Source organism: Cetorhinus maximus, chromosome 34, assembly GCF_964194155.1.
Source record: "Cetorhinus maximus chromosome 34, sCetMax3.hap1.1, whole genome shotgun sequence".
NCBI classification, from domain to species: Eukaryota; Metazoa; Chordata; class Chondrichthyes; order Lamniformes; family Cetorhinidae; genus Cetorhinus; species Cetorhinus maximus.
The window spans coordinates 8315314-8430061 of NC_135912.1; the positions used below are offsets into that span (position 1 = coordinate 8315314).

At 47.0% G+C, this 114748-nt stretch overlaps 2 protein-coding genes across 6 annotated transcripts; both read right to left on the bottom strand.

The window, feature by feature from the left end:
- Positions 1 to 18877: 18877 nt before the first annotated feature.
- Positions 18878 to 68644, bottom strand: LOC144671688 (lysophosphatidic acid receptor 6-like). 4 transcript variants are annotated; one of them, XM_078533705.1, is made up of 3 exons: positions 44742 to 44806; positions 42157 to 42215; positions 18878 to 20079 (listed from the first exon to the last, which is right to left on the bottom strand). In XM_078533705.1, the coding sequence occupies exon 3, from the start codon at positions 20070 to 20072 to the stop codon at positions 19068 to 19070; it is 1005 nt and encodes a 334-aa protein (XP_078389831.1). In that variant the 5' UTR covers positions 20073 to 20079; positions 42157 to 42215; positions 44742 to 44806; the 3' UTR covers positions 18878 to 19067. The 4 variants fall into 4 exon arrangements, with proteins under 4 accessions (XP_078389831.1, XP_078389832.1, XP_078389833.1 ...); XM_078533706.1 differs by lacking the exons at positions 42157 to 42215; positions 44742 to 44806 and adding an exon at positions 68577 to 68644; XM_078533707.1 differs by lacking the exon at positions 42157 to 42215 and having other exon boundaries at positions 44742 to 44779.
- Positions 68645 to 72969: 4325 nt separating this feature from the next.
- Positions 72970 to 96541, bottom strand: LOC144671733 (lysophosphatidic acid receptor 6-like). 2 transcript variants are annotated; one of them, XM_078533741.1, is made up of 2 exons: positions 96334 to 96541; positions 72970 to 74852 (listed from the first exon to the last, which is right to left on the bottom strand). In XM_078533741.1, exon 2 carries the CDS (start codon positions 74840 to 74842, stop codon positions 73697 to 73699), a length of 1146 nt encoding a protein of 381 aa, XP_078389867.1. In that variant the 5' UTR covers positions 74843 to 74852; positions 96334 to 96541; the 3' UTR covers positions 72970 to 73696. The 2 variants fall into 2 exon arrangements, with proteins under 2 accessions (XP_078389867.1, XP_078389866.1); XM_078533740.1 differs by lacking the exon at positions 96334 to 96541 and adding an exon at positions 95633 to 95722.
- Between the last annotated feature and the right edge of the window lie 18207 nt (positions 96542 to 114748).

Sequence of the window (114748 nt, forward strand, 5' to 3'; positions counted from 1 at the left end):
AGCCATGTCATCCTGGACCAGGTGCTGCCCAGGAACGGCCGCAATTCGTAAATAAATACTACGCCCAAGTTGCCAACAGTTAACGGCTTTCAACACTGGACCAGCTCCTCAGGATATCCACAATCGAACGGTGAGGCAGAAGGGGGTGTCCGCATCGTTAAAGCCCTTCTTAGGAAGAATGACGGCTTCCCTCGGCGCTTTTAGCTTATGGATCCATCCTCCTGCGATGTGCTTTAGTCCCATCAGAGCTTCTGATGGGCAAAAAATTCTGTACCCAACTCCCAAAGCTTCCAAAGAAACTAACCACAGGGTTGGCAGTCAGGGGCGACCAAGACATTCAGGACAGGAGAACAGTCCTACAGGCAGTGGCAGGTGTCTGCCTACATTTGGCACAGCATAACATTCGAGGCTATGGGCCAAGTGCTGGTAAATGGGATTAGGTAGGTAGGTCAGGTGTTTCTCATGTGTCGGTGCAGATTCGATGGGCCGAAGGGCCTCTTCTCACTGTGATTCAGTGATTCTGACAAGAGAAGGCACTGCACTAGAAACCTGCCACAGTTACACTGCGGATCTCGAAAGAGAGGGCACCATTGTCTGGAAAGACAAGGGCCAGCCAAGGTCACACCTTATCTGATATGATCAGGGGGAAGAGGAGGAGCCTCCTCCTCAGTCCCCGAAGCGAATCTCCTACTTTACACTTGAACATATTAGAAGAAGATAACCAAGTGCCAGAAACACAGGCTACAACTACAACTCAAACTCCGAAGCAGCAGATGGTGCACAAATCACCAGAGCCTACCACTCCCCGAATGTGACCATAATGAGGCCTGGAAGAGTTTTCAAGCCTCCATACAATCTCAGTTCATAAAGCCAGAGAGATGAGAGAGGGAGAAGGGGATAGCACGACTGTAATTAAAATACGTTGGATAAAGACTTGGGGGATGTGCAGTATAAGATTATCTGGCATAGCAAGGGTTAATGTGGGACTGGGAAAGTTTACAGTGTGGTGTAAAGGGACATGTGACTTAAGACTCCAGTCAGTTGTGGACTGGACAGAGACCTGTGTAGAAGCAAGCATGGAGTTAGCTCATAGGTTGGGCAATACCTTATATATATGTGCATAGTTATGTGTTATCAATAAACTGTTAATGTTCAACCAAACCATACTCAGAGCCTCTTTGTGAGACCTACCGTACATACAATGTACGACACCCACCCCCACCCTTCACTGCATTGCCCCACCCCCACCCAGCTCTTCTTTGAAATAGTAGCCATGAGATCTCATGCCTCTTCCTGTGAGACCAAGCGCGGAGTCGGTTTAACATCTCATCCGAAGGACAACAGCTCCGGAAGTTAAATACGATGAAGGTACCTCTCACCGCCTTCACATGCCATTCACTGGGACGGAGCAGTGGGGGAGGGCTGCCTCATTGACACTGGCCATTTAGAAAACTGCCTGCGCCTGCTGATTGGCCCCCTGATCACACAGATCATGTCCGGCAATGTAAGTAGCATCCCAATGGCCATATTGTGTGGGATCTTGCACTCTCTTCACTCCCACTAGTTTCATGGGTGATGGGGGAGAAGATGCCAGGAAAAGGTCAGAAAGGTAGAATTATTTTAGCAGACCTGGAGGGGCAGGGTGACCCCCGGACCCCCTCCCCAGCCACTGCAAATCCTCCCTCACCCACTCCACCGCACACCTCCCCCAACACCGTGACACTACCACCCCCCACTCCAACCCTCTGTGTCCCCTCTCCCAACCATCCTGGCCCTTCAGATGGGATTTGACTCGCTGGCAGCAGCTGCGGCCTAGTTTTAAGGCTTTTGTCAGGCGAGCTGTATTGGACAGGCTGGATTATCTCCAAGTAACTCACCTGCTCACTGTAAAACATCTGGTGCCAATGGTCACAATGGACCCCAAACATCTAATTTCAGAGACTGTGTAGGTTAGACTCAGGTCAACGTTAAACTGTCAACTTGTGCACAGTTGCTGGGTTAACAGCTTCCTTCAGGTTCTTATTAAACTCACTCTGCACAGGCCCTTGAGGTATGACCACGGCAACCAGACAAAAGCCACAAACAGAAATACATCCCATGTTATAGTACCTTGTCACCAACTTCAACACAAAATTCACACTGAGATTCATGAGTATAGCAACTGCCATTAAAATAACCACCCAACACGTGCAACACAGGGAAAAGAATTTAAAATTTGTATAGCACTTATCATCACCACAGACATCTCCGAGTGCTTTGCAGCCAATGAAGTATTTCTGTCGTGTAGCCATTGTTGTCAGTTCAGAAACAGGACAGCCAATATGCTTGCAACATGATCTCACAAACAGTAATTATAATGACCAGATAGTCTGTCTCCTTTTTGTTATAGGTTGAGGGATAAATATTTATCAGGACACTGGGATAACTCCCCTGCTCATCTTCAAAGCCATGTCACATAATCCATCTCATGTAAAAGACAGCACCTCCAACAGTACAGCACTCCCTCAGCATTACACTGGATGGTCACCTTGACTTTGCAAGCTTGTGTGGGGTTTGAACCTAGAACTTGTGTCTGCATGAGAGGCAAGAGGCAACCACTGACCCATGGCTGATGCAGTGATCAGCACCACACCCCCCACCTTAAACATTCCCTCCCTCCACCACCGACGCATGGTGGCAGCCGTGTGTACCATCCACACAGCAGCAACTCCCATCCTAACAGCACTGTGGGTGTACCTACACCACACGGACTGCAGCGGCTCAAGAAGGCAGCTCATCACCACCTTCTCAAGGGCAATTAGGGATGGACAATAAATGCTGGCCCGGCCAGCGAAGCCCACATCCCATGAATGAATAAATAAAGCCAAGGCTCCTTCGACAGCACCTTCCAAACCCATGGCGTCATCTACCTAGAAGGAGAGGGGGCAGCAGACTCATGGGAATACCAGCCCCTGAAAGCTCCCCTCCAAGTAACTCACCATCCTGACTTGGGAATATATCGCCATTCCTTCAGTGTCGCTGGGTCAAAATACTGGAACTCCCTCCATAACAGCACTGTGGATGTACCTACACCACATGGGCTGCAGCGGTTCAAGAAGGCAGCTCACCACCACCTTCTCAAGGGCAATTCGGGATGGGCAACATAGGCTGACTTTACCAGCAATGCCCACATCCCGTGAAAGATGCTTTAAAAAAGCATGTTATGCGTAGTGATATGTGGCGATGGATTGGCACCATCACACAGACAAACACTTGTGGAACTGATGGAGGGATGCATTGCCTGACCCAGGCTGTAATGGGAACGATGTTGTGCTTTGATAATTCTGCTCAGACATTCGCATGTGCCAAGTCTTACTTATACTGAAAACTGTCACCAAGACGCCTATCACTTCAAATAATTTCAGTACTTAAAGGGTTAATTGATCCTGGCATCCTCATTAATCGAACACAAGGCCTCAGTTTCCTTACATTGTGATCTGGAGGAGAGATCACAAGCCGGAAATTCCTGCCTCTTCGTCATTGCCTATATTCTATCCCGCACCATATCCTGTTTTCCTATCAGACTTGTGCTCACTAACCTACATTGGCTCCCCATTCAACCGACACCTTGATTTTCAAATCCCCATCTTTTAATCTCTCCATTACCTTGTCCTCCCTAACTCTGTAACCTCCAGTCCCACAGCCCTCTGCGCTTCTCCAATTCTAACCTCTTGGCACTTTTCCTACTTTCGACCCTCCACCATCGGTGGCTGTGCCTTCAGCTATGTGGCTGCAGAATTCCCTCCCTACACCTCTCTGCCTCTCCACTTCGCTCTTCTCCCCCTTTAAGATGCTCCTGAAAACCTGTCCATTTGGCCACTTCCATAGTGTCGATATGCCTTTTGGTGTGAAATTAATAATCTTATTGCAAAGCTCCTTCAGATGTTTCTCTGTGTTAAGGGTGCTACGTGAATGGAATTTTTTTGTTGGCAGTGATGGCATTGCCAGGCTGGCGATTGAGGGTTTGTGCTTGCGTGCCCATTGCCGTGTGCCAGTGCAGCTGGTTCTGGAGGGTCCTGACGCTCAGGGGGGGATTCTTGCCCATTCATATCCGCACTGATCGAAGGCGTTCACAGTATCTGCCACTGGAACCCCGGGCGAGCTGCTGGGAAGCACAGGCACTGTGAACCCACCCTCGCTGGGACCTTGGGCAGTGAACTGGCACTGCCCGACAGGCGAGACTGGCAGATTGCTCGAGAAGAGCGGTAACCGTGAGTGATATCCACTTCAGGGTCAAAGGGCGGAACACCTCGTAGACTTGCCCCCAGGCCTCGTTCTTTGGCCCTCAGTATCCATTGGCACAGAAATCTCTGACCCTCAGTACCCACTGGCACAGAAAACTCTGACCCTCAGTACCCACTGGCACTGGAAGTTCTGACCCTCAGTACCCACTGGCACAGGGAGCTCAGACCCTCAGTACCCATTGGCACAGAAAGCTCTGACCCTCAGTACCCACTGGTACAGAAAGCTCTGACCCTCAGTACCCACTGGCACAGAAAGCTCTGACCCTCAGTACCCACTGGCACAGAAAGCTCTGACCCTCAGTATCCACTGGCACTGGAAGCTCTGACCCTCAGTACCCACTGGCACAGGGAGCTCAGACCCTCAGTACCCGCTGGCACAGAAAGCCCTGACCCTCAGTACCCGCTGGCACAGGAAGCTTTGGCCCTCAGCACCCACTGGCACAGGAAGCTTTGGCACCCAGCACCCACTGGCAGGAATCTCTGACCTTCACTAGCCACTGGCAGAAAGCTCTGACCCTCAGCACCCGCTGGCACAGGAAGCTCTGACCCTCAACACCCACTGGTACAGGAATCTCTGACCCTTAGTACCCACTGGCACAGGAAGCTTTGGCCCCCAGCACCCACTGGCAGGAATCTCTGACCCTCACTAGCCACTGGCAGGAAGCTCTGACCCTCAGTACCCACTGGCACAGGATTCTCTGACCCTCAGTGCCCACCACTGGCACACATAGCTCTGACCCTCAGCACCCATGGCACAGGAAGCTCTGACCCTCAATACCCACTGGCACAGGAATCTCTGGCCCTCAGTACCCACTGGCAGGAAGCGCTGACCCTCAGTGCCCACTGGCACAGAGAGCTCTGGTCCTCAGCACCCACTGGCACTGGATACTCTGACCCTCAGTACTCACTGGCACAGGGGTACTCTGATCAGGGGACGTTTCTCACAGGGCAGCTCTGAACATCCCTCCCAATCCAGCCCCACCCGTGAACATGGGGGAGGGGGCGCAGGTGCCCTGGAATAGGAGGAGACCATTCAGTCCCTTGAGTCTGTGGCATCAGTCAACTCGATCATTCTTGATCTGTATCTTAGCTCCACCCGACCCATCCTACTTTAATAGCTCCAATAATTTGATATCACAAAAATTGATCAAACTCAATTTTGAAATTTTCAACTGAACTTCCGATGTCAAAAGATTCTTGGTGGGGAGAGAGTTCCATGTCCCACTCCCCTTTGTGTTTCCTGATATCATCCCTGAATGGCCTGGCTCGAATTTTAAGGTTCCGCCCTTTGCTCTGAGCACCACCCCCTCACGTTCCCCCCACCCCCTCATGTTCCCCCCCCCCTCCAGATGAAACAGTTTCTCTCTATTTACCTTAATTTACCAATTCCCTTTAACCATCTTAAACACTTTGATTCGACTTCCTCTATTCAAGGGATTACAAGCTGAGTCTATGTGCAACCTTCCATCTTAAGTTAACTCTTTCAGTTGTGATATCGGCCGTTCCTTCACTGTCGCTGGGTCAAAACCCTGGAACTCCCTCCCTAACAGCACTGTGGGTGTACCTACACCACATGGACTGCAGTGGTTCAAGAAGGCAGCTCACCACCATCTGCTCAAGGGCAACTAAGGATGGACAATAAATGCTGACCCAGCCAGCGACACCCACAATCTGTGAAAGAAATTTAAAACTTGATTCCCACTGTATTTTTACTGCACCCCTTCCATGGCCAATATATCCTTCCTGAGGTGCGGAGCCCAGAACTGAACCCAGGTACTCTAGGTGGGGTTGAACCAGAGCTCTGTACATATCTCCCTCCATTTAGTATTCCAGTCCTCAAGATTTCATTTGCCTGTTCACTATCTACAAGGCACAAGTCAGGAGTGTGATGGAACACTCTGCACTTGCCTGGATGAGTGCAGCTCCCACAACAATCAAGAAGCTTGACACCATCCAGGACAAAGCAGCCCCACTTGACTGGCACCCCATCCACAAACATTCACTCCCTCCACCACTGTCGCACAGTGGCAGCAGTGTGTACCATCTACAAGATGAACTGCAATGACTCACCAAGGCTCCTTCGACAGCACCTTCCAAACCCTCGACCTCTACCACCTAGAAGGCACCTAGAAAGCAGCAGATGCTTGGGAACACCACAATCTGCAAGTTCCCCTCTGAGCCACACACCATCCTGACTTTGAACTACATTGCTGTCCCTTCACTGTCTCTGGGTCCAAATCCTGAAGCTCCCTTCCTATCAGCACTGCTGGTGTAACTACACCACAGGGGCTGCAGCGGTTAAGAAGGCACCACCTTTGTAAGGGCAATTAGGGATGGGCAACAAATGTTGGACTAGCCAGACATGCCCCAAGCACCCACAATCTAATACAGTCGGCATTAATGGCTTAGACGAAGAGGCTGAGAGTAATGCATCTAAGTTTACTGCCGATGCAAAGCTAGGTGGGAATGTAAACTGTGAGGAGGACACAAAGGGATTGCAAATAGGCAGACTAAGGTGGAAGAGAAACAGAAAATGCTGGAAAAATGCAAAACACTGCAGATGCTGGAAATCTGAAAGAAAAACAGAAAATGCTTGAAAAACTCCGCAGGTCTGACAGCATCTATGGAGAGAAAAATAGAGTTGATGTTTCGAGTCCACATGACTCTTCTTCAAAGACTCTGAAACGTCAACTCTTTTTTCTCTCCACAGTTGCTGTCAGACGTGCTGAGTTTTTACAGCATTTTCTGTTTTTGCTTTTGCTTTATTTTGCTGCATTTTGCCTTTAAGTTAGGTTAAGGTGGAAGGCATATGAGGAAGTGTGAGGTTAAACTTTCGTCATAAGGAAGCAGAATACTTTTTCAAAAGGCATGAAACTTGTAAATGTTGATCTCCAGACAGATTTGGGCATCCTCGAATAAGGAACACAGACAGTTATCATGCTGACAAGAAATTAGGAAGTGAAATGGCATTTTGGCCTTCACTGCAAGGGAATTGGAGTGCAAGGATAACGCAGTCGTGCTACAGTTGTACAGGGGTTTTGGTGAGACCACATCTGGAAAACAGTGTGCAGTTTTTGTCTTCCTTGTCTCCATATCTGAGGAATGATACACTTGTCTTGGAGGCTGTACAGTCTAGGTTGACTAGGTAGGTTCCTGGGATAAGTGGGATGTCCTATGATGAGAGGCTGAGTAAATTGGGCCAATATATTTTGGGGTTTAGGAGAATGGTAGGTGATCTCATTGAAATGTACAAGTCTGTGAAGGGGTTCGATAAGGTGGACACTGAGAGGTTGTTTCCCCCCACTGGACTGGGGAATCTAGAACACGGGGGCACAGTCTCAGGATAAGGGGCCGATCATTTAGGACTGAGATGAGGAGAAACTTCTTCACTCAAAGGGTTATGAATCTTTGGAATTCTCTACCCCCAAGGGTTGTGGATGCTCCATTGCTGAGTATATTTTACAGAAAACCAAGGGATATGGGGAGCGGGCAGGAAAATGGGGTTGAGGCAGAAGATCAGCCATGATCGTACTAAATGGTGGAGTTAGCTCGAGGGGCCCAATGGACTCTCCTCGTGCTCTTATTTCTTATGTTCGTAGCTGTTTGATAGATCTGTGCCACACATGCCCCCTGGCCCTTGTTTATTCCCTTTGTGTGACAGGCCAGAGTGGCGTGGGGGACAGGGGAGAGAGATTCTGCAGCATCCTATTTTGAGCGTTGGACCTTTGACCTTTGCGGTTTTTAAAAATCTGACGTTAGGACAGGGCTAGCCCAGGCACCTTGTGGGGTGAGGGGAGCAGGGACTTATCTCTACCACATCACCATTCCGCAGCGCAGGAGGCTGAGCGTCCATGAAAGGGTTAATGTCTGGGGTCAGTCAACTTGTAATCGAGGAAAAATTTCGAACCAGGACATTTTAACAAAGAAAATTTATCACAAATAAAACTGGGAATGCCTGAGGGCAATTTTCAATGGTGCTTTCTGGTCTGAAAGAGTCTCTGATGTGGTCAAGATGTGGTCTTGATCTAAAACTCCAGTGCCATCTTGGTAAGGAAGCTGAATTCAGCACTAGAACCAGCTCTTCGGAGGATTGTCAAATGGATCAGCACTTATTAAGGAGGCTGCGCTGAATTTTGTTGGATAGCGCTTGATCTGATGCCCTGTACACCTAGATCTGGGGCATTAATATATAGCAGAAAAGCAAGGATCCCAACGCTGACCCCTGGGGAACTCCACTACAAACCTTCCTCCAGCCTGAAAAAGACTCATTAACCACTACTCTCTGTTTCCTGCCACTCAGCCAATTCTGTATCTTTGTTGTTATTGTCCCTCTTATTCCATGAGCTATAACTTTTCTCACAAGTCTGTTGTGTGGCACTGTAACGAACGCCTTTTGGAAGTCCATGTACACCACATCAACAGCATTGCCCTCATCGACCTTTTCTGTTACCTCTTCAAAAAAACTCCAGCGAGTAAGTTAAACATGATTTTCCCTACAGAAATCCATGCTGGCTTTTATTAATTAACCCACATTTGTCCATGTGATGATGAACTTTGTTCCAAATTATTGTTTCTAGAAGCTTCTCCACCACTGAAGTTAAACTGACTGGCCTGTAGTTGCTGGGCTTATTCTTGCACCCTTTTTTGAACAAGGGTATAATATTTGCAATTCTCCAGTCCTCTGGCACTGCCCCTGAGTCTAAGACTGAAAAGTTATGGCCAGTATCACCACAATTTCCACTCTCACTTCCCTCAGTATTGTTTGGTGCATCTCATCAGACCCCAGTGCCTTATCAACTTTAATTACAGGAATCTATCCAATATCTGCTCCCTTTCAATTTTAAATCCTCTAGTGTCTGAATTACCTCTTCATTCACTCATGGTCTGGGTAACATCTTCCTTGGTAAAAATGGATACAAAGTATTAATTTAGTATCTCAACCAAACCCTGTCTCCATGTGCAAACACCCTTTTTGGTCCCTCATCATCCGTACTCCTCCTTTTACCACCCTTTTACTATTTGTATGCCTCTAGAAGACTTTGGGATTCCCTTTCATGTTAGCTGCTAGTCTCTCTTCGTACTCCCTCTTTGCTTCTCTTACTTGCTTCTTCACCTCCCCTCTGAGCTCTCTATATTCAGCCTGGTTCTCAATTGTATTTTCCACCTGACAGCTACCAGAAGCACACTTTTTCTTCCTTATCTTAATTACCATCTCCATCGTCATTCAGGATTTGTTTACCAACCTTTCCCTTTCGAGGGAGTATACCTTGACTGTGCCTGAATTCTCTCTTCTTTGAAGGTAGCCCATTGATCAGCTACTGCTTTTCCTGCCAACCTTTGACTCCAATTTATTCGGCCCAGATCTGTTCTTATCCCATTGAAGCTGGCTTTCACCCAGTTATTTTTTTCTTACTCTAGTCCGTCCTTTGTCCTTTTCCGTAGTCATCCATGGAGCTCTGTTTTTGTTTGCCCTAGCTCTCCATTTTGAGGGAATGTGCCTTGTGCCGAACCCACTTTTCTTGGAAACGGTTCAGCTACTCCATTTCTCCTGTCAGGCTTTAGCTCCGATTCTTACCCCATTGAAGTTGACTTTCCCCCAGTAAATTATTCTTCCTCTAGGTTGTTCATTGCCCCTCTCCATAATCATCCTAATCCTTACGATACGATGATCTCTGTCCCCTAAACGTTCTCCTACCGACACTTGATCTACTTGGCCCACCTCATTCCCAAGAGCCAGGTCTAGCAGTGCCTCCTCCCTCATGGGACTGGAAGCATGCTACTTAAGAAAATTCTCCTGAACACACTCTAGGAGCTCTTGACCCCCTCTGCCCTTTACACTGCTATCATCCCAGTTTATATTTTGATGATTAAAGTTCCCCATTATAAGCACTCTATATTTTTTCCACCTCTGTAATTTCCTTGCAAATTTGTTCCCCTACATCCTATCCGCTAATTGGTGGCCTACAGACGACACCGAGCAATGTAATTGCATCTTTTTTCTTCCTTAGCTCCAGAGGACTGGATTTTGTCCCTGACCCTCCTGGTCACCCTCCTTCTCCAGCACAGTAATGGTCTCCTGAATCGATATTGCCACCCCTCCTCCTTTTCTTCCTAATTCCTACCCTTCCTGAACACCTTGTGTTTAGGGATATTTAAAATTCAGCCCTGCCCTTCTTTGAGCCCATCTCTGTTATCAGTACAACATCATATTTCCACAAAGCAATATGTGCATCTATCTACCCAATCTTATTTACCACACTCTGTGCTTTCACATACATGCACAATAACCCTGATTTAGATCTATTATTTCCTCTCTTACTCTGACCTCACCTATTAATTTACTAATCCCTAATCTAGTGTTGCCTATCTTTCCCAGTATTCTGTTCATGTTGGTATTCCTCTCTGGTATTATCTCCTGGTTCCCTGCCGAAAGAGATATGAAATCAGACTTTCTTACAGGTGTGTCTTATTGTCACAGCAACCATTCAGCATCTGTTTCCAATTTTTCACCAAAATAAGACTCCCCAAAATATATGAATTGACAGATAGGAGGGAAACAGGACAGAGGCAGAGAGGGAGAAAGAGTTAAGAGGCGGAGAGTTAACAGGAGGAGGGAGGGAAAGGTGGGGGGTGGAGACAGAGAGAGTAGCAAGAGAGATAATAACAAGAGGAGAGAGTTAAAGGGTTATAGAGTGACAGGTAGAGACAGCCAAGGAGAAAGAGCACAGGGGAGTGAGAATAACTGAGGGCAGCAAAGGGAACTGTTAGAGTCTTTGTATCTCTTATCAGTGTGTCTCTCACTCAGTCACTCTCTCTCTCTGTATCTCTTTCTCTCATTGGCTGTCTCCCTCTGTCTCCTTTTCTTTATTTTTCTCTGTCGCGCTCTTGCTCTCGTCTCTTTGTCTCTCTGTCCCTGTCTGTCCCTGTATCCCTGTCTTTATATTCCTGTATCTCTCAGCATATCTCTCTTTTTCTGTATCCCTCTCTCTCTGTATCTCTCTCTTCCTCGGCCCCTCTCCTTTCCTTTATTTTTGTCTTTGTTTCTCTCTCATCTTTCTCCCTCTGTTCCTGCCTCAGTCTCTCTCTCTCGCTGTCTCTCTGTATGTATGCATATACACTCCCTTTTCTAGCTTGGCATAATTACTGTTCACACAGCAGTGACCACTGTAAAAGGGTAAATGGTTATGTTAATTAGACAATATTAATGATAATGCAATCATGACATCAGGGTCAGATGGCCAAGAGGCTCAAAGGGAGCAAGACATGGACCAGTCTGTGCCCAGAGAATAATGTACTTACTGTGAGGTCTTGGTTGTAAATAGTGGAAAGAAATTTTGAAGAAAAGCTAAATGCTAACTATATCCAAATCAATCAGAGCGTAAAAGAAACCTCATTGAGCTGCATGTGAAGGGCAACAAGCCAAACCAATAACACCTTCCCAGAGCTGGTGCTAATGACTCATTTTGCGATCAGCGAGGAGAGCAGAAGTGGAAACTGTCTCATTTCAGGCCTCCACCAGTCCGCACCTGTTACACGTTTGTGCTTGTCACACTCAGCCTTTGATACTTAATATAGCATCAAGTGGCATCCTCTGGTATTCCCGTGAAACTGAAAGCAAGCTCAGCTAAGAACTTTCTGTTGCTTTCTCAGTGCCTCTCTCTGCCAATATTTTTTTTTTATTCATTCACAGCATGTGGGCTTCTCTGGCTGGGCCAGCATTTATTTCCCAGCCCTAGTTGCCCTTGACAAAGTGGTGCTGAGCTGCCTTCTTGAACTGCTGCAGTCAGTGTGGTGTAGGTACACCCACAGTGCTGTTAGGAAGGGAGTTTCAGGGTTTTGACCCAGCGACAGTGAAGGAACGGCCGATATATTTCCAAGTCAGGATGGTGAGTGACTTGGAGGGGAACTTGCAGATGGTGGTGTTCCCATCCACCTGCTGCCCTCGTCCTTCTAGATGGTGGTTGTCATGGTTTGAAGGTGCTGTCGAAGGAGCCTTGGTGAATTCCTGCAGTGCATCTTGTAGATGGTATATGCTGCTGTTACTGTGCGTCGGTGGTAGAGGGAGTGAATGTTTGTGGATGGGGTGCCAAACAAGCAGGGCTGCTTTGTCCTGGATGGTGTTGAGCTTCTTAGGTGTTGTGGGAGCTGCACTCATCCAGGCAAGTGGGGAGTATTCCATCATACTCCTGACTTGTGCCTTGTAGATGGTGGACAGGCTTTGAGGAGTCAGGAGGTGAGTTACTCGTCACACGATTCCTAGCCTCATTACCTGACACTTGTGTGGTGCGAATGTTACTTGCCACTTGTCAGCCCAAGCCTGGGTATTGTCCAGGTCTTGCTGCATTTGGACATAGACTTCTTCAGTATCTGAGGAGTCGCGAATGGTGCTGAACATTGTGCAATCATCAGCGAACATCCCCACTTCTAACCTTAATGGTGGAAGGAAGGTCATTAATGCAGCAGCTGTTGGGCCGAGGACACTACCCTGAGGAACTCCTGCAGTGATGTCCTGGAGCTGAGATGACTGACCTCCAACAACCACAAGCATCTTCCTTTGTGCTCGGTATGACTCCAACCAACAGAGAGTTTTCCCCCTGATTCCCATTGATGCCAGTTTTGTTTGGGCTCCTTGATGCCACACTCGGTCAAATGCTGCCTTGGTGTCAAGGGCAGTTATTCTCACTTCACCTCGGGTGTTCAGCTCTTTTGTCCATGTTTGAACCAAGGCTGTAATGAGGTCAGGAGCTGAGTAGCCCTGGCGGAACCCAAACTGGGCATCAGTGAGCAGGTTATTGCTAAGCAAGTGCCGTTTGATAGCACTGTTGATGGCCCCGTCCATTACTTTACTGATGATGGAGAGTAGACTGATGGCGCGGTAATTGGCTGGGTTGGATTTGTCCTGCTTTTTGTGTACAGGACATACCTGGGCAATTTTCCACATAGCCGGGGAGATGCCAATGTTGTAACTGCACTGGAACAGCTTGGCTCGGGGCACGGCAAGGTCTGGAGCACAAGTCTCCAGTGCTATTGCCGGAATATTGACAGGGCCCATAGCCTTTGCAGTATCCAGTGCCTTCAGCCGTTTCTTGATATCACGTGGAGCGAATCGAATTGTCTGAAGACTGGCATCTGTGATGCTGGGGACCTCCGTGGGAGACTGAGATGGATCATCCACTCGCCACTTCTGGCTGAAGATTGTAGCAAATGCTTCAGCCTTATCTTTTGCACTGACGTGCTGGGCTCCTACATCATTGAGGATGGGGATACTTGTGGAACCTCCTCCTCCTCCAGTGAGTTATTTAATAGTCCGCCACCATTCAGGACTGAATGTGGCAGGATTGCAGAGATTAGATCTGATCTATTGGTTGTGGGATCGCTTAGCCCTGTCTATCACTTGCTGCTTATGCTGCTTGGCACGCAAGTAATCCTGTGTTATAGCTTCACCAGGTAGACACCTCATTTTTAGGTGTGCCTGGTGCTGCTCCTGGCATTCCCTCCTGCACTCTTCATTGAACCAGGGTTGATCCCCTGGCTTGATGGTAATGGTAGAGTGGGGGATATGCCGGGCCATGAGGTTACAGATTGTGTTCGAGTACAATTCTGCTGCTGCTGATGGCCCACAGCACCTCATGGATGCCCAGTCTTGAGTTGTTAGATCTGCTCAAAATCCATCCCATTTAGCACAGTGGTAGTGCCACACAATACGATGGAGGGTATCCTCAATGTGAAGACGAGACTTCGTCTCCACAGTGACTGTGCGGTGGTCAGTCCTACCGATATTGTCATGGACAGATGTGTCTCTGGCAGGCAGGTTGATGAGGATGTTTTACCCTCTTGTTGGTTCCCTCACTACCTGCTGCATACCCAGTCCAGCAGCTATTCCCTTTACCCCCTCTCACCATGTTTAATTGAGATAGTAGAGGGAGCTTTAGTTACTCTGTATCTAACTTGTGTTGTACCAGCCCTGGGAGTGTTTGATGGGGACAGTGCAGAGGGAGCTTTACTCTGTATCTAACTCAGTGCTGTTTCTCTCCTGGGAGCATTTGATAGGGACAATGTAGAGGGAGCTTTACCCTGTACCTAACCCATGCTGCACCTGCCTTGGGAATGTTTGATGGGGACAGGCTAGAGGGAGCTTTACTCTGTATCTAACCCCGTGCTGTACCTGTCCTGAGAGTTTTTGATGGAGACAGTGTACAGGGAGTTTTACCTCGTATCTTACCCCGTGCTGTACCTGTCCTGGGAGTGTTTGATGGGGACAGTGCAGAGGGAGCTTTACTCTGAATTTAACTCAGTGCTGTATCTGTCCTGGGAGCATTTGATAGGGGCAATGTACAGGCGATTTTACTCTGTACTTAACCCGTGCTGTATCTGCCTTGGGAGTGTTTGATGGGGACAGTGTAGAGGGAGTTTAACCCCGTATCTAACCCCGTGCAGCACCTGCCCTGAGAGTATTTGATGGGGACAGTATAGAGGGAGGGTCGGAGAACAATCCAATTGGGCCTACTCTTTCCCCATACCCTTTAATGTTTTTCTCCTTCCTAATCCTTATCCAATTCGCTTTTCAAAGCTGCTATTGAGTTTGTTTCCAGTATAGGCAGAGCCTTTCAACAATTCATTACAAAAAAGACATTTTCCCTCACGTTGCTTCTGACTTTCAATCAATCACCTTCAATCTGTGCCCTCTTCTACTTTCTCTTCAGTCATGGGAAGCAGTTTCTCATCATCTTCCCTGGCTAAACCCTTCATGATTTTAACTACACAAATCAAATCTCCTCTTGTCCTTTCCTGCTCCAAGGAGAACAACCCCAGCTTCTGTAGCAGTAATCCCTCATCCCTGGAACCATTCCAGTCAATCCTTACTGTAGCTTGTCCAAAATCTTCACATCCTTCCTCAAGTGTGGTGCCCAGGATTGAACGCAATGCTCCAGGTGGGGTGAGCTGGTGTTTTATATAGATTTCGAACGACTTCCTGACTTTTGCACGCTATTCGCCCCACTCCCACTAAACTGCTGACCACCCCACTTCCTTTCCTGGTCCCCGTGCCAGTCAGAGTGTAGGTTCGCTGTCCTCGGGTACTGTTCTTTCCACATTTGAAACTCCCTCCAGAAAGGCAACGACTCTCAATCCCTCTGTCCTTGCAAATTCCCACTCTCATCTCCAACGCCCCTTTCCACAGAACATGTAGCCCCCAGCCCCCCATCCTTCCGGCAAGTCCATTTTGGAATCTCTCCAATCGCCCACTGCCACAGCACTGAAGCAGCTCTGAGCCCAGCCCACAATGTCAGCCTCTGCGACTGTGATCAAAGTGCATGAGTGGCCTTTATCTACCTGCAGCTTTTGACCTGGCCCCACCAATATATTCTTTCTGTAATCTGTTTTCCCTGCCCGGGATGAAGAACTGTAGCTATGAGGATAGATTGGAGGGGTTGGGACTGTTCTCCTTGGAGAAAAGAAGGCTGAGAGGAGACTTGATAGAGGGGTTCTAGACCCTGAGGGGTATGGACAGGGTAAACAGTGAGGAACTGTTCCCACTGAAGAGAACGTCAAGAACTAGAGGGAGCAGATTCAAAAGAAATTGGCAAAAGGAGTTAATGTGACCTGAGGAAACATTTTCACGCAGAGGGTGGTTGGAGTCTGGAACAAACTTCCTGAGAGGGTGGTGGAGGCAGGTTCGATCGAGGTATTCAAAAGGCAATTGGATTGCTAGTTGAAAAGAGAGAATGTGCAAGGTTAGGGGGATAAGGCAGGGGAGTGGGACTAGGTGGGATGCTCTTTCAGAGAGTCAGTGCAGAGTCAATGGGCCGAATGGCCTCCTTCTGTGCTATGAAGATACTGCGATCCACATTGGATACATTATACATATTTTTTGACTTACTGTAACGCAGTGTCAAAGGGGACTTTCATTCATTAAACAATGACCTGGCTTCCACTGTTTGGGTTGTATAGAGCACTCAATTGGCACAAACCATCCGCACGTATGAAAGAAAAGTAGCAATGACCCGAGGATCAGTTAAACGTGTCCTTTAAAACGTAGAGCTGTTTTTATTTCGACTTGGGAACTGTTCCGGTGAGGGATTTCAAAGCTACAGGCCTCCAATTAAAGTCCATACGGTCACAATCAACAGGAGCTGGGTGATCACGATCACTTAAAATACACTTACAATGCTGCCCATTTAGTATTGTAAAAAAAAAACCATCGCCCCAAAATATAATTGAATTACTTGGAATTTGCTGGGCACTATACGAAGGTAAGAAGTTACATTTTACACGCTTAAATGGGTCAGGGATTTGAGAAGGAAATAGCCAATCAGATATGATGCCTTTTTAAATTGCAGAGTCTGCACCCTTGCATTCTTGGCAATGCACACAGCCAGGTTCCTGCACTGGTTGTTGCATTTTGCCTCATGTTGTATCCAGCGCTCCAGCGGATCCGCCTATCCGCACCAGGCCAACCAATCACCTGCCAGTGCTCGATTGATGCGTGGAGCCACGGGCCAATGGAAAGCCGGAGCATCGTGTCAATCAAGCACAGGCTCCCCGCCCCCCCTCCCCCCACCCCCAACCCTGCAACTTGCCTGTGGCTAAAAGCAAAAAAACTGCGGATGCTGGAAATCCAAAATAAAAACAAAAATACCTGGAAAAACTCAGCAGGTCTGACAGCATCTGCGGAGAGGAACAGAGCTAACGTTTCGAGTCCGTGTGACTCTTCAGCAGAACTCTCGGCTGCTGACACTCACTGACCCAGGAAAGAGGTGGGGAGCTGGTGGGATGTGAGAGGCTTCACCTCGGAACCATGATGCCTGGCATCGAGTTTTCATATAAAAAAGGGGCCCCGACCCCACCCCTGGGGTGAGGCACTGTATACAATGCCTTCTCCCGGACTCTGGTGTAACTCTTTCGAGTTATCAACAGTCACAGATTGTAACTCTTTCGAGTACATTCACAGTTCTTGGTTTCCGGGAGTGGGACATGAACCCACAACCCTCTGATTCAAAGGCGAGGGTGCTATGAACTAAGCCACAGCTGACACCTCTGGACTCTGGTGTAGAGGGACCTTTACTCTGTATCTAACCCCGTGCTGTACCTGCCCTGGGAGTGTTTGATGGGGACAGTGTAGAGGGAGCTTTATCTGTATCTAACCCCGTGCTGTACCTGCCCTGGGAGTGTTTGATGGGGACAGTGGAGAGGGAGATTTACTCTGTATCTAACCCCATGCTGTTCGTGTCCTGGGAATGTTTGATGGGGACAGTGTAGAGGGTGTTTTATACTGTATCTAACCCCGTGCTGTACCTGTCCTGGGAGTGTTTGATGGGGACAGTGTAGAGGGAGCTTTACTCTGTATCTAACCCTGTGCTGTACCTGTCCTGGGAGTGTTTGATGGGGACAGTGTAGAGCGAGATTTACTCTGTATCTAATCCCATGCTGTACCTGCCCCTTGAGTATTTGATGGGGACAGTGTAGGGGGAGTTTTACTCTCTATCTAACCCCATGCAGTACCTGTCCTGGGAGTTCTGGTCACCACGTTATAGGAAGGATGTGATTGTACTGGAGGGGGTGCAGAGTAAATTCACCAAGATGTTGCCTGGGATGAAACATTTAAGTTACAAAGGGAGGTTGGATAGACTTGGGTTGTTTTCGTTGGAGCAGAGAAGACTGAGGGATGACCTGATCGAGGTGTACAAGATTATGAGGGGCATGGACAGGGTGGACAGGGAGCAGCTGTCCCCCTTAGTTGAAAGGTCAGTCACGACGGGACACAAGTTCAAGGTGAGGGGCGGGAGGTTTAGGGGGAATGTGAGGAAAATCCTTTTTACCCAGAGGGTGGTGAGGGTCTGGAATGCGTTGCCTGGGAGGGTGGTGGAGGCGGGTTGCCTCACATCCTTTAAAAAGTATGTGGATGAGCACTTGGCACGTCATAACATCCAAGGCTATGGGCCAAGTGCTGGTAAATGGGATTAGGTAGGTAGGTCAGGTGTTTCTCACGTGTCAGTGCAGACTCGATGGGCCTCTTCTGCACTGTGTGATTCTGTGATTCTGTGACAGTGTAGAGTGAGCTTTACTCTGTACCTAATCTCCTTCTGTACCTGCCCTGGGAGTGTTTGATGGGGACAGTGTAGAGGGAGTGTCACTCTGTATCTAACCCCGTGCTGTACCTGCCCTGGGAGTGTTTGATGGGGACGTTGTGGAGGGAGTGTCACTCTGTATCTAACCCCGTGCTGTACCTGTCCTGGGAGTGTTTGATGGGGACAGTGTAGAGGGAGCTTTACTCTGTATCTAACCCCGTACTGTACCTGTCCTGGTAATGTTTGATGGGGACAGTTTAGAGGGGGCTTTACTCTGTATCTAACCCCATGCAGTACCTGTCCTGGGAGTGTTTGATGGGGACAGTGTAGAGGGAGTGTCACTCTGTATCCAACCCCGTGCTGTACCTGTCCTGGGAGTGTTTGATGGGGACAGTGTAGAGGGAGCTTTACTCTGTATCTAACCCCGTACTGTACCTGCCCTGGGAGTGTTTGATTGGGACAGTGTAGAGGGAGTGTCACTCTGTATCTAACCCTGTGCTGTACTGCCCTGGGAGTGTTTGATGGGGACAGTGTAGAGGGGGCTTTACTCTATCTAATCCCCCGCTGTACCTGACTGGGAGTAGATAAAGATTGAAATGAAATGGATTCCATTCGCATACTTCAGCAAGCGAAAAACAAAATTACCAAAGACTGTCTTGGAAAAAAGAGTCAACTTGTGTTTTAAAAATAATGCACAATGAGGGATTATTACATGCTGTTATTTAAAGAGGCCTGATTGAGATGTTTGCTTGTAAATCCCCCTGTTGTCCCCACAGCTCTCCCTTGGCACTTGTTCCTCACTGTTGCATTTGCACCGCACCATGTTGTACACTGTCCTCATCACTTGGGTTTTCTGAAAGACTTCCGTTACAAAGTAATAAACCATGGGGTCCAAGACGGCATTGGTGCTGGCAAGGAGCTGCATCGCCTGAAAGAGCTTTTGGCCCGATGGGTGTGAGTGGAGTTCCAGGGCTTTGTAGAGGCTCAGCAGCAGGTGGTAGGGCAGAAAGCAGAAGGTGAACACAAGCAAATTGGACAGGATCATCTTCTGGGTTTTGCGGGCATTCTGAGCTTGGGAGCTGCAGGCTTTTCTCACTTTCACCAGGGCCAGGACTGAGCAGGTCAGCACCAAGCAGAAGGGGAGCCCGAAGCCTACGGTGAGGGTGAAGATGAGGGGCAGCTTCTCCGTGAGCAGAATGGGCTGCAGGCAATTGCTGTTGTTGGATCTTGGACATTGTATTTTCCACTTGAGGTATAGAGGAAAGCTAGAACCCACTGTCAACAGCCAAACCACCCCGCTCACCCAGGGAGCTGCCTTGTGCAGGTGCCAAATGCGCACCTTCAAGGGTAGTACAGTAGCCACACAGCGATCCAGGCTAATGCAAGTGAGGAAGAAGATGCTGGCGTACATGTTGACCAGGAAGATGATCACAGAGATCTCGCACAGCAACCTGCTGTGGTTGTTGTTGACGTAGTAATAGTCGGTGATGCGGAAGGGCAGGAAACAAACAAGCAACAGGTCGGCAATCGCCAGGTTCCTCATGTAGACTGTGGTCCCGGATCTCTGACGGATATGATGCTGGAAAATCCACAGGGCCACCGCATTGAAGGGGAGCCCAAGCGTGATGATCACACAGTACAGCAGGGTGAAGACTATCTTGCCGCCCTCCGTCAGTGTTTCTGTGCTATTCGACAAATCCTTACATTTCAATTGCTCGGACATCTCATTCCTGGAACAAGAGAAGGAGAGTTAGAGCATTCCACATTGTACCAACACAGTCTGGGGAGACACCCCGGACTCTACCAACACAGAATGGAGGCAATTACCCTCGACTGTACCAAAACGGTCTGGGAGGCAGTACCCCAGACTCTACCAACACAGTCCAGGGAGGTACTCCAGGCTGTACCAACACAGTCCAGGGAGGTACTCCAGGCTGTACCAACACAGTCCAGGGAGGTACTCCAGGCTGTGCCAACACAGTCCAGGGGAAATACCTCAGACTGTACAAATACAGCAGGGGAGGTACTCCATATTCGACCAATACAGTCTGGAGATGTACCCCATACTTTATCGACCTGAGGGAGCTACCCCCGGTTGTCCCAACTTAGCCTGAGGAAGGTGTCCTGGGAACAAACACTGGCTGAGGTAGGAAACACAGACTCTACCACTTTAACCAGATCACCATAAACACACAGCCCGGACCCCAACGAATACACATTGGAATCAAACCACAATTTCTAAATTTGGTGATGATGTCAAATTGGGGGGACTGTCAACGCTGAGGAAACATTAATAAATTACAGGAGGTCATTCACCTGGACAATATCCAGGCTTGAGCTGATAAGTAGCAAGTAACATTCACACCACACAAGTGCCAGGCAATGACCATCTCCAACAGGAGAGAATCCAATCATCTCCCCTTGACATTCAATGGCATTACTATCACTGAATTCCCTGCCATCAGTATCATAGGGGTTAGCATTGACCAGAAACTGAACTGGACTAGCCATATAAATACTGTGGCTACAAGACCAAGTCAGACACTGGGAATCCTGTGGAAAGTAACTCATCTCCTGACTCCCCAAACCCTGTCCACCATCTACAAGGCACAAGTCAGGAGTGTGATGGAATACTTTCCACTTGCCTGGATGAGTGCAGCTCCAACAACACTCAAGAAGCTCAACATCATCCAGGACAGGCAGCCTGATTGATTGTCACCACATCCACTGCCCTCAACATCCACTCCCTCCACCACTGACGCACAGCAGCAGCAGTGTGTACCATCTATAAGACGCACTGCAGCAATTCAACAAGGTTCCTTTGACAGCACCTCCCAAACCCATGACCTCTACCATCTAGAAGGACATGGGCAGCAGATAGATGGGAACACCACCCCCTGCAAGTTCCCTCCAAGCCACTCACCGTCCTGACTTGGAAATATATCGGCCGTTCCTTCGCTGTCTCTGGGTCAAAATCCTGGAACTCCCTCCCTAACAGCGCTGTGGGTGTACCTACACCTCAGGGACTGCAGCGGTTCAAGAAGGCAGCTCACCACCACCTCCCCAAGGTAGAGGGGAGATGGTGGCATCGCGCTATTGTCACTGGACTAGTAATCCAGAGACCCAGAGTAATTCTCTGGGGACCTGGGCTCAAATCCCACCCTGGCAGATGGTGAAATTTGAATCCTTAAAAGTCTGATGATGACCATGGAACCATTGCTGATGGTTGTAAAAGCCCATCTGGTTCACTATTGCCCCTTTAGGGAAGGAAATCTGCCATCCTTACCTGGTGACTCCCAACTCCACAGCTTTGAACAAGGGCAATTAGGGATGAGATGCTGGCCTAGCCAGTGATGCCCACATCCCACAAATGAATAATTTTTAAAAATTAGGAATGGGCAACAAATGCTGGCTTAGCCAGCAACGCCCAGAATTAAAAAAAAACTTGTAGAATGGGCAAATGAAATGCAATGCGGATAAATGCGAGGGGGTGTATTATGGTCGGAAGAATAGGGAGGTCATTTAATCCTTGGAAGGTGCAAGCCAAGGTGGGGTGAGGAACAGAGGGATCTCGGAGTGCATATACAGCAATCACAAAAAGTTACACTATATGCAAGACCAAACACTAAACTTTATTTCTAGAGGAATAGAGTTGAAATATAGGGAGGTTATGCTAAATCTGTATCAAACCTTGGTTAGACCACTGTTCTAGTCACTATAATATAAAAAAGGATATCGAGACACCAGAGAGGGTGCAGAGAAGATTTACAAGGACAAGACCAGGAATGCGTGGGGTGTGCTGGTCAGGAAAAGATTGACAGGCTGGGTCTCCCTTCTCTTCAAAAAAAGCTGAGGGGTGACGTAATAGAGGCCTTTAAAATGAGGAAAGGTTCTGATCGAGTAGACGCAGAGAGACTGTTTCCTCTTGTGGGGAAGGGCAGAACTAGAGACCACCAAAAGAAGATAGTCCCCAAGAAATCCAATCGGGAATTCTGGAGAAACTCCTTTGCGGTGAGAGTGTGGAACTCACCGCCACTGGGAGTGGTTGAAGTGAATAATATTGATACATTTATGGGGAAGCTAGACAAGTATTTGAGGGATAAGAGCATAGAGGATTACGATGATAGATTTAGATGAGGAAACAATGGAGGAGGCTTGAATGGAGCATAAACCCCAGCAAGGACTGCCTGGGATGAATGGCCTGTTTCTGTGCCTTATATGCTATCCCTTGCAATCATACAAGCAGAAATCCCAGACCCCGATAAACACGCAGTCCAGACACATATAAAGTTCCGTGCTTCTACCCCCATACCTCTCTCCCCCATCGATTTACTATCCCTCCCCAAACTCCCTCCACCCCTCGTATAAAAGCCACAGCCTATTTTCAAGTACGTACATGTGGGATCATTAGGTGATAGCTATCCTCCTCCGGACTCTTTGCCAGCGAGAGTAGTGCTCTGCCTCCAAGTGACTCCTTCTCAGGCCTTATTAGCCTTGGCTACAGAACTGCTTGCTAACTGTGTGAAACAGCAAAGTTGTCACAACAAATTTTGTTAATCTGCCAAGAAAGACGGGAAATAGAGAAAGGACGGCACTGTTGCAGCAACTTTCATAACTTTACTTAAATCTGAAGCAATTCATAGCCACTAATTAGGAAACACGATCACTGTTGGACCCAGTCCAGCAAATTACTGCAGAGCAATGGCACACACATAGCACTGTCGATATAGACATTCTACACATACCAAGGACATATACCCAGAACAAGTGGCAGTCCACAGATTCTATACACTGACAGAGTGACAGTCCACTCATTGCAAATACAGGCAGAGTGACAGTTCGCAGATTTTAAACAGAGGCAGAGTGACAGTTCATAGATTGTAAACACAGACAGAGTGACGGTGCAGATTCCATATACAGACAGAGTGACAGTCGATAGATTCTATACACAGACAGGGTGACAGTTCACAGATTCTGCACACATACAGAGTGACAGTCCACAGATTCTGAACATTGACAGAGTGACAGTTCACTGATTCAACACACATGGAAAGAATAACAGTCCACAGATTCTCTACACAGACAGAGTGACAGTGCACAGTTTCCATTTACAGACAGTGACAGTCCATAGATTCTATCCATTGACAGAGTGACAGGCAACTGATTGTAAAAAAATCAGAATGACAGTGCACATATTCCTTACACACAGAGTGACAGTTCACAGATTCTATACACAGACAGAGTAACAGGCCACTGATTGTAAACACAGAAGAGTGACAGGCCACTTATTCACACAGGCAGAGTGATAGTCCACAGATTCTATACACAGACAGAATGACAGGCCACTGGTTGTAAACACAGGCAGAGTGACAGTCCAGAAATTCTATACACAGAGACAGGGTAACAATCCACAGGTTCTACACACAGTCAGAGTGACAGTCCATATAATGTATACACAGAGTGACAGTCCACAGATTGTAAACACAGGCAGAGTGACAGTGCACAAATTCCATATACAGAGTGACAGTTCACGGATTCTATACATACTGACAGAGGGACAGTGCACAGATCCTATACACAGAGACAGAGTGACAGTCCACAGGTTTTACACACAGACAGAGTGACAGTCCAGAGAATGTATACACAGACAGAGTGAACGTTCACAGTCCTATACACAGTCATAAAGATAGGCCCTAGATTCTATACAGAGTGGCAGTCCACAGATTCTATACACTCTGACAGAGTGACAATTGACACATTCTGGACACAGACATAGTGACAGGTCACAAAGGCATTACACAGAGGGAGTGACAGTCCACAGATTCTGCACGCAGACAGAGTGACAGGCCACAGATTCCATACACAGACAGTGATAGTCCACAGATTCTACACACAGAGTGACAGTCCACAGATTGTACACACAGGCAGTGATAGTCCACAGATTCTACACACAGAGTGACAGTCCACAGATTGTACACACAGGCAGGGTGACAGTTCACAGATTCAGTACACAGACAGAGTGACAGTCCACAAATTCTATACACTGACAGAGTGACAGCCCACTTATTGTAAACCCAGACAGAGTGACAGTTCATAGATTGTAAACACATACGGAGTGACAGTCCATAGATTCTATACACAGACAGAGCGAAAGTCTCTAGATTCTATAGGGTGACAGTTCACAGATTCTAAACATTGACAGAGTGACAGTCCACAGATTCTCTACACAGACAGAGTGACAGTGCACAGTTTCCATATACTGACGGAGTGACAGTACACAGATTTTATACACAGACAGAGTGACAATACACAGATCTATTTGCACTGACAGAGTGAGAGTGCACAGCTTCTATACACACAGACAGAGTGACGGTCCACAGATTCTGTACACAGACAGAATGACAGGCCACTGGTCATAAACACAGATAGAGAGGCAGTACAAAGATTCTATACACATTGACAGAGTGACAGTGAAAAAATTCCATATAAACATAGTGAGACTCCACAGATTCTACATGCACAGAGTGACAGTTCACAGATCTAAGCAAACTGACAGAGTGAGACTGCATAGCTTCTATACACACAGACAGAGTGACAGGGCACAGATTGTATACACAGACAGTGTGACAGTACACAGATCTATGCGCATTGGCAGAGTGGGAATGCACATCTTCTATACACACAGACATAATGACAGTCTGCAGATTCCATACAGTGATAGTCCACGGATTCTACACACAGAGTGACAGTCCACAGATTCTATCCACACAGACACTGACAGTCCATAGTTTCTATACACAGAATGACAGGCCACAGATTGTAAACACAGACAAGATGACAGTGCACATATTCCATATACAGAGTGACAGTGCACAGATTCTATCCGCACAGAGTGACAGTGCACAGATCTATGCAAACTGACAGAGTGAGACTGCACAGCTTCTATACACACAGACACAGTGACAGTGCACAGATAGTATACACAGACAGAGTGACAGGCTACTGATTTGAAACGCAGACAGAGTGACAGTCCACAGACTGTAAGCACAGACAGAGTGACAGTCCCAGGTTCTACACATAGACAGAGTTGCAGTCCATAGAATGTATACGCAGAGTGACAGTCCACAGGTTGTAAACACAGGCAGAGTGACAGTGCACAGATTCCCTGTACAGATGACAGTTCGCAGATTCTATACACACTGACAGAGGGACAATGCACAGATTCTATACACAGAGACAGAGTGACAATCCACAGGTTCTACACGCAGACAGAGTGACAGTCCAAAGAACGTAAACACAGGCAGAGTGATAGTCCACAGGTTCCATATACAGACAGAGCAATAGTCCGCAGGTTTTACACACAGAGTGATAGTTCAAAGAATCTATACACAGACAGAGTGAACGTTCACAGTCCTATATACAGTCATAATGATAGACCCTAGATTCTATACAGAGGGAGTGACAGTACACAGATTCTATACACAGACAGAGTGACAGTCTATAGATTCTATGCACAGAGGAACACTCCACAGATTCTAAACATTGATAGAGTGACAATTCACTGATTCTATACATACTGACAGAGTGACTGTCCACAGATTCTCTACACAGACAGAGTGACAGTGCACAGTTTCCATATACAGACAGAGTGACATGCCAGTTATTCTACTTACAGGCAAAGTGATAGTTCACAGATTCTCTACACAGACAGAGTGACAGGCCGCTGGTTGTAAATACAGGCAGAGTGACAGTGCACAGATTCTATGCACAGACGGAGTGACGGTTCACAGGTTCCACACTCACAGACAGAGTGGTAGTGCACAGATTCTATACACAGTGACAGAGTGACTGTGCAAAGATTCCATATAAAGACAGTGACAGTGCACAGATTCTACACACAGACAGAGGGACAGGCCACAGATTGTAAACACAGACAAGGTGACAGTGCACATATTCCATATACAGAGTGACAGTGCACAGATTCTATTTGCACAGAGTGACAGTGCACAGATCTATGCAAATTGACCGAGTGACAGTGCACAGATTTTATACACAGACAGAGTGACAGTATGCAGATCTATGCACACTGACAGAGTGAGAGTGCACAGCTTCTATACGCACAGACAGTGTGATAGTCCACATATTCTACACAGATAGAGTGACAGTGCACGGATCTATGCAAACTGAAAGAGTGAGACTGCACAGTTTCTATACACACAGACAGAGTGACAGTGCACAGATTGTATACACAGACAGAGTGACAGTGCACAGGTTCTACACACAGACATTCTGTCCATAGATTCCATATACAGACAGAGTGTTAGTCCACACGTTCTACTTACAGACAGAGTGACAGTCCATAGAATGTATACACAGACAGAATTACAGTCCATAGATTCTTTACACAGTGATAATCCATAGAATGTATTCACAGATTCTGTACACAGGCAGAGTAACAGTCCACAGATTCTAAACATTGACAGAGTGACAGTTCATTGATTCTATACATGCTGACTGAGTAACAGTGCACAGATTCACTACACAGGCAGAGTGACAGTGCACTGATTCCATACACTGACAGAGTGACAGTCCACAGGTTCTACACACAGAGTGACAGTCCATAGAATGCATACACAGAGTGACAGTCCTCAGATTCCATATACAGACAGAGTGATAGTCCACAGGTTCTACACACAGACAGAGTGACAGTCCGTAGAATGCATACACAGAGTGACAGTCCTCAGATTCCATATACAGACAGAGTGATAGTCCACAGGTTCTACACACATACAGAGTGACAATCCATAGAATGCACACACAGCGTGACAGTCCACAGAATGGACACACAGAGTCAGTCCACAGATTCCATATATAGTCAGAGTGATAGTCCACAGGTTCTACACACAGACAGAGTGATAGTCCATAGAATGTATAAACAGAGTGAACATTCACAATTTTATACATAGTCATAATGATAGACCCTAGATTCTATACAGTGTGACTGTACACAGATTCCATACACTGACAGAGTGATAGTCCACAGGTTCTACACACAGAGTGACAGCCCATAGAATGCACACACAGAGTGACAGTCCACAAATTCCATATATAGACAGAGTGATAGTCCACAGGTTCTACACACAGGCAGAGTGATAGCCAATAGAATGTATACACAGACAGATTGAAGGTTCACAATTCTATACACAGTCATAATGGTAGACCCTAGATTCTATATGGAGTGACAGTACACAGATTCCATACACTGACAGAGTGAGAGTCCACAGATTCTATACACTCTGACAGAGTGACAATCGACAGATTCTGTACACAGACATAGTGACCGTTCACAGAGGTGCTACACAGATGAAGTGACAGTCCACAAATTGTATACACCGAGTAACAGCACACAGATTCTTTACACACTGAAAAAGTGACAGTTCACAGATTGTAAATACACTGATAATGCGACAGTCCACAGATTGTATCTCCACACTGACAGAGTAACAGTCCATATATTCGATACACAGACAGATTCCAGATATAGACAGAGTGACAGCACACAGATTCTATACATTGACAGAGTGACCATCCACAAATTGTATACACACTGACATAGTGAGAATCCATAGAATTTATACATTGAAAAGTGTCTGTCCACAGATTCTAAACACAAAGTGACAGTCCACACATTCTGTACACGCTGAAATTGTGACAGTCCACACATTCTATACACTGACAGAGTGACAGTCCATTAATTCTGTACACACTGACAGGGTGACTTCCATACAATCTATACATTGATGGAGTGACAGTGTCTCCAATTTATTCACTGACAGCGTGAAGGTCCACATATTGTACATACAGACAGATTGACAGTCCACAGACTCTATACACACTGACAAAACGACAGACCACATACAGAGTGACACTCCACAGATTCTATACACAGAGTGACAATCCACAGATTCTATACACAGTGACAGAGTGACAGTCCATAGATCCTATACACAGACAGAATGACACTCCACAGATTCTATACACACTGTCCATGTATGGAATATGTGAACTGTCACTCTGTATATAGAATCTGTGGACTGTCACTCTGTCAGTGTGTATAGAATCTGTGGACTTTCATACTGTGTATAGAACCTGTGAACTGTCGCTCTGTCAGTGTGTATAGAATCTGTGGACTGTCACTGTCAGTGTGTAGAGAATCAGTGGTGTTTCACTCTGTCAGTGTGTATAGAAGCTGTGGTGTTTCACTCTGTCAGTGTTTGGAGAATCTGTGGTGTTTCACTCTGTCAGTGTGTAGAGAATCTGTGGTGTTTCACTCTGTCAGTGTGTATAGAAGCTGTGGTGTTTCACTCTGTCAGTGTGTAGAGAATCTGTGGTGTTTCACTCTGTCAGTGTGTATAGAAGCTGTGGTGTTTCAGTCTTGTCAGTGTGTATAGAAGCTGTGGTGTTTCAGTCTTGTCAGTGTGTATAGAAGCTGTGGTGTTTCACTCTGTCAGTGTGTATAGAAGCTGTGGACTGTCACTCTGTCAGAGTGGCAGTTTGCAGATTGTATACACAGTGTGACACTCCACAGATTCTGGACACTGACAGAGTGACATTCTACAGGGCGTAAACACACTGATGAAGTGACAGTCCACAGATTGTAAACACACTGACAAAGTGACAGTCTACAGATTCTGTACCCACTGACAGAGTAACAGTCCATAGATTTTATACACAGACAGATTCCAGATACATACAGGAGTGACAGTCCACAGATTTTATACGTTAACAGAGTGACTGTCCTCAGATTGTAGACATACTGGCAGAGTGACAGTTCATAGGTTCTATGCATTGAAAAGTGACTGTCCAAAGATTCTAAACACAGACAGAATGACAGTCCACAGATTCTCGATACAGACAGGGTGGCAGTTCGCAGATTGTATACACAGTGTGACACTCCACAGATTCTATATACACTGACAAAGTGACACTCGACATATTCTATATACACAGAGTGACAGTTCACAGGTTCTGTACATAGTGACAAAGTGACAGTCCACAGATTCTATACACACTGACAAAGAAACAGTCCACAGGTTCTGTACACAGTGATAAAGCGACACTCGACATATTCTATACACACTGACAGAGCAACGGTCCATAGATTCTATACACAGACACATTCCATGTACAGAGTGACAGTCCACAGCTTCTAAACATTGACAGAGTAACTGTCCACAGATTCCATCCACACAGACAGAGTGACAGTCAACAGATTCTATACACAGATCTAGTGACTGGTCACAGATGTTCTACACAGACGGCGTGACAGTCTACAAATTGTATACCCCGAGTACAGTCCATAGATTCTCCACACAGACACAGCCACAGTCCACAGATTCGAAACACAGAGTGACAGTTCACCAGTTCTTTGAACAGACCGAGTGACAGTCCACAGATTCTATACAGACAGAGTGACAATTGACGGATTCTGTACACGGACATAGTGACCATTCACAGATGCCGAAACACAGAGAGAGTGACAGTCCACGAATTCTATAAACAGAGTGACAGTCAGCAGATTCTATATGCGCTGAAACAATGACAGTGCACAGATTATGTACACAGAGTGACAGTCAAAAGTTTCTGTACACACTGATGGAGTGAAAGTCCACAGATTCAATATACTGACAGAGTGACAGTCCAAGGATTCTATACAGACTGACAGAATAAGAGTCCACAAATTATAGACAGGCTGACAGAGTGACAGTTCACAGATTCAAAACACACTGACAGAGTAACAATCCATATATTCGATACACAAACAGATTGGCAGCCCACAGATTCTATACAAAGACTGAGTGACAGTGCACAGATTCCATACACAGTGTGACAGTCCAAAGATTCTATACACACTGACAGCGTGACAGTCCACAGGTTATATACAGAGAGTGACAGTCCAAAGGTTCTATACACACTGACAGAGTTACAGTTCACAGATTCTGTGCACTGACAGTGACAAGCCACAGTTTCCATACATAGACAGGGTGACAATTCACAGATTCTGGGAACAGACTGAGTGACAGTCCATAGATTCTATACAGAGACAGAGCGACACTCCACAGATTCTATATAGGGAGTGACAGTTCACAGACTCCATACATACCGATAGAGCAACAGTGCATCGATTCTACACACTCTGGCTGAGTAACAATCGACAGATTCTGTACACAGGCAAAGTGACCATTCACAGATGCTCTACACAGATGGAGTGACAGTCCACAAATTGTATATACCAAGTGACAGTCAATAGATTCCATACAGATGACAGACAACAGTCCACAGATTCTATACACAGACAGAGTGACAATCCATAGAATCTATACGCTGATGGAGTGACAGCCTTCCAACTTATTCACCGACAGAGTGAAAGTCCACAGATTCTATACACACTGACAGAGTGCGAGTCCATAGATTCTATGCACAGACAGACTCAAGATATAGAGAGAGTCACAGTTCACAAATTGTATACAATGACCATGACTGTCCACAGATTGTATACGCATGGACAGAGTGCGAGTCCATAGATTCTATACACTGAAAAGTGACTGTCCACAGATTCTATACAATGACAGTGTGACTATCCACAGATTCTAAACACAAACAAAGCGACAGCTCATAGATTCTGTACACAACGACAGAGCGACAGTCCACAGGTTAGATACATTGACAGAATGACAGTCCACTGATTCTGTACTCACTGACAGAGTGACAGTTCATAGATTCGATACATTGACAGAGTGACAGTCCGCAGTTTGTAAACACACTGACAAAGTGACAATCCACAGATTCTCTACACAGGCGGAGTGACAGTCCACAGATTCTGCGCACAGACAGAGTGACAAATGACACACTCTGGTGAATTCTGACTGCTTGGAGACTCATGGGACAATATGGATAACATATACTTATGTTGGGTTCCTTGCGTGGGTTTTAAATGCACTCCCCCACTGCTTAGGCTGAATGGCCTGACACTGTATGTAACTTGCAAGGTTTTTAATGTAAAAGGACCAGTTTTATTTCAGGTAGAAGTTGAAGTTGGCCCAGGATTCTGGCTGAACACCCCTGCTCTTCTTCTTAGAATGTAATTTCATCCTTCACCTCCTCCTTTACTTGCTGAAAGGATCTCGGTGTAAGATTTGATCTGAAAGACTGAAATTCCGACAATGGAGCGCTCTCCCTGTACTGCCCCTCCGACAGTGCAGCACTCCCTCAGTACTCACCCACAGACAGCGCAGCGATCCCTTACTACTGGCCCACCGACAATGCAGTGCTCCCTCAGTACTGACCCTCCAAATGTCCAGCGTTTCTTCAGTACTGGCCCTTAGACAGTGCAGCAGTCCCTCAGTACTGACCTTCTGACAGTGGTTGCTCCATACTGACTCTCTGACAGTGCAGTACCCCCTCAGTACTGACCCTCTGACAGGGGAATGCTCCCTCGGTATTGACCTTCCAACAGTGCAATACTCCCTCAGTACTGACACTCCAACAGTGCACCACTCCCTCAGTATTGACCTTCTGACAGTGCAGTACTCCCTCAGTACTGACCTTCCGACAGTGCAACAAATCCTCAGCACTGACCCTCCGACATTGCAACGCTCCCTCTGTACTGGCACTCCGACAGTGCAACACACCCTCAGCACTGACACTCCAACATTGCAACACTCCCTCAGTACATCAGAAAGATCCTTTTGCCTTTGTGACCTCTGTTGAACTCTAAAGCAATGTTAGAAATCCGACATCCAGAATGGGGTAGATTCTCTTTTAATATTTTATTTTGTGTCCAGTTGATAAACTCTGACTGGACCTTTCGATGTTTTGCTTTCTCCAGCTTCAAATGCTGCTAAACAAATATTCCTGCTTGCTGCAGGGTCTAACAGGATGTTGTGGAGAGGAAACCTCAGCTAGCTGCCATATTGGCCTGAAGATGATGTGAACTCCATTTTGGCCCTGGTTTAAGATTGATGACACCATGCCGAATTACTTCACAATGTATTTGGAACAAAGAGGAAGTGTTACTGGAACCATGGCTATCTCCATATTAATAAAATTAGTCAGAATATGTAAAACTTGACTGAATGTAGCTTATTAAACCTAAGAATGAGATGTAATGACACAGGGCAAAATTGTGTGGACAAACAAAAACCACTCTGGTTTCTTCATAAGCAATTTTACTCATCTAAATAAAATAGTACTGTATCCAAGTCATAAGTAATTTCCTGCTACTTTGGTAGAGTTTGTACTTATATCTGTTCCTGCCCTGCGGTTACAGAATCAGGCTGCAGAGTTATACATTGCTTAATGTCTTGGGCTGCAGCTATCGGCAGGCCCATTGTAGATCAACTGTACGCCCATCGTAGGCCCATTGTAGGCCCATTGCAGGCCCATCATAGGCACATCATTGACCAGACGTAGATCTATCATAGGCCCACTGCAGGCTGATCGCAAATCTATCTAGATCCATGGCAAATTTGAACAGAGCAGGGATGAATTTCCTTGTGGGACAGTTTGCCAGTGCCACGGGGAAAGGTTTAAACAGTGGTGTGTGGACCATGAGGTAATATTCGAGAGGAATACCAAAGTGCACAGGGAATTGGAAGAGACAGATAGTACTAGAGTAGGAAATAGTAAGGCATTAAGTGGGGTCAGAGTAAGGGAGAATGTAAAAACATCTAAATTAGGGTTACAGTGCATGTATGTGAATGTGCAGAGTGTGGTAACTAAGGGCGGTGAGCTGCATGCGCAGATAACCAAGTGGAAATATGGTGTGGCGAGAATGGAGATCTGACTCAAAGGAAGGCAGGACTGTGCATTAAATATTCCTGGATCCAAGGTGTTCAGGAAAGATCGGGATGGAAGGAAAGGAGGAGCAGTGTTAATTAAGGGGGACGTTGCAGTGCTGGTGTGAGAGAATGTCCCAGAGGGGTCAAGGGCAGAATCAATTTCACTAGAGCGAAGAAACAATAGGGGCTGAATCTTCGGGTCGGTGTGCGGGCGTGTGTCCCGACATCGTTGCGCGTCATCGCGATATTTCGATCGGCGGAGGCAGCTGTGTGCCCACTGAACTGTCAACGGCCCATTTAGGCCATTAAAAAAGTAATTAAACTGTTAAGGACGCTGCCCATCCAACCTTAAGCAAGCCAAGAGCCCAAGTGGCCTTTGCATTTTTCAGGAAACCTCATCCATGAGCGGGATGAGGTGTCCTGATGTTTTTGTAAAACAAATGAATAAATTTTCCTAACTTCACAAACACGTCTCAGCTCATGTCACATGAGGGGACATGTTTAAGTAAATTTTTACTTTATTTATTGACAAGTTTTCTAAACCATTCAACCTCCCTGAGGCAGCTCTGTGCCTCAGGGAGATTGAAGCACCCTGTTGCGTGCATGTGAAAGCACAGACCTCTACTCTCCCTCCTTCCCCCGCCCGCACAGGTAGCACTGAGCGTAAGTAGGTTAACGCCTTAATTGGCCCGCCCAATTAAAATGGCGGTGCGCAGCCAATCACGGCTGGTGATCGGCTCTGTGCCCGCCCAGCCTGCCTGCTATAGGAAAAATTCTCCCCTAGAGGTATCATTACATTGCTCAGTGTGGTCTATAGGCCACCGACTCATGGGAAAGATATAGAGGAACAAATGTACTGGGAGTTACAAGAAGTGCAAGAATTGTAGACTGGTCATAATAGAGAACTTTAATTATCTGAATATTGGCTGGGATTGCAATAGTGTGAGCGGCAGATAGGGGTCCCGACAGTGTGTGAATTTTCTACATCAGTATGTTTCCGGTCCAATAAGAAAGGAAGCATTGCTGGACCTGGTTCTTGGAAAGGAAGTGGGCCACATGGGTCAAGTGTCAGTCGGGGAACATTTAGGGAATAGTGATCATTGTGTCATGGGGTTTAGGTTGGCTATGGGAAATGACAAGAGGCAATCCAGAGTACGAATAATTAAATGGGGGAGGACCCAATTGTTTTGTGAAAGGGAAATTGTGTTTGAAATTTTGATTAGCGTTCTTTGAGGATATAACCCGCAGGGTGGGTAAAGGGGAGCCAATAGATGCTGTGTATTTGGATTTCCAAAAGGCATTCGGTAAAGTGCCATATAAAAGGTTACTGCAGAATATAAGAGGTCATGGTGTTGGGGGGTTGGATTGAGGATTAGCTAACTAACAGGAAGCAGAGAGTCAGAGCTAGAGAGAAGTAAAAATGTGATGAAATTTATACTGTTTAAGGGGGTTGGAGCAGGTGAAACTGGATAGAAGGCCAACGATAGGTGGAGACAAAGGAGAGATTGAGAAAGATGTCATGAACAAAAGGGCAAAGGGGTGTTAATGGTAGTGGTACTGGCTAAAGGAGGTGCTGATGGTGGTACGAAGGTCAGAAAGCAGAATGTGATAATACCTAAGACAAGGGTAAGTACTCTGGAAAGAACAATGTGAACAAGTGACAGATGGCCCTTGTTGGAGTGGGGGGAGGGAACGTTGGTGGGGAAAATGATCGAAAGTAGGATAAAAGGTGGGGATAAAACAATGATTAAAAGTCAAAGTAAATAAAAATAAAAATAAGCGGATAAAAAATAAAAATTAAAAAAATTAAAATGAATATTGAGAAAAGGGGATAAAAGGGGTGAGGGTGGAGAAGAGAGCTCATGGTCTGAAGTTGTTGAACTCAATGTTAAGTCTGGAAGGCTGTAAAGTGCCTAGTCGGAAGATGAGGTGCTGTTCCCCCAGTTTGTGTTGAGCTTCACTGGACCATTGCAGCAGGCCAAGGACGGACATGTGGGTATGAGAGCAGGGTGGAGTGTTGAAATGGCAAGCGACAGGGAGGTCTGGGTCATGCTTGCGGACAGGCTGAAGGTGTTCCGCAAAGTGTTTACCCAGTCTGCACTTGTCTCTCCAATGTAGAGGGGACTGCATTGGGAGCAGCAAATGCAGTAGACCAAACTGAAGGAGGTGCAAGTAAAGTGCTGCTTCACCTGAAAGGAGTGTTTGGGCCCTTGGACGGTGAGGAGGGAGGAGGTAAAAGGGCAGGTGTTGCACCTTCTGTGGTTGCGTGGGAAGGTGCCATGGGAGGGAATGACGTGTCAGGGGTGATGGAGGAGTGGACCAGGGTGTCCCAGAGGGAATGGTCCCTACAGAATGCTGACAATGGGGGTGAAGGGAAGATGTGTTTGGTGGTGGCATCATGCTGGAGTTGGCGGGAATGGCGGTGGATGATCACTTGAATGCGGAGGCTGGTGGGGTGAAAAGCGAAGACGAGGGGGACCCTATCATGGTTCTGGGAGGGGGAGGAAGGTGTGAGGGCAGATGCGTGGGAGATGGGCCGGACATGGTTGAGGGCCCTGTCAACTACCGTGGGTGGAAAACCTCGGTTACGGAAGAAGGAAGACATGTCAGAGGAACTGTTTTTGAAAGTGGCATCATCAGAACAGATGCAACGGAGGCGAAGGAACTGAGAGAATGGGATGGAGTCCTTACAGGAAGCGGGGTGTGAGGAGCTGTAGTCGAGGTAGCTGTGGGAGTCGGTAGGCTTGTAATGAATATTGGTGGACAGTCTATCATCACAAATGGAGACAGAGAGGTCAAGGAAGGGAAGGGAAGTGTCGGAGATGGACCATGTGAAGGTGATGGAGGGGTCGAAATTGGATAGGGTCCCCCTTGTCCTCACTTTTCACCCCACCAGCCTCTGCATTCAAAGGACCATCCTCTGCCATTTCCGCCAGCTCCAGCATGATGCCACCACCGAACACATCTTCCCTTCACCCTGTCGGCATTCTGTAGGGACCGTTCCCTCCAGGACAGCCTGGTCCACTCCTCCATCAACCCCAACACCTCATCCCCCTCTCATGGCACCTTCCCCCATGTAATCACAGAAGGTACAACACCTGCCCTGTACCTCCTCATTCCTCACCGTCCAAGGCCCAAACACTCCTTTCAGGTGAAGCAGCACTTCACTTGCACCTCCTTCAGTTCGGTTTACAGCACCCACTGCTCCCAATGCAGTCTCCTTTACATTGGAGAGACCAAACGCAGACTGGGTGACCGCTTTGAGGAACACCTTCGGCCTGTCCGCAAACATGACCCAGACCTCCCTGTCGCTTGCCATTTCAACTCCCCACCCTGCTCTCATGCCCACATGTCCGTCCTTGGCCTGCTGCAATGTTCCAATGAAGCTCAACGCAAACTGGAGGAACAGCACCTCATCTTCCGACTAGGCACTTTACAGCCTTCCGGACGTAACACTGAGTTCAACAACTTCACACCATGAACTCTCTCCTCCATCCTCACCCCATTTTTATCCCCTTTTCTCAATATACATTTTCATTTTTTTACTTCTAATTTTTATTTTTTATCCACTAATTTTTATTTTTCATTTATTTTCATTGTTTTATCCCCACTTTTTATCTTATTTTTGATCTTTTTTCCCACCACCATCCCCTCCCCCACCTCGCCCCCACTAGGGCCAACTGTCACTTGTTCATGTTGTTCTATCCAGAGCGCTTACCCTTATCCGGCTATTATCACAGTCTGCTTTCTGATCTTAATGCCACCATTAACACCTCCTTTAGCCAGTACCACTACCATTAACACCCCCTTTGTCCTTTTGTTCATGACATCTTTGTCAATCTCTCCTTTGCCCCCACCTATCTCTGGCCTTCTATCCAGCTTCACCTGGTCCACTCCCCTTAACCAGTATAAATTTCATCACATTCTTACTTCTCTTCAGCTCTGAAGAAGAGTCATACGGACTCGAAACGTTAACTCTGTCTTTCTCTCCACAGACGCTGTTAGACCTGCTGAGTTTTTCCAGAATTTTCTGTTTTTGCTTATTAATAGGGGCATGGGGGTATTAAAAACAAGGAAGTTATGATAAACCTGTATAAAACACTGGTTTGGCCTCAGCTGGAGTATTGCATCCAGTTCTTGGCAACACACTTAAGGAAGGGGCTGAAGGCATTAGAGAGAACGCAGAAAAGATTCACAATAAATGGCTCCAGGGATGAGAAATCTCAGTTGCGTCGATAGTTTGGAAAATCTGGGGCTGTTTTTCTTGGACAAGCAAAGATTAAGAGGAGGCTTGATAGAGGTATTCAAAATCATGAGGGGGCTGGACAGAGTAGATAGGGAGTACTGTTTAACTGCAAGTGCTGTTTAAATTCTAAGTCTCATCCAGGGGCTCAAGCAGGGAGATAGAAGCTACCCATTGGCAGCAGCTGAAATAGTTAATTAAGGAAACTAACTTGTACTGGTCTTGCTGTACCTGGGCCCAGCTAGTCCCTTTGTTTAGAACATATAAATTCAGACTTTCTCAGTGTGACCAGCACAGAGTGTACAACCTCAACAGAGTGAGAGAGTTTGGTGAGCTGAGGGAGTTCTGTGAGGAGGACAGGGAGGTGCTCCTTTGCATTTTCTAACTTTTTTACTCTATAGGAAATGGTTTTTGCACTACTACAGGAGAAGAAGCTAGCTGTTTGGTGAGTATCTGTGAAGTGGTCAAGGTCTGTACTATTCCTAAGGTTTAAAATAGTACAGGAATTTGTGATAAGATTAATTAATACATATAAGAAAATAAATAGTTGAATAAAATAATTAAGTAATTAATTATAGCACATATATATGGTGATGTGTCATGGCTGCAGCATGTGGGAGCTCCTGGATAACATTGTGATCCAGGGCAAACACGTCTGCAGTAAGTGTCTGCAGCTTGAGGAGCTTCGGCTCAGAGTCATTGAGCTGGAGGCTGAGCTGCAGACACTGCGACACATCAGGGAGGGGGAAAATTACCTGGACACTTTGTACCAGGAGGCAGTCACACCCTTTAGGGCAGGATCTTCTGATTTGGAAGGTGGTCAGGGACAGGAGGGTGTGACTGTAGCTGGGGCAGGTAAGGGGACCCAAAGGGCAGGAGTGCAGGAGTGTCAGCTTCTGCAATTGTCCAACAGATTTGAGTTTCTTGCAGCTTGTTTGAATGAGTGGGGATTGCAGGATGGATGAGCTGACTGACCATGGCACCGTGGTACAGGAAGACTTTGAAGTGGGGGAGAACAAAGGAATGTAGTGATAGTAGGGTACAGTATAGTGAGGGGGATTGACACTGTTCTCTGTAGCAAGGAGGGAGAGTCCAGGTGGCTATGTTACCTAACTGGTGCCAGGGTTCAGGACATTTGCTCAAGGCTGGAGAGGAACTTGCAATGGGTGAGGGAGGATCCAGTGGTTATGGTCCATGCAGGTACCAATGACATAGGCAGGATGAGGAGGGAGGCTTGCATAGTCAGTATGAGGAACTAGGCCCCAAATTAAGAAACAGAACCTCAAAGGTAATAATTTCTAGATTATTACCTGAGCCACGTACAAACTAGCATAGAACAAATAAGGTTAGAGAAATGAATGCGTGGCTCAAAGACTGTGTGGGAAAAGTGGGTTCCGGTTTGTGAGGCACTGGCACCAGTACTGGGGAAAATGGGATTTGTACCATTGGGATGGTCTACACCTGAACTGTGATGGGGCTGGTATCCTCGCGAGCTGCATAACTAGGGAAGCAGAGAGGGTTTTAAACTGAATAATGGGGGCAAGGGATCGAATTGGGAAGATATGGTAAACCAAAGAGTTGAGACAAGGCAAGGAATAAAGATAATAATATGTGAAATGATAAATAGACTGTGACAGGAAGAGACAGAGAGTTCAAATCTGTGAGTAAATCAGCAGATAAGGCTAGACGCTATAAAAATAAGAAAGGAACAAACAAAAGTTTCTGTACCTAAAAGCACATAGCATTCGAAACAAAACAGATAAACTGATAATGCAAATAGAAATAAATACGATCTGAAAGCCATTACAGAGACAAGGCTACAGGATGACATTGATTGGGACCTGAATATTGAAGGGTACCTGACATTTAGGAAGGACAGGAAGTTAGGAAAAGGTGGAGTGGTGGCTCTGTTAATCAATGATGGCATTAGCACATTAGAGCGGGATGACCTAAATTCAAGAAACCAGGATGTAGAAGCAGTTTGGTTTGAGATGAGAAATGATAAAGGCACGAAGTCACTTATGGGAGTGGTGTACAGGCCCTTTAACAGTAACTACATGGTAGGACAGAGTATAAAAGGAGAGATAATGGGAGATTAGAAAGGTACAGCAATTATCACGGGGAATTTTAATCTTCGTATGGACTGGAAAAATCAGATGGGCAAAGATAGCGTAGATGAGGAGTTCATAGAATGTTTTCGGGATAGTTTCTTAGAACAGCACATTCTGGAGCCAACCAGAGAGCAGGCTCTACTAGACCTGGTATTGAGCAACAAGATAAGATTGATTGATAATCTCTTAGTGAAGGTGCCCAAGACTAGAACTTTAAAGTTAAATAAGGGCAGTTATGAGGGCATGAAAGCAGAGCTAGCTAAAGTAAACCAGCAAATGAGGTCAAGGGATAGGTTAGTAGAGGCTCAGTGACAGACATTTAAAAGGATATTTCAGAATACACAGAATATATACATTCCGATGAGAAAGTAAAATTCCAAAGGGAAGGCCCACCCTCTGTGGTTAACTAAAAAAGTTAAAGACAGTATCAAACTTAAAGAAAAAGCACATAATTGTGCAAAGACAGGTAGCAAATTCTGATGAAGAGTCACACGGACTCGAAACGTTAACTGTGTTCCTCTCTGCAGATGCTGTCAGACCTGCTGAGTTTCTCCAGCTATTGTTATTTTTGTAGCAAGTCAGAAGGTTGAAAAGAATAGCAAAGAATGACAAAAAGATTAATAAGGAAGGGAAAATTAGAGTTCGAGAGAAAGCTAGCGAGTAAATATAAAGATGGATAGTAAGAGTTTCTATAGATATTTAAATAAGAAAAGAGTTAACAAAGTGAGCATTGGTCTGATAGAAGGTGTGTCTGGGGAATTGATCATGGAAAGTCGGTAAATAGCGGATAAATTAAATAAGTATTTTTCTTTGGTCTTCACTATAGAGGACACAAGTAACATCCTGGAAATAGCTGTAAATCAGGAAATGGAAGGGATGGAGGAACTCAGGAAAATTACAATCACCAGGGAAGTGGTATTGAGCAAATTGTTGGGGCTGCGGGCTGACAAATCCCCAGGTCCTGATGGATTTCACCCTAAGGTCTTGAAAGAAGTGGCTAGTGAGATAGTTGATGCATTGGTTTTCATTTTCCAAAATTTCCTGGATTCAGAGGAGGTTCGATTAGATTGGAAAATAGCAACTTTAACTCCTTTATTCAAAATGGGAGGGAGACAGAAAGCAGGAAACTACAGGCCACTTAGCCTAACATCTGTCATAGGGAAAATGTTAGAAGCTCTTATTAAAATGTTATAGCTGGGCGCTTAGAAAAATTAAAGGCAATCAGGCAGAGTCAACATGGTTTTGTGAAAGGGAAATCATTTTTACCCAATTTATTGGAGGTCTTTGAAGGAGACACATGTGCTGTGGATAAAGGGGAACCGGTGGATGTACTGTACTTAGGTTCCCAGAAGGTATTTGATAAGGTGCCACATCAAAGGTCATTGTGGAAAATAAAAGCTCATGGTGTAGGGGGTAACATATTGGCATTAATAGAAGATTGTCTAGCTAACAGAAAGCATGGAGTTTCCATAAATAGGTCTTTTTCTGACTAGCAGGATGTGACAAGTGGTGTGCCACAGAGATCAGCGCTGGGACCTCAACGATTTACAATTTATATAAATAATTTGGATGAAGGGACCAAATGAAGGGTTGCTAAATTTGCTGATGACACAAAAATAGACAGGAAAGTAAATTGTGAAGAGGACATAAGGAGGCTATAAAGAGACATAGGTAGGTAAATGAGTGGGCAAAGATCTGGCAAATGGAGGATAATGTGGGCAAATGTGAAATTGTCCATTTTGGCAGGAAGAAGTAAAAAAAAAAAGCATGTTATCTAAATGGTGTGAGATTGCAGAGCTCTGAGTTTCAGGGGGATTTTGGTGCCCTAGTGCATGACTCATAAAGGGTCAGTATGCAGGTACAGCAAGTAATTAGGAAAGCTAATAGAATGTTATAATTTATTGTGAGGGGAATTGATTACAAAAGTAGGGAGGTTGTGCTTCATTTGTGCAGGGCACTGGTGAGGCCACATCTGGAGTACTGTGTACAGCAATTCAGAGGTTTACTAGATTAATACCAGGAGTGGACGGGTTGTCTTATGAGGAAAGGTTGGGCAGGTTAGTCTTGTATCCGCTGGAGTTTAAAAGAGTAATAGGCGACTTGATTGAAACCTTTAAGATCCTGAGGGTTCTTGACATGGTGGATGTGAGAGGATGTTTCCTCTTGTGGGAGAATCTATAACTAGGGGTCACTGTTTAAAAATAAGGGGTTGCTTACTTAAGATAGCGATGAGGAGAAATTTTTTCTATTAGAGTCTTTGGAACTCTCTTCCTCAAAAGGCGGTGGAAGCAGAATCTTTGAATATTTTTAAGGTAGAACTAGATAGGTTCTTGATTAACAAAGGGGTAAAAGGTTATTGGAGTAGGCAGGAATGTGAGGTTGAGGTTACAAGGAGATCAGCCACGATCTTATTGAAAGGCGGAGCAGGCTCGAGGGGCCGAGTGGCCTACCCCTCTTAATTTGTGTGTTCGTATGTACATATGTAAACTGTTCCCATTGGTGGGAGGATCGAGAACCAGAGGACACCAATTGAAGTAATTGGCAGAAGAAGCAATGGTGACATGAAGAAAGAGGTTTTTACATAGTGCATGTTTAAGATCTGGAATGCATTACCTGAGAATGTGCTGGAGACAGATTCAATTGTGGCTTTCCAAAGAGAATTGGATCCTTACCTGAAGACAAAAAAATTACAAGGCTATCGGGGAACAATAGGTGAGTGGTGCTGGGTAATTTTCTTTTGCAGGGAGCTAGTGCAGAGACGAGAGCCTGAATGGTCTCCTCCTGTGTTTTAAATTCTATGATTCTATGATTTATCGTTGGCACAATGATGAGAAGCAGAGAGAGAGAAAGAGAGAAAGGAGGAGAGCAAGAAAGTGACAGAGTCAGACGCAGAGAGAGCCAAAGACAGAGAGAGGGGTAGAGAGAGGCTGAGACACAAAGAGAGAAAGAGAGAGAGAGACAGAGTGAGGGACAGAGAGACAGGGTGTGTGTGTGAGAGAGAGGGAGAGAGACAGAGTGAGACAGAAGGATAAATAGATAGACAGAGGTAGAGAGAGAGAGACTGAGACACAAAGAGAGAGACGGAGAGACAGAAGGATAAAGAGATAGAGAGAGGTAGAGAGAGACTGAGACACAAAGAGAGAGACGGAGAGACAGAGTGAGAGAGAGAGACAGAGAAAAGGGAGACAGACAGCAAGAGGGAGAGAAACTTGGAGAAATGGGAGAGGCATGGTAAGAGACAGTCTGAGCAGGGGACAGAGGGTTGTGCCCAGTGTAGTATTCGGAGAGATGGTGAGATAGTATGAGGTTTAGGTTTGAGGGTTCATTGTTTGGGAGGAAGAGATGGCAAAGAGATAAGAGATGCACAGCTAGGGTATGGGACCTGGGTTTGTTTAGGATTCAGTGTTTTTGACAAAATGAGTGGAGAACTGAGGGCTGGTTGGCAGAGGAAGTGTTGGAGGGGTAGACAGATGGCAGGATGTGGTGGGGAGAGAAGGGTGTGTGACAACCTGACAGTAACAGCTGATCAGAGCCTGAACGTCTGGCCCAAACACCACCATGATTCCCTGGGTCCAGGCAGCTCGGATCTGGGCTTGGGGGAGGGGAAATGCGGGTACCAGGTGAGGGCAGACACTCATCCACCCGAGTGACCACCGGCCCTGTGAGGCCTATAAACAAGTCCCGTACTCAGCCAGCTCATTTCCTCAGGGCGTCCAGCTCAGCAAACACCTGAAATCGACTTTCACTGCTGTGCACTGGAGACTGGAAATCAGCTGCAGTTTACACCTGGGCCTGGGGTCTGGGCCCTGGGGTGCTAGAGGAGTGGGGCCTGGAGCCTGGGGCCTGGGGGACTTGGGGAGTGGTGTTTGGTGGCTCGGGGAGTGGATATTGGGGTCTGGGGGAACTGGAGACCAGGGGGCATGGGGAGCCATTGTGTGGTGGGGCTACACTTCCAGCACGAGCGGTCTGTCAGTGAGTGGAGCGTCAATTTGTTGCTCGAGAACGTGGAAAGATGCAATGGAATTTCTAGCCCACTCAGTGGACCAAACTCTGTTCAAGCAGAACTGAAACAAAATGGGCAATCTGGGAATGATCTGGGAGAAGAGCAGGACACAAAGAGGGCTAAATGAAGATAAACTACCCCCTCTCTCTCCGCCGCTCTCTCTTAGTCTCTCTTTCTCTCTCTCTCTTTCCTCTACCTCTCTCTTGCTGCCTCTCTCACTCTCTGCCACTTTCTCTTTGTCTCTCTCTGCCTCTCTCTTGCTGTTGCTCTCTCGCTGCCTCTCCTTCTTTCACTTTCTCTCTCTCTGCCTCTCTGCCACTTTCTTTCTCTTTCTCTGTCTTCCACTCTCTCCCTCTCTCTGTTACTGCCTTTCTTTCTGTTTCTCTCTCTCTGCCTCAATCTCTCTCTGCCTCTAATCTTTGTCTGCCACTCTCTCTCCACTGCTTTGACTCTCTCTCTGCTGCTTTCTCTCTCTCCCTCTGCCTCTTTCTCTCTCTGTGCCTCTCTCTCTCTGCCCCCTCTACCCTCTCTCTCTCTCTACCCTCTCTCTCTCTCTGCCCTCTCCCTCTCTCTGCCCTCTCTCTCTCTCTGCCCTCTCTCTTTCTGCCTCGCTCTCTCTGCCTCAGTCTCTCTCTGCCTCATTCTCTGTCTCTCTTTCTCTGTCTCTCTCTCTCTCTCTCTGTCTTCCACTCTCTCCCTCTTTCTCTGTTACTGCCTCTCTCTGTTTCCCTCTCTCTGCCTCAATCACTCTCTGCCTCTACTCTCTCTGCCTCTACTCTCTCTGCCTCAGTCTCTCTCTGCCTCATTCTCTGTCTCTCTTTCTCTGTCTCTCTCTCTGTCTTCCACTCTCTCCCTCTTTCTCTGTTACTGCCTCTCTCTCTCTGTTTCCCTCTCTCTGCCTCAATCATTCTCTGCCTCTACTCTCTCTGCCACTCCCTCTCCGTCGCTTTCTCGCTCTCTCTCTCTGCCTCTCTCACTCTGCTGCTTTCTCTCTGCCTCTCTCTCTCTGTCGGTCTCTCTGCCACTCTCTCTCTCTGCCTCTTTCTCTCTCTGCCTTTCTCTCTCTCTGCCTCTCGCCGTCTCTCTGCCTCTCTCTCTCCCTGCCTCTCTCTCTCTCTCTCTCTGCCCCTCGCTCTCGCTTTCTGACTCTTTCACACTGCGGCTTAATATTTTTGCTCTGATATTTAACACTTACCTTGCTACACGTCGGGCATTGAGCTGAAGTCAGAGCTTGTCTCTGCGGCAGTTTGTTGAGGGATGTGACTGGCAGACCCAAAGCAGGAAATACCTTCAAAGTGTTGTGATGGCAGCAGCCACTGGCTGTGACAGGGCAGGTCAAAAGCTTATCACAATGTGCTGCAAACTGAAGAGGAAGGGGTATAAAAACCCAATAGATAAAGGTTGGGAGAATGAGAGCGTCAGCTGAATAAAACTGTCAGTGGCAGTTAAAGTGAGAATATTGAACATCAGGCATCACATATTGGCCAGAATATAGGCTTTCAAAAATGAACAGGATCAGGGTCAACAACAGTAGAGCAATGAGAATCTGAGTGAAAAGAAGGGTGAAAAATGGCAATTGCTCAACTGGTTAGAGGTTTGGCAATGAGCAGAGAACAAAGAGCCTGCGGGTGGGCACCAAGCAGAGAGCCATGGATGGGCACCAACGCCAACCTTGAAGTAGAGGAGCAGAGAGCAGCAGTCCTGATCTATCTGCACCCCCCCCCCGCATGCCAACACCCTCCAACAACCGCCCCCCGCCCCCACCTTCCCCACCTCGCTGAGATTAGAGCTGTCAGGCACAGAATGAAAAATTGGGCCTCAGCACCCTCAGCTGGAGTGAGAGAGAGGGGAGGAGGAGAGGAGAGGGGAGGGGAGGGGAGGAAATGAGAGGAGTGTAGAATCATGGTTTAATAGTTATGATAATGAGATAATGATCCGTATCATGACATAGCAGTGACATCAGCAGTCATGTGCAAGAGACTGAGACGGTAAGATGGAATAAGTCTGTACAAGAGAGAGATGTACTTACCGAGAAGACTAGAATGTGCTATAGTGTAAATAAAGGAGTGTTTGAAGAAACCCATTGGAGGTAGACCTAAGTCATTCATAGGCAGAGGGAAACCTTCCCAACCCAGAACAGGCCACAGAGAGATCCAAATAGTATTCAAATTGGAAACCAAACCATGAACTATGGTAGCAGAACAAAAACAGAATTACCTGGAAAAACTCAGCAGGTCTGGCAGCATCGGTGGAGAAGAAAAGAGTTGACGTTTTGAGTCCTCACGACCCTTCAACAGAACAATGGTAGCAGTAGTGGTGATACCAATGTGGCAACAATTTGATGCCATTGACAGAAACACCGACAGGGAGAAATTGGAAGGAGACTTCTTCAGAGGAAGAATCAGATGACTTACCTTGGTAAGAGTCACACGGGGAATCAGTAGCATGTCGGCAAAAGCTGAGCCATCACTGCTCCTTCCACAGCTGTTTGAAAACCTCAATGGTCCATAGAGGTGCCAGCATTGGGAGTTGTGGAAAAAGCAATTCCAGAGCTATCGGGCAGCATGAGTTTGCATGCCAAAGAGCAGAAGCAGCAGGTTGGTACGCTCCTGTATGCAATGGGGCCCATTGCTGACGATGTCCTTCTGAGATGGAAGTCGCTGAGGTGGAAGAGACCTCTGCAGGTTTTGAAACCGTCTTGAAAGCATTCAATGCATACCTCAGTTCAAAATGGAACCTCATAATTGAGCGAGCGCGACTCAATCAGGGATTCCAAAGGCCAAGGGAATCCATTGAAATGTTCCTTACAGGCCTGTATAGGCTAGCCAGGCTTCGTGGTATGGTGCATTGAAAGACAAACTTATTCGCGACTACATCGTTGTCGGAGTCTGTGACGAAAAGCTGTAGATTTTTTGCAGACGACAGACAGCTTAACACTCAAACAGACAACTCAATGCCCTAGGCAGGCTGAACTTAGAGAGCAAACTCAGGCCATAATCTGTAGAAATACGGAATCTTCGGATGAGATTGTTAGATGGGTAGGCTCAAGATGACAGCCCTGTCCACTCAAAAGCCCGCCAAAGCGGGTGGGGGGGGGGGGAGAGGGGGGAAGAGTAGGAAACCCCGCAGAAGCCACTAAATAGTCCTCTGCTGTGGAGCTAAAAAGCAGCATTGACGGCAAGATTGCACAGCCATGGTACCGAGTGTTTCCAATGCGGAAAGACAGGACATTCCAAGCAGTTCTGTAAATCTAAAAATGCAATTAAAGGAAGAAAGCAAGAGAATGTCTCTGAAAAGCGGCCATTGGTAATAGATTTCTGAGGAGAGGTGAAGGATCAAGAACAAACATTTTGGTCAGTTGCTTTCCAAGTTAAAGGCTTTACAACGGAGTTCAAACTTGATACAGGAGTGGGTGTTACACTCGGTGACCGTTTGGAATGGTTCAAAGCAGTAGACATCCAGCCATCCAGAATTAATTTGCAAGGCCCAGCGGTATGGACCTTGAAGTGAAAGGTCAGATAACCTGGAAGGCAGCGGTTAAAGATGGCAGCTCACCATCACCTTCTCAAGGGCAATTGGGTATGGGCAATAAATGCTGGCCCAGCCAGCGATGCCCACATCCCATAAATGAATAAAAGGACATGGCACCCTGAGACAAAAGTACTGAAGACTTGTGCTCCAGGACTTGCTGCGCCCCTAGCCAAGCTGTTCCAGTACAGCTACAACACTGGCATCTACCCGGCTATGTGGAAAATTGCCCAGGTATGTCCTGTCCAAAGGAAACAGGACAAATCCAACCCGCTCAATTACCACCCCATCAGTCTGCTCTTGATCATCAGTAAAGTAATGGAAGGGGTCATCAACAGTGATATCAAATGCCACTTGCTTAGCAATAACCTGCTCAGTGATGCTCAGTTTGGGTTCCGCCAGGGCCACTCAGCTCCTGACCACATTACAGCCTTGGTTTAAACATGGACAGAAGAGCTGAACTCCCGAGGTGAGGTGAGAGTGACTGCCCTTGACATCAAGGCAGCATTTGACCGAGTGTGGCATCAAGGAGCCCTAGCAAAACTGGAGTCAATGGGAATCAGGAGGAAAACTCTCTGCTGGTTGGAGTCATACCTAGCACAAAGGAAGTTGTGGTTGTTGGAGGTCAGTCACCTCAGCTCCAGGACATCACTGCAGGTGTTCCTCAGGGTAGTGTCCTCAGCCCAACCATCTTCAGCTGCTTCATCAATGACCTTCCTTCCATCATAACGTCAGAAGTGGAGATGTTCGCAAATGATTGCAAAATGTTCAGCAACTCCTCACATACTGAAGCAGCCCATGTCCAAATGCAGCAAGACCTGGACAAAATCCAGGGTTGGGCTGACAAGTAGCAAGTAACATTTGCGCCACACATGTGCCAGACAATGACCATCTCCTACAAGAGAGAATCCAACCATCGCCCCTTGATGTTTCATGGGATTACCATCACTGAATCCCTCACGATCAACATCCTGGGGGTTACCATTGACCAGAAACTGAACTTGACCTGGCTACAAGAGCAGGTCAGAGGCTGGGAAACCTGCAGAGAGTAACTCACCTCCTGACTCCCCAAAGCCTATCCACAATCTACAAGGCACAAGTCAGGAGTGTGATGGAATACTCCGCACTTGCTTGGATGAGTGCAGCTCCCACTACACTCAAGAAGCTTGACACCGTCCAGGACAAAGCAGCCCGCTTGATTGGCACCACATCCACAAAGATTCATTCCCTCCATAGTAGCAGCAGTGTGTACCATCTACAAGATGCACTGCAGGAATTTGTTAAGCCTCCTTGGACAGCACCTTCCAAACCCACGACCGCTACCATCTAGAAGGACAAGGGCAGCAGATAGATGGGAACACCACCACCTGCAAGTTCCCCTCCAAGTCACTCACCATCCTGACTTGGAAATATATCGCCGTTCCTTCACTGTCGGTGGGTCAAATTCCTGGAACTCCCTCCCTAACAGCACTGTGGGTGTACCTACACCACATGGACTGCAGCGGTTCAACAAGGCAGCTCACCACCACCTTCTGAAGGGCAACTCAGGATGGGCAATAAATGCTGGCCCAGCCAGCGAAGCCCACATCCCGTGAATGAATAAACAAAAGGAGTGAGCGATCTCCAAGACCCTCTATATCTTACACAATCAAAGTATGTCCTTACTTAGCAGAAAGGCATGGATACAACTGTGCATTCTGAAAAAAGCAGACAGTCTCATGACATGACAACTGGAGAGAGTTCCGCCACGAATTCCCACAGCTCTTTCAGGGGATTAGTAAGCTCAAACAAAGATATCGTATTGCTTCAAGATGCAAAGCCAATGGCTGGAATCTTCCAACACCCCACACCCCCACCACCAACCCGGGGTAGGTTACCCCACAGCTGGGCTGGTGAGCTATTGAAATCTCCGTTCACATCAGCGGGACTGCAAGATCCTGCCAGTGTGGCGGGCTGGAAAATTCTGGCCTATATACCCATACGCTCCCAGGAGGGTACCCCAACCCGTTGCTGACGAAAGTCAAAGAGGAGCTAGACAGAATGTTACAGAGAGGTGTTAATCGCCCGTCACAGAGCCAACTATGTGGCGTTCGGGCTCGTGTCAGTTACCAAGCTGAATGGTGGGCACAGGCATTGCGTAGACCTCACATAATTAAACCAAGCAGTCCAGAGGGAAACACATCTGATTTACTCAGTGGATGGCAGCTTGGCAAAAGTTGCTAACTGCGTGCTCTTCACTAAACTTGATGCTAATAGCAGGATTTGGCAAATACCCCTCAACCAGGACTCCAGGAAGTTAGCAACATTTGTTAAGCCGGTCGGGCAGTTCTACTTTAACTGCCTTCCTTTCGCTCTATCATCAGTTCCAGAGAGATCGCAGTGAACCATGTCAAAGATTCGGGAAGACAAGCAGGGAGTAATTTGCCACATGGATGATGTGCTTATCCATGGAGCCACAAGACAGGAGCATGAGCACAGGGTTCGTGAGGTTCTGAAAGTGTTACAAGAGGCAGGTCTCACCTTAAACGAAAAATGTGATTTTGGGAAAACTCCCATTAAATTCTTGGGTCACATAATGCAACAAGAAGGCAAAAAACAAAAGCCATCAGCGACTTTCCACAACCAAGGTGTGTTACAGTTGTCCAGGGGTTCCTCGGAATGGTCAGTCAGGTTGGCAACTTCATTCTGAACTTAGCTACAATAACTGAACCTTTGAGAGATCTTTTGTGAAAAGGTCAACAGTGGGTTTGGCGCATTGAGCAAACCAACGTATTTCGGAAAGTAAAGGAAAGGCTCATCTCGGCAGATGTGCTGGTGCATTGTAATCCCAGGTTGCCCACGGTGATGGCCTCATCAGGCCTTGGAACTGTACTCATTCAGGTCCAGGAGGATGGTAAAAGGAAGCCAGTATACTTCGCTGCCAGGGCTTTCACTGAAACGCAATAACATTGTCTAACCAGAGAGAAAGAAGTGTCGGCAGTAGCCTGGGCATCTGGAAGGTTTTCTGATTATTCGATGGGATTGCAATTTAAACTCAAAACAGACCATAAACCGTTGGTCACCCTTCTGAATCCCGCAGAGAAGTCAAAACGCTTATGGGTGTCGCTCTGTAAATTAGCAACGCTAAACATCGATCGCTATTCTTAATCATTAGCGCTTTAATGGTTTCCATCGCTTTCTCAGCCTGTGGGTGAAGTGGAGAACTAGTAATGTGATTGATTCCATAGGGCCGAATTTTCCCAGAATTGCACTAAGTGCGGCAGTGGGCAGGTAAAATGGAGTCCGACCTGCTGATGAAAATGGCGGGTTTTCACGCCATATCTTCCTGAGCCTCATTATTTATTCACTCCCGCGAAACACGCCATTTCCATGGCGAGCGGGCTCTCATTCGCCCGCTCGCCATCACTCCGCTGTTGCATCACGCCGGCCGCCATCTTTAAAAGGCAGCCGCCAGCAAGGGGCTCATCGCCACCAGCTCACCACCGCTGCCCGGGAGACATGGCCAGCAAAGGCAAAAAGACTGTAGCCCCCCCACGTCAACGACGGGTCCCTCTAGCGACTGCCGGATGCAGTGGAGGCCGCCGGGATGTGCTCTACCCCCTGCTCTGGCTGCAGGATGGGCAGCAAAGTCACCAACCTGGCTCGGGATGTGGTGGCAGCGGTGGACAGCGCAAACAGAGGAGGACAGCCACCCAGTGCCGCAAGAGGATGAATAACCTCCTCCGTTCCACCAGGGTAAGTCAATCTTTTCATCATTCCCAACTCACACACTGACAAACACATCTCACATCCACAGGGCCCTCACTCACTGCCAGTGCAAGGATATCACCATTCACTCTTTCACACACACCTTCATTTTCCTCATCCCGTCCATAGGACCACTCACCACCCACACAGGCCGGGCATATTTATCATCTGGCCCGGCAGGCTTCCTGATACACTCTCCCCATCTCTATCCATGCAGGACAAACTGGCACACAACAGGAGGGAAAAGCCGCAGACAGGTGGAGGAATGCTGGAGATCAAAGTTCTGACAGAATTCGAAAACAGAGCCATCCAGCTGGCCGGCGATGACCGGGACCGGTCCTGTGCTGACGGTGAGGTCGGCGCTGCTCTACCAAGTGAGGATCCAGCAGTGCAACGTCCATCAGACAACCATGCTGTGAGTGATGTGTCCTCTTTCACAGGCCACTGTCATGGACTAATTATCTCCCCTTGTTCTCACAGGTACATCTGCCAAACAGCCGACAGAGTCCATGACCCAGGGCCTCCAATCAAGCCCTGAAGAAACCTCTGAAGAGGAATCTGGAGTCACCCTCCCTGAAGTCCCATCACAGCGCACACCCACACCCTCCACCAGCGCAGAGACACACACCTCGGTGGGACCGAGCTTTAGAGTAGCCTCGGGATCACAATCTGGTGAGCACATCGCACTGTCTGATCCACAGCAGGTGGAGGCAGAGACTTCCCAGGTCTCTGGCACTTCGAGGGCTGCTGGAGGCCAGAACGTTGTTGAGTCTGAGTCAGATGAGGAGCCTCTGGACTCAGTCATGTCACAGTTGCTGGAGCTGCCAAGACAAGCTTGGGAACATCAGGAAGGGATGTCCGCTCTCTCCTCAGATTGCAAGGCACGATGTAGGAGTCCATCCGTCTTCAGTCTGAAGTGATAGCGCCGGCTTGCAACTCACCGAGGTCAACACTGGCAGGATGGTGGCTGCCATGGAGACCTTGGCCCAGGACGTCACTCCTGCTCTGCTGTGTGGACTTAACTCCATCAATGACGTCATAGTTGGCCTCCAACAGTGTGTACGTGAGAGGGGTAGTGGGCAGCTCGATCTCACTACAGCTGCCCCTTCCGCTCACTGAGTCAGCTAGGGGCCCTCGGGCACCCATAGGGAGGAGGAGCGGCAGGTGCACACCCCAGGGTCATCCGCCCAGGTGACTCTGGGAATGACCGGCCCATCCGAATCCCCTCTTCCTGTGACCTCCACAGCTCCAGCTCCACAGGCCTAGGAGGGTACCACTGCCACACAGCAGGACCCTGAAAGCAGGCCGGGGACCTCCAAGTCTCGGCCCACCAGAGGACACCCGCCAAAGTCATCACTGACAGGGTGTCACAGTCAGCCGGCTGCCTCTACCTCTGCTGTGGATGTCCAGGGAGCACCAAGACATAGCGGCAGGGTTAGGAAAGTTAAGGAGAGTTAGTTGCATAGACTGGGCAAGGGTGTTAATCACTTGTACATAATGTTTACTAATGTCAATAAACTCTCAAGAATGTCTCCCTGCCTATGGCTCCTTGTTCTGATGGGCAATGTTCTTGTCACTCAGATATGAAACCTTTCTGCACAAGATAAAAGGCAGGTGTCTCAGTCCAGGGCCTCTTCCCTGTGCTCTGTGCAGCCTTCAGACCACAGTGATGGTCCAGCCTCACACTCCCTGGAAACATTACTGGTGCCTGCACCTCGACGGTGCTGGTCATTGCTGCCAGAATGTAGTGGGCAGGCACCACAGAGTTCCCTCATTCTCTCTGTGTGCTCTCAGCACCTTTAAGGTGGGGCTGGCCCCCATCACACCAGCATCTGTGACCAGTGATGCTGTGCACCAGCTCCTGAAGGGCTGAGGTGCTGAAGGTGGACACAGCATCAGATGCATCTAAAGTTTCATGGCTGTGTCTCTGAGATGGCCCTGATCATGGAGCGCAAGCGAGCTGCCCTCGGCCAGACAGGAGTCAGACATTCACAACTGTGATGTAAGGATTTACGGAGATACCTCACTGCATGTCTTCATCATCCTCCACAAATCTGGCAGCTGTGAGGGCCTCCCGAGCACGTCTGCCTCATCCAGCCAGTGCGAGGGCCTCATCCCCATTGTCGTCACCACCGAGGACCCCCTCACCCTCATTCCCATCAGCGTCCTCCTCATCGGAGGAGACCTCCAGCTCCTCCATCTTCTCCTCAGCCGCTCCTCTCCCTGTTGGAGTGCCAGGTTGTAAAGGGCGCAGCAGATGACGATGATGTGTGACACCCTCTGTGGACTGTATTGCAGGGCTCCACCAGACCGGTCCAGGCACCGGAACTGTATCTTCAGCATCCCGATGGTCTGCTTCACCAAGTTGTGAGTTGCTGCATGAGCCTCATTATAGCGTCGCTCTGCTGCAGTCTGAGGCTGCCGCATGGGTGTCATCAGCCACGGCCTCTGCAGGTAGCCCTTATCCCTGAGGAGCCAACCCTGCAGGCTCTGTGGACCCTGGGAATCTGCAGAGACCTGTGAACGACTCAGGATGTAGGCGTCGTGCACACTCCCTGGAAACCGTGCGCATACCTGCAGGATGCGTTTCTGGTGGTCACACACCAGCTGCACGTTCAGTGAGTGGAAGCCCTTGCAGTTGATGAAATCCATTGAGTATAGCGACAGAGGCCTGAGTGCCACATGAGTGTAGCCAATCGAACCCGGCACCTGTGGGAACCCCGAGATCAGGGTCAATCCAATGGCCCTTGCATCCTGGCTGTCCCACTCCTGGGTGAAATGTACTAAGTTGTGTGCATTGGAGAAGATGGCATCCCTGACCCCATGGATGCATTTGTGGCTGGTGGATTGTGGAATCCCACAGAGGTCACCTGTGGAGCCCTGAAAGGAGCCACTGGCATAGAAATTGAGCGGCATGGTCACTTTCACAGCCACTGGCAGTAGATGCCCTTCATGTCCCCTTGGTGCCAAGTCCTGGAGTAAGTGGCAGGTGTGAGCCACCAGGACCCTAGACATGCGCAGTCATCGGCGACACTGGCTCTCAGTCATCTGAAGGAATGGCAGGCGGTGTCTATAGACCCTGGGTGTCACTAGGCGCTGACCAGCCACGGCTTGCTGTCACTCCTGGGCAGTGTGTGTGGGAGCTCCTGCTGCCCCTTCTTCATGAGGTTGCTGCTCCTGCCTTTGCACAGTCAGGTGCCTCAGTCGCTCTCTCCTCCGTCTTCTATGGTCTCTGTGGCCATCAGGCATACAGCTAGGTCACCAGGATCCATGGTCCTGACAAGGTCCTCCTGCAGCATGAAATAGAGAGAGAGCGAGAGAGACGCGGTTATCGTGGCTGTACTTAGCACCTTTCCTGGCCCTGTGTGAGTGCCCCTTAGTGCTTCCCGGAGAGTGCTGGTCACTCCTCGGATGGCCAGAGATAAGCGCGCTGCATGGCTGCCCTGTTAGTCTGTGACATGGAGGACATTGGTCCAAACCAGGATGCTGAGATTGCGAGAGGCTGTGAGCATCTCCAGCAGTGACTGCTACATGGCCGGCATTGGCGAGGAGATTGTACAACGTGTGCAGTCCAACTGCTCCGCGGTCCAACAAAGTGGTGGTGGACTCAAAGTCTGTGCCAGGGGTGGTGGGAGTGGGGGAGGGGGGGTAATATATGGAGCACTTGGTGGCCCTTTGGTGCCTCCACGTTGGTCCATGGGTGAGCAGGCTAGAAGCCTGACCCCAATCATATCACTGTGACTGAGCCTGATCTGCCTTAGTTGCAGAGGCAGGGTCAGTTTATACAGGGTGTCCCTAATGCGTGGCCTCGCTTACCCTGCCCCCCTTCCTCGATTGCCTGTGCGCGGGATGCAGCGCCAGGGCAGCACTTGTCCCCTTCCCCTCAGCTGTCGCCTCCGAGGTTGGCTAGCACTTGCCCCCAGACATCCCCGGCCCCCACGGGGCCAGGCATCAGTTGCCCCCCCCCCCCACCCCCCCGGTGCCCCTGAGGCCTGTAAACAACGGGCGAGCCATGGAGAACGCTGCTGCTCACGCACCTCAGCTCCCCCAAAGTGCAGGCCGCCAAGCGCACATTGCCCGCGTGCTGGTGTGAAACAGGTCGGCGCGCTTTTTTGTTAGTGGGCTAAGCAGAAGATTGCGACCTGCCTTCACGCCACCGTGAAGTGGGTCCCGCCATATTTTCCGCGCGTGCCGCCTATCACGCCCGCCGCCAACGGGCTTGGAAAATTCCGCCCATCGTCTTCCTCAAATCCCTCGAAGTTTCAGACTCAGGCTGATGCGCTATGATGTGCATGTGCCAGGCAAAATGCAGATCACGCCAGACAAATTATCTAGAGCTATGGTTAATCAAGTATTAGCCCAAGACTGAGTGCTTATTTCAGAGGTGGAAGCATTTTCGTCCGACTTAACACACTCTCTACCAGCCTCTGAGACAAAATAACTGCACGAAAGCCCACAAGGAAGATGTGGAGTGTGCCCAGGTTAGGAACCTTTGCTAAGATTGGTCAAAATATAGTCCATACAATCAGCTCTTAGGGAAGTACCATGTAAAGAGGACACACCTAATGATAGTGGACAATCTTCTAGTATTTAATCATAGACGATTAATACCCAAGGCTGTGAGGGAGGAGATTCTTCATCGGATCCATGGTTATCACTTGGAAATAGCAAAGTGTAGAGCCCATGCACATCTATTTGTCTGGTGACCAGGAATTTCAAAGCAATTAAAGACTTCATATTGTCATACCATACTTGTGCAATAAATGACCAAACGATGACAGAACCTTTCTCACCGTCTAGTTTTCCAGACAGGCCTTGGACAATATTGGGGCTAGATCTTTTTGACTTTAGAGGAAAGCGTACCTCATCACAGTGGATTATTATACAAAGTTAGAAGCCACCTGACTCCACACTACGATGGCTGAGACTGTGATAAGAGCATTAAAGAATATCTTTTCAACACATGGGCTTCCAGGTGAAACTGTTTCGGACAAGGGCCTCAGTACATGAATGGATACTTTGCGTAAGGCTACAGAATCTGTCACGTTACTCACTTTCCTCTTCACCCACAGGCCAATGGAGAGGCTGAGAGAGGGGTGAAAGCCATTAAAAGGCCAGTGACTAAGAATAGCGATTGACACTTAGCTTTGCCGAATTATAGATGGACACTCTTAAGTAATGACTTTTTCACCGGCAGAGTTGCTTGTGGGTCAAAGGTTGAGAACACAAATTTCATCTTTGAAGCAGAACTTAAAACTGAACGTTACATTAGACCATAAGCGAGTAAGAAATATAGAGACCAAAGAGAAGAACTGGGATAACTCCAGGCAGATGTTAATACCTGGTCAGAAAGTATGGGTTAGAGATCGAAAGTCTGAAGGCGCAGTCCTTAAACTTAAACAGACCGACAATGTTCCTATCTCATTCAAACTCCATTTGGTACATTAAGGAGAAACAGAGAAGTCCTAATCTTATTACAGGCTGAAAGGACAAATGAGTTTGAATACCACAAGCTCTGGGATGATGAAATAAAGACTACATCACTCACGTCCCAGAACGGTGATCCAGTCGGCAAACCGATTACCACTACCCTCGATCAATGGTGACAAGAGCAAGATCAGGGAGAGCTGTGAAGGCGCCACAAAGGCTTAAACTCTGAAGTTCGGACTTTGGGGGAGATGGTGGTAATGTAAATAGTTTAAGGTTATTCTTAAAAATGTTGAGATTATACATGGGTGGAGAAGTAGAATAGTGGCTTATTAGTTATGGTAATGAGATAATGACATGTATCATAATGTAACATTGACATCAGCAGTCATGTGTAAGAGACTGAGAAGGTAAGATGGAATAGTCTGTACAAGAGGGAGATGTACTTACCGACAAGTTAGGATGTAGTATAGTGTAAATAGAAGAGTTTTTGAAGAAACCTACTAGGCTTAAGTCACTCATAAGTATGGGAAACCTTCCCAATCCAGAACAGGCCACAAGTTACCCGAAGAGAGACCCAACTTGCATTCAAAGTGGAACCCAAACCACAAAGCAAAGAGAGGGGCAGAGGAGAGGGGAAAGGGAGAGAGGGCAGGAGCGAGAAGGGAGGGGAGGGGAGGAGAGGAGAGGATGGGGGGAGAGGGGAGGAGAAGGGAGTGTAATAGTGTAGGACCGGGGAAGGGAGAGGAGCGGGGAGGAAGAGATTGGGAGGGCAGTCAAGGGGATTAGGTTTCACATACTTTTGTTGAAGAAGTTTCTTCTGAATTCCCTATTGGATATCTTATATCGACGGCCTTTAGTCATGCACTTTCCTACAAGAGGAAACATTCTCTCTCTATTAAATTTTGTTATTTTATTAAAACCTTTCATAATTTTAAATACCTCTGCTCACAGATTCAGGGAACGAGGCCATTCGGCCGGTCATGCCTGTGCTGGCTCACCTTAAGAACAATTTACCTAATGCCACGCCCCCGCGTTCTCCTCATAACCCTGCACATTCCTCCTTTTCGTTGACAGCCTAATTCCCTTCTGAACACCTCGATTGACCCTGTCTCCACCACACTCTCAGACAGTGCATTCCAGATCCTAACCACTCGATTGACACTGTCTCCACCACACTTTCAGAGAGTGCATTCCAGACCCTAACCACTCGATTGACCCTGTCTCCACCACACTCTCAGACAGTGCATTCCAGATCCTAACCACTCGATTGACACTGTCTCCCCCACACTCTCAGACAGTGCATTCCAGATCCTAACCACTCGATTGACACTGTCTCCCCCACACTCTCAGACAGTGCATTCCAGATCCTAACCACTCGATTGACACTGTCTCCCCCACACTCTCAGACAGTGCATTCCAGATCCTAACCACTCGATTGACCCTGTCTCCACCACACTCTCAGACAGTGCATTCCAGACCCTAACCATTTACTGTGTGAAAAGGTTTCTCCTCATGTCTTTATTGCTTCATTGCCAATTATCTTAAATCTGTATCCCCTGGTTCTCCATCCTTCCACCAATGGGAACAGTTTCTCCCTATCTACTCTGTCCAGACCCCTAAAGGTCCTGAGCACCTCTATCAAATCGCCTCTCACCCTTCTCTTCTCCAAGAAAAGCAGTCTCAGTTTCTCCAATCTATCTATGTAACTGAAATTCCTCATCCCTGGAACCATTCTCGTGAATCTTTTCTGCACCTTCTCTAAAGTCTTCACATCTTTCCTAGGATGTGGTGCTCAGAACTGGATGGAATACTCCAGTTGAGTCCGAATCAGTGTTCTGTACAAGTTTGACATAACTTCCTTGCTCTTGTCCTCTATGCCCCTCGATTGACCCTGTCTCCCCCACACTCTCAGGTAGTGCATTCCAGACCCTAACCACTCGATTGACCCTGTCTCCCCCACACTCTCAGGCAGTGCATTCCAGATCCTAACCACTCGATTGACCCTGTCTCCCCCACACTCTCAGGCAGTGCATTCCAGATCCTAACCACTCGATTGACCCTGTCTCCCCCACACTCTCAGACAGTGCATTCCAGACCCTAAACACTCGATTGACCCTGTCTCCCCCACACTCTCAGGCAGTGCATTCCAGATCCTAACCACTCGATTGACCCTGTCTCCACCACACTCTCAGACAGTGCATTCCAGATCCTAACCACTCGATTGACCCTGTCTCCCCCATACTCTCAGGCAGTGTATTCCAGACCCTAATCACTCGATTGACCCTGTCTCCCCCATGCTCTCAGGCAGTGCATTCCAGACCCTAACCACTCGATTGACCCTGTCTCCACCACACTCTCAGGCAGTGCATCCCAGATCCTAACCACTCGATTGACCCTGTCTCCACCACACTCTCAGGCAGTGCATTCCAGATCCTAACCATTTACTGTGTGAAAAGGTTTCTCCTCATAACTTCATTGCTTCATTGCCAATTATCTTAAATCTGTGTCCCCTGGTTCTCCATCCTTCCACCAATGGGAACAGTTTCTCCCTATCTACTCTGTCCAGACCCCTAAAGGTCCTGAGCACCTCTATTAAATTGCCTCTCACCCTTCTCTTCTCCAAGAAAAACAGTCTCAGTTTCTCAAATCTATGTAACTGAAATTTCTCATCCCTGGAACCATTCTCGTGAATCTTTTCTGCACCTTCTCTAAAGTCTTCACATCTTTCCTAGGATGTGGTGCTCAGAACTGGATGGAATACTCCAGTTGAGTCCGAATCAGTGTTCTGTACAAGTTTGACATAACTTCCTTGCTCTTGTCCTCTATGCCCCTATTAAAAAAGCCGAAGATTGTTGCTGAAAAAAAATATATGTTGAAGCTTTCAATCTTGCACTCTTCAGGATACTTTGCAAGGATACCAAATAAGGGGAAAACAATAATTTATATGTTGTGTATCAGTGATATGTAGGTGTATGGGAAGAGAGTGCTGATTGGTTCACAAGTGGACTCTGATTGGTAAAGGTATTTCCATAGAGAAAGCACCAGTGATGGTCACTGACAGTTAACTGCCAAGCATTGTTTGAAATTTAAACCTGGCAGCTTGACCCTGATTGGTCGAGGCATTGCCCTGAGGAATGAGTCAGGGAATGGCTGTCACTTATTTTGTTTAGCTGAAACAGGCACAATGTGTGTACATGTTCTTTCTGTCAGTAAAGAACAGGGCCCCATGTATTAATATGTGTAGTCCACGCAAATGCACCACACTGTGAGCCTGACTGACAATCTTAAATTGGTGTCAGCGTAATTCTCAGCACACTGAGGATTATTTAGCAAATGTTGTGCAATCGTGGAATCACATCTAATGTTGGACACTATGTTTTGAGTTATGCAAGGACGGGCTGGTTGTTTATGGCCTATACCTTGCCCGTTGTGAACAGGGGAAGGGACATGCTGTTTGATATGATCTGTCAGTCTTTGAGACATATGACCTACATACCTAGCATCACACCAGCGCTGAAATTCATACACCATATTACTCATTTGTGTAATAGGCAGTACATATTTTTGGCTTGACGGCAGCATCCTGTTAGTGGCGAACACCCCACTTGTGTTGCTACTGCATAGTAGCAGTGTGAAACAGCTAGCTTCACCCATTGCTCAAATTTTTGAGATACCTTGCCCCTCGAGGGTAACCTGAGGTCGACAGGGCACATTTCAGCGACAGAAGTGACAGCCTTAGGCCGTTCATGAGTTTTGTTTTATTCATTCTTGGGATGTGGGTTTCGCTGGCTGGGCCTGCATTTATTGCCCATCCCTTGTTGCCCTTTGAGAAGGTGGTGCTGAGCTGCCTTCTTGGACTGCTGCAGTCCATGTGGTGTAGGTACACCCACAGTGCTGTTAGGGGGGCAGTTCCAGGATTTTGACCCAACAACAGTGAAGTAACGGCCGATATATTTCCAAGTCAGGATGGTGAGTGGCTTGGAGGGGAACTTCCAGGTGGCGGTGTTCCCATCTATCTGCTGCCCTTGTCCTCCTAGGTGGTAGAGATCGCGGGTTTGGAAGGTGCTGTCTAAGGAGCCTTGGTGAGATCCTGCAGTGCATCTTGAAGGGGAACTTCCCCAACAGGATGTTGATAGTGGGGGATTCAAAGATGGTAATGCCAGATCCTAATCATTCGATTGACCCTGTCACCACCACACTCTCAGACAGTGCATTCCGGATCCTAATCATTCGATTGACCCTGTTACCACCACACTCTCAGACAGCGCATTCCAGATCCTAACCACTCGATTGACCCTGTCTCCACCACACTCTCAGACAGTGCATTCTCATTTTTAGGTATGCCTAGTGCTGCTCCTGGCATGCCCTCCTGCACTCTTCATTGAACCAGGGTTGATCTCCTGGCATGGTGGTAATGATAGAGTGGAGGATATGTTGGGCCATGAGGTTACAGATTGTGTTCGAGTACAATTCTGCTGTTGCTGATGGCTCACAGTGCCTCATGGATGCCCAGTCTTGATTTGCTAGCTCTGTTCGAAATCCTGCCCATTTAGCATGGTGGTAGTGCCATATAACACGATGGAGGGTATCCTCAATGTGAAATCGGGACTGCGTCTCCAAAACGACTGTGCGGTGGTCACTCCTACCGACACTGTCATGGACAGATGCATCTGCAGCAGGCAGGTTGGTGAGGATAAGGTCCAGTATGTTTTTCCCTCTTGTTGATTCCCTCACCACCTGCTGCAGACCCAGTCTAGCAGTTATATCCTTTAGGACTCGGCCAGCTTGGTCAGTAGTGGTGCTACCGAGCCACTCTTGGTGATGGACATTGAAATCTCCCACCTAGAGTTCATCCTGCGCCGTTGCCACCCTCAGTGCGTCCCCCAAGTGGTGTCCAACACGGAGGAGCACTGATTCATCAGCTGAGGGAGGGAAATATGTGGTAACAGTAGGAGGTTTCCTTGCCCATGTTTGACCTGATGCCATGAGACTTCATAGGGTCCGGAGTCGATGTTGTGGACTCCCAGGGCAACTCCCTCCCGACTGTATACCACTGTGTCACCACCTCTGCTGGGTCTGTACTGCCGGTGGGACAGGACATACCCAGGGCTGGTGATGGGGGTGTCTGGGACATTATCTGTAAGGTATGGTTCAGTGAGGATGACTATGTCAGGCTATTGCTTGTCTGTGAGACAGCTCTCCCAATTTTGGCACAAGCCCCCAGATGTTAGTCAGGAGGACTTTGCAGGGTCAACAGGGCTGAGATTGGCATTGTCATTTCCAATGCCCAGGTTGATGCCGGGTGGTCCGTCCAGTTTCATTCCCACTTTTGAGGCTTTGTAGCAGTTTGTTACAACTGAGTGTCTTGCTCGGCCATTTCAGAGGGGCATTTAAGAGTCCACCTCATGGCTGTGGGTCTGGAGTCACATGTAGGGCAGACCAGGTAAGGACAGCAGATGTCCGTCACTAAAGGACATTAGTGAATCAGATGGGTTTTTACAACAATGGTTTCATGGTCATCATCAGACTTTTAATTCCAGGTTTTTATTGAATTCAAATTCTACTGTCTTCTGTGGTGGGATTCAAACCCTGGTCCTCAGAGCATTACCCTGGGTCTCAGGACCACTAGTCCAGCGACAATACCTCTAGGCCCACAGTGGGGCGTGAACTGCTCACTGGTGGAACAGTAACCAGGGAGACAGTCACTGAGGGCAACACTGAGTAGTACACTGACAGCTGGGGGGTGGGGGGAGGGACCAGGGGCAGCTTGCGTGATATACAGGGCAAAATGATCTGATCAGTGTAGCCATTATCTCGCAGGATGCCTTTGATGCCCCTATAACTGCATCAAGCTTGCATGGTGAGCAAATGGCTTGGGCCCTGTTTACGAGGTTGTTGATAAGACCGGTCTTATAGGGTGTGGAACTGTAAGAACCCCAATGTGTATGCTGACCAGTGAAAATTGGCCCCTTACATTAGTACTCTTGCAAAATGTCCTGATGAGTGCAATACGAGAAGCTTTGACATGTCTCTTTTCTCAGCAATACTCAAGCTCTGCACTACCAAATGACTAAAAGCCTAAGATGCTGTACACGTTATTAACCGCTCCCTCAACCTGTCCTGCCACATTGATTTATGCACACATACGCCCAGTTCCCTCCGCACCTACACCCCCTTTTAGAATTGTACCATTTATATCGTCTCTCTATGTTCTTCCTACCAAAATGAATCGCTTCCCATTTCTCTGCATTAAATTTTATCTGCCACTTGCCTGCCCATTCCACCAACTCATCTATGTCCCTTTGAATGTCTACGCCATCCTCCTCAGTTTGCAATGCTTCTAAATTTTGCATCACCCGCAAACTTTGAAATTGTGCCCTGTACACCAAGGAATAGATCATTAAAATACTTCAGGAAGAGCAAGGGTCCTAATGCCTGGAGAAGTTCATGACAAACCTTCTTCCAGTCTGAAAAACATCCATTAACCACTGAGCTTGAGTTCTGATGAAGAGTCATACGGACTCGAAACATTAACTGCGTTCCTCTCCGCAGATGCTGTCAGATCTGCTGAGTTTTCCCAGCTATTTTTGTTTTTGGTCCATCAACCACTATTGCCTGTTTCCTGCCACTCAGCCAATTTTTTATCCATGCTGCTGATATCCCTTTTATCCCAAGTTATTTTATTCCCTGGTCACCCCTCAGCCTTATTTTTTCAAGAGAAAAAGACCTTTCCTGACATTTATACCAATGCATTTCTGGTGTCACCCTTGTGAATCTCCTTTGTACTCTCTCCAGTGGCTCTATGCTTTTTATAATATGAACATTTAAATGAGGAGCAGAAGGAGGCCATTCAGCCCCTCGAGACTGCTGTATCATTTAATAAGATCGTGGCTGATCTGATAGCAACCTTAAATCTGCATCCCACCTACCCCCAATAATCTATCGCCCCCTTGCTTACCAAGAATCTATCCACCTCTGCCTTAAAAATATTCGAAGGCTCTGCTTCCACCACCTTTTCAGGAAGAGAGTTTCAAAGACTCACAACCCTCAGTGATATAAAAAATTCGCCTCACCTGTTTTAAATGCGCGACCCCTTATTTTTAAACAGTGACCATGGTGACTGGTGGACAGGGCTGCATGCAGTACTCCAAGCCTGGCCCAATTGTTTAAAATGACCCTGAGGTGCAGGGAGATCATGGCTGACATTCACTACTCAGACTTCCGTGCCCACCTCTGTTTGTCCTACGAAGACGGTATAACCGGAACAACAGTTTGGTTCTGCTGAGAGACTTGATAGGTCGATTCGGTTAAGACAAAACAACTTTGATGCGGGATTGATGTGACACCCAGATAAACACAGCAGATTTCTTTCCCTAAATGGATATTCACAAAGCAGTTGCATTTGCGCATTCACTGCTGTAGCTGCAGCCCCGAAAATGGGGATCAGTAACCAGGGAGACAGTCACCAGGGGCAACCCGGAGTAGCACGCTGACTGCTGTTGGGAGGGGTGGGGTGCAGGGTAGGGGTGGGGGGTGCAGGGGCAGTGTCTGAGCAAAGGGGTATCTCTGTGTAGGGTTGGGGCCTGGACAGGGCACCTCCAGGCAGGGTGTCTCCATGGCTGGGACCCAGTTCTCCAGCCTCACTGGCTGGGATATCTGGCTTCAGCTGCTGAGTGAGCAAACCTTTGCTTGCTGTTGAGTGGAAGCCAGCCTGCTGCAGCTAATACTGATCTGGATCAAGGTGATAATGAGGTGATGCTCCAACACTCACTGCTGAAGAATCAGAATGAATCAGCAAACACACAGAATGTCAACTTCTAAATATAGAGCGGCTGTGAGAAACTGTGGTGCACAGAGCTCGATTCTCCACCCTGACTCACACTTATCGGTGCCTGCAGCTCTGGCCCTGCTGAGGTGGAATGAGGCCCACATCCCCCAGGCACAGTGAATGGACCCTGGGACACCAGGCCCACATCCCCCAGGCACAGTGATTGGACCCTGGGACACCAGGCCCACATCCACCAGGCACAGTGATTGGACCCTGGGACACCAGGCCCACATCCCCCAGGAACAGTGATTGGACCCAGGGATACTGGGTCCACATCCCCCAGTCACGGTGATTGGACCCTGGGACACCAGGCCCACATCCCCCAGGCACAGTGAATGGACCCAGGGACACTGGGTCCACATCCCCCAGGCACAGTGATTGGACCCAGGGACACCAGGCCCACATCCCCCAGGCACAGTGATTGGACCCTGGGATACTGGGTCCACATCCCCCAGTCACGGTGATTGGACGCTGGGCCCACATCACCCAGGCACAGTGAATGGACCCTGGGACACCAGGCCCACATCCACCAGGCACAGTGATTGGACCCTGGGATACTGGGTCCACATCCCCCAGTCACGGTGATTGGACGCTGGGCCCACATCACCCATGCACAGTGAATGGACCCTGGGACACCAGGCCCACATCCCCCAGGCACAGTGAATGGATCCTGGGACACCAGGCCCACATCCCCCAGGCACAGTGATTGGACCCAGGGACACCAGGCCCACATCCCCCAGGCACAGTGATTGGACCCTGGGACACCAGGCCCACATCCCCCAGGCACAGTGATTGGACCCTGGGACACCAGGCCCACATCCCCCAGGCACAGTGATTGGACCCTGGGACACCAGGCCCACATCCCCCAGGCACAGTGAATGGACCCTGGGACACTGGGTCCACATCCACCAGGCACAGTGATTAGACCATGGGACACCGGGTGCACATCCTGCAGGCAAAGTGTTTGTCCATCTTACCCTGCCATAGAAAAAGTCAGTGATTTGTGGTTTAATTTGGCTCAGGCAATATCAGCCCTGCTTCCAAAAGGGAAACTTGTGGTTTAGACCCCTTTCCGGGCTGCAGCACATCCTCTGGCTGTCTGAGGGAAGGCAATGCTGACAATGTGCCTTGTTCTGGGTGAGAGGTTAACCATCAGGCCCTGTTCTGTCACCGGTGAACGTTGAAGATCCTGTGCAGCTACATTGGCAGGAGTGCTGATCTGAGTTGGTGCAAGTTGAGGGGAATGCTGCGGCTAAGGGCGGTGGGTCCCACAAGGTGTTGAAACAGTCGCTGACTAAAGTCAACAAGAAGCCCCCCAAGAAGTGGAGGAAACCTCGCATACAGAGTGATTCCACTTAACGTGTACAGGGGGCTGACCCAGGTCCACCCTTCCACCAGAATATCATCCAAGGCCAAAAGTGTTAGGAATCCCTTCGTCGCCGACATTTTGGGGCGCAATCACACCTCATTCACCACAACAAGCGCCGCACCATCTCGGCCAGAGAGATCCAGAGCGCCGGGCTGCCTTGTGCTGCCAGGGGAAGTGACCAAACATGCCATCTCCGGAGGCACGAGAGCGGTCGCCAAACACGCCAACTCCATTTCGGTCGGTCATTCTAAAGATTACGTTGGCAGGAGAGTGGGTTGTTAATCTTCCATGGCCTACGTGAAACAACATACAATTCTATTACAGCTTTAATGCAGGACACATGTCTCAAGGCATTGCATAGAGGCATAATCGATCAATCTGATGACAAGCTACAGCAGTGGATATTAAATGGGTTGATAAAAGCTCGGTCAAACTGGTAAGTTTCAAGGAGGAGAGAGAGGAGCAGAGAGGATTCGGGAGGAAATCTCCCAGCAATTAATGAGGGCACAGCTGTTTAAGGTGAGGCAAAGGAAATCGAGAATGTACAGGAAACCAGAGGGATAGGGAGTTCAGATTGGCCTAGAGGAATCACAGAATCACACAGTGCAGAAGAGGCCTTTCGGCCCATCGAGTCTGCACCGACATGTGAGAAACACCTGACCTACCTCCCTAATCCTATTTACCAGCACTTGACCCATAGCCTTGAATGTTATGACGTGCCAAGTGCTCATCCAGGTACTTTTTAAAGGATGTGAGGCAACCCACCCCCACCACACTCCCAGACAGCGAATTCCAGACCGTCACCACCCTCTGGGTAAAAAAGTGTTTCCTCACATCCCACCTAAATCTCCTGCCCCTCACCTTGAACTTATGTCCCCTTGTGACTGACCCTTCAACTAAGGGGAACAGCTGCTCCCTATCCACCCTGTCCATGCCCCTCATAATATTGTACACCTCGATCAGGTTGCCCCTCAGTCTTCTCTGCTCCAATGAAAACAACCCAAGTCTATCCAACCTCTCTTCATAACTTAAACGTTTCATCCCAGGCAACATCCTGGTGAATCTCCTCTGCATCCCCTCCAGTGCAATCACATCCTTCCTATAATGTGGCGACCAGAACTACACACAGTTCTCCAGCTGTGGCCTCACCAAGGTTCTGTACAACTCCAACATGACCTCCCTACTTTTGTAGTCTATGCCTCGATTGATAAAGGCAAGTGTCCCATATGCCTTTTTCACCACCCCACTAACATGCCCCTCTGCCTTCAGAGATCTATGGACACTCACGCCAAAGTCCCTTTGTTCTTCAGAACTTCCTCGTGTCATGCCATTTATTGAATACTTCCTTGTCAAATTACCCCTTCCAAAACATATCACCTCACACTTTTCAGGGTTAAATTCCATTTGCCACTTATCTGCCCATTTGACCATCCCGTCTATATCTTCCTGTAGCCCAAATCACTCAAACTCACTGTTAACCACCCGGCCTATCTTTGTGTCATCCGCAAACTTACTAATCCTACCCCCCACATAGTCATCTATGTCGTTTATATAAATGACGAATAATAGGGGACCCAGCACAGATCCCTGTGGTACGCCATTGGACACTGGCTTCCAGTCACTAAAGCATCCTTCTGCCATCACCCTCTGTCTCATACGACTAAGCCAATTTTGAACCCACCTTATCAAATTACCCTGTATCCCATGTGCATTTGCCTTCTTTATAAGTCTCCCATGTGGGACCTTGTCAAAGGCTTTGCTGAAATCCATATAAACTACATCAACTGCACTACCCTCATCTAAACACCTGGTCACCTCCTCAAAAAATTCAATCAAATTTGTTAGGCATAACTTCCCTCTGACAAAGCCATGCTGACTATCCCTGATCAAACCTTGCCTCTCCAAGTGGAGATAGGTTCTCTCCTTCAGAATTTTCTCCAATAGTTTCCCTACCACTGACGTGAGACTCACTGGCCTGTAGTTCCCTGGCTTATCTCTACAACCCTTTTTAAATAGCGGAACCACATTAGCTGTTCTCTAGTCCTCTGGCACCTCCCCTGTGGCCAGAGAAGGAATTAAAAATTTGGGTCAGAGCCCCTGTGATCTCCTCCCTTGCCTCCCTTAGCAGTCTGGGACACCAATAATCCGGACCTGGAGATTTGTCCACTTTTAAGCCTGCCAATACCTCCAATACCTTGTCACTCCCTATATCAATTTATTGAAGAACTTCGCAGTCTCCCTGAGTGTGATACCTTCATCCTCATTCTCTTGGGTGAAGATGGATGTGAAGTATTCATTCAACACTCTACCGATGTCCTCTGGTCCACCCATAGATTGCCCCCTTGGTCCCTTATGGGCCCTACTCTTTCCCTGGTTATCCTCTTCCCATTGATAGAATTTCTTGGGATTTTCCCTACTTTTAACAGCCAGAGCTTTCTCATATCCCCTCTTTGCTCTCGTAATTGCTTTCTTAAGCTCCACCCTGCACTTTCTGTTCTCCACTAATGCCTCCGCTGATTTGCTTCCCTCGTACCTGCTAAAAGCTTCTCTTTTCCTTCTCATCGTAAGAAGTTACAGAGATATGGCTGTTTGTGGAGCGCCTGCTGTGCTCCACTTTAGCAACAGTGACTTACACTTGAAAATTACTCAGTAGGTGAAGAGCTTTGGGTGGGGGGGTGGGGGAGTCCTGGAAAGTGCTGGAGATAAGTAGCCTCCTTCTGCATCACCTGCTCCTGGAAGTGGGCTGGAGAGAGCAGGTGAGGAGTTAGCCCTGAGAACAGCACCAAGCTGCGGGGAGTTGGCTGTGACATGTGAATGGGTGAACTCAATTCAGTGTGACCGGTTTATTGAAAATTCAAAAAGTAAAGTTCAGGATTAAGATCATCAGGTTTTAAGTTACAGCCCAAAAGGAACATGAGAGAAGCAGATTTGTTGCTGACATACAGCAGGTTGTCGATGATACAATGATAATCCCGCTTATTTACACATTGCTTGCACTGGCACTGGCACTGGTGGGGTCAAAGTCCAGTTGGCTTTTGACACCATCCCCTCTCTCCCCCGCCCTTCCCCTTCCACTCTCCCAAGGACAGCCTGCTCTGGGCCCAGCCATACATTGACTGCCGGCTTACCTCAACGTGACGGGGCTCCATTGCTGCTGCGGCACCTGCTTGTCGGTGGGATCCCAGCGTGCCCGAGTTCGTTCTCCAGTCACCTTTCGTTAACTCCTGAGCCAGGCAATGCCAAGTGGGCTGACCAACGCTGTAAGATCTCCCTCCACTTCCTGCGGCCGATGTTTCCAGCCTTTGCTGGCCCAGCCAGCGAAGCCCACGTCCCGCCGGCGAATAATTAAGGATAGAAAGCTTTGAGGGGGACACAGCGGCCTTGGAGCAACTGCAGAATCATCAGAACGATGGTGGAGCAAAAAGGGCCAATGCTGAGGACAAGTTGGCATTGCATTGGCTGTAGGAGATAGGGGGCTGGTTTGATTGAGGTGCCAAATGCATTTTTACAGGGTAGATTTTAGGGAAACCGTTTCCTCGGGTAGAGACACAATCTTCAAATTACCGCGAGGCCTTTCAGTGTGATGCCAGGAAGCAGATCTCCATAACAAGAGGAGAGGAAGTCCATTTTCACCCAAAAGGGCTGTGGATGCTGGGTGTCCATCGGAATCAAATCCGAGATTGATACGTTTTGGTGGGGAAATAGTATCAGAGAATGGAACTGAGGTCAGCCATGATCGAATTGTATGACGCAACAGGATCGAGGGGCTGAATGGCCTCTTCCTGTTCTTGTGTGACAGGCTCAAGGGACTGAATGGCCTCCTCCTGTTCCTGTGTGACAGGCTCAAGGGACTGAATGGCCTCCTCCTGTCCCTGTGTGACAGGCTCAAGGGACTGAATGGCCTCCTCCTGTTCCTGTGTGACAGGCTCAAGGGACTGAATGGCCTCCTCCTGTCCCTGTGTGACAGGCTCAAGGGACTGAATGGCCTCCTCCTGTTCCTGTATTCATTTACTAAGTGAAATGGTGCAAGGTTTTAGTGCATAATGTGAGATGCCGATTATCTCACATCCCCATCTCAGGATTTGGGGTTTGTTTTGTTTTTCGATTCTCATTAGACGCCTAAATCCAGCCTTTGATATTCTTACTGATGAGGTTTGTGGTGGAGAAGCATCAAACTGCCAAACCACGGCCTTAAAAATCCATCACAAAACCCAGCAGCTCAGGGTCCCTGACCTTAGGATTGTCGAACACTGCCCTCTGCTGACTGGCACTAAACTCCTTTCACCATAAATGTTTCCTTACTTATAACAATTGGCCTTTGGCCTCCGAAGAATGGCTTCGAAGAATCCCCTGAAGCTTATGAACAGTAATGGACGGAGGAGAAACTTTCCATTTCTTGCATCCTTCCAGCCCGCAGGAGATCACAATCTGCTTTGCGGCCAATGAAGCACTTTTCAAATGTAGTCACCATTGTGATTTGAGTGCACAGACCCTACAGACCCAGAGAACTCCTCGACAGACTCAGACAGCTCCCAGACAGACCCAGAGAACTCCTTGACAGACTCAGACAGCTCCCAGACAGACCCAGAGAACACCCATGCAGCTCCCAGACAGACCCACAGAACTCCTCGACTGATTCAGACAGCTTCTAGACAGACCCAGAGAACTCCTCAACAGACTTAGACAGCTCTTAGACAGACCCAGAGAACTGCTAGACAGACTCAGAGAACTCCCCGACAGACTGAGAGAACTCCTCGACAGATTCAGACAGCTCCCACACAGACCCAAAGAACTCTTTGGGAGACTCAAACACCCCCTCAGACAGACTCAGAGAACTCCTTGACAGATTCAAACAGCTCCTAGGCAGATCCAGAGAACACCCAGACAGCTCCCAGACAGACCCAGAGAACTCAACAGACTCGTACAGCTCCCAGACAGACCAAGAGAACTCCTCAACCCATTCAGACAGCTCCTAGACAGTCCCAGAGAACTCCTTGACAGACTCAGACAGCTCCTAGACAGACCCAGAGAACACCCAGACAGCTCCTTGACAGATCCAGACAGCTCCCAAAAAGACCCAGAGAACTCCTCGACAGACACAGATATCTCCTAGTCAGGCCCAGATGACACCTAGACAGACCCAGAGAACTCGACAGACTCATACAGTTCCCAGACAGACCCAGAGAACTCGACAGACTCAGACAGCTCCCAGACAGACCCAGAGAACACACAGGCAGCTCCTAGTCAGACCCAGAGAACTCCTCAACAGATCCATACAGCTCCCAGACAGACCCAGAGAACACCCAGACAGCTCCCAGACAACTCAGAGAGTTCCTCGATGGAGAAGGCGGTGGCATAGTGGTTTCGCCACCCGAGTGGTAATCTGGGGATACAGGTTCAAATCCCGCAGCAGCTTGAGGAATTTAAATTCAGTTAATAAATCTGCAGTCAAAAGCTAGTCTTGGTCACAGTGACCATGAAACCGTTGTCAATTGTCATAAAACCCCAGCTGGCTCACAAAGGAAACCTGCCATCCTTACCCAGTCTGGCCTACGTGTGGCTCCAGATCCACAGCAATGTGGTTGACGCTTAAGTGCCCTCTGAAATGGCCTAGCAAACCTCTCGGTTGTATTAAAGCCTATGAAAATGAATGAAATCTGATGGACCACCCAGCATTGACCTAGGCACCGGAAACGACAATGGCAAACTCAGCCCTATCGACTCTGTAAAGTCCTCCTTACTAACATCTGGGGGCCTAGTGCCGAAATTGGGAGAGCTGTCTCACAGACTAGTCAAGCAACAGCTTGACATAGTCATCATCACGGAATCATACCTTACAGATAATGTCCCAGACACCACCATCACCATCCCTGGGTATGTCCTGTCCCACCGGCAGGACAGACAGTGGAATTACAGTGGTATATAGTTGAGAGTGAGTTGCCCTGGGAGTCCTCAACATCGACTTCGGACCCCATGACGTCTCATGGCATCAGGTCAAACATGGGCAAGGAAACCTCCTGCTGATTACCACGTACCGCCCTCCCTCAGCTGATGAATCAGTGCTTCCTCCATGTTGAACACCACTTGGAGGAAGCACTGAGGGTGGCAAGGGTGCAGAATGTACTCTGGGTGGGGGACTTCTCTGGATCGGTCTAGGAGCTGACTGGCTTTTTTGTTATTCTTTCGTGGGTGTCGCTGGCTAGGTCAGATTGACCTCCAATAACCACAACCGCCTTCCTTTGTGCTGGGTATGGCTCCAACCACAGTGGATTGTTTTCCCCTTGACTTCGGCTTTTCTGGGTCTCCCTGGTACACCTGGGTAAAACGAACCCGATAATATACACCGGAACAGTAGCTTTCTCACCTGAATCCCATAATATTCACCTGAACTTTACAACATTCACCTGAACTCTCCAATGTCCAGCTGAACCCAGGTTTCACCTAAAAACCATGAGATTCACCTGAAGCTTACAAGATGCAGGTGAACTCCTATGTGATTTGTCAGACACAAATGATTTACCTAAACCCGATAGGTTTCACTAAAAGCCCACAAAATTTATCTAATCTCAAGGTTCACCTATACTCTGATAGACATAAAACGTACTAGTAGTTCCTAAACTCTAATGGACCAGTCTGTGAATATGTATGTATGTCTATATAGGTGTATGTATGATATACATATGTGTGTCTATATATTTAGAAGGGTGCATCTGTGTATTTCTGTGTGCATGTTTTGCTTGTATGAGTCAGATGTTCTATGTCTCTGTGTGTGGACATGCATTTTTATGTGTTTTTTTTGTGCGTTTGTGTGTGTGTGAGTTAGAGTGTGCACGTGTTTGAATGTATTGAAGTGTTATACATGTTGGCATAGGTATGAGAGAAAAAGTGATTGTGTGTGAGGGACAGAGATTCTTTGCGATTGTGTAAGAGAGTTTGTATGTGTTTTAATGTGCGTGTTCTGCCTATATAATATATTTTTGTGTGTGTGAATGTGTGTCTGTGTGCGTGCAAATATTTGTGAGTGCGTGTCGATATTTTTATATATATATATGGATGTGCATTTGAGTGCCTTTGTGTCTGTGTACATATACACAAATAGTTCAGGTGAGTTCAGATGAATGAGTGTGTGTCTGCACCTGTTTGTCAGTTTGTCCACACATATGAGGTGAGTCCAGGAATATGTATCTGTCTGTCTGACTGCACACATACATCAGGTGAATTCAGGTAAGTGTGTGTGTATGAATGTGAGTGAGCAGGGGTGCCTGTATCTGCACACGTGCACACACATGCACACATGCAGGCACACACAAACACAGGCAGACACGTAACAGACACACACAGACATGCAAATGCGCACACACACACTAGCTGAGTTCTTCAGTGAACTGACTGACAATGCCCCACACCCACACACCCACACACCCAGACACACACACACACACACACACACACACACACACCCTCTCCTGGACACTGTGGTCTACTTGGACTCCCTGTTCAATTGTTTGACACAGGCACCAGTTTGGTAATAATTATGACTTTATTTGGTACAAGCAAGAATTAATAAAGTACATAAACGGCCATTTAATTGAGAATTATATTACCCAATTGCCTTTGGTTAGAAGCTGTGATTTTGTTCCATGGACCCTCCATAATTTCATCCTTGCTCACCCACCTGCCCTCTGTTCAAATCTCTTCCCTATGTTGATTTTGAGTTGCCTTCCTATTCCCTGAAAGTTTCTAATTGGGCAACAAGTGGGCAGAGACAATCAGATATTCCCCTTACCCCATTTCATCGAGGCAGTGAGATTGAAGATCAGCTCATGTTAGAAAGCTCCAAACCTGATTGTGACAGATGACTGTGAGGCTAAGGCATGTGTCATGGAAACATTGCGATTGACAGTCCTATGTGCCAAGCTTTTGTTCTTTCTGGCCTGCAGCACTTAATAAAACAGGTGACGTAATACTGAAAGAAGGTTCTACTTTAATTCTTTGATGTACTCAGAGTCATTCAGACTTATCTGTTTGGCAGGTTCACTGTGCTTTTGACATCATCCCACTCGGGGGTGGTGGTATTGTCACTGGACTAGTAATCCAGGGACCCAGGTTAATGTTCTGAGGACCTGGGTTCAAATCCCACCGTGGTCGATGGTGAAATTTGAACTCAATTAAAAAGTCTGAAATGAAAAGTCTAGCAATGAAGCCATTGTTAATTGTCATTAAAAACCCATCTAGTTCACTGATGCCTTTAGGGAATGGTCTGGCCTACAACTGGCTCCAGATGACTACTTGCTCCAACTGTTGATGGCCTAGTTCGAAAGGCAATGTTAAGTAGAGGCTTCTCCCCAAAGCACAACCTTCTCCACTTGAAGGTGTCACTGGCGAATGAATAGATCAAGGGGTCCAGGCAGCTGTTGAGGCTGGCCAGGGCCATGGTGACTCGCCGGGCCGAGTAGGTGAACTGGATGAGTCGGCAGGTGGATAGCACCTTGATGCGCCTGAGGGTGTGGACGAATTGGATGAGGTGATAAGGGACAAAGCAAATGATGAAGACCACCAGCACCAGGAGCACCATACGAAGGGCTTTCCTCTTCACCACATGCACCGTGTCTGTGCCGATTTTGTGTTCCAGTAGCTTTCTGGCAATGAGGGAGTAGCAGATTATGATCACCGCTAACGGAATGAAGAACCCAATGACTGCAGCGGCGATGCTGACCCCAGAGATGTGTTCACTCCAGGTGCTCATAGAGTAATTCTCCAGGCAGGCCGTCTTGCCGTCAGGGAACATGCTGGTCAAAGGTTGTCCAATGGTGAAGTAGAGAAGGCTGGCGGCCAGAAACAGCCAGATGAGGCAGCAAATGAGCACACCATAGCGAGGCCTACGGAGCTGCAGTGACCTGATGGGATGGACCACGGCGATGTACCGATCCACGCAGATGCAAGTGAGGAACAAAGTGCTGCCGTACATATTGGCAAAGAATAGGGAGCCGGTGATTTTGCACACCAGGTCCCCGAAGACCCAGTCATTCTCCAAGGCATGATAGGCAACTTTGAATGGAAGCAGGGCAGCAAAGATGAGGTCTATCACGGCCAGGTTGGCCATGAACACATCAGAGGGAGTGAAAGCGTCCTTCCTCCTGAAGAGGTACCAGAGCACACAGCAGTTGGACACCGTGCCAACGACGAACACAGCACTGTAAACCACGGGAAACATGATGTACTGGAAGTTGGCACTGTACTCGCATGCACGTGTGTTGTTGGCATCTGTGAGGTTGGCACTGCCTGCAGATTCAATGCTGGTTGGAACCGATATGTAGGAACTCCATCCCGAGGACCAGCCCCTCTGCGTAAGAGTGAAGTCAACTTCAGGTGTCAATCCTGTCGGGTTGGCCATGGTGAAGAATCTGAAATTGTAACAAGATGGGGGTGGGGAAATGGTTAGACTTTATGGGTTTGGGGTTGACTCTACCAACACTTCTTTACTATGCCACTTCATTCTATTGGCCTCAATCTGCTCGTATCGCACACTGTAGTTTAGAATCTTTATAACATGGGAACTGTTTCCCATTGGAGTTGAAACCTCTCCCCTTTAAACACTGCCCTTGGCAAACAAGGTGCAACATCAAAATCATGAAAGCTGGAAGTGCCCAGTGGATCTATCAAGTGAACTGAGTGGTGTGGATCCTGTGTGAACAGCTGTCCGCAGAATACTGAGCTGTAATCTGGAACTCTCTCCTCCTAAAAGCTGTGGATTCTGGGGTCATTGGGAACTTTCAAGAGTGAGGTTGGTGGCTTCTTATTGGATGAGGGATAGTTGTTGCAGGACTAAGCAAAACAACCTTATTATTTTCTGATTTAAATAATTTAATTTCACATAAAAACAGGACAACTTGTCTTAACCAGGAAGAAAGCAAAAACTTCTTAGGATTTCCTAGCCAGCACTACGTAAGATCAAAGGATTGATCAAGACTCTTGCCCATGGAAAATAACTTATTTTCTCTCTCTCACTTTCTTGTCTTGAGATCAAATGTGATTCTCCTTAAAAACTGCCTCAGATGGGCTGCTTTATCATGTTGTTCCCACCCCCCCCTCTTCAAATCAGCCACTGAATCTAAGACCATATTTGGGCTGCGCTTAATTTTAAGGCTTAAGATTTTCGAAAAGGCCCCTCAGCCATTGTTTATGTACTCAAATGTCAGAATTGTTTCTTTACAGCTTCTCAAGCTTTGTTTTCAAGTTATGTTGCTCTCACTTGGTCTTGTGGTTTACCACAGCAAGTTTTGCTGACACACCTACAGTTTAAGCAAGTATGCATTAACCTAATGATCCCGTGATCTTCTACACAACAGCAGCTATTTTCTGCAGGTCTGCAGAAGAGTCAGACAGACTTGCAACATTGGGTGGAATTTTACCAGATTTGCACCGTGTGGTAGTGGGGCGGGCAAAATGGAGTCATACCCGCCGACGGTGAGCTTTCATGCCGTATCGTCCCAATCCCGCCTCATTGTTCATGGAATCTCGGGAAATACGCCGTTTCCATGGCGGGCTAGCTCCTCATTCGCTTGCCCGCCATCATCACGCTGGGCGCCATGTTTAAAGACCAGCCACAAGCACAGCGCTCATTGCTTCTAGCTCACCGCCCGCTGCCCGGGAGACATGGCCCTCAAAGGCAGGAAGACTGCAGGCCTCCAGTTCAATGACTGGTCCCTCGAGCAATTGCTGGATGCCGTGGAGACCCGCCAGGATATCCTGGACCCCAGGTCTGGCCGAGGATGGGCAGCAACGTGACCAATTCGGCTTGGGAGGTGGTGGCAGTGCCAACGCCCTTCAAAAGAGGACAGCAACCCAGTGCCCGCAAGAGGATGAATGATCTCCTCCGTTCCACCAGGGTAAGTCACTCTCATCATCACTCTCAGCTCTCACACTCACAAACCCATCACACATCCACAGGGCCCTCACTCACTGTCAGCACAAGGGACATCACCATTCACTCTCTCACACTCACCGTCATTGTCCTCACCCCGTCCATGGGACCACTCACCACCCACCCAGGCCAGGCACATTTATCATCTGGCCCGGCAGGCATCCTGCTTACACTTTCTCCATCTCTATCTATGCAGGTCAAGCTGGCACACAACAAGAAAGAGAGGTCGCAGACCAGTGGCAAAATGCCCGAAATCAAGGTCCTCACAGACTTTGAAAACAGAGCCATCCAGCTGGCCGGCGATGACCGGGACTGGTCCTGTGCTGACGGTGAAGTCGGAGCTGCTCAACCAAGTGAGGATCCAGCAGCGCAACATCCATCAGATAACCATGCTGTGAGTGATGTGTCCTCGTTCACAGGACACTGACATGCACTAATTATCTCCTCTTGCTCTCACAGGCACATCTGCCAAACAGCCGACAGAGTCCATGACCCAGGGCCTCCAATCAAGCCCTGAGGAAACCTCTAAAGAGGAATCTGGAGGCACCCTCCCTGAAGTCCTGTCACAGCGCTCACCCACACCTTCCACCAGTGCAGAGACACACACCTTGGTAGGACCTCACTTTAGGGTAGCCCTGGGATCACAATCTGGTGAGCACATCGCACTCTCTGATCCACAGCAGGTGGAGACAGAGACTTCCCAGGCCTCTGGCACTCAGAGGACTGCTGGAGGCCAGAACACTGCTGAGTCTGAGTGAGATGACGAGCCCCTGGAGTCGGTCATGTCACGGTTGCTGGAGCTGCAAAGACAAGCTCGGGAATATCAGGAAGGGATGTCCACTGCACTCCTCAGATTGCAAGGCACAATGAAGGACTCCTTCCGCCTTCAGTCTGAGGTGATAGCACCAGTATTGCAACGCACCGAGGTCAACACTGGCAGTGTGGAGGCCGCCATGGCGATCTTGGTCTGGGAAGTTGCTCCTGCTCTGCTGCACGGGCTCGACTCCATCGCTGATGCCATACTTGGCCTACAACAGTGTGTACGCGAAAGGGGTGCGGGGCAGCTCGATCTCACTCCAGCTACTCCTACTCCTCATGGAGTCAGCCAGGGGCCCTCGGGCACCCATAGGGAGGAGGATCAGCAGGCGCACCCCCCGGGTCCATCCGCCCAGGTGACTCCGAGAGTGTCCGGTCCATCCGAATCCCCTCTTCCTGTGACCCCAGCAGCTCCAGCTCCGCAGGCTGAGGAGGGTACCACTGCCACATAGCAGGACCCAGGAAGCAGGCCAGGGCCCTCCAAGTCTCGGCCCTACAGAGGACGCCCGCCAAGGTCATCACAGGCAGGGAGTCACAGTCAGCTGGCTGCCTCCATCTCCGCTGTGGATGTTCAGGGAGCACCAAGACTTAGCGGCAGGGTTAGGAAAGTTAAGTAGATGTAACTCTTGTAGAGTCAAAACAATTAACTAAAGTTAAGTAGATGTAGTTACACAGTCTGGCCATGGGTGTTGATCACTTGTATATATTGTTCACTATTGTCAATAAACTACCAAGAATGTCTCCCTGCCTATGGCTCCTTGTTCTGATGAGCAGTGTTCTTGTCACTCAGATGTGAAACCTTTCTGCACAAGATAAAAGGCAGGTGTCTCAGTCCAGGGCCTCTTCCCTGTGCTCTGTGCAGCCTTCAGACCACAGTGATGGTCCAGTCTCACACTCCCAGAAACATTACTGATGCCTGCACCTCGGCAGTGCTGGTCATTGCTGCCAGAATGTAGTGGGCAGGAACCACAGAGTTCCCTCATTCTCTCTGTGTGCTCTCAGCACCTTTAAGGAGCCAGTGATGCTGTGCACCAGCTCCTGAAGGGCTCAGGTGCTGAAGGTGGACACAGCATCAGATGCATCTAAAGTTTCATGGCTGCGTCTCTGAGATGGCCCTGATCATGGAGCGCAAGCGAGCTGCCCCCGGCCAGACATGAGTCAGACATTCTCAGAGGCTATGTGAAGATCTATAGAGCGCCCTCACTGCATGTTGTCATCATCCTCCTGCAATTGAGCGGTGATTAGGGCCTCCACTCTATCTCCATGACAGCAGTATTCTCACAGAGGGTATTGGCGCTGCCATAAGCCAGACTGGAGTCAAACGTTCACAACTGCGATGTGAGGAACTATGGGGACACCTCACTACATGTCGTCATCACCCTCCACAAATCTGGCAGCTGTGAGGGCCTCCTGAGTGCGCCTGCCTCATCTAGCCCATGTGAGGGCCTCATCCCCATCATTATCGCCTCCAAGGACCCCCTCACCCTCATCCCCATTAGTGTCCTCCTCATCTGAGGAGACCTCCAGCTCCTCCATCTTCTCCTCAGCAAGCTCGTCTCCCCGTTGCAGCGCCAGGTTGTAAAGGGCGCAGCAGATGATGATGATGCGTGACACCCTCTGTGGACTGTATTGCAGGGCTCCACCAGACCGGTCTAGGCACCGGAACTGTATCTTCAGCATCCTGATGGTCTGTTTCACCAAGTTGTGAGTTGCAGCCTGAGCCTCATTATAACGTCGCTCTGCTGCAGTCTGAGGCTGCCGCATGGGTGGCATCAGCCACGGCCTCTGCAGGTAGCCCTTGTCCCCAAGGAGCCAACCCTGCAGCCTCTGTGGACCCTGGAAGACTGCAGGGATCTGCGAGTGACTCAGGATGTAGGCGTCGTGCACACTCCCTGGAAACTGTGCACATACCTGCAGGATGCGTTTCTGGTGGTCTCACACCAGCTGCACATTCAGTGAGTGGAAGCCCTTGCAGTTGATGAAGTCCACCAAGTGTAGCGACAGAGACCTGAGCACCACATGAATGCAGCCAATCGAACCCTGCATCATTGGGAAACCCGAGAACAGGGTGATTCCAATGGCACTTGCATCCTGGCTGCCTCGGTCCCGGACGAAATGCACAAAGTTGTGTGTAATGGAGAAGATGGCATCCCTGACCTCATGGATGCATTTGTGGGTGGCGGATTGTGAAATCCCACAGAGGTCACCTGTGGAGCCCTTAAAAGAGCCACTGGCATAGAAATTGAGCGGCACGGCCACTTTCACAGCCACTGGCAGTGGATGCCCTTCATGTCCCCTTAGTGCCAAGTCCTGGAGTAAGTGGCAGATGTGAGACATCAGGTCCCTAGACATGCGCAGTCATCGGCGACATTAATTCTCGGTCATCTACAGGAATGAAAGTTGGCGTCTATAGCCGCCCCTTCTTCCTGAGGTTGCTGCTCCTGCCTCTGTGCAGCCAGGAGCATCAGTCGCTCTCTCCCTCTGTCTTCTTCGTGCTCTGTAGGCCATCAGGCATACAGCTAGTTCACCAGGCTCCATGATCCTGATGTGCTCCTCCTGCAGGCTTAAAGGTAAAGACCTGGTTAGCATGAGTGTACTAAGAGTCTGTCCTTGATAAGTGTAACGGCCCCTTAATGCTTCCCGGAGAGTGCTGGCCACCACTTGGATGGCCAGAGATTAGTGCGCTGCAAGGCTGCACTGGTAACTTGAACCTTGGGGGAGACTGGGCCAAACCGGGGATGCTAAGATTGCAAGGGGCTGTGAGTGCTTCCAGCAGTGACTGCTACATGGCCGGCATTGGCGAGGAGATTGTACAACGTGTGCAGTCCAACTGCTCTGCAGTCCACTAAAATGTGTATGAATTTGCAGTCTGTGCCGAGGGGAGGTGTGGAGGGGGGTGTGTGGGAATGGGACTGAGGTGGGTGGGGGGGCCCTGGAGAACTTGGTGGCACTTTGATGCCTCTACATTGCTTGAGTGGGCAGATATCAATGTGGCTGCGCCTGAACTGTCTCGGTTGCAGAGGAATGGTCACTTTCTACAGGTTTCCCCAACGCGTGGCCACTACCCTCGCCCACCCTACCCTCCCACCCCGAATGCCTGTTGCACTATATTCAATGTCAGGGCTGCTCTTAACCACCGCCCTCCGCCCCCACCACTAGTCAGCTCAATGGCAAGGCTGCACTTGACCACCCCGGGCCCTCACAAGTCGCCTCAGAGGCAGAGCGGCACCTGCACACCCCTACTCCCCCTCACCCTCAAAACCCACCTCCGAGGCAGGGCGGCACTTAGCCCCGACCCGACCCGACCCTCCCCCCCACAGCGCCGCTGAAGCCTGCAAAGTAACAGGCGGCCCTGGTGAGCTCTGCAGTGCGTTGCTGCTCACTTGCCTCAGTTCCCCCAAGTGCAGGCCGCCAAGCGCACGTCACCTCTGTGCTGTTGTGAAACACGTCAGCCTGCCATGTTGTCCACTCACACCCGCCACCAGCAGGCATGGAAAATTCCGCCCATTAACCCTCTTTCCCTCTGCACAGATGCTGCCAGACCTGCTGAGTTCTTCCAGCATTTCCTGTTCTTATTTTGGCTTTGCCGAATCCGCTTTATTCTGCTTTCGCAACTATTTTCTAGCTCCTCAGCACTCTGCCATTGCTCAAGTTGACTCTCCTGTCTTATTTTACTGACAACTGCAAGATTTGACTTTCCTTGCCAACAGTTGTGGAGTTTTCACGTTGAAAAATCCAAAATATTTCAATGGGGGTTCAGCCACCTATCAGCCCTTGGGGCAAAATTTTCCGGCCTCTCCCATTGGCGGGATGTTCCGGCCCCACTGAAGTCAATGGGCATTTGAACGGCTCTCCGCGTTTTTCCGTCCCTTCCCCCACTGCGACAGGGCTGTAAAATTCCACCCATGATCTAATTGAATGGGGAGGGGGCAGGGTCCGAGAGATGAACAGCCTCCTTTCCGAATGGTCCTAGGTGTTTGCAGCCCAACCCATGTCTATTCTCTAGTCGCCTCTAGGCTGCACTATTTCAATGCAGGCCTGGCCAACATCCCATCTTCCACCATCTGTACACTTGAACTCATTAAAAACCCTTGCCCGCATCCAAATCCACCAGTTCACCCAAACTCCAAATGCTCACTGGCCTATATATGGCTCCCAGTCCATCAAAGGCCTTTGTTTTAAAATTCTCACCTTTGTGTACCAATTGTCCTTTGCCTCGCCCCTCTCTACCTTTATAACCTCATCTAGTCTGACAACTTTAGGATTGAAATTGATAAAAAAAGGAGGGATGTAAAATAGCAAAGTCACCCCCTCCATAAGTTAATGCATCTGAGGTTGCTGAGCATATGAACGTAAAAATAGGAGCGGAAATAGGCCTCACGCCCCCCTCAAGCCTGTTCTGCCATTCAATAAGACCATGGCAGATCTGAGCTTGGTCTCAACACCACTTTCCCATGAGCTCCCCATAACACTTGACTCACTTGTAGGTCAAAAGCCAGCCTAACTCAGCCTTGAATATATTCATGACTCAGTCTCCAAAGCTCTCTGGAATACAGGATTCCAACAATTTTTGGCCCTCAGAGAAGAAATTCCTGCTCAGCTTTGACTTGGTGGGTGATGCCTTCTTCTGAAATTATGTCCCCTACTTCTGAATTTCCCCACGAGGGGAAACTTTGCTGGCATTTCCACGTACCCGGTCAAGCCCCCTCATAATCTTGTGCGTTCCTATAAGACCCCCTCTCATTCTTCTAAATTCCACCGAGTATAGACCCAAACTGCTCAGTCTTTCCTTACATGGTGGAGGGGCTGGGTCTGGAGGGTGTCTGTCAGTGGGTGGTCAGGTCAGATGGGGTCTGGAGGGTGGTCGGATCAGTGGGCTGTTGGATTGGTGGGGGATGGGGTGGGTGGTTTGGTCGTGGGGGACAGAGTTGTGTCGCATTGGGTTGGGGCGGTGGTGATTGGTGGGCATCAGTTGTGGTGCTCATTTTAGTTATGCTTGCTAATCTCTGAGTTAGACCATGTATTAACCAGCATAACATTTCTTGGGTAAGTATCCAGGTAAATCTTGCATATCTGGCCCAAGTCCAGACATTTGCAAAGGGTCCCGAGCAGCGTAAGCCAGGCCATCGGAAGTTTAAACTTTTGGGGCAACTACAGTGCATGTGGGTACACCAGGATTTCCAGAGGGTCAGGGCACACAACACAGGCTTAAGCCCAGATCTCTCGGTCCTGGCCATCGGAAAATTTGGGCCAGACAGTTTTTATGTAGGGAATTCCAAGCTTACAGTTTAGGCAGCTAAAACCGCAGTCACCAATGGTGGAATAATTAAAAATTCAAGAGACCAGAATTTGATAAGTAAAGATATTATTTCATTCATGGGATGTGGGTATCACTGGCTAGGCCAGCATTTGTTGCCCATCCCTAATTGCCCTTGAGAAGGTGGTGGTGAGCTGCCTTCCTGAACTGCTGCAGTCTAAGTGGTGTAGATACTCCCACAGTGCTGTTCGGGAGGGAGTTCCAGGATATTGATCCAGAGACAGTGAAGGAACGGTGATATATTTCCAAGTCAGGTGGTGTGTAACTTGGAAGGGGGACTTGCAGGTAATGGTTTTCTCATGCATCTGCTGTCCGTGTCCTTCTAGGTGGTAGTGAGTTTGGAAGGTGCTGTCAAAGGAATTTGGTTGACTTCCAGTTAATAAAGGTTAGGACTTGGGAGATTGGCCTGATGTGCATTAGATTAGTCAAGTCCAGAGGTTACAGGGCATGGAGGAGGGTTTCAACTGTAGATGACCTGAGGCAATGTTGGAATCAGATGGTATGATGGAGGTAGAAATAGGTGCTTTAGTGATGGCGCAGTTATGTAGTCAGGAGTTCAGCTTTCAGTCAAATATGAGACCAAGGTTGACTGGTTCAGTTTCAGAAAGCTGCCAGGGAACAGGAACCTGGAGTTGGTGGTTAGGGAATTAAGTTTGTGATGGAGACCAAAGACAATGACTTTGATCTTTTTCTTTCATGAGATGTGGGCTTCACTGGCAAGGCCAGCATTTGTTGCCAACCCCTAATTGCCTTTCAGAGGGCAGTTCAGAGTTAACCACATTGCTGTGGGCTTAGAGTCAGATGTAGGCCAGACCAGATAAGGCTGGCAGATTTCCTTCCTTAAAGGGCATTAGTGAACCAGATGGGTTTTTATGACAATCAGCAGTTTTATTGTCACTGTTACTGAGACTAACTTAATTCCAGATTTATTAATTGAATTCAAATCCCACTAGCTGCCATGGTGGGATTTGAACCCATGTGCCCAGAGCATTAGCCTGGGTCAATGACCTTACCACTATGCCACTCTTTCCCCATCACCATCTTCCCAATGTTAAGTGTCAGATTCATTGTTTGCTCAGAATGTCATTCAGAGACACGAAGGGCCTCTCGACTGTCAGGAACTGTCTTTTCAAAACTCACCAAGCTTTGGGATTAGTGATGACACTGGGTTACATAAACAGAGGTGAAGAGTGATGCTGGGTGTTTGGGTGGGTGTCAAAGGAGGGGTTACTATCCTGGGAAGTGTTACTTTTGTAGGAGAGTTTAATGTTACAATAGTTAATGTTACAGGAGGGGTAGTGCCCCACAAATCGCTATGATCCCAGGGAGGTTCAAGCCGCAGAAGTGGTTAACCTAACAGGAGAGGTTCATGTTAATAGAGGGGTTAATCCCAGCAGGAGTTACAGCCTCAATTAGGGGTTAACATAACTAGGGGTGGGGGAGGGAGTGGTGGCTGGGCCAAGGGGGTGGGGAAATGTGCAAGATGCCATTAGTCTCCAACAGGGGTTAATGTCCCATGAGGGCTTGAGGCCCTGGGAAGGGTCAGCATCTGGGAAGGTTTTATTCCAAGGAGGAATTAATGCCCCAGCAGTGGTAGTGTCCTGGGAAAGATGAATACCTGGGAAGGAGATAAAGGCTCAAGAGGGGATATTAACAAGGTGTTACAATACTTGTCCAGACCCCGGGATGTTGGGGGGGAAATCCAATTAGGGGCCAGTAATATTTTGTTTAAAGGCTGGCATTCAAGAAACCTCCTCTTGGAATAAAGTCACAAGATTCCATGGGTTTTGAATGAACATAAATAAACTTTACAAGTTCAGAAAGATAAAATGATTTATTGTAAAATGTTTACAATATGTATCATATACTCTAACATTCAGGGTAAGTATGAGGTACATGTGAATTAACAGATGAACAGTGGTCAGACATGCCACACCACAGAGTAAATGACAGATGCAACCAAGACAGAGTCCATGGATCTCTCAAGAATCCACTCAGACGTAAGTAAATACCAAGTCAAACAATCTCATTGAAACTCTGTCTCATGAGGGATTCCCAGATTCACCTTCTAAGATCACGCCTTGGAATTATCTCCAAGAGTCGCTCCAGTGGCTTTCACAATGGCCTACCTCATAGGTTTCAACCATGCCTTCTGAGATTGCTTCTCCCTGGATTCCTGAGTATACTCAAACACTTAGAAGCACACTTTCAGATTTATGGCCATGCCAGGCAGAACTCCACTGCTCCAAAGGGGTACTTTGCCCCAACAGCCCTCTTTACTTAAAGTCTTCTCCTCATAAGTTTTCTTTACGTTTTAACATAACTCAACTGGGACCTGTTCCTGTCCTTGTCTCTGTGACACTTCTTAGCTAGCAGGCTGCCCAAAACTGACTGCCTTAAGAAGAATTGTTCACTGACACTTGAAATGCTCTGGTGACCTATCAAAACACTCCCAGAATGTCCCACCCTTGTTACTAGGCAGGAACCAAGGTAACAAGCATTGGATAACCTATATCTTAAATGTTGCAATCTCCACAGACTGCAAATTTAGCACCCAAGGACACACAGGTCAGTGGAATTCATGACAAAGGAGTTAATTGTTTCAAAAGTAGTTAATGTCCAAGGAGGGGATAATGACATAAGAAGGGCTAATGGCCCTGGAGGGGTTTATCCAACAGGAAAGGTTCATACCTGGGAGGTGAGTAAATAATCCTGGTGGATTTCATTTCCCATGAGGGGTTAATCTGAAGCAGCGTTAGTGTGCCTGGATGGGTTAGTTTCTAGTGGGGTTTAATGTTCCAAGAGTGCTAATAATGCTAAATGATCAATGTCCCATGTCATGAAAATACAATAATTTTCATAATACTTTTGTAATTTATTGTAAAGGTACATTGCAAAGACACATTGGAACAATGGGATTTACATTGAAAAGGGAGAAACATATATAAAGGAGATGAGGTTGTGTGTAAGGAAAGAAGGTATTGTACGATGTAACAAGCATGAAAAGCCTCTATGTACCAAGCTGCTGTCTCCTGGAACTGAAGCTAAGAAAATTCATGTTAAATATCACTGTCGAGGATATTGTGTGTTTGGCTGGGTCTGTTGAAATCTATGTTGTTTAGTGTTGCCTCAATGGAGGTGTAACTGGGAACTACTTAAATCAGGGAATTTAGGAGTTATCATAGCGGTAATTTGTCGACCCATGTATGTGCTTAAAATAATTTATTTTATTAATAAATGTTTAATTTAGTTTTGAAAAAACCTTTATGACTCAGTAGTCTTATTACAACTGAATTTAAGGCTCACATCTCAAAATAAACACAAATTGCAAAACAGCTGTGGCAGCTGTTTCAAGCTTTCCTCTGGGATTTGCCATCCACTGTGCCATAACAAAATTGGGTGCTCTTTGCGGGATATATTTGAAATTCCTCGATTGGTTTGGAGTTGGTGAATCTTAACGTTATGAGTACGAGAAGCAGTTTGAATTCAGGAGTTGGTGTGAGGTATTTTTGAAGAGGTGAGATTGCAAAAATGGTTGCATCCATGGATAACAATTTTTAGGAAGCAGAAGTTTTAACTCTGATTGGGTTAACAGAGTTGGTGGGGAAGTTGCAGTTGAGGTTACCTGTAGAGGCAAAGAAAGCAAACATAGATGAAATGATAGCGCAGCATTTAAAATTGGAAGTGAAACCTGAAACTCGTGAGTTAAAGCTGGAGGTAGTGAAACTTCAGTTAGAAATGAAAAGGCGTGAATTTGAACAATCAAAGGAACTGAGAAAACTTGAATTGGAGACAAAGAAAAAGGAAAAAAGAATTGAAATGAAAAAAAAAACTGGAACTAGAGGCAACAGTAAAAAAGGGAGAAAGAGAGATTATTTCAAAAAGAAATGGAAATGCAAAAAAGGTTGATCTCCAGAGGGAAAAGTTAGCAAAGAAAGGGGCAAAGAAAGGGAAGAGACAGCGAGTAATGGCTTAAAAACCTGGAATTTGGAAAGGAGACATCAGATGCTGAGGGAATTTCTGATGATGAAAAAACCTTTAACCTAAAATCCAGTGGGGAGATGTTTAAATTTGTACAAGCTCTTCTGAAGTTTGAGGAAAGAGATGTTGAAGCATTCTTTATTTCATTTGAGAAGATCGCTGAACACATGAAATGGCCACAGGAAAACTGGACATTGTTGTTACAATCCAGGTTGCTGGGTAAAGCACATGACGCTTCACTGTCAGAAGAAGTGTCGATGAACTATGATGTGGTTAAAATGCAATTTTGAGTGCATACGAGTTGGTTCCTGAGGCATAGTGGCAGAAATTTAGGAATATGAGAAATCAGCCTGGGCAAACTTACATTGAGTTTGAGAGAGTAAAACAAAGTAATTTTGACCGGTGGATACGGGCATTAAAGATGGACATGACAAATGCAGCTCTTAGAGAAGTAATTGTTTTGGAAGAATTTAAAGATTCAATTTCTTTGGCAGTGAGAACTCATGTGGAGGAACAGAAATAGTAAGACAAGCGGCAGAGATAGCTGATGATTATGAGTTAGTTCATGGAGCTAAACCTTTTTCTCATCACCTTTTTTAATCAGAGAAGGATAGAAAGAGGGAAGGTGAAATGAAGGTAGGTAATCGGGGAAGAGGAGTAGGTGGAAATTCCCTGGAAGTTTTTTCTCAGAATAAAATGGAAGGTGCTGAGGGTGGAAGTGACACTTAAAAATTGAGGTGTTTCATTGTAATAAAGTTGGACACATGAAGTCCGTGTGTTGAATCACGGGGAAAATCCATTGGGATTATTGAGGTGCAGAACAGTTCTGGAAGTAAAAGTACTGTGGTTTCTGAGGTTCAGGCATGGGAAAAACCAAGGGTTTATGTACAGGTAAAACAGGAAGGATCAGTGATAGGTAAAGAAGTGGGAGTGTGCTCACAATTTACCCAGGAGAGTTTGAGGAGCAGGTTGCAGAGATGTTTAAAAATTTTGAATGTGAAGGGAAAGTCTTTCCATGTGTACAGGGTGTAGTCGGTAAAGATATTAAAATTTTCAGAGACACAGGGGCTAGTCAATCCTTAATGTTGTGGGATAGTGACATTTGTTGTTCAGAGGGAGTATTGAAGGAACAGGTGAAAATAAATGGGATTCATGGAGATGCTAAACCTATTCCATTGTGGAAGATAAATTTAAAGAGTGAGTGGAAAACAGGTGAGGTGATTGTTGGAGTACCAGAAAAATTGCCCATTTCAGGGGTTCAATTTATTTTGGGTAGTGATATAGCTGGGTCACAAATGCGGGTGATGCCTATGGTAATTGCGTAGCCTGTGGATCTGTCTTCAACAAAAGTGTTGCAGAGAGAGCATCCTGGATTGTTTCCAGATTGTGTGATGACAAGATCACAGACTCACAGGTTCAAACAAAAAGAGCAGGAAGTTAAAAGTCAGGGAGAAGGTATGCAAGTACATTTAACTGGCACTGTTTTTGATAACACTGTTTAGGAAGAAAGAATTGAAAATGCAGCTGAGGTGTTTAACTCAAGGCAGCTGATGTAGTTACAGAAAAAGGATGCACATATAAGACAGTGATATCAAACAGCTTACTCAGAAACAGAGGCAAAATGTATTCCAGAATCCTTAAGGGTAATGTCTCAATGAGAAAATGGTGGCTGTATCACATTTCAGCACATGAAAGCTGGAGGGAGATGTATCAGACTGTTATACTATTTAGATATAGAAATGAAATTCTGAGGATTGTTCATGAAATTCCAATGTGGGGACATTTAGGAATTGGAAAGACACAGGTGAAAATACAAAAATGTATATTTTTGGCCTGGATTGCATAGATATATAGTCAAATTCTGTAGAACATGTCAGACATGTCAGGTGATAAGGAAGCCACAAGCAGTGATTAAGCCAGCACCTTTAATTCCAAATCTAGCATTTAAAGAACCTTTTCCTAGGGTCATGAATGATTGTGTAGGAGCCCTCCCTAAGACTAAAAGTGGAAATCAGTACTTACTGACAAAAATGTGTCATGAATGTGTCTGCAAGGTTTCCTGTCATGATACCTTTGAGAAACATTACAACACAGAGAATTGTGGAAGAGTATTTTAAAGATACGGTTTAACAAAAGAAATACAATCAGATCAGTGTTCAGGTTTCATGTCACAGCTGTTTAAGGAAGTAATGAGCAGTTTGGGGACAAAACGGTTTAAATGAACACCTTACCATCCTGAGTCACAAGTGGCTTTGGAAGAATGATATTAAACTTTAAAAGCTAAGATGAGGGCGTATAGTCAGGACCATCCACAGGATTAGTATAGGGGAATTCCATTCTTGTTATTTTCTATTACGGATGCTCCTAATGCATCAGCTGGTTTTAGCCCTTTTGAACTAGTTTATGGTCCTGAGGTAAGGGGACCACTGAAATTGATTCAAGAGAAATTGGTTGGTCAAAATTCGAAACTACTCTCCTGGATTATGTATCAAACTTCAGAGAAAGATTGGACAGAGCATGTGAGTTAGCTAGGGAACATTTAGAGATATCACAGCAAGTGATTAAAGTGAAAGCAGACAGGAAAGCTACAGCTCATATTTTTGTTTTGGGGTAAAGGTGCTAGTTCTGTTACCAGTACTGGATGACTTGTTAAGGCAAGTTTCAGTGTGCCTTACAGGATTGAAAAGAAACCAAGTGAAGGAAATTATTTAATAAATACTTCAGATAGAAAAAATAAGCAGAGGATGTGTTATGTAAATAAGTGCTTAAAAAGTACTTTGACAGGGAAGAGGGCCAAAAGGAGGGGTTGTTATTGGTAGATAAAGAGAAAGAGGTAGAAATGCAGGATTCTGTAATTGTTTTTCTCTAATAAAATTGGATAATGAGGGTGTACTTGAAAATTTAAATGTAATATTGAATTACCTTCCAGACAAGTGTCAAAGTGATTTGGAGAAGCTATTGAAGTCACACAAATCTATTTGTGGGAATAAACTTGGAAGGACATATTTAGCTACACATGATGTATGTGTAGAAGTTTCATCTTCGATAAGGCAACATTCTTATAGATTAAATCCGTCAAAAGTATCACAAATACTTAAAAAATTGAGTTGATGCTTCAAAATTACATAATTGAGTCTAATTGTAGTAAACTGGAGTTCACCAATGTACTGGTACTGAAACCAGATGGAACACAAAGACTGTGTGTGAACTACTGAAAGGTTAATGCAGTGTCAAAAGCGGATTCATATCCTATACCACTGTTGGAAGATTGCATTGAGCAAGTGGGACAGTCAAAATTTATTACAAAGATTGACTTACTAAGAAGATATTGGCAAGTGCCGTTATTGGCTTTTGTGATGCCAGTTGGACTATACCGGTTTAAAGTCATGCCATTTGGTATGAAAAATGCACCTGCAGCATTTCAAAGGCTGACAAATAAAGTAATTGCAGGACTGAGCAATTGTGCTGCTTATATTGACGACTTGATAGTTTTCAGTCAAACATGGGAGGAGATTTACAACATCTGGAAGAATTATTTATTTGATTACTAAAGCTAATTTGGTGATGAACTTGGCTAAAAGTGAATTTGCAAAAGTGCAAGTTATGTATCTAGGCCATACTAATGAGCATGGTAAGGTGGCTTCAAGAGATGTAAAAATCAAGGCTATCGTGAACTTTCCTTGTGCTTCCAACAAAATTAAAAGTTTCAAGATTTCTGGGCATGAGTGAGTTTTGCCGGAAATTTGTACCAAATTTTAGCCATATATTTGCTCCGTTGACTGAAGTATTAAAAAAGAACAAGAGGTTTCAATGGACCCAAGAGTGTCAGGAGGCATTTGACAGTTTGAAAACTGTATTGACTATGACACCAGTTTTGGCAGTAACCAATTATGCAAAGCAAATTACACAAGTGATATGAGCATTGGGGCCATATTGTTACATGAAGATGACACTGGAATTGAGAAACTGCTAGGGCATTTTTTTCCACAAAAGTTGAATGTACAACAGAGAAGGTATTCAATGATCAAAATGGAGACTCTGGGTTTGGTATTAGCATGCAACATTTTGAGATTTATGTGGCAAACAATTCATCAGAAGCAATTGTTTACACAGACTGCAATCCTTAACAGCTTCTGGACAAGTTTTGAGAGAAAAGTGCAAGACTATTCAGGTAGAATTTATATTTATATATATATAAACCCTTGGTACCAACAGAAATCATTCCAGTCCAGTGTCCAGTAAAGTTTGGGTATATAGATAAGTATATGAGGTAATATAAATGGGTTAAGAAAATGAAGCCATCTTTTTAAATTATGATGGTTAATTTTACAGAAGGAAGGGGATGTTATGAAAATATAATAATTTTCATAATATTATTGTAATTTATTGTAAAGGTAGGTTAATAGTGGGGTTTGAATTAGTTTCTCTGTGTGTAGGTGTGTGTGTGGGCTTTAATTGAATTACAGACAGCTGATCTGGGTGCTTTGATGTTTCAGAAGAGATATTAGGTTTGAAATGCTAAATACATAAACATGGCTGAAGTTTTAGAATGTAAGGTGTGAAGAACATTTGCATTTTTAGATAAACCAGAGTTATGAATTTCAAAGAGATGGTAAGATGTTACACCTAGCCATAAGAGGCTAAGCCAATCAGTGTGTTTATTTTTCCCAAAGATTACTGATAATATGAAGTACTATGAAAGATTTATATTAAGAGAAAAGTAAAATTGCAAAGACGTACTGGAACAATGAGATTTACATTAAAAAGGGAGAAACATGTATAAAGTTTATGTGTCAGGAAAGAAGGCATTTTAAGATCTAACAAGTGTGAAAAGCCTCCAGCCCCTATGTATCAAGCTGCTGTCTCCAGGTACCGAAGTTAAGAGAATTCATTTTAAATATCACTGTCCAGGGTATTGTGTGATTTGCCAGGGTCTGTTGAAATCGAAGTTGTTTTACTGTTGCCTTAATGGAGGTGTAACTGGGAGCTAGACTAATGAAGGGATTTAGAAGTCATTATAGTAGTAATTTGTACACCTGTGCATGTCCTTAAAATCATTTATTTTATTAACAAATGTTTAATTTAGTTTTTAAAAAACCTCTAAGACTCGGCGGTCTTATTACTACTGAATTCAAGTCTTGCAACTCAAAATAAAAATACAAATTGCAAAACAGTTGTGGCAGCTGTTCCAAGTTTCCCTCTGGGATTTCAGCTATTCAACATTCACCACCCATTGTCCATAACACCCAGAATGGATTTGTATTCCTGGGAAGTTTTATGCTCTAGGCAGGGCTAATGCCCGAGAGGTGTTAATGCTCCAGACATGGTTAATAGTTTGGGAGGTTTTAATGTTCCAATGAGGGTTTAAGTGTTCTAGGAAGGATTAGTGGAGGTTTTAGTGCCCCTTGAGAGCCAGTGTCCCAAGAGAGGTTCACATTCTAGGAGGGGAAAATGTTCCATGAGGGGCTAATTTTCCAATGGGTGTTAATGTTCCAGGAGGAGTTACATTTCCAGGAGGACTTAATGTTCCAAGAGTGTTTAATATTCCAAGGGGTTAATGTCCCAGGATGGGTAATGTTCATGATGGTTTCATGGCCCAGAATGGGTTAATGTTACAGGAGGGGTTAGTGACCCAAAGGTATTGATGTTCCAGGAGAGGTTAATGGCATAGAAGGGTTAATACCTCAGGATGGGTTAGTTTTCCAAGATGTGTTAATTTTCCTGAAAGGGTTAATATTCCAAGAATGGCTACTGTTCCAGGGCTATTATTATTGCAAAAGGGATTAATGTTGCATGAGCGATTAGTGACATGGGAGGGGTTAATGTTCTGGGGGCTTACTGTATCGGGGGTGGAGATTAGTGGGTTACTATCCCAAGAGGGGCCATTCTTCCAAGGGGGTTTTATGTTCTAGGGGGGGGTTAATGTTCCAGCGATGGTTGGAAAGTCATCTTAATGTCCCAGGAGTGGTTAATATTTTGGACAGGGATGTTAATGTCCTCAAGGGGGCTAATATTCCAGAGATGTTGACACTGCCCCTAACAGTGTTGTTCCTGGTGCCAGGAATTCCTCAGTGTCTCCCAGAGAGTGATCAGTCAGTTCCCATCACATCCCAGTAACAAAGAGTAATTGAGTGGGGGTGGACACGACCATTATACCCCTGTTCACCCACTTGGCCACAGACCACTGGGCAGCTCTGAACCTGCCTCTCTCCTTCTCTCTGTCCATCTCTGTCTGTGTCTTTCATTCTGTCTGCCTCTCTTTGCCCTCCTGGCTCTTTATCTCTATCACCTGTCTTTTTCTGTCAGTCTATATGCCTGCTTGCCCTGTGTCTGCCTGCCTGTCCTGTCTCTCTCTCTCTATATATGCTTGTCCCTCCCTGCCTGCCTGTATAATTTCTCAATTTTCCTGTTCTGTTTTTCTGTGTCTGCCTATCCTGTTTCTTCACTTGCCTGTCCTGTCTCTCTGTATCTGTCTGGCTCTGTGTCTCTCATTCAGTGTCTCTCATTGTCTCTTTTGGCCTCTTTCAGTCCCTCTTTCTATGTGATTTTATCCCCCTTCCTCTCTATCTCGTATTTTTGTCTGTCTCTCTTTGCCTCTTGTTTTTTTTGTTTCCTCTCTCTTTCTATGTGACTATTTCTCCCATCTCTCTCTCTGTCTACTTTTTGTCTTCCTTCTGGCTCACACTCTGCTTCTCTCTCTTTTCATTTCTCTCACACAGCTATTCTCATTTCTGCTATTCCCCCTTTATCTCTCTCTCTTCTTTCTTTCACTTTCTTTATAATTTTTCCTCTATATCTTGCTTTCTGTCTTTTCTTTCTCTCTCTATTTTCCTCTTTGCTATCACTCTGTCTCTCTCGGTTTCTCTCTATCACCTGTAATGCTGCCTTCTTTCTCCCTACCTCTTCTCTAAGCACATTGTTACATCCCAAGGGAATTAAAATGTTTCCATTCCAATATGACAATCTCCCATGATAGATTCATAGAATCAAAGAATGGTAGCAGAGGATGAGGCCATTCTGCCCATGATACCTGTGAAAGTGCTATCCAATTAGAGTCACTCCCCAGCTCTTTCCTCATGACCCTGCTGATTGTTCAAGTATTTATCCAGTTCCCCTTTAAAAGTTACAATTGAAGTTGATTCCACCAACCTTCTAGAAATGCATTTCAGATCATAACTCACTGTGTAATGCTCCTCTTCTCAACTCTCCTTTTGCCACTTACCCAAAGTCTCTGTCTTCCATTTGCCAACACTTCTGTCATTGGAAATGCTTTCTCCTTATTTATTCTATTGAAACCTTTCTCGATGCTGAATGCCTCAAATACAGTTTCCATTTAATTTCTCTTCTCTAAGGAGAACAACTCCAACATCTCCACCCAAATGAAGTCCCACATCCCGGGTGTCATTTCAATAAATCTCCTCTGTCCCCTCTCTGAGGCCCTGATATCCTTCCTGAAGCATGGCACCCAAAATTAAACTCAATATTCTAGCTGGGGTCCAACCAGTGAATACAGCCGTTTATCATAATGTCCTTTCCTTTGTGCTCTGTGCCCCTGATTATAAGGCCGAGGACTTTATATGGCTTTTAACGTTTTTTTTTTAATTCATTCATGGAGATAGATGCAAGGTCAGCATTTATTGCCCATCCCTTTTCTAACAGTCCGCCCAACTTGCTCTGCTAGCTTCAAAGATTTATGTACTCATATCCCAGGTCTCTCCATTCATTCAGCATCATTTCAACATACTGAAAAAAAGAGACATATTGACGCTTTTCATCTTGCACTCATCAGGACACTTGCAAGAATACCAATACAAGGGGGAAACAACAATTTATACTCTGTGTGAAGAGAGTGCTGATTGGTTGGCAACTGGCATTGCCATGGAAAATGCACCACTGATGGTGACTGACAATTAACTGCCAAGTCCCCTCAGGCCCTTATATGTTTCAATAGGATCACCTCTCATTCTGCTAAACTCTAATGGATATAGGCCCAACCTGCTCACCCTTTCCTCATAAGACAACACATTTGTCCCAGGAATGAGTCCGGTGAACCTTCTCTGAACTGCTTCTAAAGTAATTATTATTTTTTTAATATGGAGACCAAAACTGCACATAGTACTACAGATGTGGTCTTACCAAGGCCCTGCACAGCTGCAGCAAAACTTCCCTACTTTTATATTCCATTCCTCATCGAATAAACATCAATTTGCCTCCCTAATCACTTGCTGAACCTGCGTACTAGCTTTTTGTGATTCATGTACCAGGACACCCAGATCCCTCTGTACCACAGAGTTCTGCAATCTCTCTCCATTTAAGTAACATGCTGTTTTTCTATTCTTCCTGCCCAAGAGGACCAGTTCACATTTTCCCACCTTATGCTCCATCTGCCAACATTTTTTGCCTATTCACTTATCTATCTACATCCCTTTGCAAACGTCGTACCTCATTTTGACAACTTACGTTCCCACCTATCTTGGTGTCATCGGTAAATTTAGCTACCACACATTCTCTCCCTTTCTGCCCTCTTACTTCATTTCTATATTCTCCCCTGCCTTTTGATATGTTCAGATTGCTTCGCCATTTTTATTGCAGGCCTGACATTTATTGCAACCCATTTCTTTTTTTCTGCCCCAGTTTAACCTTTATATCTTTCGCCACACAGGGAGGTCTAGTTTTGAATTCTCTTCTGCTCCCTAACAAACCCCCACCTTTCCCCCCTGCTGGCCCCTGGTGGCAACATGGCTAATATCTACCTGCACTGTTTCAGTTTTGAAAGCCTCCCATTCCTCGCTCACCGTTTTCCCCCCCGCCCAGTCTATGATTCCAATCCACCTTGGGCCGGATTCCCTTTCCACTGTGAAATGAGATCCACCCCAAGGCTGAGCATTCTCACGCCTTAACGGGAGCTGCTCAATCTGTGACAGTCTGAATCTGGCCCGCCCAGCACAAAGACATCACAAGTCTTCTCTAAAGTCACTTCCTAAAAGTTGATAACACTAATGCTCAGAAATAAATAAAAACAAAAAAAAAACTACTGAATTCTGTGCCTGGGAGAGAAATATATAATAGGTGTGTATGTATGTATGCATGTGCATATATAAAACCGATCTTAAAAGGGATTACTGAGCTGAAAATTGTTAACTTACAGTCCTCGTTCTCTTGCAGTTGTTCACCGATCTGGTGGGGGCTGTTGTTGCTTCAGTCGGAATCAGTTGGTTACTAGTGAGGGAATTCACGACCACTCACAAAGGGGAGCTCGGAATTTCCCTCGCAAACAGACAATTCCAAATTTCGGATGGGCACGAGTTTCGCTACGAGAGAAATAAGAGGTAGAATCTAGCAAACACAGCTAGGCTGAGGGGAAGTCACGCCTTCTGAATCCTGAGACAAGGGGTCTAGAGTGTTCTTGAGCTGTGCCCGGAGTTTAGATGCAAAACCATTGACCTGAACCGTTGACTGTTTCTCTCTCTCCGCAGAAACAGCCAGACCTGCTGAGCATTTCCATTATTGGTTTCTTTTTCTCTCTGTTTTGTTTTTATTCCGTTTTATGCCAGGTTTTTGTTTTTCTCTGGGGCGGTTTATGATTAGGGTTTTTCCCCAGCCCAGCATATTGCTGACAACTCCGGTTAAAAACGGGACAAGTGTCTCTCCTCAAACAATAACACCGCCCTCAGGATATTCTGAAGTGCCTTCAAGGTCAAAGAAGCGCCTTTGAAGTTTTGGTAGCCTCGCAATGCAGGAAGAGCAGCAGCTAATTTGTGCACAGCAAGCTCCCGCAAAGAGCAATTGGATGGTGAAGTTTTTAATGACGTTCGACACCTGAGATGCAGCAATAGGCTTTACTCACCTGACACCTGACTTCAGTCTCAGCTCTGATGCTACTGAGTTGATGAGATTTGCCCGTGGAATCTCTGGAAGTTGTTCTCTCTTTGTCTGTCACTCACCCTCTATCTGCCCCTTTCTGTCTTTCTCATTGTTCCTCTATTTTTCTCTCTCTCTCTTTGCCTTCTGGCTTATTTTGTGTCTGTTTATTTATCTCTCCTTTACAGGCGTTTCCATGTTTGTACTTCTTGTAGTTCCTCTTGTGCAATCTTGCCATTTGGTTAGGGAAATTCCTGTGATATCTCTGGAATGTCTCCCACCCCCCCTCGTCTGCTTTTAATTTTATTTTCACCACTGTAAGCTTTGTGCTAAGTTCACTGTGCTGGATCACTGTTAACTTGATTCCAATTCAGGCAACAGTCTATCTGCAACATCACGTTTTGTTCATGTTTCCACTAGTGGGGGAATCTCGAAATAGGGGGAATCTCGAACTAGGGGGAATCTCGAACTAGGGGGCATAGGTACAGAATAAGGGGCACTCATTTAAAACTGAGATGCGAAGGAATTTCTTCTCTCAGAGGGGAGTGAATGTCTGGAATTCTCCACCCCAGAGGGTTGTGGAGGCTAGAGCACTGAACATATTCAAAGAGGAGGTGGATATATTTTTGAAATATCGGGGAGTTGAGGGCTATGAGGAGCTGGCATGAAAGAGGAGTTGAGGCCTGGGGCAGATCAGCCATGATCTTATTGAATGGCGAGGCAGGCTTGAGGGGCTGAATGGCCTACTCCTGCTCCAATTTCTTATGTTCTTATGTTGATCCGGTGTCTGGAGTCTGCATTATGAATGGGCCAGGTTTCCAGACCACATCAAACAGAGTGGGGAGGGAGACAACGGGCGGTAGTGGTGCTGCAGAGGCACTGGGTCCAACACTCTGGGTCGAACTGTCATCGATTCAATGTTCAAACCCTGCCCAATACACCTGACCACTTGTGGTCTGTCACCAGGAACTGGAGGGTGGTGAAATCACACCTGGTTTCCTGGTGTCTTTCAGGGATGGGCACCCGGCACCCATATGTAGTCAGGGCCTACACACAACACCAAGTTGATTATTTTGCTGTTACATCCCTCAGTACCCCCAGTTCTGACCGAGGGGTCACTGGCCTGAAATGTTAACTCTGTCCCTCTCTCCACAGATATTGGCAGACCTGCTGCATATTTCCAGCTTTTTCTGTTCATTTCTGCCTCCCAGCATCTACAAGGCTTTGCCTGTGATTGTTGACTGCTCTGTGAAGTAGCCCCCTCGCTCCCCCTATGTCAAATTTCTACAAGCACGAGAGGGCCCACTGTTAGATTGTCAGGCCAATTAACTCAATGCCTCGGAATGTACTAACACACACAGGTGAACAATGAATTATTATATAATTACTGACTCTCATTGTCAAACTATTCTACTAAGCCATGAATTGTGAAATGTTGTTTTGCTGTGTGAAACCAGTGCACAGCCCTAAATTAGCTCCCTAACAAGGAAAACAAGATATATAAGAGTCAGAATGAAATGATTTACAACTCTATGACAGCCTTCAAATTCTAGGGATGTTGCAAAGCCTTTTCGGTTGGTCAGTGTTGCAATATAGGAACCCCAGCAGCAAGTTTGCCCATAAATGGTTCCATATCATGGCAACCAGGCAGTGACTAAACCATTTTTTTATCGACGCTGGTTATCTGAGATGTGAATTTGTAAATTTATTGAAATAAATTTAAAATTAAATGTAAATTTGCTGACGGCACAAAGGTAGGTAGGGAAATTAAGCTGTGAAGAAGATGCAAGGAGGCTACAAAAGGATATAGAAAGGTTATGTGAGTGGGCAACGACCTGGCAAATGGAGTATAATGTGGGAAAATGTGAAATTGTCCATTTTGGCAGGAAGAATAAAAAAAAAAAGCACATTATCTAAATGGTGAGAGGTTGCAGAGCTCTGAGATGCAGAGGGATCTGGGTGTCCTAGTGCATGAATTGCAAAAGGTTGGTATGCAGGTACAGCAAGTAATTAACAAAGCTAATCGAATGTTATTGTTTATTGTGAGAGGAATTGAATACAAAAGTAGGGAGGTTATGCTTCATTTATACAGGGCATTGGTGAGACCACGTTTGGAGTACTGGGTACAGTACTGATTTGTTTATTTATGGAAAGATGTAAATGCATTGGAGGCAGTTCAGAGGATGTTTACTAGATTAATACCTGGAATGGACAGGTTTATCCTATGAGGAAAGGTTGGACAGACTAGGCTTGTATCTGCTGAAGTTTAGAAGAGTAAGAGGTGACTTGATTGAAAACATATAGATCCTGAGGGGAACTTAACAGGAAGGATGTGGAAAGGATATTTCCTATTGTGGGAGATCTAAAATGAGGGGTTCACTGTTTAAAAATAAGGGATCACCCATTTCATTCAGAGATGAGGATTTTTTTTTCTCTGAGGGTTGTGAGACTTTGGAATTCTGTTCTTCAAGATGTGTTTGAGGCAGAGTCTTTGGATATCTTTAAGCAGAGGTAAATTAATTCTTGATAAGTGACGGAGTGAAAGATTATTGGGGGTAGGCAGGAATGTGGGGTTGAGGCTACGTTCAGGTCAGCCATGTTCTTATTGAATTGTGGAGCAGGCTTGAGGGGCTGAGTGGCCTACTCCTGCTCCTAATTCATATGTTTGTTTATATGTAGAAGTCGTTTTACGTCTGGGGAATCTTAGTGCTTCAATCTCGTTCTTTGATGCCACAGAGTTCCTGAGATGATATGAGGGATATCTGATGTGCATTCTCCATTTGTCTATCTGCCAGTCTCGCTGTCTTTCAACTCCCTCTAGCTCTCTCCCTCTCTCTGTCTTTGAGTCTTTCCTCCCATCTCTCTCTCTTTCCCTCTCTCTGCTTCGCTCCCTGTTTGTCTCCCTGACTTTCTCTCTCTGTCTCTCCCTCTATCCCTCAATGGCTACCCCTCTTTCTATATCCCTGTCTATTTGTGTCTCTCTCTGTAACTTTTATAGGAGCCTCTGTTTTGGGGCATCCTGTTGGGCCCATCTTCCTAATTGAGCAAGTTTCTGTAATGTCACTTTAATGCCTCTCCTTTGCTTTTACCCTTTGTTACAATCGCTGTGAATTTAGTGAGTCTGCTCGATCGCTGTCAACGTGATCCAGCTTCAGACAACAGTCTCTCTGCAACAATGTATTGTTTATGGAGGGGAAAGGGCTGAGTGCAACAGTCCAGGAATCTGGACTCCCCGTTAATTCTGCTTTGCGATACTGACCTCAAATCCTGACAGATTCCTGGACAATATCCAAGCCCTGAAGTCAAATAAATCCAATTATTAGTGGGACTAGGAAAGAAATGATCGTGCAAGATTTTGGAGTGCGGTAAAAGACCAACTGGTTCACTAACGGGCCTTTAGGGAAGGGAACCTAAAGTCATTATCTGGTCAGGGACTGCACTTGAGACCAATGATCCTCATAATACCCTTAAGCAACATGCATTTTAGCACCTTTAACGCAGTAAAACATCCCAAGGTGCTTCACAGGAACTTTGGGTTATTCTAAAAGTAATAGGGAGCCAAAGAAAGCATATTAGGACAGGAGGTGGATAGTCTTCATATAATATTAATCATTCACAGTATGTGGACATTGCTGGCAAAGCCAATATTTATTGCTAATTACCCTTGAGAAGCTGGTAGTGAGCCACCTTCTTGAACATAACTTAGTGGCTTGATAAGCCATTTCAGAAAGCAGTTGTGGGTTAACCCCATTGCAGTAGGTCTGGAGTCACATCGAGGCCAGACTGGGTAAGGACAGGCGATTTCCTTTGTGTAACTACAATCTGGTTCATTAATGTTGTTTAACAGTCACCATCGTTACTCCTAGCTTTTTATTTCAGATCTACTTAATTAACTGTGTTTAAAATCTCCAGCTGTATACTTGGATTTGAACTTCTGCCTCCAGATAATTAACCCAGGCCCAGTTCTGATGCACAAGCAAAATACTGCGGATTCTGGAAAGCTGAACTAAAAACAGAAAATGCAGGAAATACTCAGCAGGTCTGGCAGCATTTCTGGAGAGAGAAAGAGAGTTAATGTTTAAGGTTTGTGACCCTTCATCTGAACATACATCACCTGAATAAAAGCCCTGGAATGTTAAATGAAAACAGAACATGCTGGAAAAGCTCAGCAGGTCTGGCAGCATCTGTGGAGAGAGAAACAGAGTTAACGTTTCGAGTCCGTATGACTCTTCCTCAAGAGTGCATCTGCAAATGCATCCACATTTTTCTTTTATCTTGAAAACTTAACTCGGTTTTTCTCTCTCTGCAGTTGCTGCCTGACGTGCTCAGTATTTCCAGCATTTTCTGTTTCAATCACCTCTGCATTGCTAATCCAGTAGCATAACCTTCCATACCCCCTAACCTTACTCAAAGAGGAATTTTTAAGACGTGAATTAAAGGAGGTGAGCGGGCTAGAGAGATGAGGTTTAGGGGAGAGAATTGCAGTGTTTGGAGCCCAGGGGGCTGAAGACACAAACACAAGTGGTGAAGTTAAGAAAATCGGGAATGTGAAAAGTCCAGAACTGAATGAGTGCAGACACCTTAGAGTGTTAGGGCTGGGTGAGGTTTCAAGGGTTGGTGAGTCCATGGCAGAGTTTGAAAACCAAGATAATTTTAAAATCATGGCATTGCCCAACCGGCAAAGAATGTAATGCAAAAAGGTAAAGCTTGAATGACACTTGCTGTCAGTTGGGATAGATCCCTATGTAAACTTTCATAACTTAAATTTATTTGGAACGTCTTGAAACATTCCAAAGAGCTTCACAGTGAGTGAAGTACCAGTGAAGCATGGTAACTTTAAAAAAATAAATAAATAAAATTCTTTCATGGGATGTGGGTGTCACTGGCAAAGCCAACATTTGTGGCCCATCCCTAATTGCCACAACTGACTTGCTAAACCATGTCAGAGGGCAGTTAAGAGTCAACCACATTGCTGTGGGTCTGGAGTCACATGTAGGCCAGACCGGGTAAGAATGATGGATTTCCTTCCCTAAAGGGCATTAGTGAACCAGATGGGTTTTTACAACAATTGATGATAGTTTCATGGTCACCATTACTAAGATTTATTATTTTTTCCCAAAATATACTTTATTCATAAAATATCTGAAAGAAAATTACAAAACATTTCAAAATGGCCATCACAGAAAGTGCAATAATATTCAAGCTTTGCACATAGATCATGTTGCACCCTGAGGTGCTTCAATATAATTGTGATACATGTAGTATTTACTGCATACATTCATTTTAGCTGTACAGCCCAAGGGGTCTATACAATTCCCAGCTCCTCGGTGCACTATGGCTGAAAGGTTTTAGACAGCGAACTTTCCCCATTGCACCTCTGCAGGGGCTGACCCAAGCTTTACTGCAACCCTCAGCATGTAGTCCTGGACCTTGGAATGTGCCAGTCTGCAACACTCGGCCGGGAACAACTCTTTGTGCTGGAAGACCAACAAGTTTCGGGCAGACCAAAGAGCGTCTTTCACCGAGTTGATGATCCTCCAGCTGCAGTTGATGTTTGTCTCGGTGTGTGTCCCTGGGAACAGCCCATAGAGCACAGAATCCTGTGTCACAGAACTGCTCGGGATGAACCTCGACAGAAACCACTGCATCTCTCTCCAGACCTTCTTTGCAAAGGCACAATCCACAAGGAGGTGAACAACGGTCTCTTCCCCACCACAGCCACCTCGAGGGCAACGTGCAGAGAGGGTGAGACTCCTGGCGTGTTGGAAGGTTCTGACGGGGAGGGCCTTTCTCACCACCAGCCAAGCTACATCGTGGTGCTTGTTGGAAAGTTCTGGTGATGAGGCATTCTGCCAAATGACTTTGACAGTCTGTTTGGGGAACCATCCCACAGGATCCACCCTCTCCTTTTCCCGCAGGGCCTCTAGGACGTTAGGTGCTGACCGCTCCCTGATGGTCTTGTGGTCAAAGGTGTTTCTCTGCATAAACTTTTCCATGAGGCGCAGGTGGTACGGCACGGTCCAACTACTTGGAGCGTTCCGCGGCAGCGTGGCCAGACCCATCCTTCGCAACACCGGGGACAGGTAGAACCTCAGCATGTAGTGTTTGCGTACCTAGGGTCTACACACAGCTTGATGCAGCCACACATAAAGGTGGTCATGAGGATGAGGGCATCTTTTTTTCCCCCCTAAAATTTATGAATTAAATTGCACTAACTGCCTGGTGGGATTTGAGCTCGTGGCTGGTGGCCGACCCGGAGTATAAACATTGCCAGGACACCACAGCCTCCCTGTGTGCAGCGTTGCAATACAGGTAAACACTCTGTGCTCACGAAGGAAGCTCCCGTAAGCTACAATGCGATGAATGGCTTTGAGGTGTTGGTTGAAGCAAACGTGTTGTCCAGGAGACCAGGAGGAGCTCAGATTAGGGATATTGCGGTGGAACTGGAGCACTTCAGGGCGAAATGGTCCAAGCGCATCACAGGCGCTCCAGAATTCAGGCTCCTGTTGCCTCAGTGTCCTTCCCTTGCTTGGTGTGTCGTATCGGGACACTGGGCATCTCCTTTTTGCCAACAACAGCTATTTGAGAACTCGCTTCGGAGTTCAGGCGGAATTTGACCCACAGAGAGTGGTTAGTGTCGCAGGAGCGTTAATATCCTGGGGATGGGTCAATTACCAGGAGAGCCCAAAGTTACAGGTGGGTTTAATGCCCCCCGGAGCCCTGAATATAACAGGAGGGGTTAATGTCCCTGGAGGGGTCAATTTCTGATGTGGGGTTCATTTCCGAGCAGGGGTTAAAATACCGGGAGGGTAGGTAATGTTATAGGAAGGGGTAATGCCTTTGGAGAGGTTAATTTCATAGGAGGGTTTAACACTCCAGGATTGGTTGGTGCTCCGGGGTGCAAATTTCCAGGAGGGATTAATGTCTGAATGTCCAAGGCGTGGTTAATGGCCCAGGATAAGTTAATGTTGCCAGTAGAGTCAGTGTACCCCCTGGAGAAGAGGGGGGTGGAGGGGAAGGAGTGGGGTTGAATATCTGGGGGAGGGGTTAATAGGGAAGAGGTATTGGTGTCCCAGGGGAGTTACAAGGGGTCTCATGCTCGAAGAGGGTTTAATATTCCACATGAGATCAGAGTTACAGAAGCTACCAAGGTCCCTGGACAGTGTCCAGAAACAACAAAAATTGCTGGAAAGACTCAGCATCTGTGGAGAGAAAGACAGAGTTAACGTTTCGAGCCCATATGACTCTTCTTCAGACCTAAAGAGCAGTAGAAATGTGGTGAAATATATACTGTTGAAGGGGGGGGGTGGGACAGATGAAGCTGGATAGGAGGCCAGTGATAGGTGGAGGCAAAGGAGAGATTGCAAAAGATGTCATAAACAAAAGGTGGAAGGGGTGTTGATAGTGGTGATACTGGCTAAAGGAGGTGCTAATGGTGACATTTAGGGTAGAAAGCAGGATCAGCAAGTGACAGAGGGCCCTAGTGGGGGTGGGGGGAGAAAAGATCTAAATAGGCTAAAAGGTGGGGACAAAACAATGAATGGAAATAAATTTGAAAAATTATAATAATAGAAATGGGTGGGGAGAAAAAATATATATAAATTTTAAAAATTAAATATTTGAAAAAGGGGATCAAAAAGGGGTGAGGATGGAGGAGAGAGTTCATGATCTAAAGTCATTGAACACAATGTTAAGTCTGGAAGGCTGTAAAGGTCTAGTCGGAAGATGAGGTGCTGTTCCTTCAGTTTGCGTTGGGCTTCACTGCAACATTGCAGCAGGCCAAGGGCGGACATGTGGGCATGAGAGCAGGGTGGTGTGTTGAAATGGCAAGGTCTGGGTCCAGAAAATAATTTATGTCCTGGGATGGGCTAATATCCCAGAACAAAGTAATGTTCTTTGAGTTGTTAGCCTCCAACGAATAGTTCAAATCCCGGCTCATATTAATAGAATAGGAAGGGTTAAAATCCAACAGTTCTTCATGTGCAGTCTTAGTGTCACATGAGGACTAATGCTCCAGGACTGGTAATTTTCAGGAGTAGGGGTTTGTGTCCTGAGAAGGTTACCACCTGATTTTCAATACATTCACGTTTCTACATGAATATGACTCTTCAACAGAACTGAAGGAAGGTGAAAATGTGATGGGTTTTATGCTGTTGAAAGGGAGGAATGTGAGGAAGAACTAAAGAAGTGGTCTGAGCTAGGGTAAAGGGTGGGAAGTCCTTGCTTCAAATAAAAGGTGTGGCTATGGGTACCCGCATGGGCCCCAGTTATGCCTGTCTCTTTATGGGGTATGTGGAACATTCCTTGTTCCTGTCCTACTCAGGCCCCCTCCCACAACTCCTTCTCCGGTACATCGATGACTGCTTTGGTGCCACTTCATGCTCTCGTCTGGATCTGGAAAAATTTATTAATTTTGCTTCCAATTTCCACCCCTCCATCATTTTCATGTGGTCCATCATTGACACTTCCCTTCCCTTCCTTGACCTCTCTGTCTCAATTTCTGGTGATAGACTGTCCACCAATATTCATTACAAGCCTACCGACTCCCACGGCTACCTTGACTACAGCTCCTCACACCCCGCTTCCTGTAAGGACTCCATCCCATTCTCTCAGTTCCTTCGCCTCCGTCGCATCTGTTCTGATGATGCCACTTTCAAAAACAGCTCCTCTGACATGTCTTCCTTCTTCCTTAACCGAGGTTTTCCACCCACGATAGTTGACAGGGCCCTCAACCGTGTCTGGCCCATCTCCCACGCATCTGCCCTCACACCTTCCTCTCCCTCCCAGAACCATGATAGGGTCCCCCTTGCCTTCACTTATCACCCCACCAGCCTCCGCATTCAAAGGATCATCCTTCGCCATTTCCGCCAACTCCAGCATGATGCCACCACCAAACACATCTTCCCTTCACCACCCCCGGTGGCATTTCGCAGGGATTGTTCCCTCTAGGACACCCTGGTCCACTTCTCCATCACCCCCTACACCTCAACCCCCTCCCATGGCACCTTTCCCATGCAATCGCAGAAGGTGCAACACCTTCACCTTTACTCCCCCCCTCCTCACCGTCCAAGGGCCCAAACACTCCTTTCAAGTGAAGCAGCATTTCACTTGCACTTCCCTCAATTTAGTCTACTGCATTCACTGCTTCCAATGTGGTTTCCTCTACACTGGAGAGACCAAACGCAGACTGGGTGACCGCTTTGTGGAACACCTTCGGTCTGTCCGCAAGCACGACGTAGACCTCCCTGTCGCTTACCATTTCAACACCACCCTGGTCTCATGCCCACATGTCCGTCCTTGGCCTGCTGCAATGTTCGAGTGAAGCCCAATGCAAATTGGAGGAACAGCACCTCATCTTCCGACTAGGTACTTTACAGCCTTCCGAACTGAATATTGAGTTCAACAACTTTAGATAATGAACTTTCTTCTCCTTCCCCACCCTCTTTCCAATCCCCCTTTTCCATATAATTTATATATATTTTTTCCCCACCTAGTTCCATTATTTTAAAATGTATTTCCATCCATTGTTTTATCTCTACCTTTAAGCCTATTTCTATTCCCCTTCACCCCACCCCCACTGGGGCTATCTGTCCCTTGCTTGTCCTGCTTTCCACCCTTTATGTCCCATTTAGCACATTTCTTAGCTAATATCACCACTGTCAATACCTCTTTGTCCAAGGTGAAGAATTAGGGAGATTTCTTTTCTCTAGAGCAGGAACCAGCCTTAAGTTTATTTCTGGAAAGTTTAGCTAGTCACCTGATAGGTAGAGGCACTGCAGGGTGCCTCAATCCCATCAGTGATACCTCCTGTGCTCTGTGGGAACTCCAGCATGCTTCTCCTGACCTGGACAAACACCTGCACTGGAAGTGTTGTCAGCTAGAGGAGTACAAACTCTAGTTTTGTCCTTTTGTCTATGACATCTTTTGGCAATCTCCACCTATCACTGGCCCTCTATCCAGCTCTACCTGTCCCACTCCACCTTAAACCAGCTTATATTTCACCTCTTTTCTATTTTCCCTTAGTTCTGATGAAGAGTCATTCGGACTCGAAACGTTAACTGTAAACCTCTCCGCAGATGCTGTCAGACCTGCTGAGTTTTTCCAGGTATTTTTGTTTTTGTTCTACCATACCCCATGTTGACATTGGCAATGAATTGTGCACATACTGTTTCTGCACTGCCAGTCAACGAGGCCATTTAGTTCATATTGCCTCTCCCTATTGATCCTACTGAAGTGAATTGCTTCACACTTCTCATTTCCAACTGTTAAGAATCTGCTCATTTCGTCAGACACTCTGTGGCCTTCTGAAGAGCTGTTACTATCCTCTGTACAGCTTACTAGCCATCCAAATTATTCGCCGCACACTTTGAAATTATGCCCCCTTTACTCAGTTCAGATCATTGTTAGCAAAGGCCAGTCAGCAGAGTGTACTTAAAGGAGAGGGCAAACTCAGAGGGATTTGTGGAATGCTTATACAGTGACATCAATCGTCATGTCAGAGCAAGGATGAGGAATTCTGACAGTGAATAAATCGTGAGCCACAGTAGGGCATTTCCCTCTTTAACAATAGCAGTCTTCAATCAGAGAGCCCTGAGGTAAGGGAATCCAAGGTGAAGAATTAGGGAGATTTTTTTTTCTCTAGAGCAGGAACCAGCCTTAAGTTTATTTCTGGAAAGTTTAGCTAGTCACCTGATAGCTCGAGGCACTGCAGGGCACCTCAATCACATCAGTGAACGTGGGGAAGATGTTTCCATTAGTAGGAGAGACTAGGACCCGAGGGCACAGCCTCAGAGTCAAGGGAAGACCTTTTAGAACAGAGATGAGGAGAAACTTCTTTAGCCAGAGAGTGGTGAATCTATGGAATTCATTGCCACAGAAGGCTGTGGAGGCCAGGTCATTGAATGTATTTAAGACCGAGATAGATAGGTTCTTGATTGGTAAGGGGATCAAAGGTTACGGGGAGAAGGCGGGAGAATGGGGTTGAGAAACTTATCAGCCATGATTGAATGGCGGAGCAGACTCAATGGGCCGAATGGCTTAATTTCTGCTCCTATGTCTTATGGTCTTATGGTGATACCTTCTGTGCTTTGTGGGAATTCCAGCATTCTTCTCCTGACCTGGACAAGCACCTGCACTGGAAGTGTCGTCGGCTTGAGGAGTACAAACTCTAGTTTTCGGTCCTGGAGTTATACTGGAGCAGATATCCCTGAGACTGAGCAATGGAGAGGGCAAGTTCAGGGTGATGGTCACCCTAGAGTTTAAACATGTACAGGCAAAGAGGGTATGTTGTCTGTCAGGCAGACAAGGAAGGATAAGCCCATAAGCTCCCTATTCATATCTTGCTCTCAAACCAGTATTCAGCTCTGAATACTGAAGAGGGCTATTGTTCCTTAATAGTTAGGGGAATGCGGCTGCAGACATGACTCCAAGGTGTTCCATTGCTTCCCTGGTTGCTTGGGTCCAGGATGTCACTAAGTGGCTGCAGAACATTCTGAAGGATGAACACAGCAAGTGGTTATGGTCTATATGGGTATCAATGGCATGTGTGGAAAGAGGAATAATGTTCGGCAGGCCGATTTCAGGGAGCTAGGGTTGCTTGCAGTGCCATTGATTACAGAAATTGGAGCATGGTGCAAATGAATAGGTGGCTGGAGAGATGGTGCTGGAGCGAGGACTTTATATTCATGAGTCATTGGGACTAGTTCTGGAAGATGTGGTACCTGTGCTAGAAGACAAAAATTAGGAGCAGGAGTAGGCCATTTGACCCCTCAAGCCTGCTTCGCCATTCGATAAGACCATGGCTGATTTGTTGTGGCCTTAAATCCACATTACTTTCTGCCCCCCAACTGCCACCCCTGCCTCCCATAACCCTCGACTTCCTTGTCGATCAAAAATCTATCTAACTCAGCCTTGAATACACTCAATGACCCCACTCCACCACTCACTGAGGAAGAGAAATCCATAGACTGATCACCCTCTGAATGAAAAAAAAATCCCCCATCTCTGTCTTAAATGGGAGGCCCCTAATTTTTAAACCATGTCCCATAGTTCTAGACTTCCTCACAAGAGGAAACATCCTCTCAGCATCCACCTTGTCAAGCCCCTTCAGAATCTTACATCTTTCAATAAGGCCACCTCTCATTCTTCTAAACTCCAATGAGTATAAGCCCAGCTACCTTTCCGCATGAGGTAATTCTTTCATCCCAGGAATGAGCTGAATTACTTCTCTGAATTGCTTCTAAAACAATTATGTCCTTTCTTAAGCAAGGAGACCGAAACGGTACACAGTACTCCAGATGTGGTGCCCTAAGGCCCTGTACAGTTGTACCAACATGTCCCTACTTTTATATTTGATCTCCCTTGCAATAAATGCCAACATTCAATTTGGCTTCCTAATCACTTGCAGTATCTGCATACTAATTTTTCGTGGTTCATGCACCAGGACACCCAGATCCCTCTGCACCACCGAGTTCTGCAATCTCTCTCCATTTAAATAATATTCTGATTTTCTATTTTTCCTGCCAAAGTGGACAAGCTCACATTTTCCCACATTATATATCATCTGCCAAAGTTTTCCCACTAACGTAATCTATTCTAAATCCCTTTGTAGATTATATACCTTCTTGACAACTTCCCGATCTCCCTTTGCGTCATTAGCAAATTTAGCTACCACACGTTCAACCCCTTCATCCAAGTCACTGATGTAAGTTGTAAATAGTTGAGGCCCTGTGCCCCTACTCTAGACACAGCTTGCCAACTCGAGGATGACCTTTATAATCCCTACTCTGTTTCCTATATCTAACCAATCCTCTATCCATGCTAATATATTACCCCTACATCATGAGGTCTTATTTTGTGTAGTAATCTTTGATCCAAGTGCACCACATTTACATCACATTTTGATGTAATGTTGATAAGCTTCCTTCTCATTTTGTCTTTTGTTTCTGCAGTTTCCCTTTAAGGTTCTGCTTTTACTTTGCTCCTGATTTTGTTAATATAGTTTAATTGATTTGACTCAAAAGAGTGACACCATATTTACAGGTTCCCCTCTATCCACCTTGCTTGTTAATTCCTCAAATAATGCTAATAAATTAATCAAACACCATTTCGCTGCCGCAAAACAATGTTGATTCAGGTTGACTGCATTATGATTTTTTAAATGTCCTGCCAAAACCTCCTTAATAATGGATTCTAGCATTTTCTCTATGACAGACTTTTGGCTAACTGACCTATAGGGTCATAACTTCAAAGCTCCCCAGTGTTGGATTCGGTGGGGTGGGGGTTTACCCCAAAGATGCGCTGGGGAATCCCCTTCGGGCGTTCACAGGTAAGGTTTGCACGGCAATTGCCCAGAAGTGCAAACTTCCCCTTGGCAATTGCCCTGCATGAGGAACCATCTGAAAATGTGATTTAACTTGCAAACGTCAGATGGTTCTGACTAGGTTACTTCAATAGTTACCGAGAAAAAGTTAGAAGAATTAAAATCACGTCTAACTTCTGGTTAACAGACCTAGGCCAGCTGCCCATGCGACTAACCCAACCCCCCTGAACCTCCAGGGAACTCCGTCCATACCCGTCCATAAGACTACACCCAACCACCACCCCCAACCACCAGGACTCCCCCCACTCCCCAACTACCCCACACAGACTACCCCCACACATCCTACCCCACCCAGGGGACTCCCCAAACTCCCCACACATGGGACTACCCCCAAACACCCAACCACAACCCCCCCCCACCGCCCCCCCCACCCCCCCCCCCCCCCCTCCCCACCCCCAGGGGACTCCCCCACTCCCCGACTTCCACACTGATGGGACTACCCACATGCACCCAACCCCCCCGCAAGGGACTCCCCCATTCCCCAATCTGCCCACTCACAGGACTACCCCCACACATCTAACCCCCGCAGGGGACTCCCCAACTTCCCCACTCCCACAGGACTCCCCCAATCCCTGACCCCCAGGCTCTCCACCAAACGGGATCACCCCAACCACACAGGACCTCCCCCCACTCCCCCTGGTGGGCCTGACTCTAAATTCCACATGCCCCCAGACCCGAATGGACCTGACCTGAGCCCCGACACCGCTCTCCATGGCCCGACACCCACCCACCCCCTCAACCCCGCAAGCCCACTGAGACTTAAGACCCCCCCCTTCAAGACCTGGCCCCCTTCCCCTTGAGGCCCGACGTCCACCCCGAGACCTGACTCCCCCTCCCCCTGAGGCCCAACCTGCCCAAGGCCCAACACCTCCTCCGAGGCCCTACACCTTTCCTTCCGAGGCCCAACAACCCCCCAGGCCTCCAGCCCCCAATCTCCGACCACCCCCTGACCCCCCCAAACCTCTGAACCCCCCCCTGACCTCCCCCGCGACCTCCTGTCCACTTCCCTTAGACACTTACCTACTCCCTGGCCTGTCAAGGATGTTTACATTTCACGTGACCTTTAAACTTGTCTGGTTTATGGCTGCCAGTGCTGTAAAAAAGTGGGCCTGGCCTCCTTCGCTTCAACTCTCCTGCACTTTGATGCTGGGTCCTGGGGTCATGCTGCACTGTCTGGACCTCGGCCGGCCTGAGTAGGAAGGTCGGTAGAGATAGCTCAATTCTTCTCCGATTCTAAGTAGTAGAGTGGCGATCCGATGCTGATTATCACCCCGAGGAAGTATTTTTGGCTTTCTGTTTGCCTCATTTCTTGAATCGAGGAGTTACATTTACCAGCCAAAAGGATTGCACCTGAATAGAGCCAGGGCCAATATCCTGGTGGGAGGTTGGCTTCTAATGCTGAGGAGGGTTCAAACTAACTTGACAGGAGTTGGCAGCCTGAGCCGAGGTTCAGAAGGTAAAGCTGGAAATCGGAGGTGAAAATTAACAAATGTGAATGCAAGGACAAAAACAGGCAAAATGATATAAAGGATTATTAGTCAATGATGTATGCTTCAATGCAAAGAGTCTAGTGAATAAGGCAGATGAACAGTACCTTCCAAACCCACAACCACTACCATCTAGAAGGACAAGGGCAACAGGTAGTTGGGAACACCACCACCTGGAAGTTCCCCTTCAAGTCACTCACCACCCTGACTTGGAAATATATCACCGTTCCTTCACTGTGGCTGGGTCAAAATCCTGGAACTCCCTCCCTAACAGCACTGTGGATGTACCTACACCACATGGACTGCAGCGGTTCAAGAAGGCAGCTCACCACCACCTTCTCAAGGACAACTCGGGATGGGCATTAAATGCTGGCCCAGCCAGCGAAGCCCGCATCCCGTGAATCAATAAAAACGGCGGAGAGTATAGATTTTCATTTGGAAGGGTGATAACATTTCTATTTTGGAAACATTGTGGAAGTCAGGGTGGCAATGGTTGCTGAACATTCCTGGCTTCAGATAGGTTAGAGAAGTGGATAAAAAAGGGATCATAATTCTGGTTAAAGAAACAATCTCAGTTGTAAGGAGGATCACCAGGTGAAGCTATTGGGATTGAACTGAGAAACAAGGGGGTAATTATATTCTTGCATAAACTGAGACCAGGAGCTTTCTGGATCTTTAGAGCAGCTGTCTGTATCTGTTCAGGAACCAATACCTTTACAAGACTGATCACAGGCTCCAAACATTAACTGTAGTTCTATCCCACAGATGTTGGCAGGGCTGCTGAGTATTTCCAGCATTTCCTGTGTTCAGTTCTTCCAAAGAGCAAGCATAGGTACCACAAGCCAAATGGGCCTTCTTCAGAGCTGCAAGTGTCTGCGATCTACACAGTGAATGTGGAGGCTCCGACAGATCCTACACAGTGACAGAGAGACCCTAGAGAGAGCTGGACTGTTCCTACACGAACCCAGGTAGACACTTGCAGATGCAGAGAATTCCAATACAGACCTAATTAGCTCCTACACAGAGCTAGGGAGTTACTGTATCCCCTACAGTTACTGCGTCTCCTACAGAGCCCCATCCAGCTCCTAGCTGGACCCAGCCAATGATGACTCAGACCCCATAAGATCACTCAGAGCCCTTTGCAGATTGAGACTGTCCTACCCAGGCTTAGACAGATCTTACTGGAACATAGAAAGCTCCAACACAGTTCAATGAACTCTCACACTAGCTCTGGGAACTATAACATCAATATAGACAGTACTGCACACGTGCAGGGAGCTCTTGGCCAGATTATCAGGACTCCCACACGGAACCAAAATTGCTTATATGCAGGCAGAATCTTTTTTCTGCAGACATTTCCTCAAAAACCCAGACTGCTCCTACATGGAGTGACCTCGTGCACAGACTCAAATAGATCTGACAGCAACTACACAGGTACAGAAGCTGTCTAAGCCACAGGATATTCATAACCACAGAAGATGCAGATCTAGATCTTGCACATAATCTGTGACAGTTCATACACAAGACACAAGAAGCTCCTACAATGAGGCATTCCTGCACAGATACAACCAACACCAAAACACATCCAAACTGCACATAGAACCAAACAGTTCTACAAATTTCTGCTAAGATAAATTTATTAAATTAAATTTATTTCCATTCATTGTTTTATTCTCATCTTTAAGTCTATTTTGATCCTTGCTCCTGGACCGTCCCCTCTCACCACCACACCCCCTATAAGGCCATCTTTCACTTGCTCATCCTGTTTTCACTCTTAGTGTCACCATTAGCACCTCCTTTAGCCAGTATCACCACCATCAACACCCCTTTGACCTTCTGTTTATGACATCTTTTGCAATCTCCCCTTTGCCTCCACCCATCACTGGCCTTCTATCTAGCTTCATCTGCCTCACCCCCCTTAAACAGTACATGTTTCACCACACTTCCACTTCTCTTTAGTTCCAAAGGAGAGTCATCTAGACTCGAAATGTTAACGCTTTCTCTCCACAGAGCATATCAGACCTACTGAGTTTTTCCAGCAATTTTTGTTTTTGCTACAAATATGCAGGCAGTTCTTATGCAGTCCCAGCCTGATCCATTGAAATACATGTACAGCACCATTATAGACTCAAAACAGTAATGCAAGATCAAAATGGGATTCTTCACAGACCCAGGATCTACACTGATCATAATCGCATGGGCACGGGCATTGGAAACTCATTACAGGTGCAGCAAGTTTTTACACAGGTCTAGGCAGTAATTACACAGTCCCTGGGAATGCCAACACCGACAATGATTGATAAAGTGCATGTGCAATGATATCTAGGTACCAAGACAACTCCTAACACAAGCCCAGATAACTTGTACATACACCAAGAGAGATCTACAAAGAACCTGGCAACTCCTGCACAGATTCAGACAGAGCCAAAGCAAACCGAGTAATCTGTGGAACAAACTCAAACAGTAACTAAACAAACACGGACAGTTCCGACACAGAAGGCGAGAACATCTATAGAGAGAGTGGGAACTCCGAAATAGACATTGAGATGTCCCACACAGACTCACTCATCTCCTACACAATGCAAGATGCTCTTACGCAGAAGAAGAAAGACACAGACAGCTCCTACACAGACACAGACAGCTCCTAAGCAGACACAGACAGTTCCCACGGAGACCACCCTGACACAGACACAGACAGCTCTCACGCAGACACAGACAGCTCTAACACAGGCACAGACAACTCCTACCCAGGCACAGACAACTCCTACCCAGACAGACAGCTCTTAAGCAGGCACAAACAGCTCCTATGCAGACACAAACAGCTCCAATGCAAAAACAGACAACTCATACTTAAATGCAGACAACTCTCACACAGGCTGAGGCTGCCGCTACACAGTCCCAAGCAGGTACTGCACAGAGGCAAATACTGAAATTTGATACTGAAGTAGACAGTCATTAATGAGGCCGGATAATTCATGACAGACACAGCCAGCTCCTGCACAGACCCACAAAACAAATATGCAGACCTAGGGAGCTGGAACACAGGTACAGACAGCTTGTACATGGATAAAGGCAGCTTCTAAACAGAAACAGTCAGTTTTTACACAGACCAGCAACAACACCAACAGCTCCTACACAGGCCATGGCATCTCCTTCATTAATAGCAGAAGCACCCAAACAAATCCAGGCACCTACTTGAGAAAGGGATTCTGTTCTTCTGCAGAAGAGAGAGGATAAGGCAACAGCTAAGTTGATTGTTATGAACAGATCCAGACAGCTCCTACACAGATCCAGACATCTCCTATGCAAAAACAGTCAGCACCGAAACAGGCCCAGACCGATTCTACATAAACTCAGGTGTCTTCTGTACAGATACAACACAAACCTCCACAGCATTTAGACCACCTGCATGAAGTTCAGAAAGATAGAGTGATGCTCCCAGCCAGACTCAGACCTATGCAGCTCCATTTCAGAATTGGACAATCCCTGCACAGGGATAGACAGCTATTGGCAGGACAGGAATTCTCCCAGGA

What these genes read in the sequence shown, in the direction of transcription:
- LOC144671733 (XM_078533741.1), bottom strand. Translation starts at nt 74,842, where the DNA reads ATGGCCAACCCGACAGGATTGACACCTGAAGTTGACTTCACTCTTACG.